We start from the raw sequence: 144,179 nt of genomic DNA on the forward strand, positions 1-144,179 counted from the left end.
CGCTCCGGGCTTTCCCCTTGGTTTCCCCATGTCCTGGGACAGTGGAGCGTGATCAGGCGCGAGTGGGCTTGCTACGGTACCCCAAATCCCGGGAAGCTTATCAATGGCCCAGGTCCTCACGAACCAGTGCAGAAGTCCTGCTCCCCAGGAAGAACTCCCCTCACCTTCACAAATGTCCCAATACCCCAGACATCCGTCTCCGTTGATAGTACCGACCAGAGATCCCAATCAGATTCGGGCCCAATGCTCCCTGGTCGCAACCAGCAAAATACCACTGGTCCACCAACGAGCCTCTTCCAGCGCAAGGGAGCTATGAGACTGATAACTGCAGGGAGTCAGTACTCTACTTCACTGCTGTTCTCGATGCTCCACTCTGTGTACTCCTCCATATGTGCCGTCATGTTTCGCTCCCCATGTCCCTTGTCTCTACCACTGGAGAGAATACTGTGCCTGCTCTCCCTTCTTCTCGGCAGCGTGGAGCCTCAACCAAACCTATCCACCCAAAACTGCTCCAGTACTCCTCCCGGGCCCTCGTCACACATTGGCTGCTCTTAGTTGTTGCCCTTTGCAGAATGTATGGTTGCAGGGGCTATGCACAATTACCCCCCATGCAGGGGGTGCTCCCCCTCCAAAATAGCAGTCCAGCACAGCGGCTCCCTACTGCCGGGGTCCTCTCCGTATGCCGGCTCCTTCCCCCCGGCCCCACCACAGCTCGCAGGCCACGGCCATCCCCACAGCTCCACGACCACCTCCGCGGCCCAGGGCCACAGTTCATGCCACCCCCCACTCACCGCGGCAGGATTGAGGTCACCTCCGGTCCGCCACACAGAGCTCAGCAGCCGGTCTCAGCCGTTCTCTGTGCCGCTTCAATGGCGCCTCCTCCAGGGACCAAGACCGCAGGCCTCGCGCCGTCTCCACTCGCTCGCCACTTCTTGCGGCTTCTCCCGCAATGCCCAGCTCTTCAATCCAGGGTCCCCGTGTGCTCCACCACACTGGTTAGGCCTCACCTCATTAGGCCCAGTAGGACTGAAGTCACCACTGTTGAGCCGCAACTCACCCAGCCGCTACTCTTCTCTGCATGTCCCGCTGCCAGTGGTGCCGTCTTCGAGGGTTGGGCCGCAGGTTCCGCGCTCTCCCCGCTCGCCTGTTATTGTCAGTGGACCGCCCTCACGGCCCGCACTCGTAACGGCGGGAGTCTTAGACCACGATTTCCCAGAGCTCCACGGCAGGCAGTTCTTCTGCCAGTCCCTCTGTGTACTAGAGCGCCGAACCCTGCCGCGCTCCTCTCTTCCAGCAGGCAGTACCTTGCGGCTTCTGTGGCAGAGTCAATCGTATTCCAGTGGGACCACTGCCATTTTAGGCTCCTCAACTGCTTGCGCTCTGAAGCCGAATTATGGCCAAAACTCGCAGCCCACGGGCTGACCACCATTAGGCATGAGCCGGGGCAGGTCTGCACCCCTCTTCTACCCCTTGGTGATCACGGGCAATCCAGGGAACTGATTAAATGCAGGATTATGCAGAGATGGAAGCGGAGCTCGGCGCACACGCAGCCAACTCCATCGGCCTCCAAGCCACGCCCTCTACAAGCACTACAGTGTTGTGGGTGAAAGGGCCGGCGCCGGTCTCTTCGGGAACTCTCTGCCCAAACAAGCATGCCGCAACTGCAAAAGCAAGCGCTCATGTTCCCTTCAAAAAAGCATGTTTAAAAAGAGTGCCCCGCAAGTATCAAATGCCTGAAGCGGAATGACCCATGTAAGAGAGCCAGTCGCCATCGGCGTGAGAAACACACCCAAAGGGCAAACAAAAGGCAAAATTCACCACACAAAAGAGAAGCAGTTAGAAAGGCATAGGAAATAACCAATTAAATGTGGTGGGTGTGGCTAAACTCCTCATAACAATACAGCATGCCTCACAGAGCAGCGCATGCATGCTGACTCTAGGCTCGGCCTAAAAACAGGTGTGAAGAGCGACAATCTTGTTCTTAAGGAGAGACAAGCTATAAAGAATCTGCAGTCTAATAATAATATCGTTATCAGTAAGTCAGAAAAATGGGGCAATGTTGCCATTCTATCGAAAGCTATGTATTTGAAGGAAGGTTACAACCAGTTGAATAGCACACACTCTTATGAGAATATACCTAGGAGTGCAATCATGGTAGCCAATCATATTTATTTTGATAAACTGTGTGAATGGAGGGAGAGGGGATTCCTAGAATTGGAGAAGTATAAATTCTTGGCATGCAACCACCCCAAAATCCCAATCCTTTATCTACTCCCTAAAATTAAAGTAACTGGCACCAATACTCCAGAGAGACCCATTGTGTCTTACATTGGGTCTTTGAATGAGAACACCTCCAAGTATGTAGACTTTTTCCAACACCCTTTTGTTTTAGCATTTTCCTTGTATATATAAGACAGCAAAACTCAGATTAATTATGACATTCAATAATAATTCAGGGATGTTGGAAAGATTCTGGGTAAACACTGGTAGATCCTATGTAGTGAAGATTGTTTCAATGATGTGATTAAGGACTACCCCATGATTACATACAGGAGAGGGATCACACTCAAAGATACACTGAGTAAGAATGCTATTCAAAGTAACTCTACATGGTTAACTAGTGCAAAAAGAGGCTGCTTTGTTTGTGGAAATGTAAAGCCTACAAAAATACCAAGGATGTTAGCGAATGCTTCTCACCATTCTTGGGCAAGGAAAAATGCATTGAAAAGCTATTGACTTGCAACTCCGATTCTCCTATCTACATGCTTGTATACCCATGTGAAAAATTATAAAGCGGGAGTACAATTCACCTCATGAAGAAAAGTGTCCTAGAACATCTGAAGGCTTTTACCCATGGTAATGAGCACTACCCTGTAGCCATCCATTTTGCATAGTTTCATGGGAGTAACATTAGCCTGCAGAGATTTTTTGCAATTGTCAGGATACATTTGACTTCAAGGGGAGGTAACAGATAAATGACTGAGGAGATTGGAGTTGCGATATATTTTGGAACTAAACACAAAATTCTCAGTGGGCCTGAAAATGGACGAGGAAACAAATGTGTACTTAGGTTGATATAATATACATTTATCATATTATCTGTATAATTATTTCTATATGTAGCATGCCTCTCATTTACGGATATGATGTTGAGTTGTGTACTATAAGCTTCTGAAACTGCTTGGTTTTTAACTGATTTAAATTTTTGCATTTTGTTGTTTCTCTTTTCTGTCCCCTGTGCTTCCCTCTTCTGTTATCTTCTATTTTTTACTCACTTCCTGTTGCAATCTATTTGCACACAGGGCTACTGTGTCATATGGACTAAGTGGAGCATCAACTCAAGTTGAGAATCGTCAGTGAATAGTGAGTCATGTACTAAGCTATGACGTTGGGAATGGTGAGAAAGATTTGACCACACATCAGCCTATTTATTAGTATGGGTGAACTATTATTGGAATCATGCCCACTTGGGATGAATTGTTTTGTATCAATGTCAGACTGCGAATTCTACATGTTATCTATGACAAGCTATGGTATGTACTACTTAATGAACAGCTGAGGCAGGATTAACATTGTGTTCGTCCACTGGGGCAGGATCGCTGTGATTAGGATGATGATTATTTTGGCAGCCATTTTGTTGTTGTAGAGAAGCTGATCATGTATCACCTAAGTCTGCTATTATGCAAGTGCATTTTGAATTTAATTATATTTTATATAATTATTTGCTAGAGAAGAGTTCTTCAATCTGTGGGGCGCGCCCCCTCCTCCATCTCATGGGGGATGCGCACTCCACACTAAAATCTTCCCTTTGTTGGTGTTATACTGTCCCGCGTCGCAAGTCTTCACCTATTTCAAATTTTTTTTTTATTGTAGAACTCTGGTAACAGAGGGTTGGAGGGGGGAGGGAGGGGAAATAGTGCCTGCCCGTGCTTTTGTGATGTAAAGAGCTTAGTTAACTGTCCCAGGAGGGGGTTAATTCTTAGAGCTGAAATGATTCAGCTGCAGTGGGAGGCAGGGAGTCTCCTGCTAAAAACGAAAGCAAGGAAACAGACAGTCCTGTTCTTTCATGTTTGATTTCATAGCAGAGGAGAGTCCTTGCCTCCCACTGCAGCTGAAATGACCGTCTGTTCCTTGCTTTCAGTTTTAGCTGAGGAGACATTCTGCCTCCCACTGCAGTTGAAGCATTTCAACTCTACAAGGTTAACCCCGTCCTGGGAGGGTTAGATCTCTAGCAAAAGGAGACAATGTTTCTTTTAAATTTACACAGGGCTTCAAGTTGCCAAAGGAAAAATGCCAGGCAGCCATGTGTTGTTTAAACAGCCTGCAAATGCATTGCTGTGACACTAAATATGCTTATAAAGAAGTATGTGTACATTTGTAATGTGACTTTTCTGTCTTTGTTCCATTTTATTATCAGTCATGGATCATTCAGGCAGCCCTATAGCACAATTAACAGTGCTTCTATTTATATTTGCTGTTCAAGGTATGCACACAAAAGTGCTAACAATACAGCTTTTGGTGACTGTTTATTTTTTATTTTTGTACTGCCTGGGACATCAAAAGAATAAGCTGGCAACCCTAATCATAAAACTGGAAGTTTGTTGTAAGATCAGCACATTTTATTTCCTCCGCCCTGATGCCATATTATGCATATGCTAATGCCATAATAGCAATTGTTTAACATATCTGAAACCCTACAGCACCGTTAATAGCATGCTGAGTTACTGCAAGTGTCTGGGAAGGCACCCTGCTTTCAGACAACTTGCTCCTCATTCTCGCCCTTGACTTTCATGCTCACCATGCACTCACATTGATCACAATGCCCTCACACTGATCCCGATGCACTCTCACCATTCACCCGCTTACCCTGTACTCACAGTGATCATCCAGCACTTGCGCTATTCACCCTGTACCTCACCCTGCAGTCACACAAGCACACTACTCATCCTGCACTCATGTGACACTTCACTCACCTGTCCTCCTTACTGCTCAATCTGCAATCTCACTCAAATAAGACCATCACTTACCATACATTCATTTGTCCCACTCTGCACTTACATCCGCACCCAAATTCATATGGTCACTTCACTCACCCTGCAGTCACTCCTCTTACCCTACTCTCACACTGTTGCATGGCTCACCCTGCACTCACATGCTACTCCTGCCACCCACACAGTGCAGAGGATTAATGTGCCTGCTACAAAGAATGTGTACCATGCAGATCAAAGAACGGAATGTTTGCCAGAAAGGTGCATTGTTGGTGTGTGGTAGTGAGAAAATTGATGGAGATGGAGGAGGGGAGGGGTGCCAAAACAGACCATTCCACTGTGTGTGACCAGTGCTAGGGCCATCCCTGGCTGGGAGTAGTCGCCCCCACCCGAAGTTTGGGTCTAGTTGCGCCCCTGTACACAAGTATGGACAACCTCGCCAACCTCGGACTCAAGCAGCTGGTCAACACCCCCACCCACTACGCCGGCCACATGCTCGATCCTATCCTCTCCTCCAGCAAGCACGTCTCCTTCAGTCACTCCACCGGACTCAACTGGACCGACCACAGCTGCGTCCATTTCAGCTTCGCGAAGAACACGGTCCACCATCACCCGAAGCAGGTTCCCCACAGGAACTGAAGCAAGATCACCGCCGACCAGCTCGCCACCTCCCTCAGCCAGAACCCACCCTTCAGGACAACGGACCCTAACACAGCAGCCTGCAACCTCACGCAGTAGCTGACCACAAGTGCTGACGACCTCGCCCCACTGAAGGACCCACTCACCAGACCCAGAAGCAAGAAGGCTCCCTGGTTCACCGACGAACTCAAGGACTCCAAGAAGGCCTGCCGCACCCTCGAGAAGACCTGGCTCCTCAACAAGACCACCGACAACATGACCGCCCTCAAACTCGCCACCCGCAGACATCACCAGCTCATCCGCACCACAAAGAAGAAATCTCTGAAGGAACGACTGGACAAGAATGCCCATGACAGCAAGGAGCTCTTCAACATCGTCAAGGAATTCTCCAACCCCAGCACCGGCAACAACGACATCACCCCCTCACAGGACCTCTGCGACTCCCTCGCCTCGTACTTCCACCGCAAGATCTCCGACATCCACAACAGTTTCAGCGCTCAACCCCCGCACCCACCGGTCGAACCTACGCACCCAGCCGCCATCCTCCAGACATGGACCGAGGTGACCCCCGAAGACACGACAAGCATGATGAACACCATCCACTCCGGATCGCCGACCGACCCGTGCCCCCACCACATCTTCAACAAAGCGGCCCCCACCATCGCACCCCATCTCCGAGACATCATCAACTCCTCCTTCAACACAGCCACCTTCCCTGAGAGCTGGAAGCACGCCGAGTTCAGCGCACTACTGAAGAAACCAACAGCGGACCCGACCGACCTCAAGAACTTCCGCCCCATCTCGCTCCTTCCCTTCCCGGCCAAAGTCATCGAAAAGGTCGTCAACAAGCAACTGGCCGCCTTCCTCGAGACGAACGGATCCCTCGACCCATCGCAGTCCGGATTCAGAGCCAATCACAGCACCGAGACCGCCCTCATCGCAGCCACTGATGACATCCGAGCCCTGCTCGACAACGGTGAAACAGCGGCACTCATCCTCCTTGACCTCTCCGTTGCATTCGATACTGTTTGCCACCGCACCCTAGTCCAACGACACAACGACACCGGCATCCAGGGGAAGGCCCTGGACTGGATCACCTCATACCTCTCCGGAAGAACACAGAGAGTACACCTCCCGCCGTTCCACTCGGAGGCCACCGAAGTCATCTGCGGCGTCCCGCAAGGATCATCGCTCAGCCCCACTCTCTTCAACATCTACATGAAACCACTAGCTGCCATCGCTCGCAATCACAACCTGAACATCATTTCCTACGCCGATGACACCCAGCTGATCCTCTCCCTCACCAAAGACCCCGACACCGCCAAAGCGAGCCTTCACGAAGGGATGAAAGACGTCGCCGAATGGATGAACAGCAGCCGCCTAAAGTTGAACACGGACAAGACAGAAGTCCTCATCCTGGGAACATCGCCCTCCGCATGGGACAATTCCTGGTGGCCCCCAGCCCTAGGCGCCGCACCCAAGCCAACAGACCACGCACGCAACTTGGGCATCATCCTGGACTCCTCCCTATCGATGACCAGACAAGTTAACGCCGTCTCCTCATCTTGCTTCCACACACTCCGCATGCTCCACAAGATCTTCCAATGGATTCCCACCGAGACAAGGAAGACGGTCACCCAGGCCCTCATCACCAGCAGACTGGACTATGGAAACACCCTCTACGCCGGAACAACAGCCAAGCTTCAAAAGAGACTCCAGCGCATCCAGAGCGCCTCTGCCCGACTCATCCTGGACGTCCCCCGACGCAGCCACATCTCGAGCCACCTGAGAGACCTACACTGGCTCCCTGTCAACAAGAGGATCACGTTCAGACTCCTCACCCACGCACACAAATCCCTCCACGACCTGGGCCCTAGGTACCTCAACGACCGCCTGACCTTCTACACGCCCACCCGCCAGCTGCGATCGGCGAACCTCGCCCTCGCCGTCGTGCCTCGCATCCAGAGAGCCACCGCTGGAGGAAGATCCTTCTCCTACCTAGCGGCTAAGACATGGAACTCCCTGCCCGTCCACCTGCGGCTGACCCAGGACCACCTCGCCTTCAGGAAACAGCTCAAGACCTGGCTGTTCGAGCAGTAGCAGACCCCCCTCCCCACGCGCCTTGAGACCCTCCCGGGTGAGTAGTGCGCGATATAAATGCCATGATTGATTGATTGTCCTGCCCCATCAAGGTTTTCTTCCTAAATTACAAAAGGACACATTTACATGCACTGCAATCCAGCCTTTCAGGGGGCCACTTGAGAGGCAGCTCTGTTTTTGCCCTGATGGCCTGGAATAATTCCTAAACAGATTCTTGTAAATACCGTTTGTTTTAATGTGATTGATGTGAGAGAGTCTATAACTTTTTGCAGAGAAATGTTTTTGTTTTATGGAATAACCATAAAAAAGTTTATTTTAGAACAAAATGCGTCCTCACATATGAGAATTTGGAGGATATCACAGATATTATTCGCTGTGAAATTTGTGGGCTGCTGCTTTGTTACAACAGTGAAAACACACATCACTGTCTCTTAATATTAGATGTAAACACTTTCAGAATTCCGACCACAGCGCCTGTGCACCGTTAGTAGCCTGGTTAAAGAGCGTATGGCAGAGGTGAAAGTTAATCATTTAATCTCAAGGCTCTTCCGAACAGGGGCCCCCAAAATAGTATTGGCCCAGGGCACCCAAAATCCTTAACATGTCCCTGCCACCACAAAGTCTGTCAGATAACATTGCTCTGAAGTAAAATAGGCAACATCATTCAATTCTTATCAGTTCTATTTTTTTAAACATAAGCCCGACGTGTCCTAAACCCCCACTGCTTCAGGCAAGCAACTTATCGTACCACTAAGGAATTCTCAATTAGGTGTTCGTTCATTGCCCTCTCTGTGGACTTTCACCTTTATCTTAGCATCCATAACTGGTTGGTGGGCAATTATCTCATTATAATGCTGCCTAAAACATTTGTTAATGGTTTCTAGAGAATAATTGTTTCTCGTGTACCACCTCTGAGCTAGGGAGTGCTCGAAAAATATGATAACACTGTCTCCCTTACCGTCCAGTCAATGTTTTGGCTAAAAATGTCTGCAGAATATTCAGCTTTCAGAGAAACTGCTATCAAAACTCTCTTGCCTTACAGTTCGTCCTATTTGTGTGAAATTGGATTCTCAGCAGTTGCGGTTCTAAAGACTAAGGGGCCCACTATGATATCGGGCGGATTGCCCCCGCCAGGCTGGTGGTAGTCACCACCAGCCTGGCGGGGCAATCCGCCCGACATCCACACTCGCTTTCCCCCGCCATATTAGTATGGCAGGGAGACCTCGGTGGACGGAAAGACCATCCACCGCTTTTCCGCCTGTTCGCCTTGCGGCCGGGGCAGAAAAGGAATAATATGGTGGCGGTGTCTGATTATGATGGGCATTTTTCAATGCCTTTCCGTGGTGGCAATGGAAAGGCATACGATCTTCACTTTGGGGGCCCCCTGCAGGCCCCCAAAGTGAAGGAGGGGTGGGGTGCACACGGGGGGTACCTGTGGTACCCCCCTGCATTTGCATATGCAATGCGGTAGGCACCGCGCGGTGCCTGCCGTATTGTCTATGCAAATGCATACATGCATTTATGGCATTGTTTCGGGCGATGCAGCGAGCACCTCCCGCCACAATGTTATAAATGCAGGATGCAGCCGCCACTGTGGCGGCGCATCCTAATACCACATACGGGACCCCCGCCCTTATGGCGGGCGGTCCCGAGTCCCGATAGGATGGCGGGCGGACTAAGTCCGCCCGTCATCCTAATGACCCCCTAAGTGTCGTTTAAGACTGGATGTGGAGCACAACCGGAGGATGGCAGTAGCAAAAATCCATCCACAGATTGACAGTCTATGTGGCTAAAAAAAGGCACACCCGTCACATTTATTTTGGTGGTGTTATTATTAATCTATTTCATGTGTAAAACAAAGCATCCTAGTAAAAACAATTTGCACATATTTTATCTCGGAAAATTGTGATTTTAGCTGTGTAATAAGCCTCTGTCATTTCACCACACCCACTCACAAACCTGCAGTTTACTCAACACTCTAATAGTGTTGAACATTATTTGCCCGATATGGCTCGTGATATGCGTGTGGCGGTCGATTATGTAGCATACCAGATTCCAGAAAGTTCCGTCAGGTGATGGGGGGGCCCAACATCTAAAAAAATTCAGCTGTGGGGGCTCAACTTACAAAAGTTTCAAGACCTCTGTGCTAGAGTATACAAATTTCCAAATGCATGAATCATAAAAATGATGTGCATAATATCAATTGCCAATAGAATGGGTAATCTGTAATACTGTGTAAAAAAGACCTCACTGAAAATGTAAGATTGCTTGGACTTATGATGTTCGTTCAAAAATGGCCACCATACTATTATGCCCTTTCTGGGGATCTGTTAGCTCTTTGTTGATGTTTAGCATCCCAATATGTTGACATAGCTTTTAAAAATTGAATGGGGGCGGCGTTCACTCACCAGTGATCAAGTCGGTTGCTCACCGAAAGCAGTTGTGTATTTATTTGCCTTCATGTACACCATGGAGGATTTATGTGGAATATATCTTCAAGCAATCAATTGGAGTGCGAGTTTGTGTTGGATTGTTTAGAAATATATATATATATATATATATTACCTACTGGCGGTCTGATATGCAGTCTCCCAAGATGGCCACCAGAGACAAAAGAGCCCAAATGTAGCCCAAATGTCAGCCAGATGTAGCCCAACTATAGCCCAATGACAGAATGTCCCAGAGTGTTCTAAAGAACAACTAGAATGCTAACAGTCTTACTTATGACAAAAGTATGGCACACCTGAAGTCATCTTGATTGGAATAAAGTGGTAACACTTAATACATTTAATTTGAAAAGGAACAAAATGAGGGGTTTCATTTTGCCATAGAAATGTTATATATATACATACATATATATATATATATATATATATATATATATATATATATATATATATATATATATATATATATATATATAGCACCGAAGATCCAACCAGACGAAGAATCAGAGGGACACAGTGGGGATCCAGGTAAGTGGTTTAATATCAGAGAACAGCTTTGGCATGACGCGTTTCGTCGTGAGTGACTTCTTCAGATGCCTGCTGTGGAACAAACAAAGTTTTGGCGCCACTGCTCTGTAAGTAATGCCTTTTGTTCAGCCATTGGTGGATTGTTCAGGTGGGGCGGAACAGAGTCACTCAGGATACTGCAGCAGCGTCGGCAAACTACAGATCCCAGCATGCCACTCGCATAGCACGCCGGGTGGAATTCTGCTCCTCTCCCTCGTATCCAATTTATGGGACCTGGACATCGTTTTTGAACACGGTGCAGCAGCAGTGGAAAACTCGACTTGCTGACAAAGAACCACTCGCTGGGTCCCCATGCCGCCTTAACCACACGTATCCACACCGGGACAGTCCTGGAATCATGGACGCAGTGGCCCTTCAGTTCCCTTGTGTAGGTACACAATGCTGCTGGCTACAGCGGCGCTGTTTTCCAATGTGGGTGTGGCGGAACAGAGAGCTCCCAGTAACCTGGAAACAGAAGTTGCACGAGTGCAGTGGTGCCCTGATTGCCTCTGTCCTCTTTGCAAGACGGGTCCCTCTAGCGCGCCACGGGCCTGCGCGCACAATATAGCACCGAAGATCCAACCAGACGAAGAATCAGAGGGACACAGTGGGGATCCAGGTAAGTGGTTTAATATCAGAGAACAGCTTTGGCATGACGCGTTTCGTCGTGAGTGACTTCTTCAGATGCCTGCTGTGGAACAAACAAAGTTTTGGCGCCACTGCTCTGTAAGTAATGCCTTTTGTTCAGCCATTGGTGGATTGTTCAGGTGGGGCGGAACAGAGTCACTCAGGATACTGCAGCAGCGTCGGCAAACTACAGATCCCAGCATGCCACTCGCATAGCACGCCGGGTGGAATTCTGCTCCTCTCCCTCGTATCCAATTTATGGGACCTGGATATATATATATATATTCATATTCACTGAAAAAACCATAGGTTTCACACCAGTTATAGTTAGGAATTAGCATTTAAAAAACCTATTAAATTCACTGAAAAAACCATAGGTTTCACACCAGTTATAGTTAGGTGGAAATTTTACTCACATAAAACCATTGAAATTCCCACGTTATAATTAGTTGGACTCACTATAACTTGCGCGTGCAATGCACTGCTGATGACGTCACATACGATCGCAAAACGTGTTGACGCGCTTACGCTAAGCGCCCGGGGGCGCGTAGCGTAAGCGCGTCAGTCATGTGACCTGAAAATAGCACTTTCATTGGTTCACAACAATTTTGGTTTCCAAATGATGAAAGCCCTGCTCATGTGACTTGAAAATAACACTTTTCATTGGTTCACAACACTTTTGGTTTCCAAATGATGAAAGCCCTGGTCATGTGACTTGAAAATAACACTTTTCATTGGTCCAGAGCAGTTTTGTTTTCCAAATGATGAAAGCTCCCACCTTTTTTCCTTATTCTGACTTTGTCCTTTAACTGAGGAAGACCTGTTTGGAGATCTGTCTCTAATCTTTTCTACTTTAAAATGGCTACAGTAGCAGCAGCTGGAGCATCTGCCCCACCACCACCACCATCAAAAAGACCACCAGAAGATCACATTGGTGGTCAAGAAGAAGAGGAGGAGGATAATATAAAACTGTTCAGAAAACTCCAAAAAAGTAAAAAATGTTCAAAAAAACAATAAAAAACAATAAAACAACAAAAAGAAGAAAAAAACTAGTTTTTAGAACTACCTCAAATTTTTTAAAAAAGACTACATTTTTTTAAAACTCTGTCATTCTTTTTTCCCCATGGTACGCTCCCCGGTACACTCCCCGGTGCGCGTACCGGGCGCCCCCCCGCGCAAATCGAAAAAAAAGTAAATTTTTTTTTTGACCCGCGGGGCCCTTTTATGGCCCCACATCAATCTTAGGGGATCAGGGGGGGTCCACCCTGCCCACTTTTGGTCATTTCCCCCTTTGTTTTTGCCACCTCTTGTGTCTCGATCCTACCGAGACACAAGATGGCGGCCGCTCCGGACTGTTTGGAATGTTTATAGACACCCGAGAGCCAATCAGCTTTCCGCGCGCGAACTCGCGTTGCGCGCTGGTACGCTCCCCGATGCGCGTACCGGGGCGCGCTTACAGATATATATATTTTTTTGACCCTAAATTACTCAAAATCCTCTGGAGCACATTTCTTGAGACCTAGCAAAGGCACATCAGGCTACGAGTCCCTACAATTTTGCCAAGTTTGGTGGAAATCCATTCAGCCGTTCGGGCTAAAAGTGAGGTCGACCGCCCTATGGAAATTAACATGGGGAAAACACGTTTTGGGACCCCCCTTTAATCTCCGCCCCCGCTTGACAAATCCCCCTTTCAGGGAAGGACTGAGGCGCCGCGAGGCAAATTTGAGGACATTTTCAGGCAGATTCCTCAACCGGCGCCAAAGTTATTCACAATAGAATGTTGAGATTTTGTATTGAAAATAATCCTAACTATAACTACCTACTGGCGACCGCCAGTAGGTTATATATATATATATATATATATATATATATATATATATATATATATATATATATATATATATTTCATTTTAAGCGCTCCTGCTAGCAACCCTTCGCCTTCCGAGGGGTGGCTCGAACCGGCAGAGCAGCCGGACTTTTTAATATTCTTGAGACAACGGCGTTCCTCACGAGCACTCAGGCTCGGGACGTATAAAACACAATCCACTCGTCAATCCAAAAAAGGTTGATTTATTCCTTCACAAATCTACGTAGATTTATGAAGGAATAAATCAACCTTTTTTGGATTGACGAGTGGATTGTGTTTTATACGTCCCGAGCCTGAGTGCTCGTGAGGAACGCTGTTGTCTCAAGAATATATATATATATATATATATATATATATATATATATATATATATATATACAAATCCTTTTGTACAAAAGTTATACAACATAGATTTTTAAAAAACTTGACACAGCCAGTAGAGACCTAATGACTTTGCCATTTTTTATTTTATAGCGGTCCTGCATATCAGTTAATTATGTTAAGAGTTCATGGTCTTGAAATGTGCATTTTTGTAATCTATTTAATAACAATACGTTACAAATCTAAATTCATTTGTATACCATCCTATTATTTTACCTCTGCCAGGTTTTAAGTTTTCACAGGAGCACTTCCTATCTCTTCTGATGTAAGAACCTGTCCTGTTTAAAAACGTGACAATAATTACATTCTCTCAGAGTGCTAGAACATGTCCATTAAGGTTTCTTTCTCCATACCGCAGCTCAATAAAGCGCCTGTGGCTTGGAGGTGGTGTCAGAGGCTAATAGCCACTTGTTGGAGAGGCACTATATTCTTCATTGCAGTCGATTATGAGGAAAGCTTTCACCGTCTCAAAGTTCATCTGCAACCAGGCCCTCCCTAAAGGGCCTCTCCAGGCTTCTGCCCCCTTTTATCCTGTAATTTCACCTCTGTCTCGTTGTGTCACTAATGATTCGGTCATGAGAGAAGACCCTCCTCACAGTTTATTGTTAGACAGGTTGAAACAGCACCGACATTTCTTTGACCAAATTATTGCTAAAAATACATAAAAAATTACTTTTTGGCCCAGACTTGTGCATAGATTACAACCTGAAGTGAAGTGGCGACCAAGAATATGCCGTCATTGCTGCTCACATATTTGAATACCCAAGTCCTTATACCAAACACAGTAAGCTTTAGAATGAATGATCACTATGAGGATGGCATTATTTATAGAGTATTGGCAAAGCTAATAGGTTTTAACACCTCGGCTGCTAGGGGTTTTCCCCTCCTGTGCTGAAATTGCTTGAATACTATAGTTTCATGACAAGGTCAGCTCGTCATAAGCACAGCTCAACAGTGCCTCATGACGAGCTGACCTTGTCATGAGCATGGCAACTGTTGGTGTTTCACTTTCTTTTAGGTATGTTGTTCAGCAGCACTGCTGCGGTTCAGCATGGCTGAAAGTCATGTACACAAGTGCTATGAATCAGTGAGCGCTGTATTCTGAACTGACATATTTGAAAGTGTTTACATGCGCAATAATGAAGAAAATGTTTTGGTGAAATACAATATTTGGGCAAGAGCGCACATTTTAATTGGGGAAGCAGCAATGTATCCAGGTTTTCTGGTTTCACTTTGTACAACTCAGCTAAGAAATAATTTATCTATTTGTCTTTTCTTATCTTAAGGCTTTGTTTTTACCTGTTTGTTCAATTTACTGTTGTTTTTAAATACAGCAAACTTGACTGAAGGCCGATCACTTTACATGAGGACTAGTTACATTACACAAACACTATTTATAGGCACGGGCAGATTAAGTGATGTGCACAGAGTCACAGGCTGTTGAGGTGATAAAGAGAGGGTTGATAGACATGGGGACAAAGCAGATCATATTTCTGCAAAATAAGACATTCCACAGGGAGATCTCGGGAGACCACTGGGAACATCTGTTTTCATTCACAGCTGAAGTATAGGTCAGCTTCGGGGTGGAATTTCAGCAGTAACTGAGCTAAGAAACATACAAAATCTAACACAATTCAAGAGCTGCTGCTCACTGCGTACACAAAGAAGCCACCATGCGACCAGCACTCCACTCACTCGTCTCCCTGTCTGAAAAGGGGGGGGGGGGGGGGGCGCTTGCAGAACACACCAAAGATGCCTGAAAAAAAAGAAATACAATGAAAATCATAACACACAGCAGCCCCAAACATTTCCCAGCAAGAGGGTTAAATGAGCACATTGTTCTTCTGTTAGAAACTGCTTCATTTCACAGAGGCACAAAACGAAAGAGGGTGGGTGGACGGGATGAGGGTTGAGAGGGGGGGGTGGAAGAGTTTATGAAACAGGGAGTTAGCCCAGTCTTTCTTGCTGCTGCTGCCCTGTATAAACAAGCATTAGGAATGCATTAGGGTTCGGTTTGTTTGAGTTTGAGATAATGGCATTGTATATGGTAATGTGCACTGACAGCTGCTGATGATTGTGCCAATTGAAAGAGTGGCTGGTGTACTGTCAGCTGTTGGTGTGTGTGTGTTTAGTGAAAGTTGCACTGACATTGTTTGTTGTGTGCGTGGGTGTTTAGCGGCACGGATGCATGGTGGATTTTTTTTGGGTGAAAGCGTACATTGATGGTTGTTGGTGTTTGTGCATGGTGAAAGCATTCATTGACGGCTGGGGGTGTGGTGTTGTGTGTGTTGTTTTCTGTGTACTGGTGAGTGTGTGGTGGTGAGTATGTGGGGGTGAGCCTGGGGAGAAAGTGTGGTGGTGAGTGTGTTGTGGTGAGTGGTGACGAGTGTGTGGTGTTGAGAGAGTGAGGTGTGTGCTATGTGTGTGTGGTGTGTGTATGGTATGTGTGTGTGGTGTATGTGTGTGTAGTGTTTTCTGCACACTCACACACTGCCCCTACACATTCACGCACTGCTCACCCACACACTCCCAATGTCACCCTGCATAGTCACACACTGTTTATACTGCACACTCCTTCTGCACACTCACACAATGTGCACCCTGCACCCTTACACACTGTCTCTGCAGTCACTCTGCACTCATTCACTCTGAATTCTGCACTCTCAATCTGCACTCTCAATCTGCACTTTCAATCTGTACTCTGCACTCTCAATCTGCACTCTGCACTCTGCATCTGCACTCTGCACTCTCAATCTGCACTCTGCATCTGCAATCTGCACTCTCAATCTGCAAACTGCATTCTCAATCTGCACTCTCAATCTGCAAACTGCATTCTCAATCTGCACTCTCAATCTGCAAACTGCATTCTCAATCTGCACTCTGAATCGCCACTCTGAATCTGCACTCTGCACTCTGAATCGCCACTCTGAATATGCACTCTGCACTCTGAATCTGCACTCGGCACTCTGAATCGCCACTCTGAATCTGCACTCGGCACTCTGAATCGCCACTCTGAATCTGCACTCGGCACTCTGAATCTGCACTCTGAATCTGCACTCTGAATCTGCACTCTGCACTCTCAATCTGCACTCTGCACTCTCAATCTGCACTCTCAATCTGCACTCTGATTCTGCACTCTGCACTCTCAATCTGCACTCTGCACTCGCACTCTGCACTCTGAATCTGCACTCTCAATCTGCAGTCTGCACTCTCAATCTGCAGTCTGCACTCTCAATCTGCAGTCTGCACTCTCAATCTGCAGTCTGCACTCTGCACTCTGAATCTGCACTCACAATCTGCACTCTGAATCTGCACTCTGCACTCACAATCTGCACTCTGCATTCTCAATCTGCACTCTGCATTCTCAATCTGCACTCTGCATTCTCAATCTGCACTCTGCATTCTCAATCTGCACTCTGAATCTGCTCTGTTGCTGCTGCTGCCTTGGCACAGTACCTGCTGTGAGTGTGTAAGGGAAGCTTGCACCACTGCTGCTTGTGATCTCCTTGTTGCGAGTGTGATAAGCTTGCACCGCTGCTGCCAGTGATCTCCTTCTTGTGAGTGTGAGAAGCTTGCACCGCTGCTGCCTGTGATGTTCTTCTTGCGAGTGTTAGAAGCTTGCACCGCTGCTGCTTGTGATGTCCTTCTTCTGAGTGTGAGAAGCTTGCACCGCTACTGCCTGTGATGTCCTTCTTGTGAGTGATGTCCTTCTTGTGAGTGTGAGAAGCTTGCACCGCTGCTGCCTGTGATGTCCTTCTTATGAGTGCGATAAGCTTGCAACGCTGCTGCCTGTGATGTCCTTCTTGTGAGTGCGATAAGCTTGCATCGCTGCTGCCAGTGATCTCCTTCTTGTGAGTGTGAGAAGCTTGCACCGCTGCTGCCTGTGAGCATGAGAAGATTGCATTGCGCATCTCTGTGCTGTGCCTGTTCTTTGTAAGGGACTCTTGCTCTGTTGCTGCTGCTGCCTTGGCACAGTACCTGCTGTGAGTGTGTAAGGGAAGCTTGCACCACTGCTGCTTGTGATCTCCTTCTTGTGAGTGTGATAAGCTTGCACCGCTGCTGCCAGTGATCTTCTTGTGAGTGTGAGAAGCTTGCACCGCTGCTGCCTGTGATGTCCTTCTTGCGAGTGTGAGAAGCTTGCACCGCTGCTGCCTGTGATGTCCTTCTTGTGAGTGTGAGAAGCTTGCACCGCTGCTGCCTGTGATGTCCTTCTTGCGAGTGTGAGAAGGTTGCACCGCTGCTGCCTGTGATGTCCTTCTTGTGAGTGTGAGAAGCTTGCACCGCTGCTGCCTGTGATGTCCTTCTTGCGAGTGTGAGAAGCTTGCACCCCTGCTGCCTGTGATGTCCTTCTTGTGAGTGGTGAGAAGCTTGCACCGCTGCTGCCTGTGATGTCCTTCTTGCCAGTGTGAGAAGCTTGCACCACTGCTGCCTGTGATGTCCTTCTTGTGAGTGTGAGAAGCTTGCACCACTGCTCCCTGTGATGTCTTTCTTGTGAGTGATGTCCTTCTTGTGAGTGTGAGAAGCTTGCACCGCTGCTGCCTGTGATGTCCTTCTTGTGAGTGTGAAAAGCTTGCACCGCTGCTCCCTGTGATGTCCTTCTTGTGAGTGATCTCCTTCTTGTGAGTGTGAGAAGCTTGCACCGCTGCTGCCTGTGATGTCCTTCTTGTGAGTGTGAGAAACTTGCACCGCTGCTGCCTGTGAGTATGAGAAGATTGCATTGCGCATCTCTGTGCTGTGCCTGTTCTTTGTAAGGGACTCTTGCTCTGTTGCTGCTGCTGCCTTCTTGTGAGTGTGATAAGCTTGCACCGCTGCTGCCAGTGATCACCTTGTGAGTGTGAGAAGCTTGCACCACTGCTGCTTGTGATCTCCTTCTTGTGAGTGTGATAAGCTTCCACCGCTGCTGCCAGTGATCTCCTTCTTGTGAGTGTGAGAAGCTTGCACCGCTGCTGCCTGTGATCTCCTTCTTGTGAGTGTGATAAGCTTCCACCGCTGCTGCCAGTGATCTCCTTCTTGTGAGTGTGAGAAGCTTGCACCGCTGCTGCCTGTGAGTATGAGAAGATTGCATTGCGCATCTCTATGCTGTGCCTGTAAGGGACTCTTGCTCTGTTGCTGCTGCTGCCTTGGCACAGTACCTGCTGTGAGTGTGTAAGGGAAGCTTGCACCACTGCTGCTTGTGATCTCCTTCTTGTGAGTGTGATAAGCTTCCACCGCTGCTGCCAGTGATCTCCTTCTTGTGAGTGTGAGAAGCTTGCACCGCTGCTGCCTGTGATCTCCTTCTTGTGAGTGTGATAAGCTTCCACCGCTGCTGCCAGTGATCTCCTTCTTGTGAGTGTGAGAAGCTTGCACCGCTGCTGCCTGTGATGTCCTTCTTGTGAGTGTGAGAAGCTTGCACCGCTGCTCACTGTGATGTCCTTCTTGTGAGTGATGTCCTTCTTGTGGGTGTGAGAAGCTTGCACCGCTGCTGCCTGTGATGTCCTTCTTGCGAGGGTGAGAAGCTTGCACCACTGCTGCCTGTGATGTCCTTCTTGTGAGTGTGAGAAGCTTGCACCGCTGCTCCCTGTGATGTCCTTCTTGTGAGTGATGTCCTTCTTGTGAGTGAGAAGCTTGCACCGCTGCTGCCTGTGATGTCCTTCTTGTGAGTGTGATAAGCTTGCACCGCTGCTGCCAGTGATCTCCTTCTTGTGAGTGTGAGAAGCTTGCACCGCTGCTGCCAGTGATCTCCTTCTTGTGAGTGTGATAAGCTTGCACCGCTGCTGCCAGTGATCTCCTTCTTGTGAGTGTGAGAAGCTTGCACCGCTGCTGCCTGTGATGTCCTTCTTGCGAGTGTGAGAAGCTTGCACCGCTGCTTACATAGATATACATATATATGCTCTGTTGCTGCTGCTGCCTTGGCACAGTACCCGTTGTGATTGTGTAAGGGAAGCTTGCACCACTGCTGCCTGTGATGTCCTTTTTGTGAGTATTTGTGAGCTTCTCACACTCACAAGAAGGACATCACAGGCAGCAGCGGTGCAAGCTTCTCACACATAGCCTCTTGCTCTGTTGCTGCTGCTGCCTTGGCACAGTACCTGCTGTGAGTGTGTGAGGGAAGCTTGCACCACTGCTGCTTGTGATCTCCTTCTTCCTCATACTCACAAAAAGGACATCACAAGCAGCAGTGGTGCAAGCTTCCCTCACACACTCACAACAGGTACTGTGCCAAGGCAGCAGCAGCAACAGAGCATATCTATGTATATCAAAACCATGCTTTTAATATGAATTCCAGCGGTGGGGGCTGAAAGAACGAGCAGGCTGGGAGAGGCGATGTCAGAGGCTTCTGTGAGCTCCTAGCCTGTCGTTTCCAGTGGTGGGGGCTGCAGTGAGGAGCAGGCGGGGAGAGCCGATGACACAGGCCTCTGCGAGCCGGCATCTGGCGAAACGCCAACACTTAAACATGAAAGAATGCAGACGAACGCGCGCCCGCAAAACTCACTGCTGAATGGTGAACGCGCCCCGGCCATCTGGATTCACTTACCGAGGCACCCTGACAGCTCCTAATTGATATTTATGGACTGCCGCGCTCGTAACCGCACACAAAATGCAGGAAATGCCCAACTTGAAATATATATGGCCTATTGTGTTAAGGGCATTACAAACACGGCACCGCGAGGACCAATCACCATGCAGATTGTAAAATAAAGCACTGAAAATGCTCGCGCACTGAGGAATTTTTCCTGCACGATCCAGAAACCCCTTAACAATTCGGCTCGCAGCTCCTCCCCACTTCTGACGAAGTGGTGACATCACCGAGCCCTAAAAAGTTACATTGTATTGGGCCCTTCAGGAAGAAATAAAAATGAATCTTTCACTAATCTTTGCTTTTCTTTGAATGCCACTTGGTTTGTGGTTGCAAAGGGTTTTTTTCAGTGTTTATATGTTTACACCGGTGATGGCTATTTTCCTTTCGGTGGGGCTTTATCAGTTATTATAGGCTTAAACCTAAAACCAGATAGCCTAACTATATGATTGTGCAGCGCTTCGCAATTACCATCTCTTCACTATATTTTCAGATATAACCAAAGTACTTTATATTATAAAAGGCCCATTGTAGTAGGTAGTGCTTTTGAAGGCGAAGGGCTTGCTACTGTAGTAATGCAATGTTAACCAATTGCTTTTTAAGCTTTGTGCTTAGTGAAGTCCAAGCCTGAGTTTAACCTTTCAGTTCTTGATTTCTCAACTGTAGTATTGTTTTGTGGTACAGTTATACAGCTCACACCTTTTTTCTGAGATATGCCTCGCTAATTTGGCACAGCTACCAAAGTTGATCCAATGAAACTCTTAAGGACTCCAGACTACCACTGTTGGGTGGACAGCAAGACACAGGCCAACAGGCTAAATTGTGACACTGGTATTTTCAGGCATGCTCTCTGAATATTGAAGCTGCATTATTGAGATAAAGGTATATGGGTTTACCTTACGGCAGTTAGGTAAATCAACATTTTTTGTTGTAGAGCCAATGAAATAAAATATTTGTAAATTGATTGCCAGTACACTCTTGGGGGTTTCAGAATTTTGACAAATTAAGAATGTTACTTGTATCTTTTAAGTCATGTTGACTTCAATTGCACATTAATGCATTTGTAGATTCTATTTCAATCTTGAGACCATCATATGTCTTAATATGTCAAGCAGGGGGATTTTTTCATAAGATGTACAGGAGGAACATTTACATACAATCCTATTGGTGGAAATTTTAAGTATGATTTTTCCTCAAAATCATAAAAAGTCAACATTAAGCTACATGATATAAATTCCTACCCCTTAAAATGCGTACACCTCCAAAGTGGGATAATCTTTTACTGACTGACTTTATCAAATTGTACAAAATACTTACGAAGCTAAATATGTACAAAACCAACAGTACAGCTTACATGTTTCAGTACCTATTATCCTACCTGGACTAAACTGGAAAGAGCTACAACACAAGGTATTATACATACTCTTATGTACAATACCTTGTGGTTTTGGCCCATGCCCTAAAACAAAGTTTAAAAAGTACATTCGGAAATTGCCTTCTGGATTATAAATATTCGGTAGCAAATAAACGAGGCAGTAAATACCAACAAGTTATTTATAGTTTATTCAATTGCAAAACAGTGCTATAATTTGGGCTTGGCCCAGCCATTATAGGAAAGGTATTCAAAAGAAAGCACCAAAACCTGACAGTGTACAAAAGATATGGATTTCACTGACAATTCGACTGTGAAAATCAGTCTTTTTCACTTTTTGTGTACCATCAGGTGTGGAAAAACAACATGGTTATGGTGAGATATCACTCTGCTATATACCAGACTTCATTGTGCCTATTAAAGAGCATGAAGGGGGCGTCATAACCAGCCGTAAAGAAGAAATCTTTTTTGAAAGGCTTTTCTAAAGTGTTCAGATCTTGAGACAGTTTCTCCGCCATCTCAACGAAATCAGATTTAAATGCATATCCGCCAAATGACCTGAAAAAGAAACAGAAACATTATACATAAAGGGTGGGGCTTCCTTGTTCTTCAGTTTTTTGTTCTAGTAGTTTTCATGTACATCAATAAAGGTACTGTAATTTGCGCAAAAACTCATTTTTAATTGATTATCAGCAGTACCTTGTTTGCCATTTAAAACAATTTACATTAAAAACAATGCTTTTGGGAGTTGTACTCTTACTTATAAAAATATAAAGTTCAATACAAATCATATCCATGACCAACTATCGGCAGAAAGTTTTCAGTGAACATAATAGATTCTTGGGATCATTTAGAGGTTGGCGGTAATTGAAAAAATTGCAGCTGTCCCATTTGAAAATGCTTTGGCCACTCACCACGATTAGAGGTCCTGGAACCACTCTGTTTCCAGTAGGGAAAACACCCTTACAGATAGGGATCCACTGGCATCCACTGGATGACATGACATGATGTTAGAAGACCCAGCCTACAAAAGGCGGGCCTACCAATGTCATGTCTGTCATATATTTTTATGTCCAAGATCGCTATGTCAGTATAGTTGCGCAGGGCAGGAAAAACTATCAGTGTTCCACATGCATTGGGAGAAATGTACCAACATATTTGGGACATTATTTTTGAATCTTAATTTGAAAAATATAAAAATCGGTCACCTTGTTGCCATGTTGTAATAGCATGGTGTGAAGGCTGGCACTGACAGTTTTTGCCAGGAGTGCTCCCACCATGTCAGTGGAAGCACTTCAAAGAAAGATTTCTGCAATCTGGGTGGGGAGTCTAAATATGGCAGGTAAGCATTAGTGGCAAAGGCAGCGCTCTAGCAGTTCGGAGGCTTGTCCTCGAAGACCTGCAATATAAGAGGTCTCTAATTAGCGATTTGAGTAGAAATAGGTTACTATGCCCAAACAGATATTGGTAGTCATGCAAACTGTTACCACCGATGGTAATACCACATTGGCTTCAGTGTACAAATCTTCTAGTTCAAAACTGAAGGAAAAAAGGCCAGAATCGAATCTGGAAATTCATAAAGGAACAGACATTTCCACATATTATTTCCATTCTGTAGCACCAAGGCGAATAGTTGCAATGCTACAACCTATAATTACTGATACTTAGGCATCAGTGATAAAGTGAACGGTATTACCACACAAAAATCACCACGGTGGTCATGTTGATGGCCAGAGGACCTCAGTTGCTCTCCTTTTTGGAGGCAGCATGGTGGCTTAAATCATGTTTCAGGCGAAACCCTATCAGTGTATAATATAGTGTGCTGCTGTTGATTTATTGTAAAACTTTGAGCCAATTTGTTCTTCAAAGCAAAACGTCCTATCCAAGAAATGTAAGGTTTTTTCTACTCCTGATTTGCCTAAATATACATTCTCAATAGTTGGAAAAAAAGTGATATTCAAGATTTAGATTTCCTGTTTTTTTCTGAACCTTAATGACATTCACAGTGTAACAACCCTAATAGGTAGGTTGTACCCAACATAAGTAATCCTGCTTTTTGCTTGTACCACACAAAAAGGAGGTAGACCCTTGGTGGGGCTGAAGGGGGGCTGGGTCGTATAAACTTGTATTTAACAAAAAGGTGCCCCCTCTTCAAAATTAATTGTTGAAAACAGGGACCAAACACACTTATTTTAGTCCGGTCCGGTATATTTATTTATACCCTTCACTCATATTTTTTTGAAATAATTTTTTGGAAATGGCAGTGGAAGATAACTCTATACAGACAAATAACTACAAAAAACACTTATAAAGTTATTTCACAAAAACAAAAATTCACAATTTTACAAAAATAACAACCAATAAACATAAACAATACATCCAACATTAGATTGAAGTATTTAAGCAATGTAGAGAATCATTTTGAATACAATTACTGACATCCAAAATATAATTGCAAAGTTAAGCAATGTATGAAACAAATTTTCTTTATGTGAACAAGAATGCTATCACTACATTCACAGAGCAAAAAAGAGATATGTATCACTGTTTTTCAAAAAACATATTGGTTGATATAGTTCGCTCTTGTTGAAATAGCCGACGCGTTTCAAGTTTGGACTCTTAGTTTCCAAACCATCTTCAGGGCTTTGTATTAGTCTGTTGGGATGTAAAAAAAAAAAAAAAAAAAAAAAAAAAGGGTTTGTTTACAACCACTTCGCCTCCAATGTAGGAAAATCAACCGTTTGGATAAAAGTTTGTACCTGTGTGATACTCAGTTGTATTTGCTTTCTATCACTGGGCACAACTCTGTCCTTTAACTGTACAGCTGGGCGCTTGGCTCCAAGAATGACAGTCTGTGAAACAAACGACATTTAGTCGTTTATCACTTAATTTAAAATCATGGACACAGGAACTGTCTAGTATTGTTTTTAAAAAAACGTTTCCATACCTTAGGCCATGCTATCTTGCGTTCCACCAGGGGCAGGCAATGTCTTTGTTCTCTGTTCATAAGCGCCTGTTCAAATAATACATAACCTAATTTTAGACAACCCCATTTTAAACTGTTGTGGTGCGAGGGTACAAACACTTGGATTTGCAAAATGTACCTTTAAATCCAATGATGGTGCCACTCCGTGCCCTTTCTGTACTTTGTATTGTCCTTTTTATTCCGCTAGCTTGTCGTCCCCTATTTAAACAAAGCACTTATGAAATAATTGTGCTATCATAGATAGGACCAACCACGAGCATTTCGCTTTTAAGACAGGTCTACATACCTGTATGTTCGATTGAACGGAGGCGTCTACTCCCGTCTAGCGCCCCGTCCGGGGCTGCAGTTAACAGGCGCCTTCGCCTTGTGTTTATTTCTCGGCAAGGCTCCCTTTGATCATAAATCTTTTAATCTATTCGGGGAGGAGGATGAAAAGACGCGCATTAGTGAATGCTGTGCCTACAATTGCCTCGAGCAGGCGATGTCGCGCTAGTCGGCTGGATTACAATACCTGATAGCGCAGTTCCTCAATGGCGGTTGTGCTCCTCAGTTGCTCTCAGTTCTGGTGTGCAGCTGGCGGCCATGTTTCTTAACTTTAAAAAGAGGCTTGCTAGTAAATTCCTACCATTGCATTGTGGGAGTTGTGGTGTCTTTGGAACTCGAGCGCCTACATTATGGCGGAATCAATGATTTAAGGAGTATATTTAGTGCACAAAGGTTGTCATGGTTATTGTAAGGCGCAGAGATATTTTACAAGAACTTTACATGGGTGATTCTTTTTATACTGAGATATCCAAGCGGTATGATGAAAAGTCTCAGATTCTTGACAATTCAGTCATATTATTCAATCCGGTCATTGTGCAATTGAATTTCAAAATAAGGTATGCTTCCTTCTCCAGTAGCATCCTGTCAATGTCTGCAGGGCGTTGAACGTTATTCATTGTATGGATGACAGACCACTTGAAGTCGGTCTCATTATGTGACATCTCAATGAAGTGTTCAACCATAGGCGCTGTAAGTACTTTCTTCTTAATTCGCGACCTATGTTGTCCAATTCGTAGGTTAACCTGCTGGTTTGTTTTGCCTATGTAGATTTTTTTACACGGGCAAACGATCACATAGATCACATTCCGGGTTTTACAATTCGAGAAATCTAAGTGTCGCCACTTAGTTCCCTGGTGTTGAAACTCAATACCCTCAATTGTGCTACCACATGCAACGCAATTGCCGCATCTGTGATGCCCCTCCAATGGTTTCATATCCCAAAGGGCTCGAAGGTCATGTTTTGGCTGAATTTTTGGGAGGTCTGCTCTCACTAATTGTTGGCCCACACTTCTATTCTTTTTATATGCGAAGATGGGACGCGGAAATGGGCATTCTAGATTCTCAAGTAGGTGCCAATTTTTAAGCACCGCTTGTCTTAGGTTATGCGTGTCAGGCCCAAAGGTTGTAACGCAAACCAATCTGTCTAGTTCTTTCTTTTCTTTCACATTCAACAAGGTTTCACGAGGGGTACATCTCGCCCTTTTAAGGGAATTTTTCAACAATTTACGTGGGTACCCTCTATGGATCATTTCACCGCAAAAATTTTTTGCATGATGATCATAGTCAGCTATGTTGGAGCAATTTCTCCGAATGCGCAACATCTGACCGTACGGCAAGTTGGCCTTCAAACTCCTTGGGTGGTAGCTTTTGTGATGTAGAATGGTGTTTCTATCTGTGGCTTTTTTGTGTAAGGATGTTTTTAATTTACCATCTTCACAGGTAACCTCTACATCTAAGAATGTCATTTTGGTGGTGCTTGTCTCAATGCTGAATTTAATGTCTCTATGTCTATTATTGATCCAATCATGGAACGCCACGAGATCGGTCTGGCTCCCCTGCCACAGGAGCCAGACATCGTCTATGTATCGCCACCATTGTATGATGTTACTTTTGTAGGGGTTGTTATTCTCAACAAATAGGGACTCATACTGTGCCATATACAACACTGCCATTTCTGGGGCATAAGGACACCCCATGGCAGTGCCCTTGGTTTGCATATAGAATTGTTCATTGAACAAAAAATAATTCTTTTGTAAAGCTATTGCTGCAAGCTTTAAAATGAAACTAGTTGGCACTCGATGTGGCTTGTCCCTTTTCTCGAGATAAAATTCAATTACCTCCAGAGCTTCTTCTTGGGGTATCTGTGTATACAAGGACGTGACGTCCATAGTTGCCATTATCTGTATAGTTGGGTCAAAGGAGACACCTTCAACTTTGTTTAAAAAATCTGTAGTATCTCTGAGATATGATTTGACTTCCGTCAAAAAGGGCTTTAGAAAGACATCCACATATTTGGATAGTGGTTCTAAACAAGAATCACAGCCCGAAACAATTGGGCGCCCTGGTGGTTCCGCTAGGTTCTTATGTATTTTGGGCAGCAAATACAAGACGGGTATTCGTGGGAATTTTTTATTCAAAAAGTCAAATTCTTTGCTGCCCAAAAAACCTTCTTCTTTCCCTTGAATTAACACCTGAGTGATCAATCCTTGGATCTGTTTTGTCGGATCTTCCTTAAGTGCTCGGTACCATTCAGTATTATTGACTTGTTTCAATCCCTCTGCGACATATTTATCGCGGGGCCAGATGACAACTGCTCCCCCCTTGTCTGCCTGTTTTATGACAAGCGAGGGGTCTTCCTTCAGACTGCTTATTGCTTGTAATTCTCCCTTGCTAATATTGGGAGGTACATACTTCTTAGATCTTTCCATTTTATTTATTGAAGAAAGCATGATTTGTTCAAATGCTTGTATTTGCTTGGGGATATTCTGGTAGGGCACAAACTTAGATTTATTTCTTAATCCAGTTGCCTCAGTGTCTTGGATAGCCGGTTGGTTAAAGAAAAAAGCTTTTAATCTCAGTTTCCTACAAAACTCAAGGGTTTCTATCTTCAATCTCGTGTAGTCTGTTCGTTTACAAGGAACGAATTTAAGACCAAGGTTGAGTAAGGATTCTTCCTGTTTTGTAAGTATACGATCCGAAAGATTGACAACTATATCGGGGTAGCTTATGATTGGTAGAACCGTTTGCGCGTTCTCATCTGCCATGGGACTTTGGATTTTGTTCTTCCTTGTTGGCCCCTGTCTAAAAAAGCAACCTGTTTACGTGAATTATTCCCTCTTGAATCAGGGTCAGAGAAATCTGATGACGAAGTCTCAGAGAAGGTGGTAAATCGGTTTCTGGATCTACCTTGATAATCGTTCAACGCCCTGCGTGACTCAATCTGTGTGTAATATTCCTCTTTCAAAAATGGGTATACCTGGTCTATTTTAAATGATTTAATGTCCTTCTCGTATTTCAAACTCTTATTATTTATAGTGATGTCTTTGAAGACCTGAATGTCCTTTTGGATTTTGTCAAGAAGAGTCTTAGCATCAGTGACCGCTGGATTATCTGCAATAGCTTTTGTTAACTCTTCAATTTCCTCTAATTCCTTTTTACACAGTCTCTGTGCCGTCTCAATGGTATGCACCATCAAGTCTCGGCTGCATTTAGTGTTAATGAAGCTGAATCCCTTTTTATATTCAGCGTCGTCAGTGAAAATCACTGGTATGTTCTTAACCTGGAGTCCCCAGGGAATGGTGCCGCCCTGTAGGTGTTTTAGCAAGAAATAGCCATGTAACTCCGTTCTTACGTGTTTTTTACAAAGTCTTGTGAGCTTTTCCGACTCGTTCTGTTGTTTGGCAGTAGTACTTAAAGAAATAGATCCAAACGGAGCAGAGGCAATAAGAGACTTAATATGACTCTCACTGCTTGTACCAGGCATCTACCCTATAATACCAGTCTATGATATATTGGCATATGAGAAAGCTAGCCTGATCACCAACTTGCAATCTCATTCTTGAACATGAAGACTGAGAAAGTATACTTTGTATCTTGCTTTCCCAGTGTTCTGTGCGTCTCTGCTAATCTGTATGATGCTACATGGAATGTTGCTAAGGAATAGGAGTGCACAGCTTTGCAACGAGAGGCATTATTATTAGACCTTCCCAACAGAGATTAACTACAGTCCTAAATAGGCATTTTGAAATAAATAAGGATATTGTGAGAATGTTGCCCAATAGGTCACAGGACCCAGCTGATAATATCTGACACAGATCTGTTATAAGAGTCTTGAAGCATACATACACGGGATAGATCAATATAATAGGTTTGTGCATGCTTATTTAGTATATTTAAACATTGTGCTTTTTTTATTGAGATCGTTTTTTTTTGTATTTTATGCATTTAAAATGAGAACAGAAAAACAATGTGACACTTTTGTATCACACATGTTCTTTGGTGTAATCAGAATATTCCAGCATGGCAGACCCCATGGGGAAACAGTGTTTACAACGCTGTCAGTACATAGCTGTACCATTACAACGCAGTCGTTACAACGACCAAGTTGTTAGTATGCGATGCATTTACATCGCAAGTCATTACAACGACTTGCACTAGGGGGCACAGAGGTACTGGAAATGAATTTGTACCATATTCACACCATGACCACCTGCGACATTAGTCCAAGTTTCTGAAGTCTCTCCATTGACCCCATATTTTACCAAATTTCCAGGGACAGCTCCTCGCCTTGTACACTGTGCGTTTGGCCTGCATACATCAGTACACACCTGCCTTCCAAAGCAATATGGTTGAAGGCTCCCCAATCTGGGCTGTAGCTCTCTTACTAATTAGGAGCACCTTGTTATATTATTGAAACTACTGAGAATCCTAGTTCCTTATAGAGGATTCCTATGTGAATAAATAATAAATGAACTGATCACAGAATAAATCTTACTTTTGAAATGGGTTCTTGATAACTATTGCTGTGGAAGTCAGGGCTACACTTCCCCACAGGGACCATTTGTGTCTAACATAAAGAACAGCATCATGTAATCAGCGTAGAGGGAGAGGACATCCTCTAACTTTGGGCTCCACCGCAAGCCCCAATCTCTGCATCTACCCGTACCCACAGGCCAGGGGCTATAGCAACAGGGTAAACAAATGGCAGGCAAGTGGGCATCCTTGTCTTGCCTAGCCCTTCCCAAAATAAATTCCCACAACATGGTGATGTTTCTGGCTACAGAACTGGTGTACAAGAAGCGAATCCAAGTTTTTAACCCTGATATGTTGCGGGGATGCCCACTGATCTGGAGGATTGCCTTTCCTGAGTACAATAGTGCTGTTCTAAGATCCAGGGGAAGCAGCAGCAGCAGCTGGCACAGATAGGGGTTTTGGGAGCAGAGGCAGGAGGAAGCTGATGTAAAACAAAGAAAGGAAAAAAACGTACTCCCCTAGTCTCACCTCCATAGTCCTTCGCTCTGGCCAGAACAGGAGGCACACCCAGGCTCCCCATAGCCAATCAGAACCCTGCAATGCAGCATTGTGATTGGTATGAGCGCTGCAGTTCTGCACTCAGCCAGGGAATGGGAGCCTGGGCATGTTCTCCGAGCAGGCTGTAATGCAGCCTGCATGGAGAACATGCAAAGTGTGCATGAATGTTTGGATTGCCTGTGAGAGCTGACCAAACAATCATGCTCGCGTACACAGTGTGCTCACTACTCCCACTGCTCCTGTAGTCAGAAAAGCCCTGCCCCACCCAGCAAAGCTGCTGCAGCAGGACAAAATAAAATGATAAGAGTTCTTATAATTTTATTTTTCCTTCATTTCACTGCTAAAAAGCAGTGGGGCGACTCCCCTCCGCATTAGCGCAGGAGCCGCCACTGACCTTCCACTCTGGCCTCACACCGCATGTTACACAACGGTTCACCCACTAGTTCCGGTAAACTTGAAGAATTCGAGAGGGAAGCAATTAGGCCCTGGGGCCTGCCTCCTCTGGAGCTATCAAATTGCCTTTCAGATTTCTTCAATACTGGTCGCCTTATCTAATGCGATCAAGTAGTTCCACTTACGTGTAGGAGTTGGTAAATCTCCCACAAGTTTCCTGCTAAGCAAAACTGAATGACAGCATGAGATGTAATGCAAAGATAAAACTTTTTTTTTTTTTTTTTTTTTTAAGAGTCGGAGTGCTGACCAGAGATTGAGCAGTGAAGACCCATGCTCATGGTCCCTTACACAGTAAACCTATACAAATAAATTGCAACTAAACTTGAGGGTTGCAGTGTAACAGTAAGTAATTCTTTATTTTTTGGTTAATTAAAACCATTACAATGTATAGCATTTCACAATAGTTAAAACAAGTTTTTAGTGCTACAATAAAAGAGAAGAAAGTATAAAATCTGTGTGACCGAGAGTCTGTTGTGAGTTTCAGTAAACGTGTTCGGAGCACGAGATTGTCTTTAATAACTGAGTTCTTAAGTCAAGATAAAAGTCGGGCCTATGACAATAGGCCTCGTTTTTTCACAAAACTGTCCAGGAATTTAACTGATCTGCAAATCAGTTGTGGATGCGCTGTGCATAGGATTTGGACTATCGCAGTCCTGCAAGTGCGTACTCTTTGCTCATTGAGCTTGTCTTTTAACCAATACCGCCGACCTTGGTACATAGCTGGACAGATGCAAACTATATGAATAATGTCTTGTTTGCCTGCACCACAAAGGTCGCATTCTGTTGTTTCTTGTGGTCTCCATTTTGGTTGGTCCAGTCTTGAAGGAAGATTGCCCAGCCTTAAGTGGAGAAATTTACGTTTAATGAAGGGCGAGAATGCAATGTCTAAATAAGCTGCTGGTGTGGGCTTTGTGTATGATTTGATAGTCATCCAAGCGTGGGTTCGGGCGCTGAAGGTTATTTTGTCGTTGAGGAATGAATGCTTCTTGGCGATCCTCTTAACCACCTGTTTAAATGAAGAAACCAGCAATTTTGTTTCCCACAATGATCCCAGCTCAGTTGTGTCTAATGAGAGTTTTAGGTACTTTGCATACTCGGAGTTCGGGCTTGTGTCGATTGCTTCCCACAATGACCCGTTTATTTTGTTCTCCTTATTCCTCCAAAAGTTGTACCAGAATTTGATGGCCTCATATTTCTTCAGTAGTACTTGAGATTGTAGCCCAAATTCAAGTCTTACTTGCGCTGGTGAAGAACTGTTCGGTAAGGAGAAAACCCGTTTGTAGACTTTGGTTTGTATTTTCTCTATGAGAGTTGCGCTTTTCCCATGATGTAGTACACTCCCATATGCTATTGTGGGTAATAGTTTTGCTTTCATTGCGGTTAGCAATGGAGAGACAAGAGGACCTTTTAGCTCAGTTGACAAACTAGTAAAGACATGCAGTAAAGTAGACCCCTTTTTTCCATATCCTTAAAGTGCACTTGGAAGTTAAGGCGCTTGTCTAGATATAGCCCCAAGTATTTATAGCTATTTACCGATTCCAACTGGTCATTGTTTATTCGGAAGATTGGTGGAGTTTTGTGTCGTCGTGTTATGATCATTGTCTTTGTTTTCCTGATGTTTATTGTTAGCAAATTCTTTTTTGTGTAACCGGTCAAGTCGTGCGATAGGTGTTGAAGGCCAATTTTTGTCTGTCTCAGCAGTACCACGTCGTCCACATACGATAGATGCGTTACGCGGAGGATACCTAACCGAGGAGGATGTGCATTGACCTTGTCCAAGCTTTCTGCTAGATCACCCATAAATAGATTAAATAAGTGTGGTGCCTAAACACAGCCTTGCTTTAGACCGTCGGCAGTGCTGATCTTCCGGGTCAAGCGATGCCCATTATCGATTTTTACCTGCATCCAGGTGTCAGTGTACAGGTCAATGATGGGCAAGAGAATTGAGTCAGGTAGGCCTTGGTGTTTTAGTTTTGCCCATAGCATTTGCCTGTTGACGCGGTCAAACGCCGCCTTAAAGTCCACAAAACAGGTGTAAAGCACCTGGCGGTTCTGTAGACTTTTCTCTGCGATCAGGCATAGGGCCATTACATTCGTCATTGTTCCCATGCCACGGCGAAACCCAGACTGATTCAGTGGTATTTTGTTGTTCGCTTCTGACCATTGAGCCAGGTCTGCCAATATCATTGACGCCTACTATTTTCTTCGGCGTCAATAAGGGCGATCAGACGGTAGTTACTTGGATCTTTACGGTCTCCGCCTTTGTAAATTGGAGTTATGATCGCCCCCCTCCAGCTCTCTGGGATACCACCTGTGTTACTTACTGTTCGAAACAGTAAATTGAATTTGCTGGCCCAGTACTGTGGGTCCTCCTTGTAGATGGCTTGCGGAACGCGGTTTGGACCAGGGGCGCTGTCTTGCCTACTTTTCCTAATTATTTTTAGTATGCTTTGTTCGTCATCTTGCCTGGGGCTTGTTACCCTGCTTTTGCTGACTTTTAGCCGGATCCCTTGGTGGACTCGGGCGATATCTTCTCATTCTGATTTATCTGTTACTTTGCTTGCCAAAGTTATAGTTGTCTTCAAATTGTTTTTAGAAAATAAGTCCATAATGTGTTGGGTCCATTCTGGTTCAGTTATACAGGTCATACTTATTGGTTGAGATGTCCGATTTACGGAGTTAACTTGTAACCAGAAGGCTCTTGAATCTGCTCTCTTTATGTTATGCAGTAGTTTAGACCAGAATTCATTTACAAGATTTTGCTTTTCAGTCCATATTAATTTCTTGTATTGTTTCCTGGCCTTACGTACTGCTACCCAGACACTGGGATTTTGGGTTTGACCATGTGCTTGATGCGTTAGGTTTTTCAAGTGCCTCCTTAATGCTCGTGCTGATCTATCGAATCTGATGTTAAATTTAAGAGGAGTTCTTATTTTGTTATTTGAACTGGTCCTCAGGAGTTGTTTCAGATAGTCACTCCAAATTTCTGGGCTCAGAGCGTTCTCTATAAGGAGCACTTGTAGTAAGTTCTTAGCATTGTTAGCTATTTGAGGGAGAGATTCGCTCGTCCACTTAAGCCGCTTCAGGTTGATGGTTGTGGTGTTGCCTGTTAACATGGGCGCTGATGCGTGTTTAATTATGTCCATTCTAATCTCAAGGTGTTGCATCGAGTGGTCGCTGTCCAAAGAACAAATTATGTGGAAGTCATCTACTTGGCTTAGCAGGGGTAATGTGACTAACGTGTAGTCTAAGATGGAGCTTGCGTTGTGGCCTGTGTAGGTCATGGAGGGAGGGTTGTCTTGGTTAAGTCTTCCATTTAGTACCCTTAGGCAAGATTTTCAAGGTCCCACATAAATTGTTTGCCCTCCTTATCGTTCTTCCTAACCTGAGGAATCGCCTGCGGCAAGACATTCCAAATTTTGTTTGCTGCGTTGATGTTGACTTCATCTTCTGGTTCTTGTAGCAGATTAGAGTGAAAATCACCAGTGAGAATTATCTCCCAGTTAGGATGTTCCAAACGCATATTTGAGACCACTATGATAATGCGTTGAAAGAGTGCTTTTTTGAGAGGTTTTTTTGGATTAGCATATGTATTTATTAAAATTAAAGTTCTGGTTATGGCCTTTATTGTGGTTTCCAATTTTAGAAATTGCATGTCCGCCGTCGTTGCAGCCAGCTGTGTAACTTTGATCTTTAAGGCTGTAGAAATATAGACGGATAGGCCTCCACTTGCTCGCCCGAAGCGCTGTAGGCGGGTCGCACTTACATGATAACATAAACGGCCTGGTATATCAATTGGTTCGGTTAGCCACGTTTCCTGTAGGGCTATTATTGCATATGGGTCCCAGGTGGCAGCTTTACCGTTTTTATTTACAATGTCTTTTGCGCCCGCAATATTCCAAGAGAGTATTTTTATGGCATGTCTTTCAATGTTAGTTGACTTACGGGAGGTTCAATTAGGGGATGACGATTGCGGCCATAGGTGCTCATACTCAGCTACTTTGGCTTCCCTAGCACCTTGAAGGACCGAGCGCGTTGGTCGATTCATCCGAACTTGATTTGTACTCTTGTTGTTCCTTCTTAGGAGCGGGGACGGGTACGCTGCCTTAGCCACTTCCTTTAAAAGGATACCCCATTCCTTAAATTTGGCCGTCTGAGAGAGAATGTGGGTCACTATTCCTGCCTCCCTCCGTGTAGTAAGTGTGCATTCTTTTTTCGCCTCATCGTTCGCTGTTGTAAATTCAACCGACAGAAGATCTGCTGAAGTAAGGTGGCCAAGGCTTGGGATTGCTGATGTTAAACAAAGTATATTCCCTCGATTTAGGTGGTCTTGCGAGCCTTGTAGCTCATATTCGGGGATAAAGAGAAGTTTCCTTGAGTTGGTGGTTTCCTCTTTTGCCATTTGTGAGTTGACAATTTGACGTTGATTCGTTTGCTTACAACTTTCAATGTCTATTTTGTTAACGGTGTGGTAGTTTTCGAGTGGATAATATGCACTGTTCTGGAGTCGTTTTTGTGGCATAGTTAATGTTTTTGCTTCTTGTTCTATGCTTGTTGTGTACCTCATTTCTGCTGAGCGCTCATTTGCGTCAACCTGGTTCACAGAGCGATATCTTCCCCCTACCTTACTTGTTGTTACAGCGTTAACTATCTTCATGTCGGCTGGGAAGGTGACTTTGATGAGTTCAAGATTTTTTCTGTTCTCATTTGTTACCAGTTGCCTATCAGTTTATGTGTCCGCACTTGAGGTGGTGATAAAAATTGGGTGTGCTATATCATTAATAGTTGTTTTTTTGGTGACCTGACTATAAGGCCTGTCTTTTCCACACTTGCCATTGTTTGGGTCTTTCTCAATTATTATGAGCTGCTTATTTGTGCTCTGCATAGAAGCAGGTTCAGGTTTTCCTGATTTGGGTTGGTTAATCGTTGGTGGCATGCTGGACTGACCATCAAAACTGGCTCCTTGATCAATGGTAAAGTTTGACCCTGTAGAATCACATTGCTCTGTGGGTGGGAGGTCCCCTATACCCGTAACGTTTGGGTGGTTGGCTGCTACTGCTTGTGGGAATCTGTTTGGCAAGTTTTCCTATGCTTGTTTGTTAAGAAATTCAGACCTACAATCAGGAACTTCAATTATTGCAGTCGTCTTCTGGCCCTTGTATTTTTTGTCTCTCGCTATTGTCGACTAAGATAAGTCATTTTTGATGACACTCCTACTTTTAGCTTTTGTTTTGCTTGATCGAAAATGGGGAAGTTTGTTATCGTCTGCTTGTTTTCAGATTCGCATCTAAGATGTTGATTTCTGTTTTTTCTAGCCCTTTTTTTCTGACGTTTGGTAAGTCTTATCCCACTGTCAACTCTTGGAAATTGATCGATTATGAGAGGTTTGATACTACTCAGTTGATCGATCAAGGAAGTGTTGGGTTTTACATTTGACTTATCTGTTCTTTCATCTATTGTTATGCTTGAGTTGTTTTGTTTGTCATTTCCTTCTGCCAACTGTTGTAGGGGGGCCACTAAGTCGGCTGCCTCTATGTTCCTTGGCATGGTTGCGTTGCTTAGTTGTAACACTTGCTGGTCAAAAGAAATCAAATCATCACTTGGTTGAGTGCTGTTAATGGTTTGGTGTGCCTGCTTACATTCCTGCAGGATCTCCTTTAGTATGAGTGGCAAGTCCTGCAGTTTTTCCAATATTGGATGACAGGTGCATGGCTGGGTTGGCATACTTGGGCAAACTTGCTCCATAAAGATGTTGAATGTGCCAGCCATAATGTCAAGTTTTTTTATTTATGCCAGCTATGTGTTCAGCTATTGAGCCCATTAAATATATTTGCATATCAAGTTTATCTGACTGCATATTGAGGGTTTTTATGGACGTTTCCAATATGCGCCCCAGTGCGCTGTGGAGAGTCAATATGGTTTTTAGATTGCTTTTTACGTCCTGTGCAGCTTCTGGTTGGCTGGTATGGTCTTTATTTTGATTAATAGAGGGTTCCGGATATGTCTGTTCATTGAACAAAGTTGCTTGTTTCGTTTCCTGAGTTCGTTTTTGGTTGAGGTTTGAGCTTTTTACTATTGGTTCGGTGTCTTGTGGCGATGAACTTGAAATTTCTAATATGGGTACTTTCTTTAGGACATCCTTATCCCAGGTTCCTGCATATGCAAGTATTTCAATATCTGATGCCGGTTTCATTCCACTGGGTGTCTTTATTTTGTTTTTGTGCATTAGACCTGTGTTTGGTAGGATTTCTGACTGAGTCATGAATCGTTATTACTTGGTCCTCCAGTGCGGCAAGCAGTAATTTGTTGCTAGTGTTGGTTTGCTCCGTATCACTTCTAGTTGTATTAATGGACGGACAATCCCTATTCCTTAAGGTATTTTCGTTATTATTTATTATTATATAGGGTTTCCATACCAGATTTAGGTCTTTTATTTTTACTGTGGTTAGGTCTTTATTTGAGCGTGAAACCGGTCTTGGGGTTGAGTGGTTATTAGGGTGGGCCTTGTCTAGGGAATCACTCAAAATGATTTTATGAGGGCTATCCCTTGTGCATACGGATTGCTTACTTCCGATCGTAGGTGAATTTATTTCACTGTTGTTTGGTATTGCATTGCTTGTGTGTCCTTCAGAGGGGATGGCCCGGGATCTATTTGATACTGGCATTATTGTCGATAAGTTCTCTTCATTGACTCCTTCTGCCAATTCGGGCGAATTATTATCCCTGTGGACTTGGGCTTGACATTGCATTGTGCATGTATTTACATCATGGGTTAGTTCCATGCAGTTGTGGTTCAGTTCAATTCCGTTCGATGTTGTACTTAAGACTGATTTGGGAACCAACGTGTCTGTTTTCTCTGTCTTCGTATTACAAGTGTTCTCTGTCTTTATATTACAAGTGTTCTGCGTCATTGGTTTTTGTAGGCCATTTGGGGTTGCCGGCATTGAATAAATCACCGACATTGGGTCCTTCATAAATGCAAACTTCCCGGAGGGTTTCGCTGTTCCGAAGATTGAGTAGGTGGGGGGTATTAGACTGGGGAGTGGGCCAGCTTGTTTGAGGTTAGCGGGCGATTTGGTCTTAGCTTTTTTACTGGTGTTTCTTGGTGGAATTGTTCTCAGCTTCCCAGATCTTATCTTCCCCCTTTCTTATTTCGCAGGTGGTTTTCTTTATTAGAATTTAAATGAGTTGTTGTTTTTCGTGATTTCCTGCTGCTGGCTTGGCTGCTTAGGGGGTTCAACCACAGCCTCACACCTCGTTGAGCACTGAGGTCCTTAAGAGGGTATCAAGTCACCCCCCTGGCTTGCACACCCTATCCTTGACGGGGTGCAGTGTGTACCACGACCCTACTGCTGTTCGCGATGGACCTTTGTCCACAGCAGCTATCTTTGTGGGATTTTAGGCTTGCTGCTGCTGCAATTTTTGTGGCAATTATTGTGGTGAGAATAAGTACATTCAGGATGTTCAGGGAGTGTTGTTATCACAGCGCTATGCCTTTTGCTTCCAGCGCTCACACTACCTGCTACCACTGTCCCACTGTGACTCTGTCACGACTACAAATTAGATGGCGGCAAGTGGTTGCTGTGGTTGCTGTGGGAGCTGCTGTTGCTGCTGCTCCAATGGCTCAATAGCGTTGCAGTGTTGTGAAATTGTTCAATTTGGTCGTCTCCCAGGTGGACCAGGGCGCTGCCTGTTAAGCCAAACCGCCACGTCAACAGGGGCTCTCGCTAGTCAATCTGTCAGGCCAAAACGAGCAACACTGACGTGCTTGTTCTTGCAGGTTTTTCCCGAGGAAAACAAACGCACCCTGGTCGTTGCAGTGCACATTCTGATGTTTTAATAAAGAAGCTACTAGTTTATAAAGCGAAGTCCAGATTAATTACTGCACACTAGGGAACTTTGCTACCGTATAGCATTTGAGGTATCATTTTTAAATGTTAGCTTGATGACCTACTAGAATTATAATAGCCTTTATCTCCGCCACCAAATTATTGCGATTTGCAGGGAAAAGAAGGGAACACAAATCAGGACTCTTGAAAAAAAGTCTAAAGTTATTTCTTTTTTTTTTTTACAAAAGCACAGTCAAAATTTGTAGAATGCGGGGAGCAGAAAAGGGCTCTTTTCAAAGTGCTATGACAGAGGAAAAATAAAAAGGTATACGTGCTGGAAAGGTTCAAAAGGTACCAAGGCCTGGAATATTTTTTTTTCTTTGTTATTTCTGTGCTTTTGGTCGACATCTGGGTTAGAACACTTCACACATCTTCACCATGACATTACAGGATAAGTATGATCGGTGTAGGATTTTCAGCTGCACTAAACGAAACCGTGCTCTGATTGCCACCCCTCTGGGAGAGGCTAAAGCCTCCGGTCAAACCTTTTCCGTAAGATCATCTAGATCTGGGCTATCATCTTTATTTAACAGAGTTACATTGACATTGCATGGTTTTTCCCCACCTTGCACAATAAGCCACCACCACACTCGCTCTACACACTTGTACACATAATGGCATCATGCTTGTTTAAATGTAATACCTATCCTAGAGTAAGTTCTTCCCAAATGGTCAGGAAAGTTATATTCATATGCCACAGAAGACCCATGGTCCCCTTTTGCTGATGGCTATGGAATATCTATGCAGTGCATGTCCCATGGATGGATCAATGTGTTTAGTGGTGAACTCAGTCGTTCATGGGAAACAACTGTTACAACGCATGGGTTACACCGCATGCCATTATCACACATGACGTTACAACACGAAAGGCTTGTTGCAGGGGGTAGAAGGTGTTGGATTTAACTCCAACACCTTCCCTACTGTAGCACACACTGGAGTTGGTATAGTAAATTATACTATTCTAACTTCCAGCGCACCTCGACAGCAAGTCGGGGTAAAGGTATGCGTTGTAACGGCATGCGGGGTAATGGCATGAGTTGTAACGTCATACAATCCTTTCTTCTTCCATTTCACCAAACCTTGCCCGTCTGCTCTCTGTAGAAGTGGTATTATAGACTGACCTTCGCTTGTTCTTCAGTAAGCTGCCTAACGCTGGCAAAAATATGGTAACACACAGTGGTCTCACCACCGTTGAACCCAAGTACATACTTTGACAATTTATACCAGTAATTTGAGCTCTCCTCCGATCACTTGCATTGTCATCAAGTTCATAACATTCATTTTATTTATATAATTTTTTTCCTTAATCTGCCTTCTGTCAAATTCCCAAAGAAAGCCCCCCTTTGACATCCGTTTAGTGAACTTTCAAATGCTGTGGCCTTCTGAGCGGAGCTTATACAAAGGTAAGATGGACCATTAGTACAAAATAAACTCATCTACACTTACTTGACATAAACAGTTTGCGCTGGTGTTGAGGAAAGATAAACTTCAGGGTTGGTCGGTGTGGGTGGATCGTCCACGGCAAATGGTACGAAGAATGACATTGTAATATCTGAAACATTTTTTACCCCCACAGGATTCACACGTGAAAGGACAGGGACAGTCATTGGAATTTTTATACCTTGAAAAAGTACAAGAAAAAAAATATCTTAGCCAGCACATCAATTTACATACCCTGTTTACTAAACAGTGAAACAATGCACTTAAACACCACATCATATTTTTACTTCCGCTTATTGCCCTCTTAGACTGCCACCTTCTGGCTCAAATAGTAGCAGGGCAAGACAGACATGAGATGGTTCTTAAGACTTCCATGATGGATACAAGAAACAGTAGCTGCCCCAGTTTCTCCAGTGCGGTCTGCGCCGCCTCCTCACCTGCTATTCACACTCCTATGAAGTTCAGTCTCAGTCAGAAGACTTCCCTACCGATCACTATGGAAAATAAACATGGGTGCCCCACATGCAGTGCTTAATTTGTAAAATATTAAGTGCCATGGCTCTGACCAGGAAGCCACTGCAGCTTGCACCACCCATTGCCTTTGTCATCGCTGCCAAAACAACTACTAACCATCTCTCTCGCATATAAATGTGACAGTTCCCCAAAGCTATAGGAATAGCTGGGGAGGCAGGTACTAGCAAGTGCTTAATTTGAGCCGGTGCTTTCTGGTGCTCAGCACCGGCACTTAATTGGTTTCTGGTGCTCGTCACCGGCACTTAATTCTCAACCCCATATGTAGAACAGTCAACCGCATGATAGTGCGATGGGTGGTGCAAGCTGCAGAGGCCTCCTGGTCGGAGCCCTGGCACTTAATATTTTACAAATTAAGCACTGCCTCATTAGACATTTACATCCTATTTCCCCACATACGTACGAAGGTTTAAGTTTACCTGCTGCATTTTTGCCATCAATGTAATGGAAAAGACGCCAAAACCCTTCCACGATCGCATGGCTATAGGACTTTCCTTCAACCAAGGTAGAAACCCAGCGGCAGGATTCATAATTACGTTCTTCAAAGGTCTGAAAACAAACAACATTTCTTCAAAGGTGTGAAAACAAACAGTTGAAAATGGCACACACTGACAGCAACCTAGGAATGTTTGCTTTCCCCAGCCCTGCAAGTCTTACATTCAAAGTCATATTAGTTCAAAAATGCAGAACTGGCTGAATAGGTTACTTCTATACCTAGCAACCAATTGACTCGAAAATGCTGGTGAAGTGGCATTGAATTAGGACGGTGACCCATTTACGTGATGGGAGAATGAACACTTTTTAAGAAGGGGATATAGGTTTGAAAAGCAAGTGAGCCCATTCAAATATAGAGAGGCATTTCTTAGTCAGGTGAGTACAGGTAAAAAGAGGGTGACACCTACCCGATGTGGGTGAGTTGGGTATGAGTTGCAGGGATCCCTAGGCAAGTAGGACAGTAGTTTTTCAGAGGGTTTCAATACAAGAGAAAAGATCTTGTCAAACTAAAAAACGAAGGGCCTGATATAGGGTTCGGTGGATTGGTTTCTGCATTACAAATGTCACTGGTATTTCGTCTGCTGAATTACAAGTGCACTATATACTATGGCACTTGTAAGTAGGCAGACAGGATATTTGTCTCGTTTGTGACGGAGTAACCCACCCACCAAATCCTATACCAGGCCCCAAGTTCTAGTTCTCAGTTTGACTATTAGTATTACATATCTCCAGGCACCTTTACAAGATTGACACTGTAGGTCAGAAAATACCCGGAGAAGCAGAGTTCCCTTCAGGTCATGAAGTGCAAGCTAGATATTGAGAACTGGAGTTGGAGATAATTCGAGAGCCTATAATCAGCCAATTAACACGAATTTTAGAAATTCAGCTATTAGAAGGAAAGGAACCAAACAAACTTTTTAGACCATCACCATAAAAGCAACAAATGAGAATTCCACAAAAAAGGTTGATTTCGCAATTATTACTAGAAAATACGGGTTTCAGGCACCCCTACATTAGATATGTAAATGGAATGTGTAGATCTCAAGTTGGTCCGTGTCAAATCTAAGTAGCTTATCCAGTCCTGTGTTTTTGTGTAAGAAACTCATGGATATATAATGAAAAAAATTAAAAGTAAAAAGTACAGGCAACAGCTATCTGAAAAAAACACGTGGCTGAACGAACTTAAATCTGGCAGTTAGGAGAGAGATGCGGATCATCTTTATATCATGGCATCTACTAGCCCAGCTACGTTTCGGCAGTGTATTCACCATTCTTTTAAAGAGTGGACAGGCAGAACAGAGGTGCCACGCTGCATCACAGTATACTTCCTTGCCTTTCTAGCTGTCCTGTGGAAGAACTCTGCCACTGTACAATTGTCTTCATGCAGGCATTGTGCACCCCATTAACTTGGACAGCAATGAAAGGCTTTGGGCTAAAAGGGACAGCACAAACCACATACTCGCTTTTTAGTGTGAAAAAGGCAGCTTTATTGAAGACAGGTAGACATCACAATAATTTCACTCTAGCCCTTTATATCTAGATCTCACAATACATTATTTCGCATAACCTCCCCTACCCCCACACCTACATTTTTCACTCCCTTTAATATCCTTATCTTGCAACTGTAACTTAGCCAGTGAAATTGAACTGTCAACCTTAACATCGATAAACACTTTAATCTACATCTATTATCATGTAACTATCTACGTATTTTAACTCTTAACTTTACCTTTGCTTCCTCAAGGTTTAGATTGATTACCACTCCCTCATTGTCCTGCTTCCCCTAAGTTCACCACCATCATCTTAATGTATAACCATGGCAAGTGAAACTGCCTACCACCACACAGAAAAGGCCTATCCCCTACCTCTCCTTTTGTGAACCCCCCTCCTCCCACTCCCAGGAACCTCCCTTTAGTTCACTCCCCGACAGTGCTGCCTCAAGTGCTTCTCTGATCTGAACCAGGTAGAGCTCCATTTCATACACTGATAAATGAACCCCATCTCCTCTGAAACAATATGGTGCATGGAATCTCTGCTCAAAATGGTCCACCCAGACGAACCTTTCCTCTCTGCAAAAAAACCTCTCATCCCTGTTGATCTTTCTTCAGGCTTTGTTGATAGCACTGGGCTTTGCTGCCCCCCCCCCCTAGTGTTCGGGCCACTGCCTCCTAATGTCCAACATGTCCCTCTTCATATCCTTTAATAGGGCAAGGCACTTTCAAACCACCAAGTAATTTTCCCCTAGATGCTTGCCAAATCCTTTTGCATGACCCAAAGCAACTGATGAGCAGTCACCTCTGTCCCATGTACAAGACAAACAACTGCCCCCTTCATGACCCACTCACTACCCTCCTTTCTGCTCCCCACTGCACTGAGCACACATCCATGGCAGAGAAAACCAGGAGTTGCACTGTCTTTCCCAGTGCCCTTTGATCTGCCTTGGATTGTCGGACATACAGTTTGAACCCTAAGATCACATGCAACCACATCTCTACGCTCCAGGCACAGGATTCCCTTCCTACACAGCAGCTCTGAGATCCGAAAAGCCCTAAAAAGCACCCGGGATATTAAAGTCGAAAAAAGAACCCTTTCTCTCTTGTCCCTGCATATTTCTGGCAATATCGCTATTATTTTACCAAGCAACCTCCTTGACAAAGGCTTTAGCAGCCGAGGCCGCAGACACCTCTCCCTATACCATACCTCTAACATTCTCCTACCCAGGTCCCCAACCGTGGGTGTGTATCCCCATAAAAGTAATTCCAGCCATTGTGAGCCCCAAGAGATTCCTGTCATTCAGCTTGAGTATGTACTGAACTACATCCTCTTCCCTGTCTCACAGTTCTGTCCTCCGTTTGGCCACTCTTGCCTCACATTACTTCCAGGCCAAAGCATATGCTTTCCTGGTGGATACGGCTAGCGACCCAACCACCAACTATAGCATCCTATGCTCAACATCTGTGTGTGTGACCATTGTCTTGACTTTGTCTGCTTCCGTGGCATGGCAGTGATGTCACTGACCATGTCATGAATGATGTAATATGTGACATCATCAGCAGTGGATTGCGGGTGCGCGATATATAGTTATTGCAACTAACTATATATGCGAATTTCTATGGTTTTGTGCGAGTAAAATAAGGTTTTGTAAATGCTAATCCCTAACTATATATGGTCTATAACCTATGGTTTTTTCAGTAAATTTTCAAGGTTTTGTAAATGCTAATTCCTAACTATATATGGTCTCTAACCTATGGTTTTTTTCAGTGAATTTCAATGGTTTTTTAATAGCAAATATCATAAGCTGTCAAATGTCAAGTACGTGATAGGTAAAAACATTTTCGTATTTATGCACGCTGATGTGCTTTGAACGCTGCCCCCCCCCCCTCATTTCTATTAGGAGTACTCTCTCTTTGCAGATAGTGAAGGGTAGTTAACGCACGCCTTTGCCCCCGTTGTAATCCGTTGTGCCTGCTTCTCTCTCCATTTGATTGATTGTTATCCAACCATTTACTGTTTTAGAATTGGTTCTCTTTGGTTCATTCTCTATTTACAAACAAGCACAGAGTCGCAATACTCTGTTTATTCTTTGCAGATAGTGAAAAATCGTGTAAAAAAACAAAAGGAATCGAGCAAAATCAGTAGGCCACTAATGGGATCTCTTTTTGACCTCGCTAAAATAGAAACATTAGGAACAACCCCTCATGAGAAATACGAAACTAGTGAGATGATTTGAGCTCCACACCATGATGGCTGCAAGACAGCTCGGCTCCGCCACCCACCCCGCCCAAAATAACGACAAACTCTATGCAAATATTATAAATATATACAACACACCAGCAAAACAGGGTAAAACATTTTATTAAATAACTATTTACATACCTATTTTATACTTTTTGTTGCCCGATCCGGCTAGCTCAATCGATCGAGCATGAAACTCATGCACTCTGATAGTTCAAAGTTTTGAGGAGTGCTTGTTAGACTGTCTGAAGCTTATTTGCACCTGCTGCAGCTTCACTATTCTCAATGTAAGTGGGGGCTGTTTGAGGACGTGACTGCATTTGAAAACAATGTGATGCGGTGCCTCCCTGAACCGCTTGACGGAGGCCCCCGAGGGACGGTATGATGGCGCGGACTCGGAGGGAGCGCTTGACTCCGGCCCCCTCCCCAAATCGTGTTACCCTGGTGTGGCCTGAGATCGCCCGCGACATAGGCGGCCGGCTCCAAGGGTCAAGCGGAACTTATTGCCTTTTGGTGACTCTTCTATTCTGGATCTTGTCCCACAATCCGTTTGACCTGAAGACACGCTGTAGTGGGGCGCCTCTTTACCGTTTCAGTTGCCATTCCGCCCGCTTTTGCTACACTGTGCCTCTTCCGCCATTCAGCTGTTTACCGCCCGCTCTTGCGATTACAGCGTCTCGCTCACCATGTAGTTGAATTGCTCCCGCTCTTGCGGTGCACCGATAGGCGGCTGCCACAGGACTCTCAAAATGGTGGCCGGCTCTTCAGATTTGGGCGTGGTCCACTAAAATGGCCCTGGGACACCTTGGAACTCGGACGCTTGTCTGCTAGGGCTTGGGCTCCATTCTCGAAAGCGTCCCCTCAGCCTTGAAGATTCTACAAAAGTCTTGGGGGCCCCCGACTCCCGCTGGCTTCTGGTGGGGAGCGGCTGCCATGATTGCTCGTGGAATGGCCACGACGGGGCTACGAGATGGTGGTGCTCTCATGCTGACACCAGCTTCAATCTGAAACATCCAGAAACACTGTAGACTACCAATTCGATCAGTTCCGATAACGCCCCAATGTGACCCGGTAGAGAAGAACTTGCCCTCCCCTCTTTGACTGATGGTTCTTGTTGCCTGTCCCTTCTGTTGTCATTTAACAGAACTTTTTAGACTGCTGGAAGGGGTTGTGTTCCGACCGCTGGTTGGTGGAAACATTTTGACTATATTCTGGACCTACGTTGTCGCGTAATGCGTCATATGACACGCCGCGTTAGCGCACCCGGAAGTGCTCCGGTGCGCGAAGCGCAGCTTCTCGGAAGCGATCCGGGGCGCGGCGCGCAGCGCGTGACGTAAGCATAACAGGTCATGTGACTTGTTAATAAAACTTTTCATTGGTTCATTTTACTTTTGTTATTCTAATGATGAAAGGCTTGGTCATATGACCTAAAAATTACGCTTTTTATTGCTTTCGAACATTATTTTTTCTTAAACATATATGTTATAATGTTCCAGGCTAATGTACTTTCCCGGAAAATTTACAACTGTCCTGCAAGTAAAATATATTCCGTTTTCGAGAAAAAGGGCGTTTCTTCGTCCCATGACGGAGCCGTTGAGCAAAAGAGGCTCGGCCTGCTGTCTTAGTCGCCGATACGCCTGAATATCAGATTGTTATCGATCACTTTATGTTGCAGGAGTAGAAAACACAACAGCCCTTGACCATTTATCTTTACTTCGTTCCTGCGTATTATACCTTTTATCCGTCATGTAATTGGACTGCTTTATTTCACTTGCCTTTTACTGATTCGAAAACAGTGACTAAAATTAAAAACTTTACCAATGTAAATACTACTACCATGTTTTGTTTTAAAAACCTTTATTGTGAAAATGTCAGTATACAAATACGGGCCTATAACCACGTGGGCCGGCCACGGAGCAAACTGTAATCGTATATGATGAGGAGACATTTACACTGTAGAGGAACGTAACGGGCGGGCCATTAGGTTGCAAGAACTAAGGTGTCTAACAGTTGCGAAATCGGTGGACGTACATTTTGTAATTAAAATACGACAGGGCCACTTACAATAAAATTATCTAGATATACATTTGCGGGCAAGTACCATGGATGACGTTAATTCGAACTTTCAATAGTACAGTAATCAATAACACATCAGAACTTAATATCAATAGGGATGTCGAAATATTCAAACAATTCTCGTCCCCGCCCGCCATGTGCTTCAAAACTGCATACGTATCTCATGATATCAAGGTTATGCAACCAGTACACAACAAGGAGTTACGAGTCCCATTTATACCGGCGCCATTTTGGGCGAGGCCGGGCAGGTCCAGGATATAGTCAAAATGTTTCCACCAACCATCGACTATGATGATGTTCAGAAGCTCTATTGATTAGACAAACACTCCTCTCTCCACATGAAATTAATTTGCCGCAAGTTAAACATGTCATTTTCATTTGTCCAAAGTTCTTCTGCTCGTTTGCGCCGCCTCCCCCCCCCCCCCTTCGAGCACCCCACGCCGACTTTCGGCGCAGCATTGTAGGATGGCCACACCAGTGCGGCAACTTGCTGGACACCACCTCGGTGCCAACCGGATCTCAGCACCTTGTGGTGTCTTCCATTCAGAAAATATTGTTGGCAGCATTTTGAAAGGAAAGATAAACAGCCGTTCTGCTAGTGAGTCTCACATTGTTACATTTAGGAAGAATGTTGAAGAGTAGTATGTTGAAAATCTAAAGCCATTGCTCTACAAACTCTCAACCAGCCTTGGATGGAAAAATCCTGAAGAATGTACAAACTGAAAACTAGTTTTTGTCTGTATAGCATCAGCAGGAACGCTTGAGTCAGCTTTGTGTGAAGCCGCCATTTTGATTCAATCAATAGCGTCCCCCTGCACACATTCAGGGACCTGGTCGTGTCTTCAGGTCAAACGGATTGTGGGACAAGATGCAGAAAGGAAAAGGAAAAAACTTACGCCGGACCCCGGGAGCCGGCCGCCTATGTCATGGGCGATCTTTGGCCACACCAAGGCAATAGTGAAGCTGCAGCAGGTGCAAATAAGCTTCAGACAGTGTTACAAGCGCTGCTCAGAACTCTCAACTATGACACCACCTCGGTGCCATCCGGATCTTGGCGCCTTGTGCTGGTTCCGGCCTATTCACACATCGGTCCGCTACTGACACCATCTCACAGGACACCGGGGCACCCCACGCCGACTTTCGGCGCAGCATTGTAGGATGGCCACACCAGTGCGGAAACTTGCTGGACACCACCTCGGTGCCATCCGGATCTCTTCGCGTTGGGCTGCCTTCGGCCTACTGTAGCATCAAGTGCGGACCCAACTCTGTTGGCCGGCGTGTGAAACGCTAAGTGGCGCCGCACTGCAGATGAGGTGCCTCCACCTGGAGAGGCGGAAGAGGGCCGTTCGCGCCGCCTCCCCCTGGGCACCCCACGCTGTCTTTCAGCGCAGCATTGTAGGATGGCCATACCAGTGCAGCAACTTGCTGGACACCACCTCGGTGCCATCCGGATCTCGGCGCGTTGTGCTGCCTTCGGCCTATTCGCACATCGGTCCGCTACTGACGCCGCCTCACGTGCCAACGGATTTTCTACGCTTTTTATAGCCCTATGCCGCATAACAGGTCATGTGACTTGTTTATAAAACTTTTCATTGGTTAATTTTACTTTTGGTTTCCTAATGATGGAAGGCTTGGTCATATGACCTAAAAATAACACTTTTCATTGGTTTAGAACATTTTTTTCCCCAAACGATGAAAGCCCCACCTTGTTTCTGGATGTTTCAGACTGAAGCTGGCGTCAGCATGAAAGCACCACCATCTCGTGGCTCCGTCGTGGTCATTCCGCGAGCAATCATGGCAGCCGCTCCCCACCGGAAGCCTGCAGGAGTCGAGGGCCCCCAAGACTTTTGTAGAATCTTCACGGCTGAGGGGACGCTTTCGAGAATGGGGTCCAAGACCTAGCAGACAAGCGTCCGAGTTCCAAGGTGTCCCAGGGCCATTTTAGTGGACCAGGCCCAAAAAGGAAAGAGCCTGCCGCCATTTTGAGAGTCCTGTGGCAGCCGCCTATCGCTGAACCGCAAGAGTGGGCGCAACTCAGCTGAATGGCGGATTTTGGCACAGTGTACCAAAAGCGGGCGGAATGGCAACTGAAACGGTAAAGGGGCGCCCCACTACAGCACACGAGCCGCCACCTGGGGAGGCCCGTTCAACCCGCCCCCCACCCCCCCGGGGCGCCCCACGCCGTTTTTCGGAGCAGCATTATAGGATACCAAAACCAGTGCGGCAGTTTACTGGACATCACCTGGGTGCCATCCACATCTCAGCGCGTTCTGCTGCCTTGGAACTATTCGCATAACAGACCGCTACTGACAAGGCCTCCCCCGGGACGCCCCACGCCATTTTTCGGAGCTGCATTGTAGGATACCAAAAACCAGTGCGGCACCCAGGTGACATCACCTGGGTGCCGTCCAGAACTCAACACGTTGTGCTGCCTTGGAACTATTCGCACAAAACACAGCTACTGACCATTGTTGCTTCTTTTTTCAAAAAAATGTTTAAATGTGTTTACTGTTTTTGTTGCGTTGTATATATTTATAAGTTATTAAAGTTTTATAATCCTACTACTTTGTTGGAGTGCTATATATTTTTAATGTGACACATAATTGTAAAAACTTTGATGTACAAAGAGGCATCCCTGGAATCTTCCGCTTCAGGCTCGGTCCCACACACCCTCACAGTGAGAATCCCCTCCCCAAGCACAATACAGGATGGTTATCAGATAGTAGGAACGCGTATGGTGTGACGGATCTCATGGGGTGGGGGCCTTGATCTACTGTAACTCCTTTGAAGAGGGGTGATTCTTTACAGCTGGGGCCATAAACTACATCTGCAGGGCTAGGTGATAGCCTGGGACCGGCCTGGACAATCGGACACAGAGAAAGAGGAGTGTCAGAGGGTGCGGTAGTGAATAGGGTGAAAGGGAGGTGTCGGGCGGGCACGGGGTGTGATTCTCAGGGAAGAGCAGCGCAGATGGGGGGAGGTTTATGGCCCATGCATGAGAGAGAGAGCGGGGGTGACCAGTGCGTGGGGGAGATGCTTGCGAGGGTGGGGAGCCGTGCTGAGGATCGGCGGCGTGCAGAGAGTGGGTCTGGTCAAGGCATCTAAAATGGCTGCCGTGCAGGACAAAATTGTGGCATTGGAAAAAAGGCAAGATGGCGCAGACAATGTTTATCAATAAGGATTAATTTATAACAATTATTTTTAACAAAATATTTTATCGCAGTGACAAAATGGCGGTCAACAGTTCCTGATTTCCATCGAATCGAACGTTAACAAACGTCACGCAGCAAAAAGAAAAAAACGCTCACGCACAGCCGCTGGAAGAAATGTATCAACATATATGAGCCTCCTCAGCCACCCTCAGAAAACATAAGGGGTCAGGATACGTCTCCCGTCCCCCCTTATACCCTGTAATTTAATTAAAACGAAACACAAAATGGCGAATTCCCGTTTCGCTACCAGTTTGCGGCCCAGTTCGCGGCCCGGGAAGCGCTTCTACCGTGAAAAATCAATTTTTTTTTATTTTCCCCACGGGACCCTTTAATAACCCCAACATCATTCCTAGGGGGTCAAGAGGGGTCTACCTTGCCCCCTTTCATTAAATTCCCCCTTCGTTTTTCTCCTCCTCTTGTCTCTCGATCCTACTGAGAGACAAGATGGCGGCCGCTCCGGACTGTTTAGAATGTTGACAGACACCGGAGAGCCAATCAGCTTCGCTTCGCAAAGCTCCGTTACGCGAAAAGTACGCGATCTGGAGCGCTATCTGGGACGCTGTCATAGATATATACATTTTTTAAAACGTTAATTTCTCAAAATCCACTTGAGCACATATATTGAGACCCAGCAAAGGCACATCGGGCTAACAGTCCCTACAATTTTGCCAAGTTTCGTGTAAATCCATTCACCGTTCGAGCTAAAAGTGAGGCCAAACGCCCTATGGAAAAATGAATGGGAAAAACGCGTTTTGGGACCCCCGTTTTTCTCGGCCCCCCCTAAACGAAACCCCCCCAAATTTTCAGGGGGTGCTCAGAAACAAAATGTGCCATTTTCATGAAAATTTCAGCCGATTCCGTCCACAAACGCCAAAGTTATTAGACATAGAATTTTCAAAAGTCCCATAGAGAAAAAATCCTAACTATATATACCTACTGGCGACCGCCAGTAGGTAATATATATATATATATATATATATATATATATATATATATATATATATAAAATCAAATAATAAATGTTAAATAATAAAATTAATTAAACAAAATTTTAGATTTAACATACATTTTAACAGATAACAAATAAACTTAATTAAAAAAAGTTAAACACACACATAATAATTAATATATATTTACTTTAAAACTATTAAAATATTAATTGAAATTTATTTTATAATGTTACAATTATATAAAAATTAACATTATATATCTGTATAACAACAACATACAATCTAATAACAAATGTAATAAAAAAACATTCTATTAAAAATTATACCAAACTATTTAAAAATCTTTAAACTTAAATTTCCCACTCTAGTCAGTGCAACAGTAGGGAAAGTGTTGGATATCAACGCGGTAAAAATTGGTGTTCCCACTCCAATGAGTGCAATAGTAGGGAAAGTGTTGGATATTGGAGGGGTAAAAATTACTATTCTCTCCAGTGAGTGGAACAGTAGGGAAAGTGCTGGATAGAGGAGGGTAAAAATTACTATTCCGACTCCAGTGAGTGCAACTATAGGGAAAGTGTTAGATATCGAAGGGGTAAAAATTACTAGTCCCACTCCAGTGAGTGCAACAGTAGGGAAAGTATTGCATAGTGGAGGGATAAAATGTACTATTCCCACACCAGTCAGTGCAACAGTAGAGAAAGTGTTGGATACTGGAAGTGTAAAAATTACTTTTCCCACCCCAATGAGTGCAACAGTAAGGAAACTGTTGGATAGCAGAGGGTTCAAAATTACTATTGCCTGTCCACTAAGGGGTCGATTCTGATCTGGGTCGGAAAGCTCTCCGACCAAGCCGGATCCGGAGTGTTTTCCGACCGAGCAAGACTCTTGCAGTCCGACCAAGCGAGTACAATGCGGCCGCATGCTTCGGGACTCGGTTCTGTTGGACTCCCATAGAAGTCAATGGGAGCCGGTCGTACGACGCGTACATGGGCTCCCATTGACTTATTGGGTATGTCTTGCACAATGGCGCCCCCTACATTAGGTATGCCTCGGTGCCATCCTCACCGTACATGCCTGTGTTGGGAAGACCCTTGGGTCTCCCCTTGTGTCCGAGTCGTAAGGCTGCGGGTGACGGGGGTACGACGCGGACCCCCAAAGGCAGCTTCCCGGACATTTTGCAAGCCGGAAACTTCAGCTCGATCTGGCTGTCCGACGTGTGCATCGTACTGGCTCAGTCGGAATTCGCCTCCATTGCACGGCACGGTTTGCTTACGGACGAGGTGTACAGAGAGGTCCAGACCCAGAAACGATTCGGTCGGTGATTTTGCATTTCTCGCATCGTACTTGCTCGGCTCAGCTGTACGAGTTGGGCGGAGAACACGCGTACAGCTCGTACTTTTTTACGGCCGGATCACGTTCCGGGACATTCCGAGTGAGATCGAATCGGCCCCTAAGTGTAACAGTAGAGAAAGTGTTGGATAGCGGAGGCGTAAAAATTTCTATTCCCACTCCAGTGAGTGCAACAGCAGGGAAAGTGTAGGCTAGTGGCAGGATAACATTAACTATTCCCACTCCAGTTAGTGAAACAGTAGGGAAAGTGTTGGATGCGGAGGGGTAAAAACTAATATTCCCACTCCAGTCAGTTCAAAATTAACAACAAACAAAATATTAACAATTTTAAAAAAAAGAAAAAATATATAAATATATAACCAAATAAAATACAAATATATTAAATATTAAAAACTGTAAAAATAAAAACATATTATAATGTTAAATACATATGACAAATACCTACAAATATTATATTAAATACAATTTAAAATAATTCTCAAATAAATATTTTTAATTAGAAATTATTTAGAAACAAAAACATTACATAAAAACTTTTTTATTTCCTACCCTGTAACACCACACAATTCACAACCCACATCTAAAAAACTTTTTTAAATGTACCTCCATAATTAATTATCAATTACTCATAAAAATTAATTACCTTCTCAAACTTTACCCCTGTAATCCCCACAAACCAGTTAAAATTAAATTGTAAATACATTAATTACACAATTAAAACGTATTTTCAATACAAAACTAATAGTATTTACCAACTAATTATAAAGTAAAATTAATTTACTCCCCACCCTTTACCCCTATAAAACTAAAACCCCCACACACAAAAATATACAATTACCTGAATTAAATATCAATGAATTACCATTAATGATCAATTATGAATTAAACATAAATTACTTCCCACCCTTCACCCCTATAAACCCCAGAGCCAGCACCTAAAATTATTTACACAATTTAATTTATTTAATTTTCAATTCATTAATTTTAATTAACAACTAATTATTCATTAATTAAAAATAAATTACTCCCCACCCTTTACCCCATAAACCCCACAACCCGCACCTAAAAAATTACACAATTACCATAACTAATTACCAAATAATTAATTGACAGCCAATTAATATTTAAATAATAAATTAGTTCACACAATTAACACTATAAAATCTCAATTAAATACATATTAATAAATAAATAAAAATCAATAATTTATTATAATTAAAATACTTCCCACCCTATTCCCCTATAAACACACAACCTGCAGCGGAATTAAAAAATGCAAAATGTAATTGAAATAAAATTGATAACTACTAAAAATGTAACATATTAAAAAACAAAAACAATACTTATACAAAAAAAGTCGTATATTTAAAATATATACTAAAATATATAACACTAATTTTAAAAAATCGCTATTTAAAACAACTACATTTTTTAAAACGATATTAATTACTTCTATATTTTTTAAAACAATATTTCTTACCTTGAAATCAATATTCTACACCACGATATTCTACTGCCGATATTTCTGTCACGATATTTACAACTCGATATTTGTGTTAGTCGACATTGGTAACTCAATATTTTGTCTGAATACCGCTCTGCACAATGATCTGCCTTGCCCGTAAAGGTCAAAGCCTATACCCTCAGATGCATCCGAGTACATCTGAACATCCTACTCACATTCTCTGGGTGCTATGATTGGAATTCCATCAAAATCCTCTAAGAACCATACGCGACATTCATAGGTCTTCCTTGTACCGGCTAACAGCTGCATGTCATGATGTGGCAGTGACAACCCTGCTAAGGACATGCTCAAACATTTGCAGAAAGTCCCCCCTGTCCAGAATACTCTTCATGCAAAGTTCAAATGCCCCAGCAAGACCTGTACCCCCTTGATGATCACCTTTTATTTGTTGAGCATTGCGCCAAATAACAGTTGCATTTCACCTTCTTTTCAACTGGGAGGCATCCCTCCATGGACACTGAATCAAGCTCAATACCTAAGAAAGAACGCACCACTGCTGGCCCCACCATTTTCTCTGAAGTCAGCAGTGCTCTTATGCCGCCCATGAGCTCTTGAAAACTTGTAAACTGCTGCTGACAGTCCTCAGCACTGGGCATTACCACAAAAAAAAATCCTCTAGATTGTGCGTAACAGTCTTCTTCCCTGTTTGCAGTTAGTAAAAACGCATTGTAGGAAAGAGCTAAAATGCTCAAATATGGCACATGATGTGGAAGAGCCCACAGGTAAAACCTTATCAACATACCACTGCCCAACACATGGTATGCCTAGCAACTGATAATCATCTTGATGAACTAGTAACAGCCAGAAGGCTGACAATGTCACACTTCGCCATGAGTGTGCCCCTTCCGATCTGTTACACCAGAGGTATTCAAACTTTTCCAGGTTGAGCCCCCCCAGCTGAATTCCCCCAGATGTTGGGCCCCCCCACCACCCGACCGAAACCTCGGGAATCCGGCACACCACATGATTGACTGCAACGCGCACACCACGGGCCATATCCGGCAAACAATGCTCAACACAACAAGAGTGCCTAGCAAACTGCAGGCCTGTGCGTGGGTGTGGCGAAACGACAGAGGCGTACCACACAGCTCAAAACACAATCCTCCAAGGCAAAGGAAGTCATCATAACCCTCCCCATCCATCATGTACACCTTGTCATCCACCAACTCCCCCACCATTCATTCCTTCCCTCCATCTGTGCCCCCTCCACATCCAAACCCCTTCAACCACTTGCAAACCCATCCACCATCCATCCCTCCATCCATCATCTCACCCATCCATCCCTCCATCCACCCCCTCACCCATCCATCCATCATCCATCCATCCCTTCACCCAATCCATCCCCTCACCAATCCATCCACTCTTACACCCATCCATCCAACCACTCACCCCTTCACCCAAGCTATCCTCCCACTCATCCATCCACTCCTCCATTCATTCATCCATCCACTCCTCCATTCATCCATCCATCCACTCCTCCATTCATCCATCCACTCATCCACTCACTCACTCATCCATCCAACCACCCACCCTCTCACCCATCCACCCACCCACTCATCCATCCACCCAGTCACTCATCCGTCCACCCACTCAACCCCCCACTCATCCATCCACCCACCCATCCATCCCTCCCGCTCTCCACCCTCCCCCCACTCATGCATGCACTCTGTGACCCATCCATCTCCATGCTCCTCTCCTCACCCATCTATGCACACACCTGCCCATCCACTCTGCCAATCATTCATCCATGTCCTCACTCATCCATCCATCCATCCATCCTCCCCCTCTCTCTCCATTCCCCCCTCACCCACCCACCCATCCCTCCATCCACCCTTCACCCAACCACCCACTCATCCATCCACTCATCCACTCATGAATCCATCCATTGACCTCTTACCCACCCCTTAACTCCTCCATCCATCCCCCCGTTCATCCACCCTCCTCAATCACCCATCCATCCCCACATCCACCCCTTCACTCATCCATCCATCCATCCCTTCACCCATCAATACATCAATACATCAATACATCCATCCATCACCTCTCTCATCCATCCACCCACCGACTCGTCCACCATCCACCCCCCCATCGATCCATCCACCATTTCACTGATCCATCCACCATTTCACTGATCCATCCATCCCTCCACCCATCCATCTACCCTTCCAACCATACACACATCCATCCACTCCCATCCATCTCTCCACTCATGCACCCATCCTCTCTCCCACCATCCATCCACCCCTTCACCTATCCATCCATCCCCTCACTCATCCATCCACCCCCCACTCATACATCCACCATGTCACCCACACATCCACCATTCCACCCATCACTCACCCCATACATCCACCACTCCACCCATACATCTATTCACCCACTTGGCAACATAACGGACGTCTGGTGGCCGGCTCCACCCGACATCCCTCGCTCTCCCTCTAGCTGCCTCTGTCTCCCTCGCTCTCCTTATGTCTCCCTCGCTATGCCTCTCTCGCTCTCCCTCTGTCTCCCTCGCTCTCCCTCTGTCTCCCTCGCTCTCCCTCTGTCTCCCTCGCTCTCCCTCGCTCTCCCTCACTCTGCCTCCCTCGCTCTCCATCTGTCTGCCTGTCTCCCTCCCTCGCTCTCCCTCTGTCTCCCTCGCTCTCCCTCTGTCTCCCTCTCTCTCTCTCTCTCACTCTGTCTCCCTCGCTCTCCCTCACTCTGCCTCCCTCGTTCTCCCTCTGTCTGCCTGTCTCCCTCCCTCGCTCTCCCTCTGTCTGCCTGTCTCCCTCCCTCACTCTCCCTCTGTCTGCATGTCTCCCTCCCTCACTCTCCCTCGCTCTCCCTGTCTGCCTCAGTCTCCCTCGCTCTCCCTCGCGCTGCCTCCCTCGCTCTGTCAGCCTCTGTCTCCCTCCCTCGCTCCCCCTCTGTCTGCCTGTCTCCCTCCCTCGCCCTCTGTCTGTCTGTCTCTATCTCCTTCCTCCCTCCCTCTTCATCTCACCATGCCTGTGTGTGCCCGGGCAGACACAGCTTCTGGGCACACACACACACTCAGCCAGGCAGCCGCACCTGAGCACTTCACACCTCTTTAAGAGACCATTCGCATGCTAATGAGCTTTGTTCAGCTCTTAGGCCCCTGCAGCCCCACTCTGACGGAAATCGCCCGCCCTCACAGAGAGTCTCTACATCGCGCTGCACAAAGGGAAGATCGGAGTGGAGCAGGCGCCCCCCCTGGGATGGTGCCGCGCCCCCCCAGGGGGGCGCGCCCCACAGTTTGAAGAACCCTGTGTTACACCAATGTCATGGCCACATCCACCAAGGAATATGACACCAACATATCCTCTACCCCGAAAAAATATTAACAAGCTTCCTTCCGGCCATGACAAATGCTGTAGGAGCCGAATTTACCTTGTTCCTTCTTTGGCACCATTCCAATTGGTTACCCAATCAATTTGGGCATGGGCCATTGTTCAACCGGGCCATCCAATCCTGCCCTCCTGCACTTCTTTTGCCAATTTCTCCTTCACAACTTGTTTATGTGATGTGGACGATTTGAAATTGTCCGCCCTCCTTGTGACCTAGGTCCACTGTAACCCAAACGAAACACCTCCTGAAAATCATCGGTCAATAACACAGCGTACCATCTGTGTGGATAGTGCCATAACAATGCGGTCACCATTACGTGGCGTACAAGCCTTTTCCCATATTGCTATGTGTCCACCCCCCCTGCCAATTGCATTGCCCTGCTGTCCCATGTAGCCCCTATGTTGCTGGTTCCAATGCCCTGCCAGTGTCCCTAGTAAGTTTCCCTTCATTTTGTAACCCTGTACGAGGGAATGTCTTTCGGAACACTTTGAACATTCATGGCGGAACTCACAGTAGTCTCTAGTACAAGACCCTTTATTACAGTCCCAACATGTCCCCTTTGTTCCACCCTGCACCTTGGCCACCTACCCCACACCCCTTGGTGGGATAGGGCTGAAAGGGCCGATACACCACCGGCAACCCACTTGCTGTGTATGTCGTCTTGTCGAACTATACTGACCCAATCGTCTGGTGATATAAGTTGGTGTCAATTTCCCCCCACTTGGCCTCAGTGTACCATGCCATTCGTGCCCTGAACACCTCGTCATAATGCGCCCTGCATACCCTCCATATCTGATGTGTGCCCTGTGAATGACATTCATGTATTTAAATAAGGATACGCATCGCTCTGGATATTGTTCGCAATATACACTTGCAAAAATCAGAAAGGCTGTTGTACAGTTTTCTACAGTTGTAGGCACTCTCTGTCTAAACAACTGTACTTCCTCTTTCTGTGACCCCCTCTTTTGCCCTCAATTCTCTGTGGAGGAGCTTGAACAGCTCCACATATTCTCCTTCCCATATCTTTTCTTTGGTCTGTAGCATTAAATGGGCCCCCAGGGGCTTGGTTATCCCCATGTGCTGCAATTTCTTGATCTTTATCTGTTTACTCTCCTTTGCCTTGTTGTCATCCTCGCCTACTGTGTATGTACCATCCTGTGTTCCTTTCCCCGTTATGTCTACTGCCTTTGCATCCTGGCAATCTACCTGGGTCTGCCCAGCATCATTTACATTGTCCACCTACCCTTCCATGCCTACCCTGTGTCCTTCACATACCTACCTTCTCTCAAACGGATGACCACATTCTCTGTTTCATCCCTCAAATTAAACCCCTACCAATACCTTGCCTGTGTGTAGTGTAATGCTGGCACCCCTAGCACACTTAGCTGACATCAAGGTTGGCCCCCCCTCTGTGCATCCAGCCGCACAACCAGTTGTGAAGGGGCATTCACCAGCTGTTCCATTTAGTTGTGATCATCCGGTAACAAGCTATCCTGCAACAAGCTATAAATAGGTGCATTATGAGATCCATGTGCACCCCTCACCCACCAGCTATCCTCGTTCTCCTGAGGACCCTCTACTATTTCCCTCTTCCCTATGATCAATTTGTCATAATCTAACTGCTCCTCACCAAAATCCTCCGTCCCTTTATGGCACTGTGGCCCTTCAAGCATACTTGTCTTCTGCTTTCTTTCATACACATATGTTCCTCTCCAAGAGCGGACAGGCTGCCATTATGAGCCCTCCTGCCTCGATCCCCAACTGAGGCTGTTTGTCACTGCTGCTAACAGTACGAGAGATCGCATTGACCTGTCCCGAGTGTTGCACTACCGATCCACTGTAGACCTTCTGGCGGCATTGTTATCGCCGTCCCACTTCGCCATCCGGCTAACCACCCTAGACCTTACCATCTCTTCCCCTCAAGGTCTTTGACCCACATAAGACTCTCAAGTCTGCATGTCCTCCTTGACGCTTGCCCTGAAAAAGAAAAGGCAGGTCTAGCGTGCCGCCATTAATGTCCCTCTCTTCCGTCTCCTCATTCTGGTTTGGCACCCACAACAACTACCCATTTGCTGCTCCCCCCAACTACTCTGATCACTAAACCCACTAACCTGTCCTTGACCGCCTGCATCAGGGACCATGTGCCCTCTCCTTTCCCCTTCGTACCAGTGCTGCCTCCTCAATGAAGCCACTGCTTGCGTATATCCTCTGTGTATGGGCTCTACTCTACTGCGGACCCCCCCCCCCCCCCACCCCTCCCGAGGCTTCCCGTTTCCTCCTCTAATCCGGGGGATTCTTCATCACTCCATTCCAAAGCATCCATGGTTAACATGGATGCAGGCCCCTCCACATACTGCTGGGCATCCCTTTTTGGCAATTCCGCCCTTCCTGCTCCTTGCAGTGCACACATTGTCCTGCCACTGCTCCCACCCTCCCTTCTCACTCCAGAAAACCTGTAATGCTCTGGGGACCCTCTCCTGCCAACGCAAAAAAAATCCGGGGACGATTTTGCTAGCCTCCCTGAGCCTTTCACTCCCCACACACCCTTCTCCCCCCTCTACTTCATGGAATACGTGAGGGGCAAGCCTGTTGCCTCCCACCTTCCCCCCCAGTCTGCTGCTTTTCTGCAGTCAGCTCATCCCTTTCCTGTCCCCACCCACCTTCGCGTACACAGGAGCTTCTCTCCCCCCTTCTTCATGACAAGCAGTCCCGGCTGGTGACATTTGAAAGTAGAGGGGCGATTGTGTGAACTTGTGTACCTGGAAAGAGACCTTTACTACATTCATCAACATGTCGCCTCATACTTCACTCGCAGGCGCAGAAGGCAGGTGCCCACTCTTGTAATCTCCCCCTAAACGTGAGAGCAGGAAGCGAACCCTCGCTGTGAAGCGCGCACATTTACGAGGCCTAAATCCATTGTTTATTTAGCTCACCACGCCATTTAAGTTTGGACCCCACCATATGCACTACCCCCCCCCCCCCCCCCCCCCAAACCATAAATAAACTCACCGTCCGGTCCGGAGACTCCGTCCCGACTCCCGCCGTCCTGGTTTGAAGTCCTGCAGCACGTCATCAGGAAGGCGGCGCGGCAGGCAGCCTCCCTCCCCTCCACCGCCGCGTTTTTGATTGGTGCGGCCGGCTGCCCCAGGCGACGTCATTTTCTCTCTGTATGCTGCTGCTGCAGCATACAGAGAGAACAGGGAGAGTGAGTGGGTGGTGTTACTCAAGGGCAGGGGGGAGTGGCTTGGGAGAGTGGCTTTCCCACTGTTGTTAACCCCTTCCATGCTCATGATGAGCTCAGCTCGTCATGAGGCACAGTGGAGCTGTGCTGATGACGAGCTGAGCTCGTCATGAACAATGGGTTGGATGAGGATCCAGCATGGGAGGGGAAAACCCTTAGTAGCCAAGGTGTTAATACTGTCTGTTTGGGCGGCCTCAGGCTGCCCAAACAGTTAGTATTAACAACAGTGGGCAAGCCACTCCCCCAAGCTCTCCCCCCTGCCCTCGAGTAACACCACCCACTGTAAACCAAAACCAGGAAGTTCTGCTTTCTCGCCGTGCGAGAAGGCAGAAACAAATGGTAGTTATAGTATTACGGCAATAATTAACTACCATTTGTTTCTGCCTTCTCGCACAGCGAGAAAGCAGGGGGGGGGGGGCGGCGCCCAAACGCCCCCATGGAGGAACCGGCTTCTCCCCATTTTTTATTTAAATATGTTTATTAACATTTTGCATAGTTTTACATTTGCTTATCAATTGAACGTCACAAACGCATGCATTGCAGTTACATCACATGTTTCACAGTATATCAAGTGTTGCATGAACAATTCATAGGTACATATGCTAAGAGGGGTATTACTCAGCATGACGCTCTTACGACGCTTCTCTTTCTTGGTATGTGAAATGCCACACAGGACTTCATATTCTCTGCAATCACTATGCTACAAACATGAACTATGGAAGTGGGTATCAACCAAATGAGGACAAAGCAAAACTAAGGAGGGAGGGGGTAGCTGTGAGTTAAACGCTTCTGATCCCTGTCCTACGTGTGCCAGTCCACAAGTGCAAGCTGTGTGTAATGAAGCCTTCTTATGCCTGTATCTGCCCAACTGTTGATCTAGAGAGAAGTCGTCGTAGCTGCACTTCTTAGGGCTGGCTGTCAGAGTAATCCTTCCAACTACGTCCCTGTTTCAGTGGTGCCCTCTATCTCTAATGAGGAGGCCCCCACCGACCCGTCCATCCCTCGCAACTCCGATAATACTGTCTCCCATTCTATGGCAAATGGGAATTTGCAGAGTCCCAACAGGTCCTCTCTGTGTAGGGCAACGCTCTCCGTCTTGGCCGAATTGAGTAGGGAGTGGCGCCATGCTGTTACGTGTGGGCCGCCCGGCGCCTTCCATTGCTTTGTGATTAGGCATTTGGCTACAGCTAGGCCTAGGTCCAGGAAGCAGGAAGTGACCCTGTATTTCCTCTCTCTTTTAAACAGGTGCAGGATATGGTCCTCCCAACTAAAAGGTAAAGCAATGGTCACCTCTTGCCAGTATGTAGTGAACTCTGGGCACAGCCATAGCATTTGCAAAGTGTCTGCATCGGTTAAGTGACACCTGGGGCTATCTGCCGAAACCTTTGGTTACAGGGAACATGAGTGGGGCCCTTCAGGGCGTCCAGCCATTCTGCTTCGGTGAATACCCATCCCAGATCCCCCTCCCAGAGTGAAAGCAAGGGGCTTAGCACGATTACAGCATGCTGCCGGAGTGGCCGTGGCCGTGTCCACAAGGTGGTAGGAGGCCAACCACCTGGAAATCCACTGCACCTGTGTCGCTAGTTAATAGTGCTCAAAATTGGGAGCAGCCAGGTCGCCCTGCCCGATGGTCAGGTAGAGCTTATTAATAGAGACTCTGTGCCTGGAGGCTCCCCAGATATAATCTGTGACTGTTCTTTCTAGCTTGTTAAAAAAGGCTGGAGGCAAGTAAAGGCGCAGGTTTGTAAAATAATAGAGTACCTGGGAAAGGATCACTATTTTAACATGTGCAATTCTCCCAGAGATGGATAACAGCAATGTCCCCCAGAATGAGATCTGAGATCAGATGGCAGTCACAGCTCTGGTAATAATACCATCTAGCAGATCTGCTTTTTGACTATAGTTACGAATACCCAGGTAGTGAAAAGTGCAGGTGCAGCATGACACCAGCTCACCACTTGGCGTGTAGCCAGGATCTGTGGTATTCTCTGTGAAAGAAAACAGAATAGATTTTGAGGCATTAACCCGCAAGCCTGACACATCGGCAAATGTTGACAATGTCTGATCTAATGATGGGAGGATGGTGTGGAGGTCTCTGATATATAGTAGTATGTCATCAGTATACAAGAAAATTATAAGCGTGCCGTCCCCGAGAGGAATCCCCGTGTCTACCCGGGCCCAGACACACATTGCCAGAGGTTCTACTGCTAATGAAACAAGCATTGAAAATGCAACAGGTCTCGAATTTGATTAAGTTAAAGCCATTTGCTTTGCTAATGGTATTGTATAGCAAAGCAAATAGCTTTAACTTAATGAAAGGTGTGACCTAATGTTAGTCAGTGTCAGTCAGTCAGTATCAGTCAGTGTCAGGCAGTCAGTGTCAGACAGTGTCAGTGTCAGTCAGTGTCAGGGTCAGTCAGTGTCAGGGTCAGTCAGTGTCAGGGTCAGTCAGTGTCAGGGTCAGTCAGTGTCAGTCAGTGTCAGGGTCAGTCAGGGTCAGTCAGTGTCAGGGTCAGTCAGTGTCAGATAGTCAGCCAATGTCAGGTAGTCAATCAGTGTCAGTCCGTCAGTGTCAGTCCGTCAGTGTCAGTTCGTCGGTGTCAGTCCGTCGGTGTCAGTCCGTCGGTGTCAGTCCGTCGGTGTCAGTCCGTCGGTCAGTGTCAGTCAGTCAGTCGGTGTCAGTCAGTCAGTCTGACACTGACTGATACTGACTGACTGACACTGACTGACACGGACTGACTGACACTGACTGAGACGGACCGACACCGACGGACCGACACCTACGGACCGAGACCGACACCGACGGACCGACACCGACGGACCGACACCGACGGACCGACACCGACGGACCGACACCGACGGACCGACACTGACGGACCGACACTGACGGACCGACACTGACTGATACTGTCAGTGTCAGTCAATCCGTCAGTGTCAGTCCGTCAGTGTCAGTCCGTCAGTGTCAGGCAGTCCGTCAGTGTCAGGCAGTCCGTCAGTGTCAGGCAGTCCGTCAGTGTCAGGCAGTCCGTCAGTGTCAGGCAGTCCGTCAGTGTCAGGAAGTCCGTCAGTGTCAGGAAGTCCGTCAGTGTCAGGAAGTCCGTCAGTGTCAGGAAGTCCGTCAGTGTCAGGGTCAGTCAGTGTCAGGGTCAGTCAGTGTCAGGGTCAGTCAGTGTCAGGGTCAGTCAGGGTCAGGTAGTCAGTCAGTGTCAGGTAGTCTGTCAGTGTCAGGTAGTCTGTCAGTGTCAGGCAGTCCGTCAGTGTCAGGCAGTCCGTCAGTGTCAGGCAGTCCGTCAGTGTCAGGCAGTCCGTCAGTGTCAGGCAGTCCGTCAGTGTCAGGCAGTTCGTCAGTGTCAGGCAGTCAGTGTCAGGCAGTCAGTGTCAGGCAGTCAGTGTCAGGCAGTCAGTGTCAGGCAGTCAGTGTCAGGCCGTCAGTGTCAGGCCGTCAGTGTCAGGCCGTCAGTGTCAGGCCGTCAGTGTCAGGCCGTCAGTGTCAGGCCGTCAGTGTCAGGCCGTCGGTGTCAGGCCGTCGGTGTCAGTCCGTCGGTGTCAGTCCGTCGGTGTCAGTCCGTCGGTGTCAGCCCGTCGGTGTCAGCCCGTCCGTGTCAGCCCGTCCGTGTCAGTCCGTCCGTGTCAGTCGGTCGGTGTCAGTCAGTCATTGTCAGTCAGTCAGTGTCAGGCAGTCATTGTCAGTCAGTCAGTGTCAGGCAGTCAGTGTCAGGCCGTCGGTGTCAGTCCGTCGGTGTCAGTCCGTCGGTGTCAGTCCGTCGGTGTCAGTCCGTCGGTGTCAGTCCGTCGGTGTCAGTCCGTCGGTGTCAGTCCGTCGGTCAGTGTCAGTCAGTCGGTGTCAGTCAGTCAGTGTCAGTCAGTCTGACACTGACTGATACTGACTGACTGACACTGACTGACACTGACTGACTGACACTGACTGACTATGACGGACCGACACCGACGGACCGACACCTACGGACCGACACCTACGGACCGAGACCGACACCGACGGACCGACACCGACGGACCAACACCGACGGACCGACACCGACGGACCGACACCGACGGACCGACACCGACGGACCGACACTGACGGACCGACACTGACGGACCGACACTGACGGACCGACACTGACGGACCGACACTGACAGACCGACACTGACGGACCGACACTGACTGATACTGTCAGTGTCAGTCAATCCGTCAGTGTCAGTCCGTCAGTGTCAGTCCGTCAGTGTCAGTCCGTCAGTGTCAGGCAGTCCGTCAGTGTCAGGCAGTCCGTCAGTGTCAGGCAGTCCGTCAGTGTCAGGCAGTCCGTCAGTGTCAGGCAGTCCGTCAGTGTCAGGCAGTCCGTCAGTGTCAGGCAGTCCGTCAGTGTCAGGCAGTCCGTCAGTGTCAGGAAGTCCGTCAGTGTCAGGAAGTCCGTCAGTGTCAGGAAGTCCGTCAGTGTCAGGAAGTCCGTCAGTGTCAGGGTCAGTCAGTGTCAGGGTCAGTCAGGGTCAGTCAGGGTCAGGTAGTCAGTCAGTGTCAGGTAGTCAGTCAGTGTCAGGTAGTCCGTCAGTGTCAGGCAGTCCGTCAGTGTCAGGCAGTCCGTCAGTGTCAGGCAGTCCGTCAGTGTCAGGCAGGCAGTCAGTGTCAGGCAGGCAGTCAGTGTCAGGCAGGCAGTCAGTGTCAGGCAGTCAGTGTCAGGCAGTCAGTGTCAGGCAGTCAGTGTCAGGCAGTCAGTGTCAGGCAGTCAGTGTCAGGCCGTCAGTGTCAGGCCGTCAGTGTCAGGCCGTCAGTGTCAGGCCGTCGGTGTCAGGCCGTCGTTGTCAGTCCGTCGGTGTCAGTCCGTCAGTGTCAGCCCGTCGGTGTCAGCCCGTCGGTGTCAGCCCGTCCGTGTCAGCCCGTCCGTGTCAGTCCGTCCGTGTCAGTCGGTCAGTGTCAGTCAGTCAGTGTCAGTCAGTCAGTCGGTGTCAGTCAGTCAGTCGGTGTCAGTCAGTCATTGTCAGTCAGTCTGACACTGACTGATACTGACTGACTGACACCGACTGACTGACACCGACTGATACTTTCAGTGTCAGTCAGATTGACTGACACTGACAGTATCAGTCAGTGTCAGGCAGTCAGGGCCAGGCAGTCAGGGCCAGGCCGTCAGTGTCAGGCAGTCCGTCAGTGTCAGGCAGTCCGTCAGTGTCAGGCAGTCCGTCAGTGTCAGGCAGTCCGTCAGTGTCAGGCAGTCCGTCAGTGTCAGGCAGTCCGTCAGTGTCAGGAAGTCCGTCAGTGTCAGGAAGTCCGTCAGTGTCAGGAAGTCCGTCAGTGTCAGGGTCAGTCAGTGTCAGGGTCAGTCAGGGTCAGTCAGGGTCAGGTAGTCAGTCAGTGTCAGGTAGTCAGTCAGTGTCAGGTAGTCCGTCAGTGTCAGGCAGTCCGTCAGTGTCAGGCAGTCCGTCAGTGTCAGGCAGTCCGTCAGTGTCAGGCAGTCCGTCAGTGTCAGGCAGGCAGTCAGTGTCAGGCAGGCAGTCAGTGTCAGGCAGGCAGTCAGTGTCAGGCAGTCAGTGTCAGGCAGTCAGTGTCAGGCAGTCAGTGTCAGGCAGTCAGTGTCAGGCCGTCAGTGTCAGGCCGTCAGTGTCAGGCCGTCAGTGTCAGGCCGTCGGTGTCAGGCCGTCGTTGTCAGCCCGTCGGTGTCAGCCCGTCGGTGTCAGCCCGTCCGTGTCAGCCCGTCGGTGTCAGCCCGTCCGTGTCAGCCCGTCCGTGTCAGTCCGTCCGTGTCAGTCGGTCAGTGTCAGTCAGTCAGTGTCAGTCAGTCAGTCGGTGTCAGTCAGTCAGTCGGTGTCAGTCAGTCATTGTCAGTCAGTCTGACACTGACTGATACTGACTGACTGACACCGACTGACTGACACCGACTGATACTTTCAGTGTCAGTCAGATTGACTGACACTGACAGTATCAGTCAGTGTCAGGCAGTCAGGGCCAGGCAGTCAGGGCCAGGCAGTCAGGGCCAGGCCCTCCGTGTCAGGCCCTCCGTGTCAGGCCCTCCGTGTCAGGCCCTCCGTGTCAGGCCGTCAGTGTCAGGCCGTCAGTGTCAGGCCGTCAGTGTCAGGCCGTCAGTGTCAGGCCGTCAGTGTCAGGCCGTCAGTGTCAGGCCGTCAGTGTCTGATATAGCAACCGCTCTCCCTCCAAACTATGCCATTGCAAGCAGAGATAGAGAGGGTAAAGTAGGCGGGGGTATCGCTATTATCTTCTGCAGAGAACTCGTATGTAGCCTGGAGTCAGTCAATATCCCGGAATGTGAAGCGGCATCTTTTAAAATCACCCTAAACCCCAACTTCACGTTCTCCGGCCTTTTAATATATAGGCCCCCCGGGAATGCCAACACATGGGCGGCTAATCTGGCAAACCATATCACTCCATTTCATCTTGCCTCCAAAAACTTCACTCTAATTGGAGACTTAAATCTGCACCTCGACGACCCCACTAATAAGGCATGCACCAACCTACTGGATGACCTAGCAGCACTCAACATTAGACTACTTAATTCTGGGCCTACCCACAAGGCAGGACACCTGCTAGACCCCATTTTTTCTAACATTCCCGAACTGAAATGGCTAAACACCATTCCATTTGCTGGTCAGACCACCATCTTTTTCACTTCTGCCTAACACTACCAGCACCCCTTCAAACAAATACGGCCTGGCCTGCTTCCTCTATGAGAAATTGGAAGCTGCTTGATGCCGAAAAACTAAACCAAACTCTGGCCACTAAACCCCCTGCCCCAGCCCTTGATATGGAAAGTATTGCCAATGCAACACATTCATGGCTGGAAAATGCCGCAGACGGCTGTCTTCCTCCATCTCGGACAAAAAGGAACGTCCACCGCCCCCCAGCCCCCTGGTTTAACGAGCTTTTAAAAATCGAAAAATCAAAGTGCAACCCCTCGAAAGACAGTGGCGGAAAGACTATGCACACGAAAAAAAAATATCATAAAGCCAGATTTGAATACCACTCTGCGTGCATGAAAGCCCGAGCCCTTTATGTAGAGAATACCATCAACACAGCACCCAATAAGGCAAGAACACTCTTTAACACGGTTAAAGAAATTGCAGGAGCGCAAACGACCGCAACGGCCCGCCCTCTAAACAAAAAACAATGCCAAGATCTTGCCTTTTTTTTCACTGAAAAAATTGACAAAATCATCCTCGATATTAATTCAAACACCTCCGCTAACGGCTCACAAGAGGTCATCCCCTCTAGGTCGGCCGAAATAAACATCTTAGAACACTGGCCTCCTATAACCTTGGAATCACTTAGGTCCACCCTCAAGACCATTAAATCAGGTTCCCCTCGTGATCCATTACCCGTTAGTGTCTTGAAACAGATTGATGCCCCATCCCTGACTATTATCGCTGATACTTTAAACTATTCCCTCCAACTTTCCACAGTTCCTTCCCTCTGGAAACACGCTATGGTCAATCCACTTCTAAAAAAACCCACAGCCAACCCTGAAATACTAGCAAATTACCGACCCATATCTCTTCTCCCAGTCTTCTCAAAACTTCTGGAAAGACACATTCACTCTGCCCTCACTCTTTTCACTGAGGAAAATGCCCTCCTTCACCCGACACAGTCTGGTTTCAGAGCTGGTTTCTCCACTGAAACCGCCCTGCTGGGAGTAACCGAAATCATCAGGAAACTTCTAGATGAGGGTCAAACAGTCGCACTCATTCTGTTAGACTTGAGTGCGGCTTTTGACACCATCTCACACAACAAACTCCTGGCCACACTCAGGAGAAACGGTATCCGGGGTGCCGCACTACAATGGATAGAGTCCTTTCTGACACACAGGATGTTCCAGATCACATCCTCCCTCGCCTGTTCTGATACGCTCAGTGCCCCACATGGAGTACCACAGGGCTCCAACCAGAGCCCACTGTTTTTTAACCTCTATCTCAGACCCCTGGCTGATTTAGCAGATAGGTCAGGACTCACCCTCATGACCTATGCAGATGACTCTCAGATCATCTTTTCACTGTCAGAGTCCAACCCTCTAGCTCCATCCCTTCTCAGACACGGACTCCAAAATATCTTCAGCTGGATGTCCACCAACCAGCTGAAGTTAAACGGTGACAAAACTGAGATCCTCCTTCTGGGGTAAAATAAAGATCTATGGAACTCCTCCCACTGGCCTTCCGAATTAGGTAACCTCCCCACTCCTGCAACCCATGTAAGAAACCTGGGGGGTTACCATTGACAACGTCCTATCCATGAAACAACAGGCCAACAAAGTGGTAGGCCTCTGTTTCACCATTATGAAGTGGCTGAAAAAAATCCTATAGATGCTGCCCCCCGATACCCAAAAGACCGTAGTCAATGCACTTATAACATCTCGTCTTGACTACGGCAATATTCTATATCTGGGCTCAAATCAGGCAGTCATTAAACGGTTACAACTTGTCCAAAATTCAGCTGCAAGCCTCTTATGCAAAATCCCAAAAACGGCCAGTGTGTCGAAGCACCTGAATGACCTGCATTGGCTCAGGGTGGAAAACCGCATCAGGTTCAAAGCCCTGAGCTACATGTTCAGGATTAAATCCGGAACGGCACCAAAATACTTGCAATCACTAGCTACTCCCTACATCCCGGGTAGGAAGTTGCACTCCCAAACCGCAGCAAACTTTGTGGTTCCCAGGTTCAGACTGGCGAGAATGGGGCGAAGATCCTTCTCTGTCCTAGGGCCTGCTCACTGGAATACACTCCCCCCTCACATTCGCAAAGAGGAAAGCTATGCCAGGTTCAGGAAGAACATAAAGACCTGGCTTTTCCAGAAATAACTCTACTGACCAAGCTCATCCCATATTCCCTGCTCAGCAACATGTCGTTGGCGCCGGGAAACCCTTTTTGGCTAGCTGTGCGCCATATAAGTGTAAAAAATAGTCAGTCAGTGTCAGTCCGTCAGTCATTGTCAGTCAGTCAGTCATTGTCAGTCCGTCAGTCACTGTCAGTCCGTCAGTCATTGTCAGTCCGTCAGTCATTGTCAGTCCGTCAGTCACCGTCAGTCATTGTCAGTCCGTCAGTCAGTGTCAGTACGTCAGTCATTGTCCGTCAGTCAGTCAGTGTCAGTACGTCAGTCTGTGTCAGTACGTCAGTCATTGTCCGTCAGTCAGTCATTGTCCGTCCGTCATTGTCAGTCCGTCAGTCAGTCAGTGTCAGTCCGTCAGTCAGTCAGTGTCAGTCCGTCAGTCAGTCAGTGTCAGTCCGTCAGTCAGTGTCAGTCCGTCAGTCAGTGTCAGTCCGTCAGTCAGTGTCAGTCCGTCCGGCAGTCAGTGTCCGGCAGTCAGTGTCCGGCAGTCAGTGTCCGGCAGTCAGTGTCCGGCAGTCAGTGTCCGGCACTCAGTGTCCGGCACTCAGTGTCCGGCACTCAGTGTCCGGCACTCAGTGTCCGGGCAGTCAGTGTCCGGCAGTCAGTCGGTGGCAGTCAGTCGGTGGCAGTCAGTCGGTGGCAGTCAGTCAGTGTCAGTCAGTGTCAGGCAGCCAGTGTCAGGCAGCCAGTGTCAGGCAGTGTCAGTCAGTGTCAGTCAGTGTCAGAGTCAGTGTCAGAGTCAGTCAGTGTCAGTCAGGATGCAGTCCAACCGCACATGCAGGTTGTGGACTGGCTAGTAGAACGAATATATAAGTGTATCGGGATTACAGGACTGCCAAACGTCAGACTGTGACCAATGCTCCAGCCATTTACACAAGACTTGCGTGTTGGATGATGATATTGTGTGTATGAGCGACAAGAAGGAGCGGTCTAAGAAGTTATCTAGCACTGCATTGAAGTCGGATCCTAAGAGCCAGGGAACGTCCATCCACGAGACAGGACCCTGGATAAGTCGCTCAGGAAGGCGTCTACGTTAGGGGCATATATGAGTCCCAGTAAAACAGGATACCCATTTAGCTTGCCCTTAAGGAGTATGTATCGCCCGCCTGCATCTGTCACAGCCTCCTTTTCCTCCCAGGGGACCCCCGCCCTCACCCAAATCAATGCGCTTCTTGCCATGGAAGAGATGTTTGTGCTGTATACTCAACCTCTCCATCTATGCTGCTATCTGGCAGCTTCCAGCTGAGTCAGATGTGTCTCTTGCAGTAGGGCGATACCAGCAGCTCTTTGCTGCAAATATGCATATATGGAGTACTTACGTAAGGGGGAGTGAATCCCTCTCACATTCCAGGTGATAATGTTACCTTGCGTCATGTGGGTGATTTATGATTATCCGCATATCCACTCATGATTGCCTCAGGATACGAGAGTGAGGGGGGAAGCAGCCACTCATGAGCGAATGCCAAACCTGAACAGGGGACAAACCAATAAGTAACAACTAGGTCATGTAACCACATAAGAGCGAACTTCAATTGAGGTTGACCCAAACAGACTTGACAGAAACATGGCAACTAATTTTCAGCCAGGCAATGGAACTGCTAAGGGTGGTGCGTGTAATGGTGGTCTATCCAGCCTATCCCTCAGCTTGGCGACATTAATTGAAAGAAGGGGGACATCTCCATCAAGTGTGCGTGCTAGGTAAACTCATATGCAACTGTGCTGAGTCACGGACGCGGCGACTACTTGATAGAAGCCCAATTTATTGCACCCATGCATCACGAAGAAAGGTCAGTTATGCCGGGGTGTACTAAACAATAGTTTGAGGGGTGATATCTGAGGGGCGAGGCGACACCGAGCCCCCGGACCAGGCCAATGTGGAATCAACGTCATCACAGGACCTTGATCGTGACACCGTGGAGGGCGCTGGCGAATCTATGGTTTGAAGGGCAGCTGCCAACTGGAGGGCCTCTTGTTGTTCCGTCAGAACCGGTTCTGGATCTGGCGCCTTTACCGACAAAGTCGAGCTCCTCAACTCTCCTTTCCGTCGGACACACCTGTCTTGTCTGGATGGTGATCCGTTGTCAGGTGGTCTGGCTGATGTCACCAGGACAGCCCCTTCTAGCCAATCCCATGCATCTGATGGCATGTCAAAGAATTGAGTGGTGCTATCTATCACCACCCTAAGTCTGGCAGGGAACAGCAGGGAATATCGTAGGTCAAGCCCCCGCAATCGTTGCCTTACTGCCCCGTGGGAGGCACGTCTTTTCTGCACTTGGGCGGTGTAATCCGGAAAGAAGAGTACTGTTACGTTTTGTATTTTGGCCCCAGAGGTTTTCCAAATCCCTATCAATGTTGTATCTCTGTCTCTAAAGTTCAGGACTTTAAATAAAAAGGGCCAGTGGTTGGTTTGGGTGGCGGCCGGTGGGCTGGTACTCTATGGGCCCGCTTTACCACAAATTGAGGGGAAAGAACACTGGGCGGGAGCAGTTTCCTCAGCCACCTATCCATGTATTCTACTGGGTCTTTTCCCTCTGCCCCCTCCAGAAGGTCAACCACTCAAACATTATTGAGACAGACCGAACCTTTGCATCGTCAATCTTGTCCTCAAGGGTGCAGACACGATCCTGCTGATCTTGTAGGGTCACTGTGTGATTGCGAGCCTGAGACTGCAGGTCAGAGAGCGTGTGCTCAGCCATATGTATGCGCTCAGATAATTTTTGATGGTCGGCCTTCAAAAGCGTGAAGTCTGAGACCACCTTGTCGATCCTGGTCTCAAGGGAAGTACACGTCTGCATCAGTGTCGCACCAATCTTCTCAACAGAAGCCAGTACGTCAATTTTGGATGAGAGATCCAGCTGTTGTGAGTCTGCGGGACCCCCCACTCTGTCATCCCAGGGGTCCCCCCTGGGGAACAGTCGAGCGGAGGCAACCCATGGCCGAATACTGCGTGCTAGGCAACAAGGGGCAAGAGCTGTGATGTGCCCGGCCACACCGGTGAGTGAAAGTCTTGTGCAGGTTTCTCCACGTAGTGCCCCCTGGCCAATCCTAGTCAACAACCTGCAAAATATATTGCAAGGGAGATCGTCAACCACCCACCTCCTGGCTGCACCACCCAGCACCGCCGCTGCCGCTCTCCCTGACTCATGGGACTTAACACTGCCCTTCAACAAGATGAGTCTGGTCCACCGGGAGGTCAACACCCCGGCTAGGATGTCAGGCTTCCGGTGCCGATGAGCCACCCTCAAGCAGAGCTGGCCTGAGACCCTATACCTTGACACCTGAGGGCCATGACGATCCGGTTCTACACACACTTGGTTCTATGCACTTGGTTCTATGCCTGGTGGCCTCTGACTCCAGGTTGCTGTAGGACCCTACAGGTACCTCTCTCCAGGCTGTATGAAGATCAGCTCTGAAAGTCCCTGGAGTTCAGTCTCTGTGGGCCTCCATTCTTAGGGGCCACCGTGCTGGGTTCAATTGGACTGGTGGAGAGATCCCCAGGGTTGATGCCCCCCACTCTGTGGCCCAGGCAGGATCGGGCAGACCACTCTCCACCTACCCCTGGGGGGTCCGATTAGGCGTGGGGAGAATTGCAGCAGCAGCATCCGTGACTCGTGCCCCACTCGTGTTGCTCAGTTTGCGAGAAGAGCACCTGTGATCTGTAATACAGAGACTTGGTCACTCTTCAGGTTGGAGAAAGACATGGACAGAAGGGAGGCAGCCTAGGCCCGAACTGACGATCGTGCCGCTACCCTTGCGCTGCCTGGCAATATGCGGCTTCAGGCCATGCCCCAGAGAGTGTAATGCAAGGCCCCAGCCAGCCGCTTCACCACAGCGCCCCCCGCAGTGCTGCTCTGGTGCTGGGGAGGGGGGCCTAGGCCCAAACCACCTCCAGGCTTTCCCCAGTAGACAAGCTTGCCGCCTCAGATCTCCTGCGCCCGGCTCACCTCATCTGCAACTGCGCTCGGACCCTGCAAGCTGTCTGGCGCTCACGGTGTCCTTCTCCGAACTCTAAGGCGCTTCAGGTGGGTGGAGGCCCGGTCCCCTCACAGGTAACCGGCCGCTGCCTCAGGTCTAGTTATGAAAGTCACTGAGTCAGGCCACCTCTTACATCAGGTCTGGGCCGCTTAGGCCGCGGGGTCTCCACGCTCCAGTCCGCTGGTGGCGCCGATGTCCACAGCCCCCAGCCTTTCCCAGGGCCTCACTCTGCCCCCGGCGGCATCCCTGCTCGCTGCAGGCCACCGGGTCCTGTCTTCACTCCTTGTTTACAAGCTGCTCTCTCTGGCTGTCTCCCTCAGTAGCTCTGGGCCATCCGGGCTGCAGTCGCCTCGTAGCTAACACTGATCGTAGTGCCTGTATCCTAGACCCAGTATCGTTGCAGCCACGCTGGCCGGGTTGCGCGCTTCGATCCTCAGTAGGCCACGCCTCATGTATTGGAGGCATCAGGGCTTTCTCCCTGCCGCTGCAATCTCTCGAACTTTAGACAGCGCTCACTGCACTTTGTTGCACAAATTGAATAAGGCTTACAAAGGATGGCCACGATAATTGAGGGATAGGGCACGGAGCGATCTTAAAGTGCGTCCACCATCTTAGTGGGTTAACCACGCCCCCCAGTGACAAGGCTTCTCTCCATGCCCGCGCGGGCCAGATCACTCAACAGCACTGTGTCAATATCCCGGGCTGCCTGAGGCAACAGCCATGTATTATGGGAGTGGGCCCCACCCCCTTCCCCTCTCAAAACTGTCAGTGCGGGCTGACGCGCGGACCCTCTCCCAGCTTGCGCACCGCACGAACCTCTCAAGCCACTCTCCTGATACCCGAGTAGCTCCTGGAACTTACCTGAGCACCACTGCTTCCTAAACAGCAGCGGCAGAGAGAACGCAAGGATTGTGGCCACTACCCTGCCTGCTGCACACCTCAGTGCATGACAGAGTTGTAAACGTTTATAAAATTGGGAATGGTGGAGATTAAAGTCTGCCTGGTGTTCCAAGAATGACCGCATGTGGTAGCCCAGCCATACATTCATCAACCTAGAGATAACACTGAGTTCACAAATACTGAACCCATCCAGTCATGCTTCCTGTCCCAACCAACTACCTCTCCATTTGGAGGGGTTTGCAGGGTAATCCCCTTGTCCCACCCAATCTACCGGATCACCGACCTCCACCAGCCTCCACACCTGAAAGACCACACTGGAAAGCTCCAGCAAAGAGTGTGGAATCGGTGCACCATTGAGCATGTTCATAATGTCAACACTCCCCAGGAAAGCCAACTCAGTACGAAAAGCAGGATCCACCCAGCCCCCTTATATCCAATTGTTCAGGACCACAAATTGCAAGGCCCAGTAGTATAGCCATTTGTCTTCAGCTGCCAAGCCCCGTTAAATGTGGATTGGATGCACTACCCATACGCAATATGCAGGACCTGGTGAGCCTCTATGTAAGACCGCATTTTGGCTTGCACCTCAGTAAACCACCACATGAGGATCAAGCATGGAACGTTTTGCAGCATGTACAGGAAGAGAGGCTGCACCGTAATTTTTAGAAATGCCACACGGCCCAAGATATTGAGAGAGAGCAGTGCCCCCCCTTTCAAGAGCCTTCCACATCTTGACAACCAGTGGGACACGATTCAGGTTCCATATGCTGAGAGGTATCACGGAAATATATATGCCCAAGTACTGGAAGCATTTCTTGCGGAATGGTATCTGCGTCTGCCAGTTTGTTGCATCTACATCTCCAGTTAGGGAGATCAGGAGGGAATTGGCCAGTTTAGTCATAGGCCGAATGCTTGCCCATTTAGCTCAAGAATCTAGTGAAGTCGTGGCCCTGTATTCTCTTGGCAAGCCATACAAAGCAGGACATGTATGAGAGCTTCCATGTCCTCCACCATCGGAACCTCTACACCTGTGCGTCACATTTAGCCCACGGAGCTAAAGGATTCATGGCCAGGGCGAACAGAAGAGGGGACATTGGGCATCTCTGCCTAGTACTTAATTGTATTAGGAAAGCCTGCAATAGGACTCCATTGATAGGCACCAGAGCTCTAGAATTAGTATATAGGACTTGATAAAGGACACAAATCTAGGCCCGAAAAACATCCCAGAGAAATTCCCAATCTTGGGAATCGAAGCCCTTTTCAAAGTCTATAAGCAGCAGTGCACTTCTGGGCACTAGGCTATTAGTGAAGTCATTTCTGACTTGCTGGAGGCTGAAAGGAAGGTGATACCTTCCATCCTTCTGCATTGTGAGCTGAATAGGATCAAACTGGGGTGGGGCACACCAAGGACAAAAGGAAACCGTATCGCCCCTGGCCTGCATTGATATCTACCAGGCTCTCTCTGCTTCCTTGAAATAACTTTAAAAGGTATTAGGTACGTCATGTAATCTAATACATGTTTTTTGTGTGCCGATAAATGACATATCAGATACTTGTCAGAACCTCAGTATTATCACCTGAAACAAATACACACAAAACACCTTTACTCATTCAAAATAGCTCTTTCTTAAAAATACTGTCCAAGGGCGCCTCTCTCTTGGTTTTAAATCCTGTCACTTTAAAAGTTGAATTATCGCTTAATAAGTGGGAAAGATATATGTGACTTTAGAATAGATAAACGTACTTTAAAAAGTTGTTTTCATATTCCTTTGTGATCAAATCTAAATTATTAGCTGTTTTTGTAAAGCTCAAGAGGCTGCTTCAGAGCACTAATAAAAAGTAGACCAGGATCACAAACCTTTTGGATAGGAAACAGTTCTCATATCCCACAGTGCATGTTCTAATCTGTATCACACATGCTTTGTGAGATGCAGAACTATGAAGATAGCTTAGGTGTGCATAGTTTGTTAAAGTATTCTTTGCATTCTTTATGTATGTTCTATCGCATGTCAGGTATGACGGAATGTTCATAAATGCAGATATTATTTTCCAATGAAAGCTCATGCATCACCTCAAACATTGCTGGGGCTTTGCAGTGCCAGACAAAAAAAGATGTCTAGTTTACATATGAACAGGTTTATTGTACAATACTACATTTAGGGAGGTTTGTACCTCGACGTTGACTAGACAATAGACCTGTTCCCTTCCAAGTAAAGGGTGCATAGGTTTGTGACATTTCTTCCTCCGATGACACGATATCACTGCAGTGTCTAAGCTATTTTGTTAGCACTGGTTTCCCATTTTCCGGACACGACACACACCGTCTTGGCTATCCTCCACTGGCTCATGGGACTGAGGAACTGGGTTCGTTCTCAGTTGTCTTCAAGTGGGAATTGGGCCCATCGTTCGGAGCACCCTGTGGGCCACGCAAGGCAACCGACCCAGATGTAGACCCTACAACATAGCAGGGGCCGGACCAATATTTACTGATCATGGCTCCCAGTTCTCTCTGGTTTCCCCTTTATTCCCTGCATGGTCCCACGCTCTACAGGAAGCTCTGGGGAAGCATTAAACTCCCATCACCCAAGGAAGATCCACAGTTCCCTACGGGAAAGACCCAGCGCCCCACTATATATATAATTCAGCTCTCTCCGGCTTCCGATTAGGACGACATTGTTCTTACCTCGGCTAAGTACTGACATCTCCCGGAGTTCGGGACTTACATTTGGCCTGTACAGTGTATGTCAATGTAATGTTGGTCAACTCTCGTCACCTGACTTGCAGGAACTGAATAGCTTCGAACCGACATCTGAGAAAGCAATTCATTATTAAAGGACATTCGGTATTGTCACTGCTCCTTGGCTGGAGACAGGAAATTTCTACCGCAGGTCCCATTATTACATGAAAAACAGAACCACTGTTCATGTCAGTCATCCCTGTTGTCATCCCCAAGCAACTTCTCAGCGCAATCAACAACACACTCAATTCAATTCAATTCAATTCAATTCAACAACACACTCTAAAATGACTTAACACAGACAATCCTTGAGTATTTATCTTCCCTCTTCTCTCTCAGCAGTCCCCCTAAGACATTGCAAAGCCTCTTTATCTTCACTTCTCTCCCTCAACAGTCCTTTCAAGATACTGCACAGCCTCTTTATCTTCTGTCCCCGCTCTCAGCAGTCCCCCGATGATATTTACAGAGCCTATTTATCTTCCCTGCTGTCCCTCTGCAGTCCCACCAAGATATTACACAGGCTTTTTCTAACCCTTCCTGTCCCTTAGCAGCCCCACCATATTACACAGCCTCTTTATACCCCCTCCTCTCCCTCTGCAGTCTCCCCCAAGATATTGCACAGCCTCTTTATCTTCTGTCCTCTCTATCAGTAGTCCCACCAAGATATTACACAGCCTCTTTATCTCCCCCCTCCCTGAGCAGTCCAACCAAGATATTCCACAGCCTATTCAGCTCCCCTACAAGATATTGCAGCCTCTTTATCTCCCCCCCTCCCTCGGCAGTGCCACCAATATATTACCCAGCCTATTTAACTCATCTCCTCTCCCTCAGCAGCCCCCCAGATATTACACAGCCTCTTCATCTCCCCTCCTCTCCCTCAGCAGTCCCCCCAAGATATCACACAGTCTATTTATCCCCCCTCCTCTCCTTCAGCAGTCCCCCCAAGATATTACAGTATCTGTATCCCACCTCCTCTTCCTCAGCAGTCCCCCCAAGATATCACACAGTCTCTTTACCCCCCCTCTCCCTCGGCAGTCCCACCAAGATATTACAGTCTCTTTACCCCCCCCCCTCCCTCAGCAGTCCCCCCAAGATGTTACAGTCTTTTATATAACCCCTCCTCTCCCTCAGCAGTCCCACCAAGATATTACAGTCTCTTTATCCCCCCCTCTCCCTCAGCAGTCCCCCAAGATGTTACAGTCTCTGTATCCCCCTCCTCTCCCTCAGCAGTCCCCCCAAGATATCACACAGTCTCTTTATAACCCCTCCTCTCCCTCAGCTGTCCCACCAAGATATTACAGTCTCTTTATCCCCCCTCCTCTCCCTCAGCAGTCCCATCAAGATATTACAGTCTCTTTATCCCCCCTCCTCTCCCTCAGCAGTCCACCCAAGATATTACAGTCTCTTTATCCCCCCTCCTCTTCCTCAGCAGTCCCCCCAAGATATCACACAGTTTCTTTACCCCCCCTCTCCCTCGGCAGTCCCACCAAGATATTACAGTCTCTTTATCCCCCCCCTCCCTCAGCAGTCCCCCCAAGATGTTGCAGTCTTTTATATAACCCCTCCTCTCCCTCAGCTGTCCCACCAAGATATTACAGTCTCTGTATCCCCCCTCCTCTCCCTTAGCAGTCCCACCAAGATATTACAGTCTCTTTATCCCCCCTCCTCTCCCTCAGCAGTCCATCCAAGATATGACAGTCTCTTTATTCCCCCCCCACCCTCCTCTCCCTCAGCAGCCCCCCACCCAAGATATTAGTCTCTGTATCCCCCTCCTCTCCCTCAGCAGTCCCCCCAAGATATGACAGTCTCTTTATTCACCCCCACCCCTCCTCTCCCTCAGCACCCCCCCCCCAAGATATTACAGTCTCTGTATACCCCTCCTCTCCCTCAGCAGTCCCCCCAAGATATCACACAGTCTCTTTATCCCCACCTCCTCTCCCTCGGCAGTCCCCCCCAAGATATCACACAGTCTCTTTATCCCCACCTCCTCTCCCTCGGCAGTCCCCCCAAGATATCACAGTCTCTTTATCCCCCCCCCCCCCTTCTCCCTCAGCAGTCCCCCCCAAGATATTACAGTCTCTTCTGTATCCCCCCTCCTCTCCCTCAGTAGTCCTCCCCCCCCCCCCCCCAAGATATTACAGGCTCTGTATCCCACCTCCTCTCCCTCAGCAGTCCTACCAAGTATATTTAATATCGTTAAAAAGTAGATCAGCATTTAGTAAGTCTCCTTACGTCGTATTTCTTCACTAACTCGAACTTGGGACAGTCACGAGAGCGGCAGAAGCGGGGAGTTGTCCGATCGGCATCTGCAGAAGATCTTGTCCCAGAGGAAGAAGTAGCGCTGAGAAGCAGAAGCAAGGCACCCAGAACGCAGTACATTTTGTTTTCAGTCACAGCTAAATAGCACACAAACTTCAGACAAGTAGCAACAAGACGCCTGTTCTGTGCTGAATTTATAGGTTCCTTCCCTCCTCCTCCGATGGTTGTATAATCCGGGAAAGGGGGCTGCAACCTTCGTTGTGGCCCGCCCATTCAAAAGTGTGCGTTTATGAAACACTGTTGGGGGCGTGGGCTCCCTGCCAGATCGTGTAACATTTTACATAAGACCAGTCCTGTTGTTTCGAGGAAATAAGTAACCTGGAGGGCGTTCACTTCAGAGAAGTTTGGTGACAAACGTTGCTTGCTATTTAGTGTCGGGCATCAGAAGTGCCTTTGTGTCTGTCAAGGCTGAAAAGAAACCCATTTAAATCCAGGGATGTATTGCCCCTAAATTCCGGTGAGGGGTGGCGTGGGAGCGAGGGGAGGGGGGGGGGGGATTTAGAGGTGTGAGTGTCATGGTAGAGGCAGCCTTGAAGATTTTCCATTGACCTTATACTAAGTTATTTATTTATTTATTTATGCTTTTTTTTATATAGCGCGGACTTTACCCGAAGGTGTCCGAGCGCTTCACAATAGGAACAGAACTGATACATGAGAACATTACAAGTGAGCAAATTACAAACGCAAACGTTACATTACATGAGGCAAAAGTGACAATCGTGAGCCAACAAAATACAAGAGATAGCAAACGGTGCATTACAGGAGAAAAGAAAAAAAAGTGACATGAGTGCAGCTTACAAAAGCGTCAATAAATGGAGGACACTCAAAGACAAAAACAAACATTTCGTAGGCAATGGTGGCACTTGTTCAAGAATTGAAAGCAAACAAAATGTAAGAGGTAGCAAACGGTGTGATACAAGAGAAAAGTGACGTGTGCATGTTATAAACGAGTGCCAAACAAAGGAAGAAGGATAATACTGCAATAAATGGCAGACTCTCACACCACAAGAACACACTGGGAAGGCACTTCCATAGTCATGGAAAGAAGAATTTTCTATAATGGGAGGTCTTCCTTCAGGTAAAAGAGACGGCGGGAATTAAGTTTGGAAGTGTCTTTGAAGGAGGAGAACGTTGAGGTCAGTTTTGAAGGCCTGGGAGGAGGTGGTGGTCCGGAGCTGGGGCGGCACCGGCGTAGCTTGGAGGGGGGGGGGCGGACGGTCCGCCCCAGGCGGCACTATTTGGGGGCGGCAGCCGCGCGGCACTGTCAGCCTTTATCATTTATTTAGACACTTGCTGACACTACTGTCCGTGTCTCCAAATACATTATAAAAGCCGCCGCGTTAGGCCGCAGAAAGCACACCTACTTGTTAAGCGGGAACCCATGGTTCCCGTCCCAGGGCCGTCAATCTTGTTGCGCGCCAAAGCGCTACTAATGACGACCCTGGGCATACTTGGCCAGCCTTCGCGCTGAAATGTAGCACTCCAGCAATGATGCGTCATCACGCCTCAATTCAATTCAATTAATTAATTTATATAGCGCGCTACATACCCAGAGGGTCTCAAGGCGCTAGAAGAAGGGTGGGGGATTACTTGTCGAATATCCAGGTTTTAAGTTGCTTTCTGAATGCTAGGTGGTTCTGAGTGAGGCGAAGGTGAATGGGAAGTGAGTTCCAGGTTTTAGCCGCCAGGTAGGAGAAGGATCTTCCTCCCATGGTGGTTTTGTTGATACGGGGTACAGCAGCAAGGGCATGGTTGGAGGAGCGTAGCTGGCGGGAGGGGGTGTAGAAGGAAAGTCGTGTGTTGAGGCATTCGAGTCCAAGTTCGTAAAGTGCTTTGTGTGCGTGGGTTAGGAGGCGGACTGTTATCCTCTTATTGACGGGGAGCCAGTGAAGGTTTTTCAGGTGATCAGAAATGTGGTCGTTACGCGGGATGTCTAGTATGAGTCTGGCTGATGCGTTCTGGATGCGTTGGAGTTTTTTCTGAAGTTTTGCGGTGGTACCGGCGTAAAGGGTGTTTCCGTAGTCCAGGCGGCTTGTGACCAGTGCGTGGGTGACCGTTTTTCTAGTTTCGGTGGGGATCCAGCGAAATGTTTTTTTGAGCATGCGAAGAATGTTGAAGCAAGATGAGGAAATGGCGTTGACTTGTCTGGTCATCGAGAGTGAGGAGTCCAGAATGACGCCCAAGTTCCGTGCGTGGTCTGTCGGGATGGGTGCTTTTCCAAGGGACTCTGGCCACCAAGAGTCGTCCCAGGCAGAGGGGGAGGTACCTAAGATAAGGACTTTTGTTTTGTCGGAATTCAGTTTCAGACGGCTGTGCTTCATCCACTCGGCTACTTCTTTCATTCCTTCATGTAGGTTGTTTTTGGCGGTGTTAGGGTCTTTGGTGAGTGAGAGGATAAGTTGAGTGTCATCAGCGTAGGAGATGATGTTGAGGTTGTGTTGGCGTGCGATGGCCGCGAGGGGGCTCATGTATACGTTGAAGAGGGTGGGACTGAGCGAGGATCCTTGTGGCACGCCGCAAATGACTTCAGTGGCCTCTGACTTGAATGGTGGGAGGCGGACTCTCTGGGTTCTTCCGGTGAGGAACGAGGTGATCCAATCCAGTGCTTTTCCCTGGATTCCGATGTTTCTGAGGCGTTGTATCAGGGTGCTATGACAGACTGTTTCGAAGGCTGCGGAGAGGTCGAGGAGGATGAGGGCGACTGTGTCTCCATTGTCTAGTAGAGTACGAATGTCGTCTGTTGCTGCGATGAGTGTGGTCTCAGTGCTGTGTTTTGCTCGGAAGCCGGACTCGTGAGCGCGGCTGCGCAGCCCTCAGCACGACTATCACTGGAGGCGAGCGGTAAACAGAAACTTGCACCCTTGCAGCCTGGAGGGTAAATGTTATGAGGCGGTCGGCAATCCCGAATTCGATGGCAGGACGGAGGCTCCGATTATGCTTTCTCTATTTCTTTACTGGGAAAAACAGCAGCCAATCAGTACACAGTAAAGAAGAAACTACAATACCCATGAGTACTCAGATAGTATAAATAGGGTCACAGAGGTCATAACTTCCTCTTTCTTTGCTGCTTCGCAGCCAGTTAAGTGCATTTAATATTGTTACTCACTTGATTGTACTGCTTTATTGTGTGCTTGCCGCCGCTTTGTGCGCATATTTGGCTCTCATTAGCGCTCGCTTGCTTCTTCTTTGCAGCGCGTTAGTTGTTTAGTTTACTGCGGTCTTCCGCGGCTGTGTTCGTTCGGCTTCGGCCTCGGTTTTGAGAGCGTGTGTATTTCGCCTCTCTTCTGGACGCGCGGTGTTGCGTCCTTTCTTTTAGTGGAGCGAGAGGTTTACGGAGGCTGGAAGGACGCGCGTGTGTCGCGCGTCCCTCCTATCGGCTGGCTGCTGTTCGCGCATGCCCGTCAGCGTTTGTTTTGGTGACGACGCGCATTTCTGTGGCGCTCGTCATTCTTGAGGCATTCTTGGAATTTCTGTTTGCCGTGCCCTGTCTGCCTGCCGCTTGAGCCCTGTTACGCCCCTCTTTGAATACTTTAACTGCAGGGGTTGTAAAATTGTTGCATAGGCTCTGCCTAGAGTGGTTAAATTGTTTTTTGGTGCAAGCCCTCCCTCCACTTTATATATTTTGTATCCTGCTTGTCAGGTTGACTTTCTGGCTTGCATTAGGGGTTCCACTCCCCCAAATTTGGGCTTTGGCCTTTCAAAACCTTTGGACTTCGTTCCTTTGATTCAGTGGGCACTGTTGTACTTTTTGGTCGCTATGGCTGACTATTATGATGATGAGGAGTACGACTACTACAATGAGGAGGAACCATCTGCTTCCATGGATGACTTCATGGGTCAAGCCTTGTTTCAGGCGATTGCGCCATTGAAGAAACATTTGTCCGACTATGCTGCCCAACAGGGCTGGCTGCCTCCTTCCTCTGGGCGCAGTGGTAAGTCGCCTAAGAACCCACATCGTTCGGACTTTGTTAAGTTGGCAAAGTCTTTGTCTTCAGCGCCAAGGGCTAAGAAACGTTCTGCTCCTCCACGTGACTCTCCTTCTTCGGCTTCTGATGACGGTTCGTCTTCTACATCTTCTTCTGACACTGTGAAGCCGCCTCCTTCCAAAAAGGTTAGGAAGGAGCATTTTGTGGACACACATTCCACTCCTCAAGTTCTGACTTTTGACCCTGCTGATATAGTGCACCCGAATTCTTCGTCTTGGCTGCCCTCTCCTGAGGTAGCCGAATATGTTCAGGATCATATTCGCACACCTTTTGAGAAGGAGGTGCGGGCGCGCTTTCGCTCTGAGTGCCCCCGTCCAGATCTGTCTAACAAGTTAGCTCTTACTCCTGAAGTGGATCCAACGATGATAACCTACATGAAGAAATATGCCAAGGATCCTACTAAGGGTTTGGATCGTTCTTGGCGTTCCTGTCAGGATAAACTCTTAGATTTGTTGGGGCCTCTCACTAAGATCCTAGATTTGGCCTATCGCGCCAAGGAATCCGGGGCATTGATTGACCCAGACGAGCTGGTTGGGTGGTCCCAACGCGCCGTTTGCATTCTTGGCAATGCTAATTGCGCACTTTCTTCAGAACGCCGCCGTTCTATCCTCATGAAGCTGGACCCCAGGTTGACCGATCTGGCTTCCTCTGAATCTGGTCCCCAAGCTCAAGGCTTACTTTTCGGTGCTCCTTTCCTGAAAGAGTTGACGAAGTTCGTTTCCACCTTCAGTGGACTGGATAAAGCCCAAGCCAATCTCCGTAGAGCTTTTCGTCCACTTTTTGGAAGGGCCGGTCGAAGGGTACGTTCGTCCGGCCGTGGAGCTGAGCAGGCCTCATAGCGAGGCAATAAGTCTCAGCGTGGAAACCAGACCTACTCCAGCAACAAGTCTTCTTTCTATCCCTCCAAGAAGGGTCAAGGAAATTACGGAAAAGGTGGTTACAACGGTAACCAGGGAGGACGTCCAGATTCCGCCTCAGGTGAGCTTGATTCTCGCTTCAGATGTGGTTTTGGGGGACAGGATTCAGTCTTTTCTCCACAATTGGCAATTGATCTCCACCGATGCCTGGGTGCTGGAAACGGTGCAGGGGTTCAAGATAGAGTTTTACTCTCGCCCTCTCCAGCAACTTCGGCCGCCCCTCTTGTTTTTTCCCTACAAGATCAAGAGGTTATCTCCGCAGAGATCGCTTCTCTTCTGTCGAAAGGGGCCATTGTGCCCACGATTCCTCATCCCAGAGGTTTCGTCAGCAATGTTTTTCTCGTACAGAAAAAAGGGGGCGGGTCTCGTTTGGTCCTCAATCTAAAGGATTTCAATGGCGGGGTAGTCTACCGTCATTTCAAGATGGAGGGCATCCATCTTCTGCGAGACTTGCTGCAAGAGGGCGACGGAATGGTTCGTGTAGATCTCAAAGATGCTTATCTCTCAGTGCCAATTTTTGCCCCTCATCATCGCTACCTTCAATTTCAATGGATGGGAACTTGGTACGAGTACAAGGTTCTTCCTTTCGGTCTTTCTTCGGCTCCGTGGTGCTTCACGAAGCTTCTTCGTCCTGTGATGGAGTCTCTGAGATCTCGCGGTGTCCGTCTGATTATGTATTTGGACGACGTCCTTCTCTTGGCTCAGTGTCCCCTCCTTCTCCGTTGTCATTTGCAATGGTCCATCGATCTGTTACAATCTTTGGGTTTCCTGGTGAATCCTCAAAAGTCTGACTTTATTCCATCTCAGTCGATGGATTTCCTGGGCTTTCGGATCGACTCTGTCTCTTGCCAGCTCCTTTTTCCCGGTCAGAAAATCAGATCTATCAAGAGGGACTTGCGTCTCCTTCTTGTCAAACAGACTGTTTCCTTGCGCTCGGTGGCCCGCATTGTAGGCCTCCTGTCTTCCTCCATCCAGGCATTCTTTCCGGGCCCTCTGCATTATCGGGCGCTTCAGCGCCTCAAAATATACATCTTCAGAAGGGTCTAAGTTATTCAGACCAGGTTCCCCTGTCGGAGGATGCTCGCACGGAGATGTTGTGGTGGCTGGACCACATGGAATCTTGGAACGGCCGGGCACTGTTCGGGAAGACTCCCGATGTTGTGATCGAGTCCGATGCCAGCCTTTGGGGTTGGGGTGCTCGTTGCGGTTCTGTGACAACGGGGGGTTCGTTGGTCGCAGGAGGAGCTGTCTTTACATATCAATTGCCTGGAACTTCTAGCGGGTTCCTTTGCAATTCGGTGCCTTTCCCCTCAACAGAAGAACTGCTGCATTCTTCTCAGGATGGACAACATTTCTGCAGTTCGTTATGTGAACAAACTGGGGGGAACCAAGTCCAAGCTTCTTTCAGAGATTGCGAAGGACTTTTGGCACCTGTGTCTGCAACGCAGGATCACAGTTATTGCAGAATACCTGCCGGGTTCTTGCAACCAGATTGCGGATTAGAATTCTCGACATCTCCGCGACTTCAGCGATTGGAGGCTTCACCCTCGGGTCTTTCGGAAATTGATTCTCCTCTGGGGGTCTTGTCATCTGGACCTGTTCGCCTCTCGTCTGAACGCCCAGCTTCCCCAATTCTTCAGCTGGCGCCCGGATCCGGAAGCCCCGGCGACGGATGCTTTTCTCCAGCCTTGGCTTCCGTCTCTGTGTTATGCGTTTCCCCCTTCATGTTGATTCCCCGGGTTCTCGCCCGGGTCTGTCAGTTCTCGTCGGAACTCATTCTGATCACCCCTCTTTGGAGGGCCCAGGCGTGGTTTCCAGTTCTTCTGGAGATGAGTTGCTCGGCGCCGTTCATCCTTCCACACAGGTGGAACCTTCTTTTGGATCCTCTGCACAATCCTCACCCTCTGGTTTTGTCGGGTCATCTTCTGTTGGTGGCGTGGAGGATTTCGGGGGACGCTGACAAGTCCCAGGCTTATCGGGAGACTCTACCCGATTTATCAATGAAGCTTGGGCTCCCAACACACGTAAGCGTTATGCGTCCAGTTGGAAACGCTGGTGTGCTTGGTGCGCACAACGGTCATTGGATCCCATTTCGGCGGATCTCGCTCTGATTAGTAATTTTCTGGCTTCTTTGGCCTCTTCGGGTCTGGCTTATAGGACGGTGAACACTTTCCGTTCTGCCATTTCGGCAGGTCATATTCCTATTGATGGTAAACCTGCGGGAGAACATCCCTTGATTTCAAAATTGCTTAAGGGCATTAGGATGGTAAAACCTCCTTGTCCCAAGTACGTGGCCTTATGGGATGTGTCTGTGGTTTTGAGGTTCCTGTCGTCTTGGCCATCCAATTCTTTCTTGACCTGTAAACAGCTTTCAGCTAAGCTGACTATGCTTCTGTTTTTGATATCCTGCAAACAGGTTTCTGATGTGCGGGCTTTAGATCTTGCCGGTCGCACTTTTTCACCGGAGGGTGTCACTTTTGTTATTTCTAAACGGACGAAATGCAATACTTCATCCATTTCTTATCCCTCGTTTCCTCACAATCCTCAATTGTGTGTGGTCCAGTGTATCAAGGATTACGAGGTAAGCACTGCATCTTTAAGACACGATTTCCAGGGGCAACTTCTTATTGCTTTGCAGAAGCCTTTCAAGCCTGTTACTCCTGCAACTTTGGCACGTTGGCTTCGTTGGCTCATGCAGGAGGCGGGCATTGATGTTACCATGTTTGGTGCTCACTCCGCTAGGGGAGCGATGGCTTCAAAGGCTTTTTCAATGGGTGCTAGCCTTCATGACATCATGAAGGCTGCTGATTGGTCATCTGAGTCAGTGTTCAAGACCTTTTATTTTAAACCAATTGTTGATGTTGCATCTGTTGTGGTGGATAAGCTTTGAACAAGCATAATCGGAGCCTCCGTCCTGCCATAGAATTTAAAATTTGCTACCATTCGTGCCAAGAATTTTCAATTCTATTAAGGACAGGAGGCGAGGATTATCCCACCCTTGCTATTCTAGTGATGTTGCATTGCTCTATTGTTATGATCTGACTTGCCTATGTCTTCATTATGAACTGTTTTATGCAATTGTCCCGCCCTCTCTTGAATTTGCCTGTGTTCAGTTTGGGTGTAGGTATTACGACTTTGTTTACTGTTTCAGGTTCCGACCTTAAATGAGCTTTGGATCCGCCGTCTGCGGCTGCTGCTGTGGCTTGTCCCGCTGGTCCTTGGATTTACCTGTTTGATTGCCTTGTGGATGTCCTGCGGCCGGATGTTCTTCATGGATCCTTGGTTTTTCCTTCTACGTTTTTGACTTCATGACTTACCTGTTTGACAAAGAAAGAGGAAGTTATGACCTCTGTGACCCTATTTATACTATCTGAGTACTCATGGGTATTGTAGTTTCTTCTTTACTGTGTACTGATTAGCTGCTGTTTTTCCCAGTAAAGAAATAGAGAAAGCATAATCCTCGCCTCCTGTCCTTAATAGAATTGAAAATTCTTGGCACGAATGTTAGCAAATTTTAAATTGTCACAGCGTGCAGTAGCTGCCCAATTGAGCCTGCATCCACTGCCTTGAGAGACGGTGTGTAAAGCAATGCTTGGAGTGTCTGGTTGCACGCGGACACGTGCTCCGGATTAATGCTATGTCTGACCTAGGCATGAGCGAATTTTGCGGATCTCGCGTTCGCGAATTTTGCGGATTTGCGGATTCGCAATCCGCAAAATCCGCGAATTCCCGCGAATTTGCGGATTTTTTTTTTTTTGTGTTCGCCCGTGTTTCTGCCAGTTCGCGAGGGTTTTGTACACTTTCGCAAATTGCGAACTTACCTGTCGGGTCGCAAGTTTCGCGAACTTGTTGTTTCTACGTGTCCAGCCTGTTTGGGACACTCTTCTTCATCACTGCCACTCTCTGTCACCACTGCCACTCTCTGACTACTCATGCCACCCTCTGGCCCACCCATGCCACCCTCTGTTTCATCACCACACCCTCTGGTTGTCCAGTGTACATTATTTTCGGCAAAGCAAAGCACACCTTCCCTGCCTCAAGTGACCTGAATTAATTTGGGGCTGAATAATGTGTCACAGAATATTTTTTTAGCTGGCACCTGCTTCCTTAGTGCGCCCTGATTAGTGATCTTTTGCACTTGCTAAGTGCTTTCATTGTTGCAAAATTAGTTACAACACCTGCCCTGCCCCAACTGACAATAATGAATTAGGGGCTGATTAATGGATTTTAACTTCCAGCCTGGCTCCTGCTTGTCTCCCTTAGCTGTAATTCAGGACCTTTGTGGCATATGTGTAACTATTCTGAGGTTCAGAGCAGGGTCACATAACAGTTTCAACTGGCAACTGAACTCTGGAGGGGCCCCTCAGGAAGCACTACAGGAAATGGCTACTAATGATGAGCCTGAACTTTTGAACCTGGTAAGTAGTTACTTTCAGTTTTGCTAAGATCGTATTTCTGCAATTTTGCACTTATTCGCGGGGCGCGAACTCACGCGAACTCACGCGAACAGTGCGAGCAGTGCGAGCAAAATCCGCTGCTCGCGGATTTGCGGATTTTGCGGGAGATTCGCAAATCTCGCGGATTGCGGATTTCCCGAAAATCCGCAAAATCCGCGAGCGGAACGGATTTTCCGCCCACCCCTAGTCTGACCCAGTGCCAGTGCCGAGAAATGATTTGTGCCCTGAGGAATGACGTTAGCTTCACGACAATGAGGTATGGTGTGTCAAATTATTTCAATGTGAAAACAAAAACATGGAATGTCAGTTTACGCTCCTGCTCACCTGAAAAGTGCTAGCATCGCAAACAAGAGCAGCTGCAATGTCCTTGCTGAGCTGCATCCATTGAAAGTTATTAGTACAGAAACACAAAACCATGATCAGCAGTCCAGTGCAGGCCCCAGGTTTGTTCTCCAAACTGCTGAATGTATTATCTTAAGAGGCGTGCTTCTCCGAATGAAATGTGATCCGTGGTCATGTAAAGACATTTTCATTCAGGAAATACTGAATAGCTGGACAGAATTACATGTATTTATTGTCAGCGAGGTGGTCTTTGCACAATTTAAAAAGTATTGAGGCTGCCGGCGTCGCGTGTATGGAATACAGCTGCATATTCATTTGAAGTGAGTGCCTAGAGTTATATAAAGCGCTTTGATACCCATATGGTCTTGTGACTGTGTGCACTATAGAAAACGGCAAAGATAAATTAACGTGTAACTTGGAGAAAAACTCAGAATGCTAAACTTTAAACACTATGAGGCCTGCTGCACTAGGAGGCCTGCTGAGCAATAAAATCATAAAACTGGAGCTAACAGTCAGACAGGGGTCTGTGCATGCAGAGTCTGAGCCATAGGCTTTGATGCCAAATCTGAGCTGTGCTGCACACAGACAGTTTGAGGCCGGGGCGCACTGTATGTAGGCTGCAGACATCCAGCTGCATGTTGGCCGAGTCTGACAGATAAGGCCAGAGGCATGCTATCTACTAAGGCCTGCTGCACACAGCTATACAATGCAAGTCTCCTGCATGCATACAGCATCACCCAGCTGCAGACTCTGCTACACACAGAACTAACCTACACAGACAGTAAAGGCCTGCAGGCAAAAGGCAGCGCACTAACTGCTGGACAATTTGAGGCCTTCTGCACACGGGCCGAGATCTGATGCGTGCAGTGCTCCGATTCAGGCAGAGATCGAGGGCACACTAAACTCAGCAGTCACTAGTCTGTCTGCAAAGTTGTGTCACTCATTTAATTTACTTTTAGAGGGCTCATGAGTGTAATTTCTGATATATGGTTTCCTTGCCTCTGTTGCCATAGTTGTTGAATGTCACTCATAATTACACTGAAATTATGAAAACGTCACTCATAGCAATCTGAACCCTTGGCAGCAAAGGTGCCACCGCCACAATCCTCCGGACTCTGCCCAAGTAAGTGCCACCAGCCTATTGATAGTGGGGTAAAAAATCTGGACTAGTGCTCTGGGACGGTGGAGGAAAAGTACCCTGCCTCCTCAAGAGCGGAACATGCGCAGAGGGCGGCAGGGGTGTGTGAAGGGAGCTGGGAAGGTTCGGTCCTGGGTGCGGGCAGACGCCTACAGGAGGGGCAGCCAACGAGGCAGACACCTCAGGATACCTGCACAAGCAGTGCTTTAAATGAGCAGGTACAGAGTGCCCTCTGCAAGTGAGAGTACCTGCACTTCTCGGCAGAGGTGCAGTAGTAATTAGAGTACCGACACTTCTCTGTAGTCAGTACCATGCAGCTACTGTGAGTCCTCGAGGGCCTATGCTTCTGTATTCTAGTTTCAAGCATTAAGCCCAAATTTCAGATATTTATATGTTTCCCTCGCCTTCATTGCTTGATTTTGCTCGGGGGAAACTGTTATTCATAGTCAATGAAATGTTACTCATAATTACACTAAAATTATGAAAATGTCACACATACCAATCTGAAATCTTGGCAGTTATGAGTCGAGTCTGGGGCAGTGGCAGTGAATGAATGAATGAATGGCGTTTTTATACCGCGCAAAACTTAGCCCCAAGGGGCATCAAGGCGCAATACGAACAGACATGGAAAGTCCAGACTCCAGATAACTAGACCAAAGGCCATTGGGAGAGCAAGAATCTAATATGCTTGAGAAAAAAGCCAGGTTTTGAGAAGTTTTTTGAAAATTGTCAAGGGGGATTGACTGGTAAGCTCAAGGGGAAGGGAGTTCCACAGTTTGGGAGCCAAGGTGGAAAAGGCTCTACCTCCCCATCTAACCTTAGCAAACCTGGGGACTACCAGCCTATTCTTTGAAGATGAACGAAGCGTTCTAGTGGGGGTGTAGGCACACAGAAGAGATCTAATGCTTTCAGATCCTGAGCCATGGATAGCACTATGGGCTAGACAGAGAATTTTGAAGGAGATCCTAGATGGAATTGGGAGCCAGTGAAGGTCCCTTCTGGCCATTGTTGCAGACGTCCTCCTAGGGAGGCTTAGAACCAATCTGGCTGCAGCATTTTGCACCATTTGGAGGCGATGGATAGAGCCTTTATTGATGCCACCATAAAGGGCATTACAATAATCTAGCCTCGCTAGTACTAGGCCAGCTGTTGCTTGTTTCCGGGCTGCCAAGGACAGGTAAGGGGCAATTTTCTTTAAGATTCTGATGGTGCCACAGCAAGTGGACACTGTCCTATTTACCTGGGGGTCGAAGGAAAGGGCGGGATCAATTTGTACTCCAAGGTTCTTAGCAATAGGAGTGGAAGTCGGGCAATCTCCGAGGGATGGAGGCCACCAATCCTTTGTCCAAAGATCTTGGCTCCCTCCGAAGACCATAACTTCGGTTTTTTCACCGTTCAATTAAAAAAAATTGCATGTCATCCAATTGGAGACTGTCTCCATACAAGCTCTAAACTTGGAGGCGATCTCACAGACTGGCTGGGTGATGGATACCAAGATCTGTGTGTCGTCCGCATATGACAGCACGTCCAGGCCAAAGGATCTTACCACCTGTGCAAGTGGGGTAACATAGATGTTAAACAGTAAAGGGCTCAATGAAGAGCCCTGGGGAACCCCACATTGCACCTTTTGGGGATCGGAGAGGAAGTTGCCCATTTTTACTCTCTGCTCCCTGTGATGGAGAAAGGAGGAGAGCAAACTGAGGGCAGAGCCTCCTAATCCGATATCCTTGAGCCTGGAGATCAGTATTGACGGGGACAGGGTGTCAAAAGCTGCTGTGAGATCTAACAACACAAGCAGCGAAGGATGTCCCTTGTCAACCTCAGATCGAATTTTGTTTGTCACAACAGTGAGGGCAGACTCAGTGCTGTGAGCTGATCGAAAGCCGTGCTGGGAGCTATCAAGCATGATGGAATTTTCAATATAAGTGGACAGATGTTGATTTATGTGAGATTCCAGAATCTTGGCTGGGGCCGGGAGTAAGGAAATAGGGTGGTAATTCTTCAAATTCCCTGGGTCTAAGGAGGGTTTTTTAAGCAGAGACCTAACAATAGCGGTTTTCCAGGAAGAAGGAAAGATACCCTCTTGGATCGCCAAGTTCATAACTTCCAGTAGCGGGGGAAGCACCGACCCTCTGCAAGTTTTTAAGATTTTTAGCGGGCAGGGGTCAAAAGGCGAGCAGGACTTTGTGGCATCAAGTAAAAGATTGATATCTTCTATAGATAAAGAGGGAAAACATGTAAGTGAAGGTTTCCGCAAAACATCAGTCTTTCCAATTCTATCAGGGATGGAGAGGGAGGATTCTGGTGCCTTAGCGTTAAGCTCTTGGTTTCTAATTTTGAGCACACTATAGATATCCGCAATCTTATCATGGAAGAAACTCGCTAAGCTGTTACAGAGTTCCTGAGTTTCGATGGTAGGGTCAGCCGGTCTGGGTGCCGAGAGAGTGTCGATAATGTTAAAAAGGTCTCTAGGGGATTTTAGGGATGTAGTCAGGTTAGTGAAATAGTGTCTTTTTTCTTCCATTATCGCTTTCTTATAATCTCTAAGAAGGGATTTATGCAGGGCTTTCCCCCGTGGATCAGGATGAGCAATCCAGGACCTTTCTTGTTGCCGGCATTTCTGACGCATGGTTTTTAGGCGGTCAGAAAACCAAGGTTGAGAGGGGCTCTTTCGGGCTGAGTAATGTCGTTTGGCCGGGGCAAGAGAGTCCATAGCAATAGTTAGGGCATTAAAAAGATCAGAGGCAGCCCTATTTGGATGCTCCAGAGAAGGACACCTAAGATTGTTCATAAAAGGTGAAAGAGTATTATCATTTATAGTTTTATAGTTCCTTCTAGTGGACCAAACATCAGTCTTTGGTTTGTTGCCTGGGTTGGAGTTTACTTTAAGAAAAAAGGGAACTGCCAGATGGTCGGACCAAGAGAGGGGAATAGGGGTGTCAGTCCTAAGTCTGGCATCATTAGAAAAAATGCCGTCAAGCGTATGAGAGGCCAGATGTGTGGGGCCATTGACCAATTGGTTCAGTCCCCATGCAGCTAGACCATCTATAAGTCCTAGCATATCCTTCGAATCTGTGGCCTCTAGATGGAAGTTAAAATCACCCAGAATGGTAAAATGGGGCCTATCAACATAGGGCTCAATAAATTTAAGAATTTCGTAGGAAAAAGTCGTTTTAGGGCCTGGGGGTCTATAACAGAGAATTCCAGAGAAAGACTCAGAAGGGAGAAAGGTAATGGAGAAATACATTGCCTCAAAGGTGTCTTATGGTAAAGAGAGAGGCTTGGTACAACAAGTACAGATGTCTCTAAACAAGATTCCCAGCCCACCACCCCTACACCTTGTCCTATCAAGTCTGGACAGGAAATAGCCCTCAGGAACTGCGTCCACGAGATCTGGGCCAGAGGTTTCAGAGTCACAGGTTTCGGTGATAAAAACCCAGGGAGGTTTGTTTTGGGAAACAAAGTCGTTAAAGGCAACATTATTTCGCACCAGAGATCTGGCATTTAACAGCAGGCCTGCCTCATTTAGAGACGAAAGAGCGGGCGGCTGATTTCCGATTGTGGTAGGATTTTTATGACGAGGATAACGAGGGCGCCTAGAACATAAAGTCCTCTTACAACAGTGAATAGTAGCCAAGTCATCTGGGGATAAGCTAAAATGGCACGAACTTGGCACAGGTCTAAGAGCCAGAAGAGTAGAATAAGAGTACAACTCACAATTGCCATGGAGGTGGAAGCGAGGTCCATCCCGTCTGGCCCCTGGCGCGTCCTCAGTGCGGACGGGCGCAGACGGGCTTAACTTAGGCGCAACTTCGGCACACATTCGCTGGGCGCGTTCGCTGGGCGCGGAAAGAATTGCCCCTCTGAAATATGGCCGCTTCAGGAGCCTGGCGTCCCACCTGACCAGGATACAACCAATCGGCTTGGGGAGCAGCTGTTCGCCTCCGCGCCCTCCACACAATCGAGAAACACAAGTGGTGGACCAGGGCACACGGCGATTAGATTGTGCTAGGCGAGGTAAGATGCCAAATGTGCTTTAGGAAGTGAAATTCAATCTAATTAAAATGCGGCGAAAATTGTTTTAAGTGACAGTTTTAAAAACGATACAATCAGGTATTAATCATGATGCACAAACACGTTTATGCAAGCAATCCCAAGCGCATATTAGTCATGCACTGGGAGTAAGGACCATCCGAGCAATACTACTTGCCCCTCAGTGCTGGGCGATTTGCTGCAGACTGCAGCAGAACCAACCCCTTCGGTAGAGTCTTTGCCACCACTGTGGCGTACTGGAGCCTAAGGAAGGTAAGAGCTAAACAGTTGTCACAAGGGGAGGAAAGGATCTTTGGTGAGTGGCAGGGCAGTGGGCACAAGTCCTATTAAAAAGAAGTGGGGGGGACTAACCAAGTTAGGCAGTCAGCAAATGACATAATGACATGTGCCATCCATAGCTGCCAAGGTTTCAGATTGCTATGTGTGACATGTTCATAATTTCAATGTCGTTATGAGTAACATTTGACACTTTCTTGCGAGCAAAAATCAAGCAATGAAGATGAGGAAACATAAATATAAGAAATTAGACCAATTTGAGCAAAGAAAAACTCTTAGAAGATCTAAAACTGCTGCAAACGCCTGCTGCAGCTGCCTATAATTAAAAGGATAGCTATGGACCTCTAGAAATCAGGTTACATGGCTCCGCTAAGAATTAACACCAAGAAGAGCAAGGACCTGCGGTTAGGCTGTAGAACCGCTGGAGAGAAGCTGTGCAATAAGAGCCACTGACAATACAAGACAAAAGTTTAGTAGAGAACACAGATCTTTACTGGATCCCACAAATGTAGAAGGGGTATTGCTGGGTGCACATCAGGCATTCAGAGTTGTAGTGGCATGAGCATCACCAGAGTCTGCCTTGATGTCCTGGCATAAATATTTCTAGTGTCGCACAGCGAGTGACAAGTTACACACCAAGTGTAAATACACCAGACACCACTTCAAGCAAGGATTGACATTTTTATTTCTGCCCATGGCACATAAGCAGCTTGGTCTTCAGTCGGGTATTCAGTCCACCCTGCATTGCTGTTTAAAGCCTGCAGCACAGCAGATGTCAAAAGACCCCTAAATCCAACACCCCATCTTCAGATCCAGATTCACACAGGTAAGTGCAAAAGTAGTCTGTCTCGAGTGACAGTCACGACGCACGCTGATGAGAGCACCGGTCTGTAAACATGTGGCATTGCGGCTGTTTGGAGAGAGCTCAAATAATAAACCAAGAGAGAAGAGTCACTAAACTTCATGCTGCTCTCTCTGTCCCACATGGGACCTGGGCCCAGACTATAACAGGGTGTGAGAGGCCCTAACACAAATCTCAATTGCCTCAGGCTTATACCATAAATTAATTTGAGTCCGCTGACTCACGGACTCCGGCCACCACAGTGAGCATGTGCGTGATAGCATGATTGCTAGGCAGGCCTCGGGAGAGCCTGTGAGACACCAATAGCGGTCACTGTCAGGCAGGATGACAAATATGTTTGAAAGTATTTTAAACAAGCATTTGCAATGCAATAGGTCTCGCATTAGGAAAGTTTGAGCTCTCGGTATTGAAAATGACATTTTTTATTTAGGTGTTGGTTTTGAAAATAGCGGAATTAATAGCTTTGTCATTTACAATGCCAATAGTTATAACTTTCGCAAATGTGACACCTACAGCATTTGTAATGCAATATGTGTTGTTTTTACGTGACTTAGATGTATTAATATTACAAATAACAATGTCTTTTCTTTTAATTTTTCTAAATTATTAATACTTAAATAAAAGTTATTGTTATTTATAATGGCAATAGCTTAATCTTCACAAAAGTTATTTACAAAAGTTTGTTCAGTGTATTTTATTGTGATGAAAATCCAAGAACAGAAGTGAAATATTAACATCTTTTTGTGACATTTGTAATAAAGCTTGAAACATTGATAGAACATATGTGAACCAGTTGTTGTTGAATTGATGCATAGATTGATGCTGTGGTAGCACATAGTGATGCTGCGGTGCCCCTAAGTGATGCTGTGGTGCCCCTGAGTGATGCTGTGGTGCCCCTGAGTGATGCTGTGGTGATGCGATAGATAGATAGAGTGAGTGCGGGGGATAGATAGATAGAGGGCGGGCGATAGATAGAGGGCGGGCGATAGATAAAGTGAGGGCGATAGATAGAGTGAGGGCGGTAGATAGATAGATAGATAGAGTGATGGCGATAGATAGAGTGAGTGCGATAGATAGACAGATAGAGTGAAGTCGACAGATAGAGTGAGGGGGCGATAGATAGCTAGATAGAAAGAGGGTGATAGATAGATTAATAGAGTGAGGGATGATAGATAGATAGAGTGAGGGTATAGATAGAATGAGGGCGATAGAGTGAGGGCTATAGATAGAGTGAGGGCGATAGATAGACAGATAGAGTGAGGGCGATAGAGTGAGGGGGCGATAGATAGCTAGATAGATAGAGGGCGATAGAGTGAGGGTGATAGATAGATTAATAGAGTGAGGGATGATAGATAGATAGATTGATAGAGTGAGGGTATAGATAGAGTGAGGGCGATAGATAGAGGGAGGGCGATAGATAGATAGAGTAATTATTTGGCGTGTAATTATGTGACACTTAGTGGTATTTGCAGTGTATGTTGCGTTGAGCGCAGTGTAATTATGTAGCATATAATTATGTGGCACTGAGGGGTATTATGAAGAGTGTATGTTGTATTCAGTTGAGTGTAATTGTGTGGCATTTAATTATAATTATGTGGCATTGAGTGGTATTTGCAGTGTATGTTGCGTTGAGCGTAGTGTAATTATGTAGCTTATAATTAGGTGGCACTGAGGGGTATTATGAGGAGTGTATGTTGTATTCAGTAGAGTATAATTGTGTGCCGTGTAATTATGTGGCACAGAGTGGTATTTGGGGTGTATGTTGCATTGTAATTATGTAGCATATAATTATGAGGCACTGAGTGGTATTGTGTGGAGTGTGTGTTGCATTCAGTAGGGTGTAATTATGTGGTGTGTAATTATGTGGTGTGTAATTATGTGGCACAGAGTGGCATTTGGAGTGTATGTTGCATTGAGCGCAGTGTAATTATGTAGCATATAATTATGTGGCACTGAGTGGTACTGTGTGGAGTGTATGTTGTATTCAATAGAGTGCAATTGTGTGGTTGGGTGTAATTATGTGGCACTGAGTGGTATTTGGAGTGTATGTTGCATTGAGTGCAGTGTAATTATGTAGCATATACTTATGTGGCAATGAGTGGCATTGTGCGGAGTGTGTGTTGCATTCAGTAGAGTGTAATTATGTGGCATGTAACTATGTGTCACTGTGTGGTATTTGGAGTGTATGTTGCATTGAGTGCAGTGTAAATATGTGGCGTGTAATTATGTGGCACTGAGTGCTATTTGGAGTGTATGTTGCGTTGAGCGCATTGTAATTATGTAGCATATAATTATGTGGCACTGAGTGGTATTGTCTGGAGTGTATGTTGTATTCAGTAGAGTGTAATTATTTGGCGTGTAATTATGTGGCACTGAGTGGTATTGTTTAGAGTGTATGTTGCATGGAGTGCAGTGTAATTATGCAGCATATAATTATGTGGCACTGAGTGGTATTGTGTGTAGTGTGTGTTGCCCACTTCTCAACAATAACTTTAATCAGCGAGTCTAGGTCTGTAAGAACAGCTAGTACCAACTCAGTGAATGTTATTATCACCTCAATTAATAAAATACAAACTATCTACCAGATTACATCACAAATGTTTCTTATTCAGCATGTCATACGAGCAGTTGGATAATTCTCATGAGCAGTGCTTTAAATGGGCCTGTACTGCCCGGTACGGAGTTTAATTGGAGAGTACCAGCGCTTTTCAGAAACAAGCAGGTACTCTGGTTCAGAGTACCTGCACTTCTATTTCTCTATTTCAAGCACTGCTCACGAGTCAGATATGCTCATTGGCTCATTGAAGTGTTTTGACAAAGATCCAATGAGTTCTTAAGATGTAGCTGCAAAGCGACGCGTTAGAGAGCTAAATACATTTCGGATACATTAACAAGTGGCAAAAAAGAGTAAATGGTTATGCGTGTTGCATAAATGCGCCAGTGCCGAGTAAATGATGTACCCCCATTTGCACTGACCAGTGGGAGCACTAACGAATTGGCACGGGTTCGCCACTTCAAAAAAACGCCTGCATCCATCGTCGGAACCAAACGCATTTACGCACCGGCTGGTCGACGAGTGTCGTTCTTGCACTGTTCAGTTGGTGTAAAAATCGGTGCAAACTTCCTACGACAGTTGTGCAAATATTTGTATTCTTGCCCATTCAGGGTCTGAAGTTGGCGGCATGTCCACTATATTGCATATAAACATCCTAGAACCAATACACATATTTTCACAACGGTATTTTAAGAGCAAGCTAATCATTATATCACCTGTGCACTTAGTGTGGGATCATAACGAAAATATGTCAATGTACGCGCTCTCTCTCTAGGAAGGAAACACACGCAACAGTAAGTAGACATGCGCTGTGGCTCTCTAAATATCAGCCATGCACGGTGCAGTTTGAGTGTGGGGAGGTTTCACTGGCTTCCCCCGGGGCAAAGAGTGCAGCTACAAAGATAAGAAATAAGCAATATTATGTCGCAAACTTTACGGGCAGAGTTCCTGGCCAAATACATATATAATACACACAATAATTCCACTTAACGCATCAAAATGTACCGATTTCTAAAAGTAGCAACACATAATTAAAAGTTAACAACTGCACACAAAGTGTTAAACAAAAGTTGCGAGAGAGATTGAAATCTGCAGATGGCACTATATATTCAATCGTTCCCTTGTTCAAATAAGGTACCACCATTACTGCTTCTAACTCAGGGCCACCGCAAAGCGCACGCTGGGCAGAAACGAGAGTTTCCATCAATAGAGGCATCGGACAGAGTCTTCTGCCAGTGATGGACAATTGCTGCGCCTTTGCCACAACATACTGACCTGTTGCTGAAAGCTCAGGCGCTCTTTGCTGAATGCAAGAAAGTGATCTGGAGAAAGTGAGCGATAACAGGGCCGTCTCGTACATCATTACTTGGGAGCTGAGCACCAGAGATACACTTGTTGGTTGGGCCTGTGTATTTTACACTGACTCAGAAGCTACATTATTTGTATTTTAAGATAGTCAGGTAGCGACGAAAGCTCACTGTGCTCACACGAGTATCACAATCTTCAAAAGCATCACGTTCTCCACACTCAGCAAGCAGGGTCCGTTGCACAGACTTTGCTCAGTGAGGCGGAGAAGGACGGTTGACGAAATAGATAACGTGTTAGACTTGCCCGCGAGCCGATCCCCTCGTCTTATTGCCTTAGAAGATTTAACTTCCCCTATTGTTGTTTGCCTTTGAGGCTCGTGCACAGCAAGCAAGCTACTGAATGTCCTGAGCTGCGCCTGTGGCTCCGAGATAGAGATAGCTGTAAACTCTGGAAATAAAAAAATGTGAGACACGGCCTGGCGGCAGTGAAAAGTGTGAAGCATTGCTGTGGGGAGGGTGGGGGGGGAGGAGAAATGTGAGACACGGCCTGGCGGCCGTGAAGTGTGAAGCAGGGGGCGGGGGACTGGATGCCTTTGAAGTGAAGCTCTCGGAGGCAGGCGGGAGCAAATGGCAAGCGTGTGCAGGAGTACATGAACTCGACGAAATCCACGATGGTTTAGACCTTGGTTTGCTCCCAATACTCTCGTCTATTTATTCCTTGCGGAATATAATAGGCGAGACCTAAGACCACCATATAGAATGGTAGTAGTCTTTGATTGCGTGCAATCAGTTGACACCTGGCACGTTTGACAACTAACAGGAGCTGCGTCTCTTCCAAGAAAAAGTATGTCACTACCAGGAGAAAATTATGAGTTACCCAGTAGGATATCAGAAGCCTTCTTTCCTTCCTTAAGTACTCTATGGCTTTTCACTCGGCCAGAACAGGAAGCACGTTGATGTGAGTCATTTTAACAACTCTTTTTTTTTTTAAAGAAATATTTTATTGCTTTTATCAAAAACAAACCGGTACAAACAAGGTACCAAACTGCTTGCCACAGTCTATCATGCCACTGTAAAGGTTAAAGTCTCTCAATTTTAACAACTCTAGTTAGGTTTCTGGATGCTCAGACGAAAATTAAATTCAACAAGCATATTGTAAAGAGGAAAGGCAACAGGGTGGGTTGCAAAATGCTATAAACAACAACATGTAGCCATCTGGTACACATAAATTGCATAAAATACAGTACATCAAAAAGAGTGTTAAATATTGTCCAACCCCTCTCAACAAGGAAGGAAATATTGTCCACTACACCTCACTGCTGGAAGAGGAAGATATGTCACATAAAGCAGACCTACGATTTGACATGACAGGAAAGGATTTAAATTGGTGAAAGCCCCTTTTAGTGAAGTCTTGAAAGGTAACAACATAGTTTTGAATCTTTGAATTCAATCATTTACAAGGGTTGTCAATATCTCCATCACACATATATTCCATAGTTTCCATTACTTTGCCCATCTGTGTCATGAATGGGGCTGTCCTGTCAACACCTGGGTCTCCCAGCAACAAGATGCTAGGACTGAGGGGAGGGGTCAATACCGGTGATTGATCTGACCTGTGATATGATCTACTTCCAGTAAGGATGAATGTAGATCAAGGACCACCAGATGTGTGCAAGAGTTCAATCCACCCCACATCTCCTCCAGCAGGGGTCCAAGCCTCCTAACATCACCTCCGGTCAGTAGGAGTGAGATATCACCTTGTTGATATTTTGTTGGCATGTTCTTTGTGCTGGGAAAACAACAATGACTCAGCATTCTAGAACATATAATTGACCACATCTCCTCAGCTATATCAATATTCAAATAGTTTCTCCAATTGAGCATAATTGTACTTGTTGATAGACTGAAGATTGCTAATATGAGCAAAGAGGTTGAAAATCCCCCTCTTTATTTGATTATGAGCCAACAGAACTTCAATTTGGGTCTTTTCCCTCCAACTATTTAATCTCTTTGGTCCCTTCCAAATAAAACAACTGGGTGAGGTGTTACCTATCACTGTGAAAAAGGTTGACCAAGGTTACGCAGCACTCTCAACCTGCTAATTCATGGTGAAGGTACAAGTTGCTGAATAGAGGTGGGTTACGTAATTTCCACGTGCTGAAACGAGTATCTATAATCCCATGGTGGAAATCGGGGTTGTGAATAATTGTTAGCATTTGTGACGGAAATGTCGTCACTTCTCCAAAATTACTCGATTCCAGTAATCTAGTAAAGGAGGAATCCTGTTTGAATGTTACCCTCAGTTTTGTGCCGGGACAGCTTTTTGAGTTGCATGCTGGGTGTAGCTGGGATGCGTTAAAATGTGATATTATATTTTAGGCAATCCAATGCCCCCAGTGACTACGTGTTTATATAACGATGCCTTAATCACCTTCTTGGCACTGCTATTCCAAATGATTGCAATTAGTTGGGCTGTGTAAGTTGTATGGTAGCCCTAGAGAACCTAAGTGGCAAAGTTAGTGTTGTGTTAAGGAGCCAGGGATGAAATTAATTTTAATAAATGTGATCCCTCCCAATTTGGAGATCTTGAACTTGCCCCCTGTATAAATCATATGGATCTTTGACTTTGAAAGGGAGTTTAATCCCTATGTATTTTCTTTGCAAAATGCATTATCGGAAATGGTCTTGATCAAAGTATGTTACAAAATAACAGGCTGATTTGCTCGTGGGTGTGATCCATGGGTGTGTGAACGGGTGCGCATCGTGGGCACGCAGTACCTGGGCATTTTGGTATACGGAGGCAAAAACTCTAGGGTTACACCTGGCTGACATACTACACAAGAGGCTAATAAGTGGTTGGCAGGTTTTACAGAAGAATCGTGTGATCATCTATCACACGATTCTTCTGTCATACATGTGAGATTGCTCTATTATAAGGAGTACACATGTGGCAGGTAATATAGCTGAGCAGTGCATAGAATATGCAATTACACGGGTAAGTGGGCGTTGCTAGGATCCACAGATGAGTTGCCTACAATTTGCACTTTCTACGACTATGGTTCTGTACTCCGGTTCCAGCTGTAAGGAAGGTGTGCAGTTACTCTCCTGACCCTGCCCTGTTGACCCCTTACCTTCTTCTCCTCCGCCTCGTGCTGGATCAGAGTGACCGCGTGTCCGCGGTGATGCCCCAGGGCCGGGCACATGGCACACACGCATAGCCGGCAGTCCCGGCAGAAGAGCTCCACCTCCCGCTGCCGGTGCTCGGCGCAGCGCCGCCCGTCATGCCGAAGTTCAGTCAGACCCCTGGCCTCCCTGTCCAGCCCCGCCGCCTCTCCTCCCTCCGGGGGGGCAGCCGAGCAGCCGGTGCCCAGAGAAGCCGCCGGGCCTCAGGTGCGGCTCCAGGTGCGCCGAGTAGAAGAACGCCCGCAGGTCAGGCAGCCGCCCTCTGCCTGGTGTCTCCCCACCCCCGGGGAACAGAAGTCACAGAGCGCGCCTAGGGGCGGCTCCTCCTCCCCACTAGGCCCCGGGTAGCCGCCAACTCCGGCCATGGTGGGCGAACAGTACTCGGGGTTGGTAGTGGTAGGGCGGCGGGCCGGGAATCGAGGGAGTCAGTCAGTGCCGCGCCCGCCCCCAGCCTGCTCTCGGCCACACCGACCTGCTTCCGCATCGCTGATGCTAATCAGTGCCCTGTAGCCACCGTGGGGAAAAGAAACCTGTCTTTTTTTCGCCAGCCATTTCTCAGCACTTCGTGAAACGAAAGTAGATCTCGGGCTAGACACCGCCCACAGATGTTTCCTGTTACCAGTGAAAGAGCGTTGGGTCTGGGAACGTAATTCCCCAGTCAGTGGTCCAATGGACTTGTTGTTGGTTGACATGAAGCATGGAAAGGGAGAAGATTTCAAAACTGCCTTTCTAACATGGGAAGCCAATGTGACCCCACAATAAAAACAAGCACCGCCTCTCCCCTACATGCTCCACCGCCGAGGAAACAGGATACTGAATCCCGCCCCTCCAGGACTCCCTGACCTGCCTCATGGTTGCCAAGGCAATATTTCTGAAAATATTGTCGTGCTACCGTATGGCAGGTCATGGAGTCCTCGAGAGGCGGAATCCAGAGCAGACAAATCTGCTAAACAGGAGCTTTTTCCAATGGCAGGCCTCCATTTCACAAGGCCTGACAATGGAAAAAGGGGGCGTGGTTTCACGCAGTACTGAAATCCTCCTGTTCACAATAGGTCTTTGCCTGCAGCAGGGCCATGCCCTGCAATGCAGGCTTCGACCTAAAAATCACACCAGTATAATTAAGCGAGTGGCCCCGGGGTGCTGTGCGCAGCCCTCTACAACTGCAAGTTCAGATACTTAACACTTACTTCCACTAGTTAATAGACCAATGTAAAACTAGCATTCCAATGATACATGTGAGAAGCATTTGTGCCTGAAATTTGACAGTGAGGTGAGATTTAAAATTGAATTCGAGACTTAAGCTCACACATTCACAGGGCTAAGGATGCCAGGGGCGGCAATCTGAGGGATAGCCCCGGGCGCCACAGGCTCTAGCTACGCCCCTGTGGGGCGGAAGTGAGTTCCAGATTCTCACTGCGCTGCCTGAAAAGGATTGGGCCATCGATCTTTCCTTCTTGAAAGTGGGCGGTTCAAGCAGTAGATTTTCCGCATTTCGTGATGGTCTAGAGCCTCCCGAGAGTTTCAGTTTATTCGCCAGGTAGCGAGGAGAGGAGGAGTGCAAGGCTTTGTGGGTAATGCAGGCAGTCTTGTAGATAGATCTTGCCTCGATGGGAAGCCAGCGGAGGGTGGATAACATGGGTGTGATGTGGTCGATTCTTTTGGCCCCATAAATAAAACGGGCTGCTGAATAGAGAACAGACTTGAGGGGGGACAGGTAGGATTTGGGGATGCCAGTAAGAAGAGAATTGCAGTAGTCCAGTCTGGAGAGGACCAGCGATTGGACCAGAGTTTTAAGGTCATGCTCCGGGAAGAAGCGACAAATCCCCCAAAGAAGGCGCAGTTGGTATCGAGCAGACTTTGCATTTGAATTAATGTGGGAGAGTAGATTGAGTTTTGTGTCGAGGATGACACCAAGGGATTTTGCGCTGTCGACAATGATGGGTTTATTGTTCAGTAGATTCATCTGGTCCATCCATGATTGAACCGGGGGAGGAGAAAGTGAGGAGGAGAGGAGGAGGAATTTAGTTTTGGAGGGATTCAGAATCAGTTGATGTGTAGACATCCAGTATTGTATGGAGTCCAAAGTAGAGCTTAGGACGGAGAGATCCTGAGAGGAGGCAACCTTGAGGTAGATTTGAGTGTCGTCTGCGTAGAGATGATAGTGTACCCCAGATTTACTTAGGAGATTTCCCAGTGGTTCCAAATAGAGATTGAACAATGTGGGTGCAAGTATAGAGCCTTGAGGAACACCTTGACCCACCGCCAAAGGAGATGAAAGACTGTCCGCTATTTTGATAATTTGGGATCTATCAGAGAGGAAGGAAGCAAACCATTTGAGCACAGTGCCCTCCATGCCCATTCTCTGTTGAAGAGTGTTGAGGAGGGTGTTGTGATTGACAGTGTCAAAGGCTGCAGAAAGGTCAAGGAGAATTAGAAGACAAGACCCCCCCGAATCGAGTATCCACAGCGCGTCATCAATCACTTGCAGCAGGGCTGTTTTAGTGCTGCGGTTTTGGATGAAGCCGGACTGTAAATTGTCAAGAAGATCATTGTCCTTGATATGACGAGAGAGTTGTTTCGCAACACATCTTTCTGTGATCTTCGCAAGAAAGGGTAGGTTAGTGATAGAGCGGAAGTTGTTGAGGTCATTCGCATCCGCAGTGGGTTTTTTAAGCAGAGGGGTGACCTGCCCAGTTTTGAAGGGAACAGGAAGGGAGCCTTGACAGAGGGAGAGGTTGACCAGAGTGGTCCAATAGGGAAGAGAATGGGTATAGAAGTCAATGGCAATGGCACTAGGGATGGGGTCGAGAGAATGGTTGGAGGGCTTTGTTTTGAGGATGCACTTCAGGAGGACATCTTCAGAAATGGGGTCAAAGTTCTGCCAAATGGCTAGTGATTTGCGCTCCTCTGGAGGGGTAGGATGAGCGACCTGATCCACAAGTGATTTCATTTTTTTGTCAAAGAATACAGCGAAATCAGCAGCTTTCTTTGTAGAATCCTCCAACTTGGCGGTTGGGGGAGAGCAGTTAATATTCTTGATGAGATCGAATACTTTTTGGGTCTATTTTTGGCTGAGTCAAGGAGGGTTCTGAAGTGTGATGCTTTCCCAAGGAAGATGTGCTTGTGGTACTTGGATCTTGCTGAACCAAGCGTGGCCAAATTATTGGTGGAAGGTGCTTGCCTCTATTGTTTCTCCAGGAGTCGTAGGTGCTTCCTTTCTTCAAAGAGGGATTTGTTGAACCAAGGTGCTGAGGGAATGGGCCTTTTCTTTTTGCTTTGGAGAGGAGCGACATTATTGATTTCTACTGCAAGGACTGAGAGGCATTGGGAGGTGAGATCGTCAACATCTAGGTTCGAGTCTAACCTTGGAAGTGACAGCAAAGCTGATTCACAGAGGGAAACGGTGTCAATGTTTTTAGTGTCACGGAACCAGGAGGTAGCCCTCTTAGGTTGGCCAAGAGTTATAGAGTGTGCTAGGTGAAGAGAGAATGGAATGAGGAGGTGGTCAGACCAGTCTACGTGAATAGGGGTAGCGATATAAAGCATGCCTGCTTTAGAAATAACAAGGTCCAGGATTGAGCCCTTAGAGTGTGTTGATTCTGTGCAGTGTTGGATAAGAACGTTTGTAGAGAGGAAGGTGGCCAGCAGGTTCGCGGACGAGTCTTGCAAGGAGTCCCAGTGGAGATTGAAGTCACCTACAAAGGTCTGGTTGTCACTTTGCGAGTATTGGTCGCTGATGAAGTCAGTGAGTTCCTCCATAAACAAAGGGCCGCTGCTAGGTGGGCGGTATATGACATGGAATCTGAGGGGGTGAGCGGTGGTGTAGTTGAAGATCAAGAGATAGACATTAAAAAGTGCGGAAGGCGCTGATGGGAAAACCCTTAAGTTGAAGGGAGTTTCTAAAGATGACTGCAACACCTCCCCCAACTTTGATAGGTCTGTCATTCCTGAAGATAGAGTAGCCTGTGGGTAATAGGAGATCAAACATAGAGTGAGAGGTATCATTGAACCAGGTCTCTCTTAGGAAGAACAGGTCAATATTGTGAAGGGTGATGGTATCAGAGATTTCGAGTTTGTGCTTTATTGCAGATCTGCAGTTGTGGAGCAGACAGCGCAGCTCTGTCGAGACTGTTTTGGTGATGGGGCACTTGGGCTAAGAAGGGTGATAGGGATATTGTGCCTATACGGGGTGCACGGGAGGGTTTAGGAGGATGCTTGGTTCTGACAGAGGAGATTGTCGGAATAGTGTAGATAGTTGGGTTACTCTGAGATGTAGGTTGAAGAAGGGTGGCGTTCATGGGCTTGTGTGAGTGAGCGATGTTTGCAGACATGGAAGCTACAAGCTGGGAGATGGAGGTGATAAGAGAGCCTAGCTTATTTTCAAGAGAGAGTAGGGCAAAGCACGGAAGGTTGGGTGTCTCGATGGAAAAAGGATGGGGTGAAATAGGTGGTGGAAGGCAGGGAGAGGTGGGGGGGCAGGAGGAGAGTTGGGGTATAGGGTTCATAGGTGGGGAAAGGTGGAGGTTGAGAGCGGGGGTTGGTGTATCAGATGTGAAGGGAGAGTTGTCTTTGTTGGCATTGCACGAAGGAAAGGAATTGAGGACATATTTAGAAGGAGATAGGTGCGGATCAAGGCGGTGGGGTAAAAGGAGAGGGGAGGACTGCGAGGTGTCATAGGAGTGTAGGAGGTTTGGGAGGAAAAGAGGGGAGGTGGTTGGAGAGGTCCTGTTGGGTAGGAGGGGTGGCTGTGAGGGAACAGGCATCTGGCAGAGTGAGGGGGGTTGGGAGAAGGGGAAGTTGAAGAAAGGAGATGGTTCTGCTGGGCCCGATGGAGAGAGATGGAAAGGGTTACCAGGGGGTGAAAGGGGGCAACACAGCATTGCTGGCGGAGAGGGGGGAAGGAGAGAGATGCAATCGGATTGTGAAGAAATCGGGGTAAGAAGCGAGGGGAGGAGGGGGTAGAGAAGAGGGGGGGAGGGAGGAATGAGGGGAGCATACGGAAAATTAGCTGGGGGAGGAGGTTGGCGGAGGGGTAGACTAAAAAAGGGAGTAGCAGGTAGGAGTAGGGGGGAGGAGATGAGAATGGAGTACCGGGACGGTGCAGATTGGACGAGTAGCGTATTAGCTAGTGGTAAGGCTGACGTGATAAAGGGGGGCATACAGTGAAGTGGGAGGAAAGGGAGAGGAGGGCACAAGGGAGGGGGAGGGAAGAGGCCCGATCTGTGCCTCCGGAGGGTGCAGCCTATTGGAGTGTATGGGGGTCAGGGGAGGAGAAAGGGAGTAGTGGGTGGAGCTAGAAGGAGAGTCAGGGGAAAACCTGGTCACAGAGGAGGGGAGCAGGGAGGGGAAGAGGTGGTCAAAGAGAGAGAGACAGGTGTCTTTACCTTGAATCATGACAGTACCGTTGTTATAGAGTGAGATGGTGAGGGAGCCGTTGAAATACGCAGAGGGGGAAATCTTTAGTTGTTTCCCATGAGGGATAGATGAGGAGGAGGTGACGTTAAGGGAATTATAAAAACTGGTGGACCAAGAGGGGGTGTCGTGAGTGAAGAAAATGAAATCATTTTTGCGCCTCCCAAATTGACCACTGTAAACTTGATCAACAGAAAGGGAATCTGGGAAACATTCAATAGTGTTATGTTTCAATCGTTTTACTGAAGCTTTAGTCTGGCCGGGAGGATAAATGATCTTGTAGCAATTAATTCCAACCGTAGCTCGAGTGGTGGCCATGTTGGGAAAATGGGGAGAAGGAGTGCGGGGGGGATATGAGAGGGTTGTTACTGGGAAATCGGTGGTGAGGAGAAGTAAAAGGACTAAAAGGGGGCACATATTCCAGACGTCGGGTGAAGAGATCTGAACTAATGTGCCGTCCGGGAAGAGAGGTGGGTGTTTGTTGGGCCCTTCATCAAGGTATACATGCAGCCAACTGGCACAAGATAATGTTTACAAGAGAAAGTGTACTTATGATAGGACCAACTGTCCCACTTTCAAAATCACCACAAAGCACAATTAGTCATAGTAAAACAAATCACAAACAAACACCCAGTGACCACTGGTGATTACTGTACTTAGCATCAGCCTGTAACAGAAGCACATTCGGCACCAACCGCATTGTACGCCCATAGTCTCAACAGACTGGCCCATGGCCTGGGCGAGGCAGGCTCCAATAAACATATACAATCACATAGTTTCGAAGGGAAATAAGAAAGGAGAGCAACATTCTTGTTGATTACTTTCTGCAAGGTAATTAGAAAATATGTGGAACAACATGAAATAAGCAACCTCATGCACCTGGCAAACAAAGGTGGGAGGGGAAACAAGGCAGCATAAACAAAATCTCAAAGCTGATGTTAGATCTGGCATCCTTAGGGTGGTCTTGCTCCAAACGTTTTGCTTTTTACCTCCACGTTTTGTTGTATCGTTTTGTTGGCCTCAGGACGCTGAGCGCTTTACCACTGCTAATCAGGGCTAAAGAGCATGTGCTTCTTCCCTAAACGTGTGCGTAATTGGGATATACCTGTGTTAGAAATGGGGGTCTCTAGTTGGCAAGGAATTGCACCTTTGTCCAAGTAGGGACCCTTCTTCCTAGTCAGGAAGAGGGAGTTACACTCCTAAAATAACCCCTGTTCACCCCCTTGGTAGCTTGGCACGAGTAGTCAGGCTTATCTTAGAGGCAGTGTGTAAAGCATTTGCACATAACCAACAGGAATGCAGTGTAACCACGACAAAAGGACACCACACCAGTTTAGAAAAATATCCAATATTTTAATATACTTAAGAAAAGACCAAAAATGATAAAAATCCACAATACAGTATCTAGAAATCTTCAGTTATCAAAGTAACCTTGAAAAACAAGTTCCTTGAAGTCGATAGCTCCCTCTGTTGCTATCATGGCGTTGTGAACAAATAAATCAAAACAGTTCTGGCTGACTGCGGTGTAGCGGGCCAGCTACGGTGTCGGGAAGACCCGCAAAACAGTATGTTTAGAAATGCAGGGTGTCAGCAACCTCTCGTTGAGCTTCCGAAAGCACGGCGTCCGCAGGCGTTGATTCCGGTGGTCGGTGCAGGAGTCGTTGGGCCCTTGAAGTCACATGCGTTGCAGATCGAACTCCTCGCGGTTGAAGTCAGGAGTGATGGCGTCAGCAGGCGTCAGGTGCTGCGGTGTGGAGGACAGCAGTGTGGCGTGCGACGCCATCAGGTCAAAATGATGCGGTGCTCGTCTCGTTGCTGGCAGGTCACGGTGCAGGAAGTGGCACTCGTCGTTGCTGAAGCACTGTCATCGGCTGACAGACTGGAGTCGATGGCGCCGACATTGGTATTCCAAGGCTGTGGTGCGGGATGAGGGTGGTGCGTTGCGTAACTTTACGAGCGGTGCCCTAGAACCACGGTGCAAGCAGTGGGGTGGATTTTGGTGTGGAGCGACGTTGTCAGGGATACCAAGGCAGCGTTGTGAAATGAGGCGATGCGGAGTGCAGTGCTCCCAGGTGGCGGTGCAAGCAGTGGCTCGGTGGCAGCGTCAGCAGGCGTTGTCGGTGAGACCAGGGTCGCGGTGCAGCGTTGCTGTGGTGCCCTCTGCAGTGCCTTCAGGACACGAAGTTGACAGTGGCGTCGTAGACTGGGTCGGGTTGCTTTTTCTTCTGTTGCAGCACAAAACACACAGTCCCCAGTGCTGAGGGCAGAAGTACTTAAAGTCTTTGCTGTTCCTGAGACTTATTTTTTTTTAAACACACTTTATTGGTGACCACAGCACATTATAGAGCATACATAGAATACATCAGATACGGTCTTTTCTTTTCTCTCCTTGCTTTTCATACATTTCTATGTCATTATCTTTAGCACATTTTACATAGTGAAGTCTGTATGAGTAACTAGTCTCAGAACCCGGGCTCCATTAGCATATTTGTCAATGACGTGGCGTATCAGCTATATGATTCACATCAGAATGAAAGCAGTGTGTAAATACAAGTAACAAAATTGAACCAACTCCCCCTGTTCCCTCCCTCCAGCCGTCCCTCCCCCCCTGTAACTCCTGGTCAGGGTCCACTATCAGTTCGTAATGGACAGGGTAAATTACTACAGACATGTTGCTCCCAGTATAAACATGGTCTAGGACTAGAGGGCGTTAGTCCTGATCTGAGGGCTTAGGAGTCTGAAGCTATCTGGTATCCTCGTTTGATATGAGATGGAATTGGGGCAGTACGAGTTAAGGGGATGATAAATCCAGTGTTTCTAGCTCAATCAACATGGCTTCCCATTCCATTGAAATGGGCTGTTTCCTGAGACTTTTTGTCTCAAGCCCTTGGAGAAACTCACAAAAGTATATTGCAGAAAGTTCAGTACAGTTCTTTCACTGCCCAAGACAGAAGCAGCCACTGCAGGCCAACACAGCAAAGCACTCAGCAAAGTGGTGGTTCCTCCTCACAGCTTCTCCAGCTCTTCTTTTTTTTTGTGTTGCTTTTAGGCAGATTTATATAGCGCGAACTCGACCCCAAGGTACTGGAGCGCTTAACATGAGCACCAGTTAGGTTACACAAGGAAACATTCAGGCTAGGGGAGATTAAGTGATGTGCCCAGAATCACAGGATGTGGATGCGACCCGAGGCTCGAACCCTGGTTTCTAGCCCCAAAGTCAGCAATCTAGCCGTCAGACCACATCCTCTTCCCTTCTTCTTGCCAGGCTTCTTGGTCCAAAAGAGTTCTAAAGTTCATAGGTTTGGGCTCCACTTTTTATAGCCCAAAATCCTTTGTTCTCTCAGGCAGAGAGTGTCTGTGCACAGCCAGAACCAGTTTTGCCCTCTCTGGTGTGGCTTCCTGGCAGGAGGTGGAGACGGCATTGTCAGAGACAGACCAGGCCCATTCAAGTGAAAGGGAATCTCATCCCCCTACTCTAAATGCAGCACAGGTCTATTCAGCCCTTTCCTGACCCACCTAGACTATACGGAGCCTCTGATGCTCCTCAGGCCATGTCATCCAAAACCCAGACAGTCAATCCACAAACCCAGCAGATGCCTGTTGGATGGCTGAGCAAGAAAATTCCTACTTTCTAAAAGTTATATTTTTGAAACTTAGAATGTAAAACTCCCCTTTACTAAAAGATACATCTTTAGATTCTGAGTACAGGCATACTAAACTTTATTTTTCTACCTAGTTCCCAGGGCCAGTTATGTTTGTAAGATGCTATAAACAAACTCCCCATTCTGTCCTATGGGAACAGGTAGCCTTGCAATAGTGAAAAACGAAGTTGGCAGTGATTCACTATCAGGACATGCCACACAAATCAGGGCATGCCCTACCTTTCAAATACACTGCACGCTGCCCACAGGGGTACCTTGGGCCTACCTTAGGGGTGACCAACATGTCAGCAAAGGGAAGGTTAGAGCCTGGCAAGTGGGTGCACTTGCCAAGTTGACATAGCAGTACTAGACTGCACACAGGCTCTGCCATGGCAGGCTAGAGTTACATTTACGGGCTCTTTGTGTGGGTGACACATTCCAGTGCTGCAGCCCACTAACAGCATTTGATTTACAGGGCCTGGCACACTCAGTGCACTTTACTAGGGACTGGCAAGTAAATCAAATATGCCTATCATGGAAACACCAATCCATAACCCAATTTACCCAGAGAGCGTATGCACTTTAGCACTGATCAGCAGTGATAAAGTGCCCAGAGTCCTAAAACCAACAGCAGTAGCTCAGGAAAAAATAGGAGGAAGAAGCAAAACATTTGGTGATAACCCTGCAAAAAGGGCCATCTCCAACAACCTGATTGACATAATGAATTTGCTTGTAAATCCCTTGTAAAGTTGTATGCCATATACCCACAGCCTGTAGATTAAATGCTACTTGTGGTCTGCAGCACAGTTTGTGCCACCCATAGAAGTTGCCTTTTAAATCTGACACAGGTCTTCCACTGCAGTGCCTATGTGGGGATTTTTCTACATTTAAAACTACTTGCCAAGCCCTAAAACTTCAGTTTTATTACAGATAAGTCACAGGGCAGAGTGCTATGTATGTAAAAGATAGGACATGTACTGTTGTTTGTGTTTTGCATGTCCTGGTAGTGACAAACAGTTATAAATATTTCACTACTGTGAGGCCTACCCCTCTCATAGGTTAGCATAGGGAATTCCCTTTCACCCTTTTAAGCAGTAATTCCTGATCAGAGAGGAGTAGCTTTTTCATATTTTATATCTTTGGATTGATAATTATAAAATCTCCCTACTGGTGAAGTTGGATATGACATTACTAGTTTAGAAATGCCACTTTTAGAAAGATTGAGTGCTTAGCTCTACAAAGGTCCAGTGCTTGCTTTTGACCTGCACCTGTAAACTACGAAGATAAGCTGTACGCGCTGCCCAAAATAATTGCCTTTGTGTCGGAGCCGATGCCGCAGAGCCGATGGAAGTCCTTCCAGGACGGCCCGTATTGACATCGTAGCTGGAGTTTTCCCCATGATGATGCCTCAGTGTAGACCACCTACAACATCAGTAGCCATGCTGCACGCCAACCGCTCCTATGAAGAGGAGATCAAGATGTCTATGCTAAGACCGCCGAGTCTGCCTCGACCGCTCCCATGAGGAAAGGTACGGTGCCTGTTGTTGTGACCCGCGAGGTCCTCTGTGGTTGACCTGCGTTTCCACAGGCAGCTAAAACGAATTTCATACACCAGTCCCGAGTGACCCGTGGCCCACATTCCGTTTGCAGTGCACGAGAGCTGGTCTTATCCAGACACTGTATGAACACCGACCTATTGGTCCACTGCCAAGATTTGTGTCAGTCACCCCGGTTCAGTGAGACCATGACGAGCTCACAGTTTGAACATTACTGTAAATAATCTATGAGGAGCGAAGTTGTTTTGTAACACTGGTTTTTCCTGCATGTTCAGAAACGCTCATAACTTAAAAAGTACACATTGAATATTGATCTTTTTGGTCTTGTTTTGGTTATAATATACTATGGTATTTGTATAACACTATGTGGAGTCTTTTTTTGGCTATTCATTGTGTTACTGTGTGTGCTGCACAAATACTTTACACATTGCCTCTTTTGATAAGCCTGCCTGCTCTGCACCAAGCTACCATAGGGTGAGCACAGGTTTTATCAGTTGTGTATCTAGCTTACCCTGACTAGAGTGGTGGGTTCTGGCTGGCTATGGTGTATACTTTAGTCAATTAGAAACCTTATTTTTAACAGCTGCCAAGTTTTCAGTCTGCATATGTATGATATTTACATATTTTTAGAGTGTTTATATGTGACATTTCAACGCCTTATGAGTGACACATTGAGTGACACATTTCACAAGTAGAGCAAAATAGTTATCCATGTTTAATGAGAGAGTGCACAGAAATGCCTCCTTTTTCCAATATAATAGTCTAGGAACTGCAATTACTCCCTTTTGTGCTGTGCTAGTTTACAAACTGCCTTTAAAAGGCTCACAACGCGAAATATGCATGGCTGAAAAGCCAAGATGGATGGATAGAAGCACTACTGCACTATCTCCTTATAAATAGATCATGACAGCACACCACTCAATGAGTGTACAAACACTACAAACATCACTCCAGGGACTAGCATTACAAATATTCCTTAATCAGACTTATATGTGTGAATTGAAGCCTCTTTTAAAATTTGCCAGTCTGTTTATAAAGAAATGTAAAATAAATCGGCTTTTCCTGATGTGCTGCTACTTTGCCATGTGTAACACCTACCAGTCCTAACTTTTTGGCAGTCACGTTTAGCATTATGGGACAGGTAGTTTTACTTTACCATTAACGGTATGTAAGAATCGATGGATCGAGTGATCGCAGCTGAAGAAACCGACGCACCGCCTCTCGCCGCTTCAATCACTGACGCATCCCATATTTCCATGCATTGTACCTATGTGGCAAATTTTCCTGACGCATCACCCGCGGACCAGAACATTCTCGGAATCAACGCATCACTTCCCCCTAAAGACCAGATTCAACGCATCAGTTCTCCTGCGTGCAGCAGAACTGTCGCACCACCTCCCCATGGTCTCAGGTAGTGACGCCTTTCTTTGTTTTTCAATGCTTCCCATCTCTGCGGCTGTTTGGCCTTGTGAATTTTGTCACAGCAACAGGTACTTTTAGAGAAATCATGCTTCCATAGTTTTCTATAGGCCAAGTTGTTTTAACCCGTTTTAAAGTCATATTCTTATTACATGTCTGTTGGATTTTTGTGATTTTGGTCTTGTTGAGTTCAGATAAAGATACTTTATTTTTCCTAACCCGTTGTGGTGGCCATTTGTGATGTTATCTCTGTTTTACTGTGTATTTTGAGTACAAATACCTTACCCTTTGCCTTTGGGATAAGTCTGTCTCCTCGTTTAAAGCTACCCAGGGGGTAAGCAGGGGTTATCTAAAGTGTGTATCCCCCTTACCCTGACTAGAAGCAAGGGTCTCTATTTGGACAAAGGTACCTACCTTTGCCAATTAGAGACCCCCATTTCTAACAGGACCACTAGGGACCACATCTAGTGGTCGAGTGGTGCTGTCTGCTAACCCCTGTGAATTGCCAACTGGAGGTCTGGTCTAATGTTTTTTTAACAGCCCTGTTTTTAAGCACTACCATTCTTTGACAACTAGATTATGAAGACTCTTCTAGAGGGCTGGGGTAGTGGGTGACAACTGAATGATGGATTCTGTTTTCATTATTGATGTCACATTGCATAAGATACTGTTAAATTCCAAATGAATATGTCTTACTACAGTTTTCTCACCGAGTGCAGCATCAGTTGGCAGTCAAGATTTAGTGGAGGTAATGGTGGCATGGCGACTTCATTACAGTATGATACATTAATCAAACTCAATAATATTCAATGAAAAATGACTGAGGGTTTATTATAGAGACTAGTGTTATGGTCTCACACCACAAAAATGGACTCAGAGACACACACAAGATACCATTGATCAATATCAAGAAATTGACACTTTGCTATCCTTAGCTCAGTTAACTATATTATCAAGTATGTCTACATACTCTTCAGGGCCTGAACTGACATTTGTACTCTGAAAAATGCTTTCAATAGAGAGAGCTTTTGTTACATAGGTTGAGAAGCTACGACAGCTTCTCCTAGTTATGTCAGTATAAACTTTGAGCTGAGAGAAACTTCATTGGTTTCTGCCAGCTAAAAACTTTGTTAAAGTCAACTTGTTAAAGTCAACTATGTCACAGAAAAGACTGAATCGTGTCACCATATGCAACACACATAAAGAGATGATGGAGTCAGTTGAAAGACAATGCCAAAATAATTTTCTTCACATTGAACGGAGTAAGAAAATATTTGGTGATTAGATCTAAATTTCAGGATTTTATTATAACTGCCTGCAACAAGAAAGAATGTTTTCTGATTAGACCAGTTGCATTTTGAGGTTTAGGTATGGTAATAAGAAGATTTCAGCCCTGCCAAGTCTCACACATCAAGGGTTAGACTAATGCATTTTAGACCTGGTGTCCGCATCGTAGCACTAAAATGCATTAGTCACGCTTTATAGCTCCTCTGGGTCCATTGTGAGCTGCTGAATGAGATGTATAATAAAAACAGCCAGCGTGCCTTTAGCTCTCTCGAGCTGCGTTGCTGCTGGCTCAGTCAGGCTTGGAGTGGTAAGTGCTGCAAACTATCACAAGCTGTTACCTACAATTTGCGCCAAGCCTGCTTATTACTGACGTCAGTGATCACGTGTGACAGGCAGTGATAGGGCCACTGGTGGCTGCAGGTCTTATTTTCCCTTGTTGCCACACCTGCCTAGTTGGCGTAGTCCACTACACTTACGTTGGTCTGTGCTGTGATGTTGAGTTTGTGATGGAGGGCTTGGAGCAGAATTTGTTCCCTAACAGCAGCAGTCCCCTTCCGCCCATCTGGACATCAGCTACAGCCCAGATGGATCTGAACTTCATTATCATCATTGAAGCTCGCCAGTCATGTGTGTTTATCCTGGAGGAGAGGCCATGACTGCATTCCTAGTGTGACCCGTAGGAGAGAGACACCACAGGCTGTCTGTCACACGACGGCACCATCAAGCAGCCTGGCAAAAACTTCAGAGAGCTGAGCTGGCCTGAGAGGAGCCAAGAGCTGTGGTGTGTGAGTCACTGCTCAGCTGGAAAGTCATCCCTGCAGTGTAAGTGTGCAGCGTGGTCCTGATTGCAGCACATAAGAAAAAAGGCACTTTTCCCTACATTAGCTAGTAAGCGCAATATAAGTGAAATGCAGAGCTAGGAGGTCCAAACAAAGAAGCAACACAGAGGCTAGAGCAATTCATAATGAATACATTTACATTTTTTACCTTGCAAAAATATGTGATTATTTGCAGTTACAGATCTTCTAATTGTTTTCTGTAAGGTGTTCAGTGTCTGATGTCTCTTGTTATTTTTCAAAGGACACCATGCTTTTCGCCAATAAAACCATTTCCATGTTTGAAAGTGTGAAACCCACTGTTATAGCTGCCTTTTAGTCCAATATCAATTTCCACCCTGAGACGGGGTACAACTCACAACATACATCCACTCCACTCCCCAAAAAATTAGTAAAAAACTTTTACATTTACAACACCAATAGCTCTAACTCTCGCAAATGTGAAACCTATTACATTGCAAACACTCCTTTAACTAGTAGTTGTATTTGCAGAGTGGTGGAGAAAGGATGCTGAGCCTTCGACCAGCGCTCAGGAATTCCACTGCGTAGGACTTACAGGAGGTACCAGGAGGGCTTCTTGGCCCCCAAAGTCCCTCAAGAGTAAATTGGACTTCATCTCCCATCCCGTAATCTCCTAGGCGGCGCGTTTGCAAAGTGGGGGAGAAAGGGGGACATGGCCTTTCGAAGACATCTTAGCAATCCCACTGTGTCAGACTTACTGGTGGTAACAAGAGGGGTAGTTGGCCCCCAAGGCCATACTTGGGGGCCAACTACCTCTCCTATTACTTCCAGTAAGTCCCACACAGCAGGCTTGGTAAGTTCTCATTGGAGGCCACGCCCCTTCGCCCACCACTCTGCAAACGCACTCCCCGGCGTGCTCTTGGATGGGGATTGAAGTCCCCTTCGCTGCTGGGGGTCCTTTAGGGGCCAACAAGCAAGCCTACCTCTTACCAGGGCCGGACTGGGAACTAAAACCGGCCCTGGCAAAGTGCTCGGCCGGCCCCCCGCCTCCCCCTGTGGGGGTGTGGGAGCCGCCAAGCTCTTTCCAGGGCCGGTTTTCAGCCGATTTTGTTACAGGGCCGATTTTGCAGCCCCCACCCGTGCGGCGCACCGGGGGATTGCCCGGTGTCCGCTAAGGCCAGTCTGGCCCTGCCTCTTACATCCAGTAAGCCCCACACAGTGTGATTGCTGAGAGGTGGACATATTACCACGCCCCCTTCCTACACCACTCTGCAAACGCACCTCATGGCGTGCTCTTGGTTGGGGGATGAAGTCCTCTTTCCTCCTGAGGGTCCCAGGGGGCCAACTAGCCCTCCTGTTACTTCCAGTAAGCCCCATACAGGTAGATTGTTGGGAGTGCTCAAAACCATGCCCCCTTTTTACACGACTCTGCAAACGCGACTCATGGCGCATTGCTGCTTGGGGATGAAGTCTACTTGTGCCCTGAGGTCCTCAGGATAAAAGAGGACCTCATCGCCCACCAGCAGTGTGCCAAGAGGCGCGTTTGCAGAGTGGTGTAAATAGGGGCATGGCCTCGGACCACCTCTCTACAATCCAGCTTTATTTGTTTTGCAGTCCCATGCTTTTAATGCTTTGAAAAATGAATGATATTTAAACAGGGACTGCATTGATGTTTCTGTTTAAACCTCAGGATCGTTCCTCCTCCCACCCTGGTCTCCCTGGGTCCCCACCTCCAAAATCTGGGGCGAATAAATCTCCTGAGTCCCCCACATTTCCTACGCACATGTTTAAATCTTTTGTAAAACATTTCTCTTGCAAAGTGTTCTGTGGGGATGTTGACGGCCAAGGGGTGTTTATATGGAATTTGGTTTGACCCAAAGTCACATGACAATGACAGTGGTTTTATAATAGAGAGACAGGCCGCATAAGGGCATTTCCAATCTACCCATCAGCTAACGTGCGTGTGCCTGATAATTTCCTGCAGCACCCAGGCCCTTCCATGTGGGACAAGCCTGAGGCCCAGTGATCCCCTTACATACTGGCGGTGGTTAACCTAACAATTTGGCCATGAGGACGGCTTTCCCTCATGCTGCCTCACTTCTGGACAAACAACACCAACTCCACTGGCCAGTCCTAAACCTGTGATGGCACAACACCTATCGCTTCCCGTGCATACTTTTGCATAGCCGTCAGCACCCAAACCCGCCCAACATACATGACCACAGCGCCTGTCACCACCTTGCATTGACCACTGCAGATGCACTGACACTCCATCTTCCATAAGGGTGCACTATCATGTGCCGTGGCTACTGGGGAGACAGCACGCCCTCGAGGAGCAAAATCCTGCCCAGATGCCATCTTCAGCCCTCACTGGACATTGCACACCCTGCATGCACAGGTGGGCTGCTCCCTACTTTTTCTCGCTCACTGCATGAGGAAAAGCTTGGAGCTTCCACCCAGTCAAGCAGCACTGCCGAGGTGGCCAAGCAGACACCATCCCTAAAAGACCCCTGTGCGTCGCTGATCACACCTGGAAAGGGGTTTCTTCCACACAGATAAATAAGCAGCAAGATGACATCCATTCCTGCCACTGAGCCTTTCTTCATATCTGACATCCCTTCCTCACAAGCAGGCAAATGGCCCACATGGGTTTGACCACAGTGAAACGTACTTTGCAACTCTAGACCTGGAGTCCCATAGACTCATTCGAATGCTTCTACAACTAGGTGGTGCACACATTCATAAACTCTCCAAGATGGTGGCCAAATTTGGCCTTCCCTATATCTACACTTTCTCAAATCTGCTTTAACCAGGGGCGTGGCCTAGGGCATGGATAAATCCAAATGAGACACAGCTCGTAGGTGACTGAAATCAACGGATAAAGAAAACTAATGCCCAGTGAAGTCTACTCCCCCTCACAGGCTCCCCTGTGGGACAAGTATAAGGGAAAACAATGTAACATTAAAATAAAATTCTATAAACATAATACACAACAAGTTAAAAATGTCACAATGCATACATTAGGTAGAGACAAGAGTAGCAGAAGCACCATAAAAGAGTGCCTTTAAACATAATATAGATATACATATGCAAATTTACACAAATATATTTTAAAAGGGTGAGCTTTGATGCCATACGTGAAGTGGTCTAGTGCTATTGAAATGCTTTTGTGGAGAATACATTGCATAGAAATATAGGTGGTATAGCTTACAAACAATGATATATGAGCCTGAAACTTTGCAGGTTGGTACTAGAGATGATATAAATATTACCAAGCTATTTTATTTTTCTTAAACTTCGAAAATGTGCACTTATATGAATGTAATGAATTTTGCATTAATAAGATATTCCTAACGATAAATAGTGTTTTGTAATAACAATTTGTGAATTTTAAATGCAATTTCTTCTGGGTATTATGATATTTATTTTATTTAACCATGTTTTAGAATGGGTAATGTGTAGAAAATGTGAAGTCAACTCAAGGGATTCTTGTTGAGACATATTTTTAGTATTGACCTTTTTTGGTCGCATCCAAGACCATGGGACTCATTACGATTGCAGTAAATCCACCACCAGCTGCCTGCCGGTGGCGGATTCAACGCCAAATTGCGACCATTCTCCGCCTGCCAAATTATGATGGCAGGCGGTTTTCTGGCGGATGTGAATTCCGTCTGCCATGGTTCCGCCACAGGCAATCATTAAGATTACCTGGCGGACCCGCAAAGCATACCTAGAATGGTGGCGGTGCCTAACAGGCACAGTCCGCCATATTAGGATGCTTAATCTCCGCAAGCCTAGAATGGGGGTTTATGTAGTAATCTGCTTCTTATGTAATGTATCTCCCTGGCCCTGGTTCTCTGCCTGATACTCTAGCTATATGATGTCATTTGGAATGTTATGGATGTTTGTTCTTGAAGGTGGAGCTGTTGGAGAAGATGGGCTGAGCAGCCAGGAGGCTGCTCCTGGTGGGGCTTGTATTAAGACTTACATTGGAATTTACTAAGCTGTAACTTGAAGAATAAACTACAACTACAAGAGCTGTCTACTAGACTTCATTGATTTCTACATTGGTGACGATTTAAAAGGAAAAGAACTTATGTGTGGAGAAAAGAAGGCTATTTGATGGCTACTGGAACTTAACCTCTTTGAGGCTGATGACGAGCTGGGCTCGTCATGAGCCCCACCCTCGGGGGAAGCGCTGGCGCTCCCCCCAAGGGTCTTCGATCTTGCAGGCAAGTACGGGGATGGCAGCGGAAGAGTTTCCGCTGCCCCCCGCCCCTCCCCATGGGAATCCCTGATGACGTCAGCGCGCACAGCGCGCGCTGACATCATCAGGGATTCCCAGGCGCTAGGGAAGCCATTTGCTTCCTGAGCGCCGAGGACAAAGGTAGGTTTCTCGTGTCTGGGGGGGTTTGGGGCCGCAAAGAGGCATCAGGGGAGAGGAAAGAGAGTTTCCTCTCCCCTAATGTCTCTTTGCAGGGCATTTCTGCCTCACGATCGCGCACAGCGCCGCAATCGTGCGACGGAAATGCCCCCACTAGCACCATGGATTTTAAATTTAGGTTTTAGGAAGCGACCCCTTGGGCAAGGGTCGCTTCCAGGTGGGCTCACATATACTTTTCGATTTTCTACCTCCCCTGGGGGCAAATCGGCCCGTTTTTTCGGCCGTTTTGCCCTCAGGGGGGGGGGGGGCAGAAATTCCCCACTAGCACCAGGGATTTTTGTTGGGGCAATGTGATTGTTTTGGAAGCGACCCCTTGGGTAAGGGACGCTTCCAGGTGGCCCATAATTGTGTTTATAATTTTCTGTCCCCCCTGAGGGCAAATCGGCCCGTTTTTTTGGCCGTTTTGGCCCCGGGGGGGCAGAAAATGCCCACCAGCACCAGGGAATTTAAATTTAGTTTTTAGGAAGCAACCCCTTGGGCAAGGGTCGCTTCCAGGTGGGCTGTGACAATCTTTTTGATTTTCTGCCCCCCCGGGGGCAAATCGGCCTGTTTTTTCGGCCGTTTTGCCCCCGGGGGACAGAAATTCCCCACTTGCACCAGGGATTTGTTATGGGGCAATGTTTATGTTTTGGAAGTGACCCCTTGAGCAAGGGTTGCTTCCTGGTGGCAAATAATTATGTTTTTGATTTTCTGCCCCCCCCTTGGGGCAAATCAGCCTGTTTTTTTGGCCGTTTTGCCTTGGGGGGGGGGGGCAGAAAATTGCCACTAGCACCAGGGTTATTTTTTTTGCATGGTTAGTATTGACCCCTTGTGCAATGGTTACCTCCTGGAGGAGTCTTAATTTTTTATGTATATTTTTTGCCCCCCCCCCCAGGGGCAAATAGGCCCGTTTTTTTGCCCGTTTTGTCCCCGGGGGGGGGGCAGAAAATGCCACTAGGCACCAGAGATTGTTTTTTTTGTTATGGCGGCTACCCCTTGGGCAAGGTTTGCTTCTTAGAGGGAACTTGTTTTAGGAATGTTTTTCTGCTTCACCCCCACACCCCTGGGGGTGAATTGGCCTTTTCTTTTCTGTTTTTTGGCCCACTACGCCCTAGGATTTGAGTTTTGTAGTGTGTGGATGCGAGCCCTTGGGCAAGGCTTGGTTCCAATGGTGGTTATATTTTGGGTTGTTTTTTACTGGCCGCCTCCCTTGGTGCCAGTTGGTCTTTTTTTGTCCTTACTGCCCCCGTGGGATGGGGGTACTGTTAGGAGCAAAAGACCGACTGGCACCAAAGGGGTCAGGCAGTAAAAAACTTTCAAAAAATTAACCAGTGTCTTGATGGTAAACCTCACCTAATCCCAATTGGTCTAAGCCCTATTTGATGGCCCATCTGGGCGAATGTAAATTTGGGGGGCAAATTTGTGTGTTGTTTTTTTAATTGTTATATTGTTTGTGAAATGTGGTAGTAATTTCTTTTTCTTCTCTATTTTTGTCTTGTTCCAGTCTTTTGCTGTTTGGATTGTTGTAGGTTGCGGTTCCGTTACTGCTGGTTTTGCAGCTTGTGTAGTTGCATGTGCTTGGTAAGTGAATGTATTTTGTACTACTTTCCCTTGATGATTGTCTTTTTGAAAAAGGTGTACTTATAGCAGTTTGTGTGGCTCTGTGTTTTTTGTTTGTTTATTTTTTTTCAGCATTAGTGCTTGATGTGCACTTTGTTTTCTAATCTGTAAAAAAAAAATCTTTCTAGTAGGATATCATTTCTTTTTTTTTTTTTAAACTTTATTGACAAGAAGGAATACTGTTCACATAGCAATATACATTCAAACTGTTATGGTTACATTTCGCACATTTATCTCTTCATGGGTGGCAGTATTCATGTTCGAAGCTCAGATTGTGATGTATTATCTCTTTGAAAACTCTTAAACACATTTTCGCACGTTCTAGTCATACGTAGTACATTGACTTATTGTTACCCTCTTTATGTTTTAGTCAACAGTAACATTGCTTTTATATTACATAGTAAACAAACAGTCCCCCCCCCCCAACCGGTGTCATCATTGCTGATGTAGTTCCAATCACCTCTTCTAGCAGCCATTTCCTTAGTGTTTGCACCGTTACATAGTCAGGCCAGTACAATACCCTTTGTGTGTTCGCTCCTTTAAGGTTAAACCCTCCATTCCACTCTTTCACTCCTCTTCCCCTTCCGAGTCCAGGTCATCCCCTTCTGGCAACGGGTCACAGATCTCTCCCCTATATACATTCCATGCTATCCATACCTTGTTCCACTTGCGTGGCGCCGCGCGTAGGGTGTAGACTGCCCTTTCTGTGATCATCAGGATGTCCATGTTTTTAGCCCATCTATTCGCGGTGGATAGTTCTGGTGCGCCCCATTTCTGCGCTATGTCTCGCTTGGCCACTGTCATGGCCAGTGTTGCCCAAACCAGTTCATATCTGCCCAAGTCATTGGGGTCCCAGATGTTTAAAAGGCACTTGCGCGGTTCCGGCAGCACGGAAATTTTAAGTGCTTGGGAGATCGTGCGCATTATCTGCGTCCAGAATTCTCATATTTGTGGGCATTCCCATAGGGTGTGAAATAACGTCCCCTCCTCCCCGCAGCCTCTCAAGCAAAAGGGATGTGGCGCTCTCTGTATTCTGTGAAGTAGTGTCCTGGTGTAGTAGATGCGGTGTAAAATTTTGAGTTGCACCAGCCTGAATTTACTCGAGATTCCTACCTCTCTTGGGGAGGCCAGCGCCTCATTCCACTCAGATTCATCCGCCTCGCCTATTTCTTCCTCCCACCTTTCTTTGAGTTTCAGTGTGGGGTCCTTCAAATTATTGATCAGTTTTTTATATGTGAGTGAGGTCGCGCTTTGGATCATGAAGTCTGTTAGTAGCCTATCTTCTAACGGAGAGGAGTCCGGCAGAGTAGTATCTGCAGGAATCGCACGAAGTAGCGCGTGTCTAATTTGTACGTAACGGAATGTTTCTGTGGGTCCGAGGTCATATTGCTGCTGTAGGTGTGGAAATGGTACTACCGTGTCCTTGTCCCAAAGGTCCCCTACCGTAGAGATGCCTATGGAATCCCATCGTTCAAACCCCTTACAGCCCCTGAGATTTCCTAAGGATTTCGTGTCCCATAATGGTGTCATTCTGGTGATTTTTCCTGCCCACCCCAGGCGAGCCTGCGCCATGTGCCATAGGGTCGCCGTGTGTCTGGTCGGACCGATTAGACTTTTAAGTTGCGGTTTGTTGTATAGTACTGAGAGCATGCAGTCCGTCCCAAGCTGTGACCAATCCGCCCGATAGGCCGGGTCCTCTCTCGGGGTGTGGATCCAGTAATTTATTACTTTAAGCTGGGCCGCCCAGTAATACAGCTGAATGTTGGGGAGTGCTATTCCCCCCTCATACCAGCTTTTAACCAATTTGTCGTACGCTATACTTGGTGGGCCAGTACCCCAGAGCAATGTGGTGACTAGTGCCACGATCTGCTTGAAATATCGTGGTGGTACCAGATGTGGGGTGTTTTCCAAGACGTAGAGGAGCCTCGGGAGAGTCATCATTTTGTATAGTGCCGCCCTTCCCAAGAGAGTCAGGGGCAGGGCCGCCCAATGCTTAACGTCCGCCCGTAGGCGATCTATAGGTGGCTTTAAGTTACTGGCAAAGAAGTCCGTTTCTTCCCTCGTGATGATAATGCCCAGGTATTTAAAGTAGGTCGTAGACGTGGTCAGGGGACAGTCATCCCGCAACCTCGGCGCCGGGCCTTTCAGTGTGTACACAACTGATTTGGACCAATTCAGGGTGTAGCCCGACGAGTGTCCGTGTGTGTTACAGAGTTCTAGCAGGGCTGGGATGCCGTCGTCAGGTGCCGTCATGTAGACGAGCATGTCGTCGGCGTATAGCGAGACTTTGTCCTCCCATCCTCCTTCCCATTTAATGCCCGCAAATAAGGGTGTAGCCCTGATTTGAACCGCCAGGGGCTCTAGCACCAACGCAAAGAGCAAGGGCGACAAGGGGCAACCCTGTCTAGTTCCCCTGCCTAATTGGAACCTCGGCGATATGTGGCCATTAGCTACTACTTGTGCGACCGGCTTCGTATATAGCAGTCGTATCCAGGCTATATACTTCGGCCCAAATCCCATACGTTCCAATACCATGAAGAGATATTCCCATTCCACGAGGTCGAACGCCATTCTGGCGTCGAGGGAGAGAATCACAGCCCTTTCCGAGAGGAGGTGTGCACGAGCCATCACTCCATGAACCCTCCGGAGATTCAACGCCGTGCTTCGGTGAGGCATAAAGCCTGACTGGTCAGGGTGGATCAGAGTACTTAGGTGCGGCTGCAAACGGGTGGCCAGAAGCTTAGCCAATATCTTGGCCTCAATATTAAGTAATGATATCGGGCGATATGAGGTACATTCAGTCGGGGGTTTCCCCGGCTTAGGTATTGCCACAATCGTGGCTGTGCGTTGGTCTATCGGCAGTTCCGCCTTTTCCCTGCTTTCTAGATACATGGCCAGCAGTGGGGCACTGAGTTCCGGTGCCATGGACTTGTACCATTCCACGGGTATCCCATTCGGACCCAGGGCCTTACCAGACTGTAATGCCTGGATTGCCAGCTGAATTTCCTCTTCCGTCGGGTCTACTTCCAGGGTTAGCATATCTTCCTGCGTAATGCTGGGGACTGCAATGTTCGTCAGTGTTGCTGCTGCCATTTGCTTTGTGACTATATGGTCTGGGGTATATATGTTTCGATAATACTGAGCCAAGGCGCAAACTATTTCTTCTGGGTGTGTTAGTGTCCTCCCTTCCCCCGTGTGTAGTCTTTGAATGCCTTTCGTTCCATTCTCCCTCTTATCTAACCATGCCAGCATTTTACCTGCTTTGTCGCCTACGTCATATATTCTATGTTTAGTGTTTGCGATGTAACCCTTCTCTGTCGTCTTAAGGTGGGCCTGGTACTGCTGTTGCCGTATCATGAGTGTGTGTGTCGTGGCCGGGGAGGGGTCTGCCATGTGTGCAGTGTTGGCTGTGTGGAGTGCTAGTTCCAGTTCCGTGAGTTCCTTTCGGGAGTCTCGTTTGTGCCCCGTTATTGCTGATATGGCCGCCCCCCGGAGGACTGTTTTATACGCTTCCCACAGTATTGAAGGTGATGTCACCGTCCCCGTATTTTCAGCAAAATATTGCGTTGTCGCTAGTTTAAGTTTTTTCCGAATCTTCGGGACTTTTAAGAAATTCGGGTAAATTGGGTAGAGCCTAGCACATTTTCTTTCTCTGGTGGTAAGCGATAGAGCAATGGGGGAATGGTCAGAGATGCCCCTGGGTAGAATGTCCACTTTGTCCACCATTCCCAGTCCTAACCCCAGGGCTAGAAAGTAATCTATACGTGATAGGCTGTTATGTACGGCTGAGTAGTAGGTGTACTGAGTGTCCTCGGTATGTAGATGCCGCCAGACGTCTATGATGCCCAGGGCCTCCACAAAATCCGAGAGTGAAGCCGTGCCACGTGAGCGGGCCCTAGCGGGAAGGGTGTCCATTAGTGGATCCATGATTGCATTGAAGTCTCCCCCAATAATCGTATCCCCTTCAGGAAGGTTAAGAAGGAGATTGCCTAGTGCAGGTAGGGCCACGGAGTGGAGTGCCGGGGGTATATATACCGATACTATATTAAGGGATCTACCTTCCCACTGGCCATGTATTGCAGCGAAGCGACCCTGATCATCCGCCACGCGATGTGTTATGATAAAGGGAGATGACTTCTTTACCAGTATTCCCGTCCCCCTGGAGCCAGTAGTGAACTCAGCATGTATCGCCATTGAGTAGCCACGTCTATCAAGTGCTTTGCAAGTGGATCCTGCAAGGTGGGTTTCCTGTAAAAGGACCAAGTCCGGGCTTTGTCTCTTAATGGCCTGTAGTACCAAGCCTCTTTTTATTTTGTCCCCTAAGCCTCTGACATTCCAGGTTAGCATGCGCAATGGGGGGACCCCCACGTCTACAGGGGAGCCCTCAGTAGGTGTGTTGTGAAGCGGCCTGGCCATTGAGTCGGTGTGGGAGCTTCGCACTAAGTGCGTCTCTAGGATAAACACATGTATTGCCTCGTGCTATCCAGTGGCGGAGAATGGCGACATTCGAGGTGATGGTATAGTGTGAGTGCTGCATGATGACTATGAACAAAAACATAACTTCTAACAAGAAAACTTCATTCCCGTCCCCCCTCCCTGCTACCCTGCTCCTCGGACAAACCCCCGCCCGATTCCCCAACTTTGCAGAGTGCTTTAGTCCTTCCCCAGGTATCTTACTTGCTCGTGGGGTTGGTGAGTCCCTTACAGGCACTGACTGTGCCCACCTTACTCAGCTGCGCCAGGTCCAAGGCCTCTCGTGCCTCACTCAGTCCTGTATACTGCATTCCAGTGTCAGATCGGAGCCAGTTGTCCAGAGTCAAGCGGGTCCCTTTCAAGATCCGATTCCGTTTCTTCAGTGCCTTCTTGACGGGGCGAGTGGGAGGTCTGACTGTTCATTGTCCTATCTTTGCGATGTGTCGGGCGGTCCCGATGTGGCCGATGTCGCTGTCCCGCTGGTCTCCAGCCCTCTAACCATTCTTGTGCCACTTCCGGTGTATCGAAAAACCACGTCTTCCCCTCGGCCACAATACGCAATTTAGCAGGAAATAACATGGAGTATGGCAATTCTCTATCTCTCAGTGCCTTTTTTACCTCCGTGAACGATTTGCGACGCCTGGCCACCTCTGCCGTGTAGTCTGGGAAGAAAGCCAAGGTTGCATTTTGGATCTTAACAGGTGGTGAGTTTCTTGCCGCTTGCAGAATCGCATCTCTGTCCCTAAAATTGAAGAGCCTGGCCAGCACAGGTCTCGGCGCTGCTCCTGTCTTGGGTGGACCCTCTGGGACTCTATGTGCCCTTTCCACTGAAAAGAAGTGGGACAGGCCTTTAGGTTGCAGTTTGTCCTTTATGAGATCTTCCACGTAGAGGTCCATGGCCCCCTTCCCTTCCGTCTCCGGAATTCCAAGGATACGCACGTTGTTTCGTCGCGAACGTCCTTCCTGGTCGTCCAGCTTGTCGTGCAGGAGCTTGGTGACTTTCTGTATGCGTTCCATGGCCACCTGCAGGTCTGATGTGTCCTCTACAAGAGATTTCGTGACCACCTCCACCTGGGACACTCTTTCCGCCATTTTGTGAAAGTCCGCTCGCAGCAGCGTGACTTCAGATGAGATGGCGCCCACTGTCGTTTTAACCTCTGAGAGGGTTTTCATAATGTCTTCCAGCGTTATTTTTTTTGTGCCTTCGGGGTCTTGGGTATTGCCCGTGGAGTTGCGCCCTGCAGTGTTCGACTGACCGTGCTGGCCGTATGCAAATTTGTCCAATTTGCCTTGTGTGGAGCCACTCCTGAGTCCTTTGCCCGCCATGGTTCTGGGTCTCGTGGTAGTCGGAGCCAACCCCTGCCGGGTCGTGATTCCGTCTTGTTCCGTGGTTCACAGCAGTGAAATAGGGGGGGGGGGGTACAGGTTCAGCGGAGTAACGTCTTTCTCCATCTGTAGAGGCTACACCGTCCGATTTAGAGGTGCAGGATGTTACCGTTGGTCGCTGCTTGTGTTGCGACGTGCCTCGCTACTGGCCTCGCCTCGTGGTGTGCGTTCGCCCCGTCCAGTAGGTCTTCCCCGAACAGGGACGGTCTCTGCAGCCTTTTATTGGGGTCCCCTGGGAAGGGCCACCCCAGTCGCAGTCCCCGGATGGCGGAGGGTTCGTTCCAGGCCGGCGATTCCCACCTACAGGTCAGGTAGGCCGCAGGCTCTCCCGCTTGGTGCACAGGATCTGTGTCTCCACCGTGCCAGGGCTGTTGATACCTTCGGGTCAGCCTATGAACCCCAGGTCGTCTCAGTAGGGTCTTGCGTGGTTCCTCTATGTACCTCCGTCCCCCAGGGGTACGTTTGTTTCAGCCTCCGATCAGGGCTTGTATTTGCGCCCATCCCGTCCTCCTGGCAAGCGTAGGCGAGGGGATCGCCGCCGCTGTATTCGGGCAGTTCACTAGGCCCCCGGGGGGGTGGGGGGGGGGGGGGGTACCGCCGCCGCGTAGTGCGCCCCTGGTCGCGGCGGTCCGCACCCTTGTCCGCCCACCACGCCTGTCCCGTGTAGGCAGTGTGCCGATGCCTGTGTGCGCTCTGCAGGGCGGTACCTCTATACGGAGTCCCAGGTGGTGAATGGCCTCAGTCGGGCGGATGCCGGGATGCGTCTGTTCGGTCAGGCCGGCTTGGTCTCACTTCCGCCGGGACCTTCGCTTCACGCGAGGCCGGTGCTTTCGTCTCGCCGGTAGGCCCAGATATGGTCGCGAAGAATCAGACAGGCTCCGGTCTTCGGATTTAGTTGAAATTTGGACCGGTGACACCGCTTCGTGCCCGGACCCGATCGCCGCCGCTTCAGGTGTGCAAGGTAGCGGATTTATGTGTCGGATTTAGATTAAGGCCGCAGTGCCCTCAGGAGCTCTCACGCTATGCTGCCGCCATGTTCGGCCGCTAGCCACGCCCCCGATATCATTTCTTTTTGCTGTGTCTCAGCAGAGTAGGTGCTGGTGAGTGTAGCTATATTTGGTAAGAGTGAAATTGTTTTGGATTGTTTAGATCTTTGTGTGACTGTTGAATCGTATCTACATATTACTATCGATGCCCGGGCTGCTGGCGCAAGTCGCCTCTTAGTTTCCATTCTGAATAGTTACCAAATAAAGAGACGGGCGCTGGAAGCAGGAATCACAAGAACAGGATTTATTTCTCATGAGGAGAGCCTGTCATTTCGGACACGAAACACAGTGTCTTTCGGGAGGTGCTCTCACAAGTGAGCTGAGACATCGTCTTTTATACCTTACAAAAACACTTGGCATTACAATCATGACATTGTGAAACAAAGAAAAGACATTCCCATAATCCTCGTGTCAATCCTACCCCACATATGTTTACAATAGAGACCCTTGAACTGTCTATAAGAGAAGGGGTAATGACGCAGCTGAGTGTTCTGCTGATTATTAGGATATGTGCGCCTGATCGTATCCCAAGGGGTGGGGAAGCCAGAATCAATAGTGGGTTCTTTGAAGAGGAGTGACTCCATACAATAAGGGGCAATAAACAGTATCTTCCGGCTTAGGCGATGGCCTCGGACATGTGGACAGTCCATCGCGGAGGGAGGGTTTACTAACAGAGGGGTTATTCATGAAAGGAAAGGAGGTGCTGGTCAGGTGCGGCTGTGGCTCCCAAGGACGGGGTCTTGCAGATGAAGGAGGTTTATGACTTGCCCATGTGAGGGAGGAGGGGAGAGCCAGGGTCAGAGTCGCACAGAGAGAGAGAGATCTTGTGACCTGTACATGAGAGAACGGGGGCAGTCAGATACAGCTGGGGGGTTATGTCAGCTGAGGCGAGGGATGCTTTATCAAGAGGAAATGGGGGCTTTGCGTGGGTCAAGCAAGAGGATTGCTTTTCATTGCAGGGTCGCGCAGAGGGAGAGGGTTGCATGGTCTATGGATGTGAGGGGGGGGGGGGGTTCAAACACGCGCAGGAGGGAAGCCGGGGATTCTGATGAGTGGGCAAAAGGCCATGGTGTCTAAGATGGCTATCAGGTACATGTGGGTACGGGCCTTTACTGGCGGAGTGGTATGGCTAAAGTACAGGGAAGGGAATGGGAAAGGGCAAATGAACGCTGCTTATGTACATCAATTTCATTATTTTTCCACAGTCGCCGCTTTTTACATAACAGAGTTCAATTTCCCTATTCTTCCTAGTAAATGGGTGTACATATAAACATGTGTGGTTGATGAAACGGCATTTGTCAGTACTAATACATTGCATATAATCATGAACAGTCGGTGTGATTGGCAGAATGCAGCACTTAGGAAATTGTATCTGCAAACAAACTTCATAGCATAAATGCTTCTGACTTTCTCAAAAAAGGTGACCAATGAATATTTTGACCAAGCAATTGAGGGAGGAATTCAGTCCAAATAGGATTGAGATCTCTTCGTCACAGTGTCTTTTTAGCAGTGAGCCATCACTGGTAGGCTCTAGTCCATGTCCTTTTGTTGGCGCTGTTGAGCACCGGCGGTGGAGCTATAGGTCCAGCTCGGATCCATCCTTACGCGTTGCAGGGTGCGGTCAGTCCTCTGCTGTTAGACCACAGTCCTGTTCCCTAACCAATCCTTTTAGTGGCGCCTTATGCTCGGCACCCATATTCCTGCGGCGTACCCCATTTCCACCTGGATGCTGTTCTTCCTTTCGACAAAAAGTCACGTGGAAAAGAGGGTGTGTGGTTTCGATAGTCGATGGGAGTGAGAGGGCGGAGTGGGGGCAGATTTTCCTGGGACACACCAAAGGGACCAAGGGAGCAATGGATAACAAGCGGGCAGGCCCATCAACAGGGCTTGAAAAGGGGGACGGAGGCTTCAGGCACGCGTTGGTAGGCGGACAGAGGGCTTCAGGACAGCCTTTCATCCTTTCGTTTACCACATTGGAGAGTGCTGCCTCGTCCCGTATTCCTGCTGTGCTGTTGCTCCACCTTTGGTCGAGGTCGCATGTGTCTCATGATCTCCAGCCAGGCTGTGCGCCACGTCCGACCCTTCTCCTCCGATGATCGTATATCTTGGAATGGGTAAAAACAAGTTTTTAGAGAACTGGCAGGAGAAGAGATTTTTAACATTTGAATTCCACTCGCAATCCTAGCACCTGGGGGTCATGCTCATTGGTCATAGTCAGAAGCATTTACCATCAAGCAGTGCATATGTCGACATTCCTACTGAGCTCATGGCCAGCTTATTCATCGTCTATTCATGACATAAGAATAGATAGAAATTAGACTCCTATCAACTACGCATTTCGTTACATTCATCCTTCCGGAACCTCCAGCGGAGATTTGTCTTTCAAACCCGGGCCTTAACAGTCTAACATTTCCCTCCAAAGCTGGCTATCCCTTTCAAAACTGGGGTGGGGGCGCTATCGTCGGAGGTCAGGGTAAAAACAACGTTTTCCTGAGGGACGACAGTTACTCATGGTCACAATGTATATATCGGGGACAGCAGCTGGGGTCAATCAAGTGGGGCGGGGACGCTTCGGGCATTCGCGCTTGGGTGCAAAGGGGTGGGGCAATCTGGGCATTGGGGGCCAATCTGGACATTGACGCTTGTCTCTAACAACAAAAAATAGGGTGCCATTGACATATAGTTCCCCTTTTTCGAGGGCCAGATTTAGGGGGGGCCTTAGTCGTCTCACCTGTCCTTTCTTTCTTAGCCAATTCACGTTCATTCGTTTTGCAGAAAGGAGAGGTAGTAATATGGCAAATTACAATCATTTTATTTTCTGTCAATTTCGCTGAACACCTTCGTGTTCGATAAGTATCCAATCAGACTGGTGCCAGCGGGGCACAATTTTATATACAAAAAGGAAGATGGAACAGGGGGGACTCTCGTAAAGAGTGAGAGTCGTCCGCAACCTAAACGAGCCATTCAGTACACGTATGTCATGCAGAGAGAGGGAGAGAGAGAGAGAGAGATAGATAGAGGGGGAGAGAGAGAGAGAGAGACGTGTACGAACAATAGGTCATTTAGTGCGCTCACAACACAGAACAGCAAGGTCAGGTAACATGAAAACACAAAACAGAGGGAAGACATGAATCCCTACACTACACACACACACAGACTCAAACAAGGGTTGGGAGGAGAACAGTACGTGTTTTACACAAAAAGAAAGGTTCACGACAACACATAGAACAGTTGTTTGCCAGACAAAAATCTCCTTGCGCATGCTGCGCATTTTTAATATCCTATTTATCCGTGGGCTGAGCTCTTTTTACCTTTCCTCCTTTTCTTCTCGTTTGCTATTTTTGCGAGTGCTCCCAATTGCCAATACTTACACCTCGTTCAGCCGGTCAGAAATTAACCTGGTCGGGCTATTGCCCATAGGTGGATCTTAAACCACTTTTGAATTTCTTCCTTTGGTTGGATGTTCTCCAGGCTGAGGCGACAGAGGGTATTGATCAGGAGAACAGTCAGGCAGCTTCGTTATATCTATAAGAGGGTGAGAAGGAGGTGGTACATTTCGAACATCAACAACGTTCCTAACTTCCCAGACGAGTGGTGCCTGGGTAACCCTTACCTCAGGACTTTTCCTTGTCCTTTCCCTATCTAGTTGAACGTCATGGTTGCATTATTTAACGTGCTAATTTCGAGTCAATTTTCGTCATACAGTACCCGTCAAGTCTCTGTGTCAGTCCATCCTCCCAGTCGTTCTAACGTGCTAATTTTGAGTCAATTTCCGTCATACAGTACCCGTCAAGTTTCCATGTCAGTCCATTCTCCCAGTCGCTATGCTCTAATGGAGGAACAGTCATATCTAAGTCTAGCATAAGTGCCATGCTCAAATCTCCTCCTTCCCGTATCGTCGGTCGTTCGATCATCGCTCTTCCATACTTCAGCCGACGTTCCAACGCGACCTGCAGAAGGGAGGAGAAGGAAGGGGGTGGGGGCAACATCCAAAATACATCAACTTGCATAGACCCGAAAATGTTTTTACCTACCACATACTCGACCTATCTCCACGGGGTGCATTCTCTACCATCTTGGCGTTTAAGCCCAGAGGGACCAGCAGTGTTATGAATCACCTGATCGTGGCTTTTTAGGTCATGTGCAAGGGTGGTGGTCAGGGGGCATTTCTTCGGTATCGTTTTAAGGGCGTCTGAAACACTTTTCCGGCTGTCTGTGACACATAATGTAGTTGCTTAGCACCGGGCCCTTTTAACCTTCAACCTTAGCCATACTGCACGTATTTTATGTCGGTGACAGTAGCCATACATTTCAATAACATACATAAATACAAACGCTACGATAATATTTGCGTGTTCAAAAACTTTAATGAAAAGGTTGGTGAAAAATCATATCGAACCTTCTTAAGCGGCAAGTATAATGCGTGTCAAGCGTTCAATAATATCATCTCATTATCCTACTATTTACTCAATATCTAATGTATATCAATTCATTGTTTAAATGCTCAACCAGTGTCTAAGTTCATTTCTTCCAACACATAATTAGTACCCATTCTAAATCAGTTCATCGTCCCAGCACATAATCAATATCCATCTTTTATCGCTTTCTGTTCTAAGCACATACTCAATATCCTTCTTATCTACTTTCAAGTTTCATTTCGTGTCGGCGCCATTTTTGGCGAGGTCAGGCAAGTCCCAGTATAGTCAGATTGTCTTCACTGACTCGTAGTAGGACCAGAACCTTCCGTTGGTGGTTTCAAAAGTTTTTCGCAATGGGTTAACAGTTTAGCAATATGGACCATCAGTCAAAGAGTGGGGAGGGCGGTAACAATTTCCCTACCGGGTCATTCTGGTGTTCTACCGGAACTGAACAAGTCTGTACCTTTGCTGTATTGTAGCCATTTCCAAACTGAGGCTGGTGCCGGCAGGAGTGCGCCGATGTCGCGGTTCCCAGTGAGGGGGACGGGGGCGCCCATGCGGAGGGATCGGGGTGCCCCCCGGCTCTCATAGAATCTTCAAAGTTGAGGAGAGAAGGCATGGGGCGTGTGCCCGTCCAGGGCAAAAGACCGCTTTTCGATGTTGACCCTCTTTAAGCAAGAGCGTTGGGGTGTCGCTGGAAGCCTCCACCTGGAGGGAGGTGGGGGAGGGTCGTTCGCGCCGCCTCCCCCTTCCAGCGACCCTGCGCCGTTCCTCGGCTCCAGCACTTCGGTATTGGCCGTGCCGGCTGATGAAGATGGGGGGGGGGTCGGTGGCTTGAGGCAAGACAGCCCCCCCTTTTTTTGACATGTGGCGGAACTACCTGAAACTCTCAGGCGTGGCCATGTGGCGGGACTACCTGCAACTCTCAGGGTTGTCCGCCCTCGCCTTGGCTCCGGTCTTCGATGATGGCCGGATCAGGCAAGAGAGGGGGGGGGGTGGTCGGTGGCTGAGGCAAGACAGCTCCCCCCCCGTGGCCTGCAGGGCAGCAGAAGAGGGGAAAAGGGGAGACCTCCATGATTCCTCGGGCCGTCCACCCTACAGCCTCCCCTTCCGACTGTGGCCAGCCGAGCCCTGCACGCATCGAGGCCTCGCCTTCCGGATGGGCGTAACCGCGGACCTGTTGCACTTCGGGAGCTTCCGGAAATGGGGGTAGGTACCTGTTGGTTTGTTCCTATTTCATGTGACCGTTATTTGGGCGTGGTGGGCTATGAGGCAGGCATGTTTGGAGCAGGAATAGGCAATGGAGCCTAGCTACCTCGTGGCTGTCTTGCTGTCAAACCTTTCGCCATTTTATATTTCTTATTAAGACTATTCCTAATGTTTCTTATTTTTAGTGAAGTCGAAAGCTCATCAGGGGGTTACTGATTTAGCCCGATTTCTTTTATTTTTCCTTCCTTTCCTTAGCGTGTTTCGAGCTAAAGTTTTCTGTTAGTAGGGTACGGTGATCACTTCATTTTTATATGTCCTTTCACTAGGGGTACTCCTGGACGGACCAGGTGAGTTACCTCCAATAAATGGTCCGGGTTGGAACTAGATTGTCGACCAGAGGGGAACACATATCCCGTCATTAGGGTATCATCCTGGACGGACCAAATGATGTACCTCCACTTACTAGGGTAGCCTCCTGGACGGACCAGATGGGTTACTTCCAATAAATGGCCAACAAGTGGGGGCATGTGTCCTCCATTAGGGTAGCCTCCTGGACAGACCAGGTGAGCTACCCCCCAAATAATAGTCAATCAGTGGGGAGTGGGTAGGACTGACGAATCATAAAGGGGCATAACCTACCCTTTACTACTTGCAAAGACTAGTCAGAATATCTCTATTCCACGTTGTTTGCAAACAGAAAATACCTCAAACGAACAATTCCTTGGACAACAATGTCCAGTCAATCAATCAATCGGTGGGGAGAAAAACAGGCATGACGGATTACAACGGGGACAAACGTCTGCATTACCTGCCCTTCGCTATCTGCAAAGGGAGACAGAATATTTCTATTCGTCTCTGTTTGTGGACAGGGAAGATCTCAAAGAGCAACAATCGATTATTTAATCGATTTCAAACAATCAGTGGGGAGAAAGGTAGGCATGACGAATCATAAAGGGGCATTACCTACCCTTCTCTATCTGCAAAGAGAGACGAACGTTCCTATTCGCCGCTGTTTGCAAACAGAGAATGTCTCGTTCTCAAGAAGAGAACCAATATTTCAAGTAGCATCCAAAGCTAAATGAACCAATAACCAAACAATATCAGTATCCAAATACCGATTTCAATACAATCAATCAAACAATCAGATGGATAAAACCATCCTACCAATCAGGCGTAAAACGCCCTACTTAATCTTACCCGGACCGGACCATACGAACAGTTCTTCGTCTTCCTCCTCCAGCGCCCGATCGTTCTCTTACTCCATGCGGCATTCCTATGGGATCCCAGTCAGGACAGTAGGTCACTCGAGAGAGGTCCGTTCAGAGTCGATGAAGTTCATTCGATCGGCAGCCGGACGAGGGCCCTCTCAAGGCAGGTATACTCCGATCTTTTAGATGTTCACCTCTCCGTCTGGATCTCTCTTACTGGACCTTATGTCACTGATGGGCCCCACGTTGGGACGCCAATTGTTGAATCGTATCTACATATTACTATTGATGCCCGGGCTGCTGGCGCAAGTCGCCTCTTAGTTTCCATTCTGAATAGTTACCAAATAAAGAGACGGGCGCTGGAAGCAGGAATCACAAGAACAGGATTTATTTCTCATGAGGAGAGCCTGTCATTTCGGACACGAAACACAGTGTCTTTCGGGAGGTGCTCTCACAAGTGAGCTGAGACATCGTCTTTTATACCTTACAAAAACACTTGGCATTACAATCATGACATTGTGAAACAAAGAAAAGACATTCCCATAATCCTCGTGTCAATCCTACCCCACATATGTTTACAATAGAGACCCTTGAACTGTCTATAAGAGAAGGGGTAATGACGCAGCTGAGTGTTCTGCTGATTATTAGGATATGTGCGCCTGATCGTATCCCAAGGGGTGGGGAAGCCAGAATCAATAGTGGGTTCTTTGAAGAGGAGTGACTCCATACAATAAGGGGCAATAAACAGTATCTTCCGGCTTAGGCGATGGCCTCGGACATGTGGACAGTCCATCGCGGAGGGAGGGTTTACTAACAGAGGGGTTATTCATGAAAGGAAAGGAGGTGCTGGTCAGGTGCGGCTGTGGCTCCCAAGGACGGGGTCTTGCAGATGAAGGAGGTTTATGACTTGCCCATGTGAGGGAGGAGGGGAGAGCCAGGGTCAGAGTCGCACAGAGAGAGAGAGATCTTGTGACCTGTACATGAGAGAACGGGGGCAGTCAGATACAGCTGGGGGGTTATGTCAGCTGAGGCGAGGGATGCTTTATCAAGAGGAAATGGGGGCTTTGCGTGGGTCAAGCAAGAGGATTGCTTTTCATTGCAGGGTCGCGCAGAGGGAGAGGGTTGCATGGTCTATGGATGTGAGGGGGGGGGGGTTCAAACACGCGCAGGAGGGAAGCCGGGGATTCTGATGAGTGGGCAAAAGGCCATGGTGTCTAAGATGGCTATCAGGTACATGTGGGTACGGGCCTTTACTGGCGGAGTGGTATGGCTAAAGTACAGGGAAGGGAATGGGAAAGGGCAAATGAACGCTGCTTATGTACATCAATTTCATTATTTTTCCACATGACAGCCTTACCTTGTTTACTTCTTACTTTGCACAGTGTAGGTTGTTGTTCACTTGTGTGTGCAGTCTTCTTGCTTTGTAAGGATAATGGCTAGTCGCAGGATTACTGCTCAGCAGGTTCTTGGTTTACTTTTTGAGTCTTCCTCTGACCATGGTTCAGAGACTGAGTCCGATTCGGACCCAGAGGTAGGGGCAGAAGATTCAGGCAGTGAGTTTTCTCTTCGCATGGAATCATTGGATGATGAATCTTCTTCTAGTGCTGATGAAGTGCCTATGGTAGAGGAGGACATTGATGTGCCGGTAGTGGGCCAAGAGGCATCTGTGCTGCTGCCTAGGGCCGCAAGGTTTCCCTTTTTTTTACATCGGCAAGAGGCATGTGGGCTGCAACCTGTGCCCAAAAGGCTTCACATTGCTGTGGTGCGCCAAGAGTCATCTGGTGCTGTTCGTCTTCTTGTTGGTGTAGTGCAGCAAGAGGCATCTGGGGCTGTTAGGCTTCCCATTGGTGTAGAGCGGCAAGAGGCATCTGGGGCTGTTAGGCTTCCCATTGGTGTAGAGTGGCAAGAGGCATCTGGGGCTGCTTGGTTTCCCGGTGGTGTAGTGCAGCAAGAAGCATCTCAGGCTGCTAGGCTTCCCGTTGGTGTAGTGCAGCAAGAGCCCTCTGGGGATGCTATGTTTTCTGTTGGTGTTGTGCAGACAGAAGTATTTGTGGCTGTTAGGCTTCCCGTTGGTGTACAGCAGCAAGAGGCTTCTGGGCTGCAGGCTGGGGTGGCTGCTCCTCCCATTGATAGGGATGGCATCTGGGTTCCACCTGGCATGGTGCAGCCGGCACTGCCAGATTTCACTAGTGTTCCTGGGAGTAGAGTGAATACTGAGAATTTTCTGCCAATCAATTTTTTCCAGTTGTTTTTTGACGATGTGTTTTTGCAAGAGATTGTTGAGCAAACTAATTTGTATGCAGAACAGTATTTGAGGGACAACAGTGCCAGCCTTAAGCCCCATTCTAGAGCTACCCGGTGGACTCCCACAAATGTTGAAGAGATGAAGAAGTTTTTGGGATTAACTTTTTTGATGGGCTTGCGAAGGAAGCCATCAATGTCTTCATATTGGTCCACTAGTCCCTTGATGGCAACAGCTATATTTCCAGCACTCATGAATCGTGATCGGTATATGCTTCTTCTTCGGATGATGTATTTCGTTGATAATGGTTTAGCATTGTCACGCGATCACCCTGATTGTGACCGTCTGTTTAAGATTCGGCCTGTCGTCGATCACTTTGTTGATCGTTTTTCTGAGATCTTTGCTCCTGGTAAAGAAATTGCAGTGGATGAGTCTTTGCTTTTGTTCAAGGGCAACTTGGTTTTTAGGCAATACATTCCTAGTAAGAGGGCACGCTATGGAATCAAACTGTATATGCTGTGTGACAGTGGGACTGGATATGTCTACAATTTCAGGGGGTACACTGGTAAGGATTCCAGCATTAACCCTCCTGGTTGTCCTTCCACTTTTGGAGTGACTGAGAAAATTGTGTGGGAACTAGGTAGAGGATTATTTAACAAAGGCCACCATTTATATGTAGATAACTTCTATACTGGTGTGCGGTTGTTCAAGGAATTGGCCAAAGTGGCCACTGTTGCTTGTGGCACAATGCGCTGTAACCGTAAAGGTTTTCCAAAGGAACTTGTTTGCAAAAGGCTTGTGCTGGGACAGTCTACTGCATTGCGATGTGGGGAGCTTCTAGCTGTGAAGTTTTCAGACAGGAGAGATGTGTACATGCTGACTTCTATCCATGATGAAAGTACTGTACCTGTGCCTGCTTGGGTCAGGTTGCTGAAGTGCGCAAACCTGTGTGCATTTTAGATTACAATAAGTACATGGGTGGTATTGACAGGGTAGATCAGAGGTTGGAACCTTATGCTGCTGTTCGAAAGGCTTACATTTGGTACAAGAAGTTGGCTATCTATCTTTTCCACTTGGCATCCTTTAATGCTTTTGTTGTGTTCCAGAAGTCTTGTCCTGAGTCGAAGATGCCTTTTGTTAAGTTTCAGGAGTCTATAATAGACAGCCTTGTACTAGTGGAACAGGCAAGTGTTCCTAGATTTGGAGTGGTGGAGGATGTGGTTAGATTGAAAGATCGCCACTTTCCTGAATTCATTCCTCCCACATCTGCAAGAGACTTTCCGACTAGAAGATGCAGAGTCTGTTGGCGAAGAGGCGTGCGGAAGGAGTCTCGTATGTACTGCCCTGACTGTCCTTCTAAGCCTGGATTGTGTGCGTCAGCTTGTTTTAAATCGTACCACATGCAAAAGATGTTTTGGGAGTTTTAATGAGCTGTAAAGTGAATTGCCTGGTCTGTATTCTGTAATTTTTTTTTGTTTGTTTCAAGGATTGGCATTAGTGCAATGTGTTTAGTTTTTAGAATTTGTGATAGCTGATTTGTAGGTATTTCCATTTGTTTAGTGTTATTTTGAAAAAAAGAATTCTAAATGTGATTGTGGTGTGTGCAGGCTGGTGCTTGGATGGCGGTGTGCGTGGACTGGCGCCTGGCTGGTGGTATGCGTGGACTGGTGCCTGGCTGGCAGAGTGCATGGATTGGTGTTTTGCGGGTGGTGTGTGTGGATTTTGTTTTGCTGGCGGAGTGCATGGTTAGGTGCTTGGCTGGCGGTGTGAGTGGATGGTGCTTGGCTTGTGGAGTGCATGGATTGGTGCTTGGCTGGTGGTGTGCGTGCACTGGTGGTTGGCTGGCGGGCTGTGTGGACTGGCGCTGGGCTGGTTGTGTGCGTGGACTGGTGTTTGGCTGGTGGTGTGCGTGGACTGGCACTTGACTGGTGGTATGTGTAGACTTGTGCTTGGCTGGCAGAGTGCAAGGATTGGTGTGTGGTTGGCGGTGTGTGTGGATTGGTGCTTGCCTTGCGGTGTGTGTGGACTGGTGCTTGGCTGGTGGTGTGCGTGGACTGGCACTTGACTGGTGGTGTGTGTAGACTGGTGCTTGGCTGGCAGAGTGCAAGGATTGGTGTGTGGTTGGCGGTGTGTGTGGATTGGTGCTTGGCTGGCGGTGTGTGTGGACTGGTGCTTGGATGGTGGTGTGGGTGGACTGACGCTCGGCTGGCGGTGTGTGAGTATTTGCTTTCTGTTGGTCACTACACACAGTGCTAGCTGAGTGCCACTCCACGCAGTCCATCCTTTTGTGTAGTTGCTGTGTCAGGAATGCGGGCGTGTGAAAGTGATGGGCCCTTGAATGGCGCTGTCTGCTGGTGTGAGTTTTTTAATGTGAGGGGCCTGCGGCTGGCGGTGTGAATGTTTTGTAAGTGTCACATGCATGAAAGGTGTATGAATGGCCTGTAAAGCGGTTGATGGTTTGTCGTGGCTTTACAGCTCACGAGCTGTGAGTCAATGGTTCATTTTCTTGTCCTTTCCATTATTAACAGTGTATTTCATTTTTTGTGAAATCACTTGCTAATACAATGGTATATACTGAACCATCACTTAACCTCGTGCCAAATCCAACCAGTATGTGTGTGTGTTTGAAAACTTGTTTTGAGTTAGTTTTTTTTTTTGGTTTTTTAAGCAGGACGCACCTTCTCACTTTTTTTGTAAATGTTGATGTCTTGCTTTTATGCCTGGTGGTGTGAATGGTCTTCTGTGTGTCAGGTATGAAAGGTGTGTGAATGGCCTGTAAAGCGGTTGGTGCCTTGAAGTGGCTTTACAGCTCACGAGCTGTGAGTCATTGGTTCAGTTTTTTTGGCCATGTAATTGACAGTGCATTTCATTTTTGTGAAATCTCTTGTTAATAAAATTATATATACTGAACCATCACTCGCCCTCGTGCCAAATCCAACCAGTATGTGTGTGTGTTTGAGGAATAGATGGCTGTGTAGGGTTTTTTTTCTTTTTAGTCTCTGTGCCAAGGTGTACATTTCGCCTATGAATAACTTGCCAATTGTAGATATTGTTGAAAACCCATGGGACTACATGGTGATGTCTCTCTGGTGAAATCTAACAATTACATTTATCCACAATATCCTGCAAAACTCACAATGTTCGTCATATTGTTCTTGCAATATTGCGCCCAAATTGTCACGCTGCACAAGTAAACAACTAAATTTGTCAAAACTAATAGGTTTACCTAGGAAGGTCACATGGTTTTTTTACTCCTTTTTCGGTTGCCATCTAGGGAAACTTAGCAAACTCACACATTTTTGGAAAGTAGACACCCGGGGGCTTTCAAGGGGGTATGGCTTACGTGGATCCTCCAACGTTCCTTTTTTCAGAATCCCTAGCAAACTTTAAATGTTTTTTGTGTGTAAAAGTGTGGCATCACTGGGCTCACACAAAATTGCACCCACCCAGCGTTCCCCCATGTCTCCTGGAAAAAATGGTACCTTACTTGCCTGGGTCTGCCTAGTGCCTGCGACAGGAAACAGCCCAAAGTGCAACGTGGTTGCACCTCAATTTCGCAGTGAAAACTGGTCCTTTTTTGGCGAAGTGCCTACCTTTTGTTTTTGAACCCTAGCTCTGGCGGCACCTATGGAAACCTAGCAAACCTATACATTTTTTGAAAACTAGACACCCAGGGGAATTCAGGATGGGGTGACATTACTGCCTACCACCAGGTTCTGTTACCCAGAATCCCTTGCAAAGCTAAAAAATTGACCAAAAAACGCATTTTCCACACATTTCTATGGTGGAAAGTACTGGAATCTCTTTGGATCAACAAATTTCCACCCACCCAGCGTTCCCCCAGGTCTCCCGAAAGAAATGGTACCTCACTTTCGTGGGTAGGCATAGTGGCTGCAACAAGAAAAGGCTCAAATCGTACGGTGGTAACTTAAATATTACCTTTAGCAAAACTACCTTGTTTTTGGGGGAGGGGGCTCCAGAGTTTTTGGTCCGGGGCTCGGTGGCAATATTGGGAAACTACGAAACCCAAACAGTTTTAAAAACTAGACACCAGGGAAAGTCCAGGGAGTTATGGCATGCGTGGGTCCCCCAACGTTTTCCTACCCAGAATTCCCTGCAAACCTTAAAATTTGGTTAAAAATACACATTTTCATAAATTGTTGCGTGGGATCTCTGTGCGGACACAAATGTCCAACAGCTCAGCGTTTCCTTTGTTCTCCCGAGTAAAATGATACCTCATTTGTGTGGGTGGGCCAAAGGCCTGTGACTAAAGTGAGATGCTTAATTTGTCAATCCCAAACACTACAATTTTTAAAAATTCATTTTTAGCCTGTTCTGCTTTGGGGCACTCACACAAGTGAGGTATCATTTTACTCCGGAGAACAAGGGGAACCCTGGGCTGTAGGAAATTTGTGCCGGCACGTGAGATCCCACGCAAAAATGTATGAAAAAGTGTTGTTTTAACTTAATTTTAAGGTTTGCAGAGAATTCTGGGTAGGAAAACCTTGGGAGACCCATGCATGCCATACCTCGCTGGACTCCGCCGGGTGTCTAGTTTCCAGAAATGTGTGGGTTAGGTAGGTTTCCCTACATGGCCGCCGAGCCCCGGGCCAAAAACTCATGGGAACCCCCTTGCAAAACCATGTTGGTTAGTGATAGGTTATTTTGATGTCGCCTCCTTAGGTTTGGGGCCCTTGCCTGTTGCGGGTCCTTGAGCCACCCACGCAAGTGAGGTACCATTTTTATCGGGAGACCTGGTGGAAAGCTGGGTGGAAGGAAATTTGTGTGTGCCCAGTGATGCCACGCTTTCCCACACAGAAATGTGTGAACAATCTGATTTTTCTTAGATATAGTTGAGGTTTGCAAGGGATTCTGGGTAAAGGGACGTTGGAGGATCCACGCAAGCCATTCCTCCTTGGGAGCCCCCGGCTGTCTACTTTTCAGAAATGTGTGGGTTTGGTAGGTTTCCCTAGATGGCCGCCTTGGTAACACCCCTTGCAAAAGCTGGATGGTTTTGACATAGGTAAATCCTATGTCAAAACCATCCAGCTTTTGCAAGTGGGGTTACCTGCGTGTTTGGCCCCGTGCTAGGCGGCCATCTAGGGAAACCTACCAAACCCACACATTTCTGAAAAGTAGACACCCCGGGGCTTCCAAGGAGGTATGGCTTGCGTGGATCCTCCAACGTCCCTTTACCCAGAATCCCTTGCAAACCTCAACTATATCTAAAAAAAATCAGATTTTTCACACATTTCTGTGTGGGAAAGCCTGGCATCACTGGGCTCACACAAACTTCCTCCCACCCAGCGTTCCCACAGGTGTCCCGATAAAAATGGTACCTCACTTGCGTGGGAAGGCATAGTGGCTGCGACAGGAAAAGGCCCAATTCGTACGGTGGAGACTAAAAATTACCTTTAGCAAAATTATCTTATTTTTTGGGGGTTCACCTGAGCTTTTGGCCTGGGGCTCAGCGGGAATCTTTGGAAACTACCAAACTCAAACAGTTCTAAAAACTAGACACCTGGGGGAGTCCAGGGAGGTATGGCATGCGTTAGTCCCCCAATGCCTTCCTACCCAGAATTCCTTGCAAACCTTAAAATTAGGTAAAAAAATCACTTTTCCAAACTTTTTTGCGTGGGATCTCCGTGCCGGCAAAATGTCCTACCACCCAGCACTCCCCTTGATCTCCTGAGTAAAATGATACCTCACTTGTGTGGGTGGGTTTGGTAGGTTTCGTTAGATGGCCGCCTAGCACGGGGCCAAAAAGGCAGGTAACCCCACTTGCAATCAAAACATAGTGAAGAACTGCAAGAGAAAAGTCCCAAGTAAACCAGCAAATACACCAGACCTTTTCAACAAGACAAAAGAAAAACCTTAAAAAGCTAACCTTTACCATTCTGTAAAATCTTACTAAAATTAGGCTATAAAATAAACAATGTGTACTAACTTTTCAATTGCAGGCAAATTAGTTTTTAAAACATCAACACTTAAAATCACTAAAACAATAATGTTCTCTTTTTCTTCTTTCTACAGAGAATGGCAGCAAGAAAAGAAGCCAAATATAAAGCTGTGGTAATAGACTCT

At 47.3% G+C, this 144,179-nt stretch overlaps 1 protein-coding gene across 1 annotated transcript; it reads right to left on the reverse strand.

Moving 5' to 3' along the window:
* Positions 1 to 21,712: 21,712 nt before the first annotated feature.
* Positions 21,713 to 79,062, reverse strand: LOC147708214 (heme-binding protein 2-like). The gene is made up of 4 exons (XM_086926911.1): positions 78,797 to 79,062; positions 40,618 to 40,747; positions 39,674 to 39,848; positions 21,713 to 22,102 (listed from the first exon to the last, which is right to left on the reverse strand). The coding sequence occupies exons 1-4, from the start codon at positions 78,941 to 78,943 to the stop codon at positions 21,928 to 21,930; spliced, it is 627 nt and encodes a 208-aa protein (XP_086783037.1). The 5' UTR covers positions 78,944 to 79,062; the 3' UTR covers positions 21,713 to 21,927.
* Positions 79,063 to 144,179: the final 65,117 nt, after the last annotated feature.

This window comes from Lissotriton vulgaris, chromosome 6 (assembly GCF_964263255.1).
Source record: "Lissotriton vulgaris chromosome 6, aLisVul1.2, whole genome shotgun sequence".
Taxonomy (NCBI): domain Eukaryota; kingdom Metazoa; phylum Chordata; class Amphibia; order Caudata; family Salamandridae; genus Lissotriton; species Lissotriton vulgaris.

Bases quoted from the DNA above. Each gene is read 5' to 3' on its own strand.
- LOC147708214 (XM_086926911.1), bottom strand. From the start codon at position 78,943: ATGTACTGCGTTCTGGGTGCCTTGCTTCTGCTTCTCAGCGCTACTTCT. The intron at 40,748-78,796 runs GTAAGGAGACTT...GTTTGTTTTCAG, and splicing joins AGTTAGTGAAGAAATACGAC to ACCTTTGAAGAACGTAATTA. The intron at 39,849-40,617 runs GTAAACTTAAAC...TACTTTTTCAAG, and splicing joins TGATGGCAAAAATGCAGCAG to GTATAAAAATTCCAATGACT.